General features: G+C 44.9%; 2 protein-coding genes and 2 long non-coding RNA genes across 6 annotated transcripts; 2 read left to right on the forward strand and 2 right to left on the reverse strand.

Moving 5' to 3' along the window:
* Nucleotides 1–5,286: 5,286 nt before the first annotated feature.
* Nucleotides 5,287–8,886, reverse strand: LOC308584200. The gene is made up of 4 exons (XR_014006626.1): nucleotides 8,533–8,886; nucleotides 7,801–7,891; nucleotides 7,169–7,240; nucleotides 5,287–5,531 (listed from the first exon to the last, which is right to left on the reverse strand). It is a non-coding gene; the product is annotated as an uncharacterized lncRNA (long non-coding RNA).
* A 2,409-nt stretch (nucleotides 8,887–11,295) lies between these two features.
* On the forward strand, nucleotides 11,296–36,954 carry LOC308583984 (stonin-1-like). Of its 3 annotated transcripts, XR_014006498.1 has the most exons (5): nucleotides 11,296–11,483; nucleotides 24,830–26,789; nucleotides 33,995–34,197; nucleotides 35,140–35,539; nucleotides 36,523–36,954. XR_014006498.1 is itself a non-coding variant. In XM_081188552.1 (4 exons), exons 2-4 carry the CDS (start codon nucleotides 24,881–24,883, stop codon nucleotides 35,212–35,214), a joined length of 2,187 nt encoding a protein of 728 aa, XP_081044678.1. In that variant the 5' UTR covers nucleotides 11,296–11,483; nucleotides 24,830–24,880; the 3' UTR covers nucleotides 35,215–36,954. The 3 variants fall into 3 exon arrangements, 2 of the variants coding, with proteins under 2 accessions (XP_081044678.1, XP_081044679.1); XM_081188552.1 differs by having other exon boundaries at nucleotides 35,140–36,954; XM_081188553.1 differs by lacking the exon at nucleotides 11,296–11,483 and adding an exon at nucleotides 13,153–13,319 and having other exon boundaries at nucleotides 35,140–36,954.
* Nucleotides 36,955–45,169: 8,215 nt separating this feature from the next.
* LOC308583560 lies at nucleotides 45,170–46,710 on the reverse strand. The gene is made up of 3 exons (XR_014006286.1): nucleotides 46,576–46,710; nucleotides 45,478–45,582; nucleotides 45,170–45,207 (listed from the first exon to the last, which is right to left on the reverse strand). It is a non-coding gene; the product is annotated as an uncharacterized lncRNA (long non-coding RNA).
* Nucleotides 46,711–56,334: 9,624 nt separating this feature from the next.
* On the forward strand, nucleotides 56,335–78,120 carry GTF2A1L (general transcription factor IIA subunit 1 like). The gene is made up of 9 exons (XM_081188680.1): nucleotides 56,335–56,464; nucleotides 67,374–67,475; nucleotides 68,724–68,847; nucleotides 70,162–70,223; nucleotides 72,566–72,662; nucleotides 74,738–75,297; nucleotides 76,163–76,450; nucleotides 77,124–77,213; nucleotides 77,857–78,120. Exons 1-9 carry the CDS (start codon nucleotides 56,444–56,446, stop codon nucleotides 77,962–77,964), a joined length of 1,452 nt encoding a protein of 483 aa, XP_081044806.1. The 5' UTR covers nucleotides 56,335–56,443; the 3' UTR covers nucleotides 77,965–78,120.
* The last annotated feature ends 65,696 nt before the right edge of the window (nucleotides 78,121–143,816 follow it).

Below are 143,816 nucleotides of genomic sequence, written 5' to 3' on the forward strand. Positions count from 1 at the left end.
TTAAAGGCAGAATCCAGTCTCAAACCACGCAAAAGCATAAAGGTGTTGCATGTAAGAAAATTAATTAGATTTATTTGATTTCAAAAGTGATTGAAAATACAAGCTACTGTAAGGTAATGATAGTTTTACAACTGACACTCCAATTTATGTAACTGGTCATATTACATTTCTAATTCTTCATCATCTCATCTCTGCTCAGAGATCAAGATCGGACAGAGCTAAAAGAAAACATTGATAGAGAATTCATGAAGTGTGCATTATGTATGGATTTATTTAGTTCTGGATATATGCTGATCTATGTTAGAAAAGGAAGTGGTAGGCTCTTTGTAGAATTGGAATATTTCCAGGGTCAGCTGGTGGTTTTTGAAGGGGGACAGACCAGATGTCGCCAGCAGCTTCATCTCTGGCAGGTCCTCCACCTCTCCTTGTCCATCACTCTCCAGGTGGCACTTGTAAAAAGTACGGACCATTTGGACAGCATGATGTTAATTTGTCATCAGAATCTGCAATGTTGGGACCTCTTTCATTTCCTGTCATGTTTTCCCCAATTTCCAGTTCAGCTTTTGTTCTGAGTTATGGTGTCCAAGGGACATGGGTGGTGCTGTGGGTTAAACCACTGAGCTTAGGACTTGCCAATCAGAAGGTCAGCGGTTCGAATCCCCGCGACGGGGTGAGCTCCCGTTGCTCGGTCCCTGCTCCTGCCAACCTAGCAGTTCGAAAGCACGTCAAAGTGCAAGTAGATAAATAGGTACCGCTCCGGTGGGAAGGTAAACGGCATTTCCGTGCACTGCTCTGGTTCGCCAGAAGCGGCTTAGTCATGCTGGCCACATGACTTGGAAGCTGTACGCCGGCTCCCTTGGCCAATAAAGCGAGATGAGTGCCGCAACCCCAGAGTCAATCCCGACTGGACCTAATGGTCAGGGGTCCCTTTACCTTTACCGTCCAAACTCTGAAACACAGCTCTTTATACAGCAAAGTGCTGCAGTTGGCTGCAAAAATGCAAAATTCCATGCAGGTATAGGTTTCTTTTTTTCCTTTTTTTAGGGGCACACACTTAGAGGGCACCGCCTCCTGTCCCTGCCTTGGCTGAAAAGTGATATACAAATGCAGTGGATAAGTAAGGAGTGCTAGGGGTTTTTTTGCTGGATTTCTTCTATGTCTAGCCAGAGCTATCAAGTTGATAAGGAATGAGTAAAGTCATGTAATCTTAACAAACAGCAGCAATGAAGCAACAGTTCTAATAAGAGCCCATCTCATGTTTGTAGCACACAAGCAAGCCGTTCTACATCTGCTGCTGCTGCATGCCCTTCTTCACACGCACACATTCTCTTACATGGGCACACCAAAAGCTCTTGCATATATTTGTGCTTATGCAAATAGATGCACAGTGGGCAGTAGTGTAAAGGAGACCTGCGTGAAATGAGGCTGAAGGTTTCAGGTCACTTGCCCCTGTTGGTGAAAAGACTACAGGCCTTTAAAGTGAAAGGAAGATTCAAGGAAAGGCCTATTCCCCCTTGTTGTGGTGGTCCTGCAGCCTCTGTCTTACAACTTCCTTATGCCAGGTTGTAGGGTTTTTTTTTCCAGCCTGAGAGTTGCATTCCTTTCAAGGGAAAATGTGCAGGGGCCACATGCCAGTAGTCAATGTGGCCAGAAGCAAAAGTAGCCACTAGGAAGTGCTAGGTGGAAGAAAATAGGGGTGGGTGGGTGGGTGTAAAAGAAGGTCTTGGTGCTCATTGGTCATTGCCTCAAGCTCCACCGTAGGGTTAGGAGAGACCTCTGACTGGAGAATGCTGCCAGTCAGTTCAGATAATACTGAGCAAGATGGACCAATTGCCTGACTTGAGATGTCCCTTGTTTAGGTTTCTAACTTTTTAAAGCTGCAACATACGTGGATACACTTTTCTTGCTTATTCATTATTGAAAGCGCTTTGTGATTCTTGAGATTAACTGATCAGAAACAGAGTAATTGTGCTTGAACTCTAGCTTGAGGTCATGATAAATACTGTGTGTGAAAGATGGAAATTAGGATGGAATTGTACAGAGGGCAATTGACTGGCCTTGAGCCTTGTCAGTGTCCAAATTTTCTACCATTCTCTGTCACACACATGTATTGATGTATACTGACCATTGTTGGTACAATCCAATATGTCTGATGTTGGTTAGCAATTCTGGAATTATTTAAGCCACCACACATGGATTTTAAACAACTTTAATGCTACTTAGATTAAAGACCTAGGCTTGCTGGAACGACCCCTTTTCCCCTTCATGTACTCCTCTTGTGTACTGTACTGGGAGAAAATCTGAGCCCTAAACTGTTTCCTAATCCATTTACTTTAGCATTAGTGTTTCTTCTTACTCTGTTGTGAAACTGCTGTTGTCAAATTGGCTGCCCTGCAACTGCTCAGAACTGTTTGTGCTCCTCTTATCTGGGCCAGTAGAGGCAAAGTGGCTGAGAATTCTTCAGCTGTGTGCTTGGAATGTTATTAGAAATCTGTTGTTTGTCTAGAAAATAGCTTGGAATTGGGAAGTAATAAATGGGTGCTTGCAGAATGGTTTGTGCTTGCTGATTTTATTGTGAAATGATTATGGCTAGGTGAGAGAAATTAGGTCTGCAAGTCTTAAGGGTAGATTAATCAACAAAACCATCAGTTGATGAATCATTAAGATGTATAGTAAATGATGAAAACCTAAAGACATATTTCAGGACTGGCCCCATTATAGGGCAGGCGGCCACCTCAGGTGACAAAGCTGAGGGTAGGGGGCAGGGCAGGCAGGGAGTAGCAGCTACACAGCCTACCCTGTGTCCCCTTACGTTAGCCAGCTGCCCTCCTGTACAATGGAGGAAGATGTCTCATTGCAACGAGCGGTGGACTCGTAATCTGGTGAACCGGGTTCGCGTCTCCGCTCTTCCACATGCAGCTGCTGGGTGACCTTGGGCTAGTCACACTTCTCTGAAGTCTCTCAGCCTCACTCACCTCACAGAGTGTTTGTTGTGGGGGAGGAAGGGAAAGGAGATTGTTAGCTGCTTTGAGACTTCTTAGGGTAGTGATAAAGCAGGATATCAAATCCAAACTCTTCTTCTTCAAACTATTTGCTATAAGATTCAACTGCCAGTCTCATCAGTTTCTGTATTTTGAACTGGGTGGGGTGTGGAGGCATCTTCTCTCTCACTTCAGATAGGAAAAAATCTTTGTCTACGCCCAGGTACATATGAACATTTCATCTTCTCAAAGGGGCAATAATATAGACCTCTCTTATGTATTCTTTATTTTAATAGGATTTATTAAGAATTTAAAGAATGTGTGTGTGTGTGTGTGTGTGAGAGAGAGAGAGAGAGAGAGAGAGAGAGAGAGAGAGAGAGAGAGAGAGAGAGAGAATATAAGAGTCCTACTGAATCAGTGGCCCATCATAGTTCAGGATCCTGTTTTCACAGTGACCAATCAGATTCCCATGAGAAGAAGCCTGCAAGCAGGTCCTGAGTACAACAGCCCTTGTGCTTACAATCAAGTTTCTGTTGTGCCCACTATGTCTCTGCAGTAAGGCCAAGCACTCCAGCTTCCCCAGCTTGGCTCAGATGCATCTAGCATTAGCAAATGAACATCTTTACGTGGAGTCTCTCTCCAAATGTGTCTGGCACATGCATTTTCCCTGCATTGTTGGCCTCTTGGAATTACTATGGCTGTGCCACTGCACTCTCAGTGCCTAGTTCTAGCTCTTCCACAACTGAATCATAGAATTGTAGAGTTGGAAGGGACCACAAGGGTCATCTAGTCCAACCTCCTGCGATGGCTAGAATGTTTTGTCCAACATGGGGCTTCAATCCATGACCCTGAGATTTAGAGTCTTGTGCTCTGCTGACTGAGCTGTCCCAGGTCATATTCTTAAACCTTTTCTGATTCCAAACTAGGAATCAGCTCCTGTCAACTTCACTTCTGCAAACGGTCTAAAAGATGCTCTACCACATTTTTTATTTTAAGCTCCAACTGTCTTGATTCCATCCACGTTCAAGTACGGCTCATCATTTTGTACAGGGCCAGCTTGTCCCCAGACATACCCACCTTGCCTAACAAATCCAAACCCCTCATCCCAACACCACTGTCTTATCCATGCATTGAGGCTCTGCAAGTACAATGGGTGGTGGCATTTCAGAAAAAAATGCACATTTGAAGGTCCTGGCTTCAGTACTAATTTTAGCAGCTAAAACTCCAGTATGCAGGAATTCCTTATCAGGCAAGTTGTTGTGGAAAAGGATTGCTATCGATAGAAAGTTTGAAAAAGCAACAACTCCATGGGGTTAGTGTGTATGGAATACCCCAAAGTGATTTAACAATAAAACCAGCAATAAATATATATAAAAAATAATTTCAAATCCAGTAAAAATACAGATTGGGATAAAATTCTCTGGGTAAAAGGCTTGTTGAAAAAGGAAGGTGCTGAAAAGACAATAGAGATGGCAGCTCTCTGAGATGTGGGGAGGGGGGTCATTCTAAAGGGCAGGTTTTGCAAGAAAAAGGGCCTGGTTCCTATATCTGACAGAAAAGAGCTCATGAAGAGGCACGTGCAGGAGCACTTCTGCAGCGTGCAGTGATTGGCCGGGTATAAAAGTGATGAAAAGGATCCTTTACATCAGTACATTAGTACCAATATCTTGAACATAGACCAAGGTCTAAGTAGTCAATCAGTTAGTGGTTTTAATGGATCTAATTGTTCAAATTATTGATCTTAGAGCCATTAACTGATTTATTATTTTCATAAATTGTTATAATTTACCTAATTGTTCATCTTATGGTGAACTTGTAGACTCCTGGGCTTTCACTTGTAGAGCCAGCATCCTTGGATTCAAACACCTACATTACATTGTGTGTGTGTGTGTGTGTGTGTGTGTGTGTGTGTGTCTCAGTGTCCTTGGGCTTTCTTCTGTCTTGCGTTGTCCACTCAATCTTTGTCTGTCTCTCAGGACTCAGAAATTATGGGATATCATGTGGCTTAACTTTTGTTCTCAAGATAATGCAGGCAGTTTTGCAGAGACCACAAAGGCATTTTCTGCATAGTGAAGCAGCATTCCATATCTGTGTGGGGGGGAAGCACACATTCTTGAATCTTGAAGCATTTTGTGCAGAGTTGAGGATTTGTGTCTAAATGTCATTGCAGTTCCTGCTCCTGTGGAAGCAGGGCCAGTTGAGTGTGTGTGTGTGTGTAGGGGGGTGATATATGTATACCGCACAATTCTCTGAGGCATAAGAAGCTTCATGTGAAAAGTCAAATTAGAAAAATGCAGCCTCGGTATTATCTTTTCCCAGCAGGGTTTATTGACCCTGTGTACAGTCCATTCACTTTGCTGGTTTATAAGAGAAGCTTGTTCAGCAGTCACTAGGTTCCCTAAGCCCACAAATACTTTGACTACCAGACATATTGACAGTACACTCAGCTCAGCTGGAACTCTGTATATGCCCTGGAAATCTGTGTTTGTTTTGCCTTGGCTCTGACCAAAAGAGCATGGTGTCATTGCAGTGGAATTAGAGGAAACAGCACTGTTTTAAATAGAATCTCCTGCAGCAGTTGCCCACAACGGAGGTGCAAGCCTCATTAGTCCCTGGAACCAGTACCATATTGAATGCATACATATACCTCCATTCAGCAATTAATTAACTCTGAGAAAGAAAAGTCTCCACCAATAACTGGATTTAGTCTAGATTTGCATTGCTTAAGCCAGGCATGGCCAAACTTGGCCCTCCAGCTGTTTTGGGACTACAGCTACCATCATCCCTAGCTAACAGGACCAGTGGTCAGGGATGATGGGAATTGTAGTCCCAAGACAGCTGGAGGGCCAAGTTTGGCCATGTCTGGCTTAAGTAATATCTTCACTTTTCCACACAAGGGTTACCTCAGTCACCTGGTTGTGAGTTTTTATTGATTAGAGATCCCTTGTAACCTCCCTGATACACCACAGCAAGAAAGTTGCACTGCAGTGCCTGGTGACAGCTCTCTACCTGTGTCTTTTGTATTATTATTAATAATTTGATGTATTACCCAGCTTTCAGCATAAGATCCCAGGGTGTGGGACATAGCAATTTAAAACACAATGTTAAAATCAGTGTAACACAAATTGTTGTCACTTCTGTCTACTTCTATCTTTAATGAGCTCACCCTTTTTGTTAGAGCTAACACTACTGCTCTGGCCTATCTAGATCTCTTAAGTTTGCCTCCTCTCCCTGTCTCTCAACCATATATGCTGTTTTCTTTGGATTACTCAGGATCCTGGTGGGAATAACAAGCCAGTGGTATCTCAGCATGAAAGCTTTTTCTGTTTTCTTAACTTTATTATGAGATTTGAAGTAGGCAAGTTGGACAGGCATGATGGCCGACTTACTGACCTCATCAGTGTCTATTGAGGGCATCCTTTCAGGAGTAGAGAAAATTTCATGCTTATTTTATCTAATTCAGAGTTTCCTTACAATTCCCATCATTGCTGACCATTGGTCCTGCTAGCTAGGGATGATGGAAATTGTAGCCCCAAAACAGCTGGAGACCCAAGTTTGGGAAACCCCGGTCTACTTGTTAAACTGCTGCAATTTGCAGTTTAAATTGCTGTCAGAAACTCTGAATTCAGTCACAACTGGGCACTCGCAAATCATGGTAAAACTCAGGAGACTACTACTCTTTATTATCTCTTTCAAGGAGGGTAATTATTTGCATATCATGTCTCCTTCATATTTCTATCTTTCCCATTTCTGTAGTATAAGGTAAAGGGACCCCTGACCATTAGGTCCAGTCGTGACCCACTCTGGGGTTGCGGTGCTCATCTCACTTTATTGGCCAAGGGAGCCGGCATACAGCTTCCGGGGCATGTGGCCAGCATGACTAAGCCACTTCTGGCAAACCAGAGCAGCACACGGAAACGCCGTTTACCTTCCCACCGGAGCAGTACCTATTTCTCTACTTGCACTTTGATGTGCTTTCGAACTGCTAGGTTGGCAGGAACAGGGACCGAGCAACGGGAGCTCACTCCGTCGTGGGGATTCAAACCGCTGACCTTCTGATCAGCAAGTCCTAGGCTCTGTGGTTTAACCCACAGAGGCCCCCCACGTCCCATAATTGTCCCTAAATTCTTGTGTATGTATAGACACGTTGGTAGATATGTTAGCATACACACATGAAGTTGTCTTACTTCTGAGATCACAGTAGTCAAGTTATTTATGCTGACATCAATGGCATGAGCATCAGTTTCTCTATTAGACCTCTGAAAGAATGTAATGTTGAACCAGATGCTGTATGTGTCTCACAGAAGCTTCAGGGTGAGTAAATTAAATAACCCCTCCCTCAGTGCTGCTTCTCATATAAAATGAACTGCCCAAATAGAACTTATTTGCAGGTGGTAAAGTTAGGAGTTGGTGGGATTCACCAACCATAGTCTTTGGAGAGGGCATTGGTGAGGGTGGAATTCTCCAACATTTTTGAGATAGCCAAAATAGAAAAGAAAATTTATATGAAACTTATTTTATGATAAATCTTGGTTCAGTTAATACTGAATGGAACTGTTAGATCATATTGGTGGAGGGAGGAAGCAGCAGGCGAAGAGGAGGGAGATTGGAAGGAGCAGAGTCAAGTCTATTGCTTTCTTCAGCAAGATTAAAGTAATATTAAACAATCTGCACCAATTTACTCAGTGGCAGATATAGACTTTTTTTTTTGGCCAAATATTCTCTGAGCCAGTGTGTAGGCAGTGAAAAGCTATGTGTGTGACCTCTGTTGCTGTTTACTCTGGGGAAATAAGTGGGGAAAAGAGACCTTTGTACATACTTTGACTCCTGCAGCAGTGAATCAGTGGCAGGATCTTCCAGTAGTTTTCCAGTTCAAAATATGTTGATTCAAAATGCTGATCAGTGTGTCCCTATCAAGAAAGGGTACAGCTTAGTTATCCCTTACGGTACAGCCACTGTCACATTTGCCCTCCTTAAGCACAGATAGCTTGAAAAACAGTGTGAGCATTTATATGTGGGAGGGTGGTAGTGGAACACTGGAGAGGGGAAAAAAAGTTGCATTCAGGGGCTTAATAAGAACAGAACTGCACTTTTGCCCCAAAGACATGCGTAAATCTGCAAAGCCGTAAGTGATTTGATGCTTCAGCACTTTAATGTAAACTGGAGAAAGGACAGGAAATGAAACAAGATTACGTTGTAATGGCAGATTAATGGCCCTGCAGGTTTTAAATTCAGCAGCTCCATTCTCTGCTTGTTTTAAGTTTCAGAACAAGGAGTAATTGTTTGAAAGAATCTCTGCAGTGGGTGAGGGTGGGAGGTGGCACATAAGAGAACTCCATTATTATCTTGTACCTATGAAAGACTTGACCTTTGAGGGCAATGCTAAACAGCAGTGGGAGGAAAAAAATAGATTTGTTGCACAAATCCTCACTGCTTTCTAAGTGCTATCAAACCTTGCTTGCTAGGCCAGCTGCAGGAATTTTGCTGCCGGAGGTGACGGACAAGAGGGAGTCCCCTCCCAGTTGCATGTACCAAAAGCAGCCAGACTGACCTTACTTCAACAATGGCAACAGGACTGTATCCTCCACATCTGAGGGCAGCAGGTTAGCTTAGCGGGTGCAGGGCAAGCTATGCATTGTACACACAGCCCTATCCTCCCAACAATGTGCTGTCACTCCCCTGCCTCCATTTCGATCTCTGTATGGGACAGCTGCATATTCTTGCACTGCAGGGGGTTGGACTAGATCATCCACAGGATCCCTTCCAACTCTAGAATTCTAAGATCTGCTGCCTGAAACAGCCAACTCACCCTACCTAACAGTAGGGCCAGTCCCGCAGCATCAATGGTCAAAGAGCTTTGCAAGCATGGAGCTGTTTCTTTATGGCTCCTTGTGGTAACGCTTGTTCATTTCTTGTGAAGCAACATAATTCAGCTGGTCAGATACGATTTAAAGTTGTTAATACAGCAGAATAAATTAGCTGTAAATCTGTTCAGCTTTAATAAATGAAAACCTGGGCTGCAATCCTGTGCCTACTTACAAGGGAATGTGGCCCACTGAACTAGATAGTTCTCATTTCTAACCAAACCTGTGCATGCCTGCAAAAGGATTTGAATCTTGAAGGGAATGGAAAGGGAGCCAGTATAAAGATGCATTTATTTATTTTTTGCTTAGGAAATAGTCCAGCTGATTGTGTGTGTGACGTGCCACATGAGGAAGACTAATCCACCTGAGGAAGTGGAACTGGGTCACTGAATTTTGCTCATAGGCTCCCTGGCCCTCTTGTGTAATTTGGGTTCCCTCTGACCCTGCTGTTTACAACCTGCCCCCAACAGATTGTAACCTATGCAGACTCATGCCATGATAGATTTGTTAAACCTTTGAGGCAGGAGTCAGCAACCTTTTTCAGCCATGGGCCGGTCCACTGTCCCTCAGACCATGTGGTGGGCCGGACTATATGTTGGGGGGGGGGAAATGAATGAATTCCTATGCCCCACAAATAACCCAGAGATGCATTTTAAATAAAAGCACACATTCTACTCATGTAAAAACACCAGGCAGGCCCCACAAATAACCCAGAGATGCATTTTAAATAAAAGGACACATTCTACTCATGTAAAAACATGCTGATTCCCAGACTGTCCGCGGGCCGGACTGAGAAGGCGATTGGGCCGCATCCGGCCCACGGGCCTTAGGTTGCCTACCCCTGATTTAAGGCACCACAGAAGTTTCCCTTCTTCAACATTTGAATCTCAGTGCCTGGGAATAACCCCATTGACCACTGTGTAATGACAGGCAGGAATTCAATTGATCAGGAACTTCACAAGGAGGGAGGAAAGCAGCAAGTCTTCACAGGAACACAGGAAGCTGCTTTGTACCAATCCAACCCACTGACCCATCTAGTCTGGTATGGTCTACACTGACTGGCAGCAGCTCTCCAGGGTTTCATACAGGGGCCTCTCCCAGCCCTACCTGAAGTTGCCAGGAGTTGAAACTGGGACCTTCTGCATGGATGGGTATACATGTGGGATGCCACATCTGAATTTTTCTCCCACATCAAATAACAAAGGAACAAGGTGCGGAATAAAGGTTGTTGCAGGAATTTATGTATAGGTTGGGGGGGGGGGTTGCCCCTCCAGCAGATATCATGCACATGCAGCCCACTACCAAAACCAGCACAATCACTTTTGTGACTTTTGTGATTTGTCCCCACAAAACACTTAATCACAGTTTCTTCCTGTCTATTCAAAGGGCCTTTGCTGCACGATACCAAATGTAACAATTCACTGATAAATGTATCTATGTACTGGCTCACTGGGAAAACTTTAGCTCACTGGGGAAACTTCAGAAATTCATATAGACATGTGAGCTCAGCTACTCAGCAGCCCCTCTGCCTGAATGGTAATTCCTGGCATCCTGATACCTGAGTGCCAGACAGATAGCCATTCCAGAAATAACAAACCCAGATTAACTTGGTGTGATTAACTTGCTGTTAAATAGGGAAATGTAAATATATTTTTATTATACTTGGTGGGTGTTTGGTAGAGGGCAAGGAGATCCATGGGGCAGGGTCCAGGATGCTCAGATTACTGCCACCAGACCTCCCCTTTCATGATGTATTAGTGATGGAGTTAGGGTGTGTGTGTGTAACATGGGGTTTAGCAGCTAATAAAAGTTTGGGGGCTCTTTTGTTCGGGGCTTCCATCTTGTTCCACCTTGTGGCAGGTGGGAGTCCTGTCACGACAGTCTTCAATAAAGACCAAGCCTACTAGCTGCTGTTTTGCTCTGGTATTCCTGGATGGTGCCCTTGTTTTTTGTCCAAGGGAGCCCTCAGATTTCTCCGTTAACAAGGTCCACATGGGGGTTCTGCTGTCCCTGTGTATCCTGCCCCCTGAGGCCCCCAACCTCACCTTGCCTCATGGTGGCCAGGCCCTGCTTGAGAAGTCCCAACTTCCTATCCGCCTCCCCCCCAGCATGGAGGTGCTTTTCGCCTCAGGCCCCCAAAAGGCGCCAAAATCCCTACCACTCCCATCAAACAAAAACAAATCCTGGGAAGTGACTGCGCCTGCGCACAGATGGCTCGAGCCGGCCAGACGAGCAGGCGGAGCTTCGTCCCTGCTTACCCATCCTTCCCCCCGCTCCCGCCTCACTCCGGTTCGGTAGATGCCCCTCGTCAGGGAGCTGAAAAGCTCTCGCGCTCTGGACGTTGGACGCGCATGCGCATTCCCCTTATCGTCGCGCGCTGGTGGCTTTTGACAGTTAAAAAAGGAGCGCGAGGGCCGGGCGGGAGGGGGAAGCGGAGGAGGAGGGGGCGGGGCCTCCCGTCCTGAAGTTTTGAGGAGAGAAGGAGGGAGCTGGCGGCGACTCTCCTCGGCTCCGCGCCAGGCGAGGCTGGGGTTTGGGTCCCGGCCAGCCTTCCTCCGGGCAGAGTCTGCCGTCTCCCTTCTCTCCCTGCTGCGTTCCCTCAGTGCGCTCGTCGGAGCTCTGAGAGGCGCCCGCGCCGGTAAGGATGGCGGGTGGGCGCTTCTCCCTTCGGAAAGAGGGGTGTCTGAGGGGACGGGTGTGAGGGAGGGGAGGGTGCAGCCCCTGTCTGCGGGGGGGGGGGGGTTATAATGGTGCGATTAGCTCTGGGCTTAACGGTCTCACAGGAACTCCCCCCCCCCAATTTATATGGCAAATGTGCATTGCTGCTCGGACTTCCAATGGGGTCGGGGGTGAGGGGCTCCTCCTGAAGTTTCTGCTGGTTGGGTGGGGGTGGGGGCTGTGGACCGTGTGGACATCTGCTTCAAATCCCTACCCCGAGAGTAACTATTGGGGGAAATTCGTGGAAGACCCCCCCCCCGCTTCTCTCTCCAGGGGGAGAAGGAGGTGGGGGGGGGGGGACACACGACTTCGTTTATTGCCATTGCCAGCAAGGCAGATGCCTCACACGCGTTTTACTCAAATTGCCGCAGGCGAACGTTTTGCATTTCACCTCAGTGTTTACATCCCCCCCCGGCAGAAAAGGATAACGGCGACAACACTTCGCGCATCTGATTCGGTCCGCGAAAATCTTTATGCCACGTTTAGTGCTTTGAAGGCCCCCCCCCCCGACGCTCTTTTTGATTCTGTTGTAATTCTCGGTTCGCTTATCTGGGAGAGCGAGCCCTTTTTTAAAAAAAATCTTTTTATTAGTTTCAATTCACTATAGAGCAAAAAAACAACAGAAAAAACAGAAAAAGAAAGGACATTACATAGCAAAAAAACCAACAAATCAAACATACAATAACTAAACAATACAACAGTAATTGACAATAAAGAGCGAGCCCTTTATGGGACATTGTGAAATTTACTTCCAAGTAAAAGTGCACAGGACTTCGGTTGTTTCCTTCCGATTTTAGGGAAGCAGCTCTGTTCCAGCAAGAGTAGTTCTATGCTGGTGGTTTTACAGCATCTCCTTCGTTTCAAAGTGTGCTTGTAAAATTTAAAGTTGCCCCTCGTTTCAGAGTTTGTGTTTGTGCAAGCACACACTTTGGTTGAGCTGGATATACCACATACAATACATACCTTTTCTTGGGGGGTGAAAAAAACTATTCTTCCCACTAATACTTAATCTCTGTCGCTTCAAAGGGCAAGACCAGAACCAAGGTGTGGAAAGTTAAAGAAAGCAGATTGTGGCTAAACATTAGAAGAAACATCCTAACAATAAGAGCTATTCAACACTGGAAAAGACTGCCTTCCTTCACTAGATGTATTTGAGCGCACCCATCTGTCAGGGAAGCTATTTCTGCATACTGCACTGCAGTTCCTATACTAAGCAACGGGTTGGATTAGATGACCTCCACAGTCCTTTCTAACTCTATTAATTCCATTTTCTCCATAGCTGTTGGATGCTGCTTTTATTTCAAGCCTTTCTTTGCTGTTTGACATTACAAGTCACCCCATCCTCTGCCCCCCTCACTAACTGGACTGGAAGAACTGCCATCGCTTTTTTCTTGTTCTTGCAGTGGCTAGAAGCTATTTATATCCTTATCATTACCCACCAAAGGTCTGTTCTTAACCTGAAACTGTTCTTAACCTGAAGCACCACTTTAGCTAATGGGGACTCCTGCTGCTGCCGCGCCACCAGAGCACGATTTCTGTTCTCATCCTGAAGCAAAGTTCTTAACCTGAAGCACTATTTCTGGGTTAGCAGAGTCTGTAACCTTAAGCGTATGTAACCCAAGGTACCACTGTATAGGTTATTTTACCTAGTGTTGTCCTGACAACTAAATGGTTTAAAGAATGTCAAAATGATGGCTCCCCACTCCAGTGCTTTGATCCAGAGGTGAATAGGAGGCTATAATCTGTGTTTGTGTTTGTGATTGTGAGTATTTATTTATCTGCTATAAGCATGCTTTGCAAGCAAGGAAAAAATTAGCCCTGCACTATTCCAGGTGCCTGTTTAGGGTGAATTGGCAGTGGCTAAAATGTGTTGGATGACCTTGAGATTGAAATTGTAGGGATGCACTTCATTTGGAGGGTTATGGTTATTTAAAAGAGTAATGATATAGAAAGTTTGTCCTTTTTCTACACAGTAGAAATACTTGCATTCCAAACACTGCGGCTCTGCAGTGAGTGCTTTTTACCTTTAATAACTTATTTGGGAAAGGTTTGTAAATAGCAATCTTCAAGTATTAAATCTGAGGGGTCACTTTCTTTCTCAAAATCCAAAGATTCAGCCTGTCTTCTCCTTCAGGGCCAAACACTGACTTTCTTTTAGGCTTCCTTTCTCTATTATAGGCAATTGTAGTTACCGTATTTTTCACTCTATAAGACGCTCCAGACCACAAAGCACACCTAGTGTTTGGAAGAGGAAAACAAGGAAAAAAATATTCTGAATCTCAGAAGCCAGAACAGCAAGAGGGATCGCTGTGCAGTGAAAGCAGCAATCCCTCTTGCTGTTCTGGCTTCTGGGATAGCTGCGCAGCCTGCATTCGCTCCATAAGATGCACACACATTTCCCCTTACTTTTTAGGAGGGAAAAAGTGAGTCTTATAGAGCAAAAAATACGGTACTTTGTGCGCTGAATCTGCTACTTTGAAAAGGGTAAAAATGTTTGCAGTTGCCATGTGAATACATTGATACAAAAGTACCAGAATTACTTGTCCCTAAAGATTTGTAGCCATGTTAGCTGGTTGCAGCACAGCTGAAAATTTTAAGGTGCCACAAGACTTTGTTTTCCTCCCTGATGGTTGGCTAATGATTTGAGAATGGTGCAAGTTCTTTATCTTGTATTTTCTCCTTTGTTTTCCTTTAACTAGGTGAAGCAAGTGAACAGATGTATTTTGTTTTGGTAGTGATGGATTATTATTTTTCTTGTGGGGAGTGGGAACAAACAGGGGTGGAAAGTGGGATGAAATATATTGGGAAATTAATATTGGAAACAAATAGTCTTTTGGGAGAATCAAAAGGTGAAATGTTTTGGGAGAAGGCTAATTGGCAAAGAAATTGTTTTGGGAACCTGGCTTGTGCTTCAGATTCCAACTTTGCTCTGCTCACAGTGTGTTGTCTTGGGCAAGCCACTTTATTTTATCTGGTTCTGTACTCCAGTTTCCAGTACTGGCTCATCAGATATCTCTGAGAAACTTACAAACATGACATGAGGGCAGCATCCACAACTGGTGTTCAGAGGTATATGATGTACATGGAAAATCGGGGTGGAGCAGAATTAAGGGAATGCATTGTGGGAGTGGCTTTCTATATGGGACATATAACAGTCCCAATTTTGGAGGTAATAGCTACCCCTGGTTGTGGGATAACACTGCATTCTTTGACTTTTTGCTAGGTGCTAGCTCAGGAAAGTGTGTTTTCTCTGTTTCAGTATTTTTGAAAGTTAAACAGTGCGCCTGAGTGTTTGTGTGTGTGCTGGCATGCTTCTGTTTGAGTTATTGTATATATTAAACTTTGTACAGTAATAACATCTAATTCGTATAGCAATCTATAAACACCTTTTATAGGATGGAAGACATGTTAAGAATATGTAGAGCAATTCTCCACCCAAGTTGGGATCAACCATATACAAACTTGTCTACATGTTAGCCAATATATTATAGGTTGTCCACAACTGGCACAAGAGTTAAGTGTCTTTAACTAGGGGCATGCCTGATGAAACAGAGGTTCAGGTAGGGCAGCTAGTTGCCATTAGCTAACCTGCTTTAAAATGATTAGCACAATCTTCCATCAAAAGAGGCAGAAGGGAGGATAGAGGTAATGTTCGAAAAGTGCAGGGATGTTTGATGCCACCATAGCTAGTAACAAATAAATAATTTTATCTTGTTTTACAGACAAGACTAAGGCCAAGAAACTTGCCTAATTGGAGTTTGGCAGGTGTTTGAACCCTGTGCTCCAAATCCAGATTTTTTTCACCACTAGTCTGTGCTGAGTTTATTACATCCTATGCTTACAGTCACCATTTAGGTTTGTTATATATTGTTGTACAGAAGCTTTAAAATGATGTTAGCTTCATGAAAACTTTGCAAAACAGTGCCAATATAGTCAACCTCAGAGCAAACAACTTTGTGATAACATTAGTTTCTGATTGCCAAGCTTGGGTCTAAATTTTCAGCTGGCACAGAGCCCCAGAGTTTGCTGTGGTCAACGGGAGTGGAAAATTATGTCTGAAAAGCCTCCACAGTGGCAGGAGGGAGCATTTGGCTGTACAAAATGCTAAGAAATGGAGATGTTTTGGAACATCAGCTTTCCACTAACACACTTGAGGGTAGTGGATCACGTGGCTAGGTTTTTTAAATACTTGTTCCTTAATTACAAAATTATTAATTTCTGTTCTGCTGCTTTAGAAAGGATAGGTTTTACGGGAGGCTTACTTGTGTTAGTGGCTGTGCTCGAAGTTGTCAGCTTTTTCTATTGCCAACCAGTATTCATGGTGGTTAAAATACAGTCAGAAGGGCTGGGAAGAATGACTGTACTAAATTGCTTGCTGACCAGCATTCCTACTTACCGTAGTTGCCAGTTAGCTGTTTTTCAAAGCTAGCTTTAGTACTGGGCTTATACAAACTACTAGTGATTATCCATATCCCCCCTGTTTTCATTGTTGGTAGGAGCCTTGCCTTCAGCCTATCTGTGGTGAATAAAAGGTCTTGCCAACCCACCATATCTTGGAAGTATACTTTACTAACCAATACTTTGTGTGCAAGGCTGTATGGAGGAGCCAAGAAGTGTTCAGAGATTAACTCTTCCAGTTTCTACCAATATGATTTGCACAAGGGTAGAATTACCTCATATCAATTTCCTCATATCATTGACCATACATTGCTATCAACTGATAGCCATCTCAGCTACTCTGATTTAAACTCACTTTAGATTTCAGACAAGCTGACAGCCAAGCTCCTTTATTGTGAAAGGCAGTTGCATTCCAATCATTCTTATTTTTTTGGTCCTATTAGCCAGGGTTGTCTGAACTTTGTACTAAATAAATCAATCAAAAGTCTATACAAAGGTAACCCGTGCACCAAGAAAAATGGAATTATGTTACACTGTTACACAAATCAAGCTGATGTGCCTATATATTTTAACTTTTTTGTATACTATGTTCTGCTTCTGAGAATCGTGGGAAGGGGTTGGAAAGCCTTTGGCAAAACTAGTTGTGAATTCCAGTTCCTATTCCAATAGGAAAAGCCTACTTTAAATTGTGCCCCACCTACAGTTGTTTGTTCTTTGTGGGAAAGCATAATTATTTTCAGTTTATTTTACAAATTCATAAACTGCTTCACAGCCTCAGGCCATCAAAGTCATGTACAACAGGCCATCAAAGTCATGTACAACAGGATATTCAATATTCTACCTACACAGCAAATAGTAGCTTCAAGGAGGATGCTTTCTGTATGTGTGAGAAATGATTACCGGTAATCTACCCACCCTGGACCCTTTCTGAATTTGTGGTTTCTATGGCTGCAACTTTTTAAAAAAGTGGGAGATCTAACTTGCCTGCATTGCATCTTGTTTGGTGTCTGTGATGCTGAATCCTGTGCCCATTTTTAATAATAATAATAATAATAATAATAATAATAATAATAATAATAATAATAATAATAATAATACACACCTGACTTATGCAGTATACACAAAGAGACATAAGTTTCCATTGATTCTGTATACTTGTGGATTTTCCCTTATACTCAGATGAAACACTCCTTTATCTGAAAAATCATGATGCTGTTAAACTTTTTTTTTAAAGCCACCTAAACTAGAAGGCATACAGTATTTGTGAATCTTATAAACATTGAGGGATACAAAGTGTGTGAGATGTTCGACCATGATTTTTATTTCACAAAACTTCTAGAAGTGTTTCTCTGCTTTATGTGTTTTGATGGAAAAGAGAGTATTACTCTTTGGTATAAATAGTTGTGGTTAGGGAAGAGGATAAAAATAGCTCATCAGCCATGGTGAGGCATAGCCAGAAGTTGAACTTAAGCAATATTTGGAATGTAAATCAAACTAGCAGGAAATTCCAAGTTAAGACTGGCATTTTGTCCTTACTTAACACACACATATGAACTTCCTGACTTTTCTCGGTTAATAACTCGAGACAGTTGCATTGCTTTGAGGTTTTTAAGCAGTTCAAACCTAGCAGATTGGTTTTAAAGGGATGATAGCACTTTTGCATGTAGAAGGAACAGGGTTCAGTCCTAAGGATCATCCAGTTTGGATCTTTGTCAGAAACCCTAAAGGAACAGTGTAGGGAGGAATATTAAAGTGTTGTACACCAGAAATTGTAGGATTGTTGTCTTGACACTCTGTCCTGCTTTAAAAGCAATAAAGTGATAAACTCTTCCCTCTAACTGTTCAGATTGGGAACATGATGCAAATTGCTGAGTGATCACACCATACAAACACCTGATAAATTTAGCTTTGTGTGTTTTTGGATTATAATCTGCATGCATATTAGTGCTTTACACATACATGGGAGGGTCAGTGATATCTTTCTGCTGCATTTATATAGGTCAGCACTTCCGAGAAACTTGGGATTTATGCATGCATCTTTTTGTTTCCTTGAAACATTTTAACTGTCATGTTCAGTGCTTACTATTCAAAGGGTAAAATCTTCAAATCTGCATAGGGAAGAGCTGCTTGAATTCAAACTTGATGTTCACTCAAGCTGCCTGTGTGCATGCAGATCTCTCTCCCCCCCCGCTGCATTTTACTCAGGTGTACCAGGTCTTGTTTCAGTGCTTTATGCTCTGAATCATAAAGGTAAAGGGACCCCTAACCATTAAGTCCAGTCGCGGATGACTCGGGTTGCGGCACTCATCTCGCTTTACTGGCCGAGGGAGCCAGCGTACAGCTTCTGGGTCATGTGGCCAGCATGACTAAGCTGCTTCTGGCGAACCAGAGCAGCGCACGGAAACGCCATTTACCTTCCCGCCAGAGTGGTACCTATTTATCTACTTGCACTTTGATGTGCTTTCGAACTGCTAGGTTGGCAGGAGCAGGGACCGAGCAACAGGAGCTCACCCCGTCGCGGGGATTCGAACTGCCAACCCTCTGATCGGCAAGCCCTAGGCTCTGTGGTTTAGACCACAGCGCCACCAGCATCCCTTGCTCTGAATCATATTGGTGATTAAAGATGAGCTTGAGCCCACATGCCTAGCAGCTAGCTCTGAGACCAGACCAGACCAGACCAGACCAGATTCGATTTGATTTATTATATTTCTATGCCACTTTTCATTCAAATGAATTGAAAAGTGGCTTAGTAACAATAACATAAGAGAACATCCCAAATAAATAATATAAAATAATGAAATCGTCTATAAAACACCATTAACAAAACAACTGAAAAAAAGATAAACAGCACAATTACAATAAAAGTCATAGAATTCATAAAGTACTACAGCATTCATAATTTATAAAACAATATTAACAACATTAACAAAATAGCAGCCAAAAAGTAAATTAAGCACAGTTGAATTCATATACACACACTCCCCATCCCCATGACTCATAATCTTCTATTTTATTCAGTTCATTAAAATACACATACACACAATGCCCATGGCAGCAGCTCCATTCTGAAGGTTCCTAGGGCTGGAGGGTGAGACAAGGCAGATGGGAAAAGCTATTGCCTGGTGGCCAGTAGGGCTGAACAATATACTGATAAATTGTTCAATACTGGTTTCTAGACCACATCATGATAACCATTTAAAAACAATTAACCTGGCAATACATCGTGAATCACACCATGTGTGTGTCTGTGCAACATGCCTTTGCCTGGAAGCAGCTGGCAGAAAGCACAGTTTCATGAAGCCACTGCTGATGCTGAATCGCTGACTTCCCTCCCAGATGTCACAAAGTAAAAATAAGACCCATCACATTGGCCTGTGTCATTCAGCCTCTTTCCTCCCTTGCTCTCTTCTGTGTGTGTGTGTGTGTGTGTGTGTGTGTGTGTGTGCGTGTGCCTGACTTACTGCATGTCCAATCTCCATGCTCCTTTGCCTAGCCACAAGCCCAATCTTCATGCTCCCCACCTGCCTGATCTCCATGTATCTTTGCCCACGGACACGCCTCATCTCCATGCTTCTTTGCTCACTGGCACAACTGATCTCCAGGCTCCTTTGTCCAGCCGCAGCTTTAATATTTAATATTTAATTATTCTGTGGCAGGCTTGTTAGTGATAAAGAGCTCAGGAATTGGAAGAATTAGAAGCTGTAGCTGTGCTTGTGTTTCTTTAAGACTGGCTCCATTTTTCTCCAGAGCTGTTAACTTCATGGTGAAGCAGAATGCCATTCTAATGCAGCAAGTGAAGAGAAAGGTGTTCATGACTCTTGTGGAACTTAACATTTATCATGAAATCAGAAGGAACAAAAACTGATACATTTAATTAATATGACAGAGCACGTGTGCAAAACCTTAACACCAGAAATTTAATGCAGGGTTCTGCTTTGATCTGTATTAGTACATCTGCTGTCCATAATACCTAAACTGCAAACATGTGCAAGATTCTTTTTCAGAAGGGCAACAGGAAATGGCTTTTGTAAAACAGGAAAAAAATCACACATATATTAACAGACAAATAATAGAGGTTTTTTGGGGGTTTTTTTGAGTGGGACGGGTTAGACTGTATGCCTGGCCCACTTCTATTCTTGGAATAGCCAAGCTAACTTCCAGATGAGGTGATGGGCTGTTAAGAGGAATAAAGAAAGTGCCTCAGATGATCCCCTTCATCTCTTCTTCTTGCTGTCCCTGGGCCAGTCCATTTCTTTTTTTTTTTATAAATTTTTTATTGATTTTACAAAAAAAAATTTTAAACAGTACAAACAAATAAAAAGACAAACAAACATGCATAGTTTCATAACCTTTTTTTCATATCCCTTGCTTCTCGGACTCCCCCATACCTCCCCTTCGTGCATCCCAATGTCCAAAATTATTTCAGCAACTTCTATCTAGATTTTATCAAACATACGTCTTACTAATTTTTCCTTCAACTTAGTCTTATGTCGCTGTAATCTCTTTTTTTCTTCTCGAAACCTCGACATTTTAACATTCATCCATTTTATAATAGTTCTTACGATAGATTTTAAATTTCTTCCAATCTTCTTCCACCGACTCTTTCCCCTGATCACGGATTCTGCCGGTCAACTCAGCTAGTGTCATATAGTCCATCACTTTCATCTGCCATTCTTCCAGAGTGGGTAGATCTTGTGTCTTCCAATACTTTGCAATGAGTATTCTTGCTGCTGTCGTAGCATACATAAAGAAAGTTCTGTCTTTCTTTAGCACCAATTGGCCGACAATGCCCAAGAGAAAGGCCTCTGGTTTCTTAGTAAAGGTACATTTAAGTACCTTTTTCATTTCATTATATATCATCTCCCAAAAGGCCTTAATCTTCGGGCATGTCCACCAAAGGTGGTAAAAAGTACCTTCAGTCTCTTTACATTTCCAACACTTATTATCAGGCAAATGATAGATTTTTGCTAGCTTGACTGGGGTTGTGTACCACCTATAAATCATTTTCATAATATTTTCTTTTAAGGCATTACATGCCGTGAATTTTATCCCGGTGTTCCACAACCATTCCCAGTCAGCAAACATAATGTTATGACCAATGTCCTGAGCCCACTTAATCATAGCTGATTTAACTGTTTCATCTTGTGTATTCCATTTCAGCAGCAAATTATACATTCTTGACAAATTCTTAGTATTGGGTTCTAACAGTTCAGTTTCTAATTTTGATTTCTCCACCTGGAAGCCAATTTTCCTGTCTTGTTTATACACCTCCATTATTTGATAATAATGGAGCCAGTCTCGTACTTTAGGTTTCAATTTCTCATGACTCTGTAACTTCAACTTATCTCCATCTTGTTCCAAAATTTCCCAATACTTCGGCCATTTGGCCTCCATATTGAGTTTTTTCAGCGATTTAGCCTCCAAAGGTGACAACCATCTAGGGGTTTTATTTTCCAACAGATCTTTATATCTTATCCAAACATTATATAAAGCTTTCCTGACAATGTGATTTTTAAAGGCCCTATGCACCTTAATTTTGTCATACCATAAATATGCATGCCAACCAAATGCGTTATTAAAACCTTCCAAATCCAAGATATCTGTATTCTCGAGGAGCATCCACTCTTTCAGCCAGCAGAACGCTGCTGCTTCGTAGTACAACTTTAAGTCCGGCAGGGCAAATCCCCCTCTTTCCTTTGCATCCGTTAAAATCTTAAATTTTATTCTGGGGTTTTTGCCCTGCCAGACGAATTTCGAAATATCCTTCTGCCACCTCTTGAAACATTCCATCTTGTCAAGGATTTGCAATGTTTGAAACAAAAATAACATTCTAGGCAATACATTCATCTTAATAACTGCAATTCGGCCTAACATTGACAGTTTCAAATTTGACCATATTTCTAGATCTTTTTTAATTTCCGATCAACACTTTTCATTTCCTCTGTAATTCCATCAAAGACAGAGCCGCATCATGTTCATACACTTTTTTGGAGATTGGTTCTAATTTTCCCTGTGTCTCTTCAGCAATGTTTCTGGCATCCTCTGCAATCTTGCGTGTTGCAGAATTTTCTTCAATCAGCTTATTTATGGATTGCGTATTAGATGTCACACTTTTCGTGTTCAAGTCCAACCTTGCTGTTAATTCTGTGAGTTTTTGTGAATTTTCTGTACTCTGCTTTGTTAAAGCTTCTAAAGATTGGTTTATCTTGAGCAATGCCTGTGTCATTGAATCCATGGAAGCGGCTGTCACTTTCTCTTGCCCAGCTGCTCCTGCCGGTGTTAAACTTGATATTGAGCCCCTTTTCTTTTGCTGTTGTTTTGCTTTAGCTCTGGTTGTTATCTCATCTGCTGGGCCACTCATGTCCCAAGGACGTTCTCACAGGAGCAATTTCCTACTGGAAAATTCCTCTGTCTTATTCTATTGCGTTGCAACTGTTACTGTTCAACCCTCTAGAGGGAGCAATCCAAAATGTCCAAGTAAAGGAAACAAGAACAAAGAACAAAGAAACCAAGCAGCTTCAATATAAATGCTGCAACACTTTTTCTGTATAGTTTCTCTGTCAACGCTGTCCAGTAAATTGTTGCAGCAAAGTCCCAAACTTTGTATCAGTTAAACTTTGTAACAAATAACAGGTAACAAGTAACCAGTTTCTAAAAGCAGTTTCTAAAAGCAATTCACTGTCTTGGTACCTTATTTTGGCAGCCCATCTCAGGGGGTTAAGGCAGCGGAACTTTTTTCTTTCAATAAATCATGCAGGTTGTTAAAGTCACTTTTTCTCCCCTCTGCCCCTGCTTGCTAGAAGGGAGACTCGTATCTAATGCCAGGGTTAAACAGTCATACAATTATTCTCATTGAGATGCAGCTTTATGTTTCGTTGCTTTGTCAGTCATGCAGTCGGGGGAAGGCAGACTTCCTTAATTTTAACCTTCCCCGTTTTCGGCCGAATTTTAAATTTAATTTTTAAAGTCCCAGGTAGTTGTCTTGTCCTACTGACGGGTTTTTCAATGCAGTTCAATTTACAGGAAGGAATCGGCGCTCTCCGTTCATGGCGATGCGGCTTCGCTCCGCAGGCTGGGTTGCAACTCTCAGCACCGCGCTCACTCCCGATGCCGTTCCAGAGCCTTTAAAAAGGCTCTTTCGCAGTAAAGGGGGGCGCTTCTGGTGCCCACCGAATCTCCTTGTTCACAGGCTTCCGCGCCTGTGATTTTAGGGGTCCCCCGCTTGCCGTAGCGGGTCAGACCCGAACTTGCGGAGCAGTCCTCCTCCGGAGCTCGGAGAGAGGACCGCCATTAAACGCTGGCGCCGACCGGAAGTCCGGGCCAGTCCATTTCACCCTCTATCCCAAACTGCAAATCAGAGTCCTGCCACAAGTTTTTATCTGGGGACACTTTCTTCAGGATCAGCTGGCCCAGTCTCCTTAAGTTGGTGGTCAAGAATTCTCCTCTCTGCTTACTTCCAACATCTCTCAAACGCTTCATGGACCCAAACAAAGGCAGTTAAGCCTCCCAGTGGCTCTTGCCCCCCCCCAATCCCACAGCACCCTGGGCGATGCTGGCAAAGTAATAAGTGATAACTGTAATTCTGTTGACAGGCATAGGAATAGACACCACAGAGAAGGATTTCATCTGGAAAAAGTCTATCTTATTGTGTTTATTGGCTGGAGCATTAAATACTTGGCAACTTGCAAAAACTAGAATTCCAAAAAGGAATTCAAACCATTTGTTCTTGAGCATTACACTAAAATAATTGGGACTACACTATATTGTATATAATCCTGAAGCCCTTTACTAAACAAACATTTTATATTATCTCCATGCTTCTTTAGTATATTGCATTTTGTAAAAAAAATGTTTTGGGAATAATTGCCTTTATAACCCTGATGAAGAGGGACCAAATTAAGTGTTGTCTCAAAACTGCATTAGCAGAGGAAACAGAATTGTAATTATGAACAAGCTCCTGATTGAAGCATATGATTAAGAAATTAAGGCTTCTTTTCATATAATATCAGTGTGGGTGTATGCGCGCACTTACCAGTAAATTCAGGTTGTACAATGAAAGTTGATTTGGCAGTCTTGCAAAACAAATCTATTCCCCTGCCATGGCCTTTTTGTGATAAGGAAAATGCACTGAAAAGTGTGTGATAAAGATTTCTTGACTCAGCATCGTCTAACCTCCCCACAAATAAATTGGAATGAATGCTCAGTTAATAGCTGTCATTGTCTAAGCTCTCTGCAAACTTTATGCAAACAATACAATAATGAATCCTCTACTGTATAAGCAAGCTGTTTGGAAGTGCCCACGGACACTAGGATACAAATATCGCCCACAAATATGTTTTCTTTGTATGCCTATCAAAATAAGCTCTTGCCTTGTATCCTTGGTTTTTGTAGCCACTGATAATACAAGCTTGTCAATATCAGCAATCCGGGGTAGAGAAAATGCCTTTCTTTTTTTTGTCCCTACCCTGCATTATCGTAAATTACTGCAAATAAAGTAGAAATATATTGCATATCCATATTTGTATAAGGTGAGTCCCCACAATTTTTTTGGCTATTCAGAATTGGTTGCTCCCTTTTGGATTTGTCATCTTTGCCATTCATTAAGAACCACTAGGCTCCAAGGTATAAGATGTCTAGGGCTGATGAAAATATCTATTATGCTCATTTAAAATCAGTTTCACTATTCTAGCCATAAAACCCTGGGAGTTGTAGTTCTGGGAGAGTGCTGTGGTTTGGAGGTTCTCCAGTTCATTCACAATCACAATTTCAAGGATTCCTCAAAGGCTTGAAACTGGTCTGTCATGGGGATGTGCTCTTAGAAAGATAGTACGCATTTTCTTACACATTCCATTTTCTCTTTTTAAACAGATGATTTGCAAGTGAGACTTCAGCTGTGTATCTCCAACTTGTTCCAACAAGATGTTTACAACGAATCCTGCAAATTGGGTTACATTTGAAGATGAACCCCTATTCCATTCTCCTCAGAAAGCAGGGGGAAGTCATAGTGCCTGCAAAGCAAACGGGCTTAAACTCCATCTACCTAAAATGCCTGATTCCTTGAGCCAATCTCCATCTTCCAGCAATACTCCTCTTTCCTCTCCTGTAGTTGACTATTACTTTAGCCCTGGACCTCCTAGCAATTCTCCACTATGTACACCCACTAAAGATTATTCGGTCAGCCCTTTATTTTCAAAATCTGGAATTCAGCACCTTTATCCTATTCCAGAGTTGTCATCCAACATTAATATTCTGTCAGTGGGTGGGCCATCTTCTCAAAAACTTACTGGTACCTCGCAGGCTCAGCATCACTCAGAATGTTCAGTCTCAGAGCCATTAAATGGTGCAAATGCCACTCATCAGGAAAGCGCAAAGAAATCAGAAGATTCCCTGGAATCAGAAACATTCTTCCAATACATTCAGAATGACTGTGCTTTTGCGAGTCCATTTTGGTCAGAAGATTCACCAGATACATCCATCAATGTGCACAAAAAGGATGCAAACCTTGAAAAGGATAGTGGCTCTTCCAGTGAAAAGGACAGGTTCCCTGATCAGAAAAGTCTCAATCAGGGATCATTCCACTATATTTGTGAGAGGCTTGAGCACTTGCAAACTGATACTTCAGATAATGAAAGGACTCTGACAGCCATGCCATACATGTATACAGGAGATGTTTTTTCTTCGTTTCTTCCACACAGCCTCTTCAGCAGCCAAAGAAAAGATGGCTGGCCTTTCATGTTGAGGATTCCCGAAAAGAAGAATATGATGTCATCAAGGCAGTGGGGGCCTATATACCTTAAGGTCTTACCCGGAGGAATCCTACAAATGTATTATGAAAAGGGCCTTGAGAAACCTTTCAAAGAATTTCAGCTGCAGCCATTTTGTAAACTTTCAGAACCCAAGCTAGAGAACTGCAGTATCTCTGGGAAAATCCATACTGTGAAAATTGAGCATGTGTCTTATGTGGAGAGAAAGAAGTATCATCCCAAAGCTGAAGTGGTTCATGAACCAGAGATAGAACAGATGCTAAAGCTGGGAACGACTGATTACAATGACTTCACTGACTTCCTGGTGATAGTGGAGGAAGAGTTAATGAAGCTTCCTGTTATTTCAAAACCAAAAAAACACTATGAAGAACAGGAAATGATCCTGGAGATAGTGGACAACTTTACAGGGAGGATCACTAAAGCAGAAGGGAAGCTAGTTGAAAGTTCTGTCATCACCCATATTTATTGCTTGAGTTTTGTGAATGGAAACTCTGAGTGTTTTTTGACACTGAATGATCTGGAGCTTCAGAGGAAAGATGAGCACTACTTTGAAAAGGATGCGAAAAAATGGATTGAAATCATTGACTATCACTTCCATCAATGTGTGAAAAAACAAGAATTTGAGCAGTCAAGGATAATTAAATTTACACCTACAGAAGGCTGTAGGTTAGAACTGATGCGTTTCAGGACATGGTATAATGGAGCTGATCTTCCATTTTCTGTCAAGGCCATGGTGGTAGTACAAGGAGCTTATGTTGAACTGCAAGCTTTCATAAACATGTCCTCTTCTGCTCTGACTTCAGTGCATTCAAATTCCATGAAACCCTGTGAAAGTATTATGGTACACTTTCCTATTCCCTCACAGTGGATTAAAACTCTTTGGACCATGAACCTCCAAAGACAGAAGTCTCTGAAAGCAAAAATGAACAGAAGAACATGTCTTGGCTCTTTAACTGAGATTGAATCTGATCCTGTAATACAGGTCTCAATTGGAACAGCCAAATATGAAAGTGCCTATAGAGCTATTGTGTGGAAGATTGACAGACTTCCAGATAAAAACTCAAGTAAATATTTGTTTTATATAAAGATTTTTTCTAAAAATGGTATAAAGCTGTGCTGAAAGGGAATTGCATTTTCTCAGAGTGGGTTACCAATATGACGACTCCAGAGATTTTACTGGCCAATTGATTAAAATGTATGGCATGAAGGCTGCAGATGGTGAATTGTGTGTGCTATTGAGCTGGGAAAAAGAAAGACACTCTTGATATAGCACACATTCCTGTGCTTTAGAAATCTGAATATTTTAACCACACCAACCTAACAAAGCAGCTCTGATAGATGCTTGATTCAAGCCAAGTGATAATTAGGCCTGCTTTTCACATTCCGTTTAAGAAGTCTCGGCACCTTCATATTTGAAAGTGTTTATTTTGTTTCATTCATATTCTGGGATTTTGCTTTATTAGATCCAGGAATCAAACTCCCTCTCCCTAGGTGGCTACAATTAACTTCTGTAAATTCACTGCATGTACTACAATGTATATTGATATTGGAAAAGGAAGTGTGTAGGGGTAAGAATTTATAAATTGTTCTGGAACTGGTGTCTTTCCATCTTGGACATCCATATAAATTTGATATCACCTTTCCAGGTATGAAGTGCATCTCTGCATCTTCAAAAGTATGCAAAAAGTAAAAAAAATAAAAATATTCATGTTAGATTGCAGGAAGAAATTCTGTTGTCCTTGGAAATGGCAATGCATAGAGGCCATTCTACAACTGATCTTTTGCATTACTTTGAAGGTGATATAAGAATATAATTTACTTATTGTCCACAGACAACAAATTTAAAAAGTTACAGAATGTAAAATATGTATGATCATTAAAAGCAAAAATAAGAAAGTAATAATAGCTTGTCTAATTGCTGTTTTTAGAAATATTGCAACTTACTGAGAAATTTAAAAATACAGTAGTGCCCCGCAAGACGAATGCCTCGCAAGACAAAAAACTCGCTAGACGAAAGGTTTTTCCGTTCGCGATTTGCCTCGCAAGACGAAATTTCCCTATGGGCTTGCTTCGCAAGACGAAAACGTCTCGCGGCTTTGTTTCCTTTGTCTAAAAACAAAGACATGTTTTGTTTATAAAGTTAATTTATTTTCCCTTCAATTTTTGAACTGCTCTTTACAGTATGTGTGACTTTAAAGAGCAGTTAATAAACTGTTGTTGTACCAAATTCGGCTTTGTTTGCACCTTTTTTGACCATAGGAACGCATTAATTGATTTTCAATGCATTCCTATGGGATTTCGTGCTTCGCAAGACGAAAAATTCGCTAGACGACAAAAATTGCGGAACGAATTAATTTCGTCTTGCGGGGCACCACTGTAGAGACCTACGTAAAATGATAAGAAGGAGGTACACATGGAAACATACAACAGACTTTTTTACTTTCATGTTGCATACTCATTTGTGTGTACCGCACACTAAAAATAGCATATGTTTAAAAAAATGTATTCTGTGAGCTGTGTTGCATTATGTTGCTAAGTAAAAGCATAATCATGCAGCATAGTTATCGGAAAGAGCCAAAGTTCAACACATGGCAGTGAAACCCCACACCTCATTTTGTAGTATGAATTCTTCCAGTACAGTGGTACCTTGGTTGTCAAACTTAATCTGTTGCAGGAGTCCATTCGACTCCCGGAACCGTTCAAAAACCAAGGCACGGCTTCTGATTGGCTGCAGGAGCTTCCTGCACTCAATCGGAAGCTGCGCAAGCCGCGTTGGACGTTCGGCTTCCGAAAAATGTTCGCAAACCGGAACACTCATTTCTGGGTTTGTGGCGTTCGGGAGCTGATTTGTTCAGAAGCCAAGCCGTTTGGCAACCAAGGTACCACTGTAAATGAATTGGAATAATTAGTTCTGTTGGCATCTCTTATTCTTCCATGTTGTTCCTTTAGAAAGCTCAGACCAGAGACAAACACTGCTTAAGTATGCCTAATCAGTGTTTGTCTCTGGTCTGAGCTTTCTAAAGGAACAACATGGTAGAATAAGCGATACAGTGGTGCCCCGCAAGACGAATGCCTCGCAAGACGGAAAACCCGCTAGACGAAAGGGTTTTCCGTTTTTGAGCTGCTTCGCAAGACGAATTTCCCTATGGGCTTGCTTCGCAAGACGAAAACGTCTTGCGAGTGTTCCAATTTTTTTTCGCTCCCCCCTTTTTCTAAGCCGCTAATAGCCTTTTAGCCGCTAAGCCTTTAATAGCCGCTAATCCGCTAAACCGCTAATAGCGCTAATCCGCTAATCCGCTAATAGGGTTGCTTCGCAAGACGAAAAAACCGCTAGACGAAGAGACTCGCGGAACGGATTATTTTCGTCTTGCGAGGCACCACTGTATATTTATGCAAAATAGAACTTTTTGTGGTATTTCTGGTTCTGAATTTTGGAAATATGTGGTCTGGAGTGCAGATTGTAAAGAATATTTTTCACTCTATCTACTGACATAGCCTCTGTCAACCAAAAGAGAGCAGTATTGTAACAGTTAGATGACTGTACTGCCAGCCTTTTCTTGAGATTCTTGAGTTCTGTTAAGTCCATTGCAGCTGACATACTAGATCTACTTTGGAAAGAAATATCCTCTAGTGCTATGCTGGTGGACTAGCTAATGCATTCAGTCCATGTTAGTGCTGGAATATCCACAGCGACAAGAGACGGCCTCCAGTTACACTTCTGTTCTACTAATATTTCATTATATAAATATCTAGTGTAGCACAAGCACTCAAGCTTTTTATCATGGCCAAGTATGCTATAACCTTTCCGCCAGTGATAGGGGAAGTGATCTAATATAATACAGGATATAATCCTGTATATGCCTGCTCAGCAGTAAGTTCTGTATTTCAGTCTTAGTTGAAATTGAAGGTGTGGAGCAGTTTGAGATTATATATGGTCCTGTTGGTTTGTGTTTTCAACATACAAAAATAACTTTTAAAATGATGTAGCTTTAGTAATAATTTAAAATACTCTTCTATAATTATGATTTAAAAAATACTGCTATGAAGGCCTGTTCATATGACAGGTCCTTGGCTATGGGAAAAGCCTGCATAGAATGGCTCCATTTGGTTGCCAGCCAGCCAGTCATTGAGAGTCATTAGGGAGTTGGCTGTCACATTCTTCAGTAACATAATAATAGAGTGCAGCCCTATATGTTGTATATTGCAGTAGGCAAGCCTTTCAGGGTATAAAGGTATAAATAATAGTAACTTGAGTTTGCATCAAAATAAAGGAAGTGAAACCGTCAGGTGAAAGGTACATTGGCTATTGTAACAATCTGATTTCAGGAGTACACCGGGGTATATGATTTAAACCCACTTTGTATGTGGTGGCACACACATACATACATACTTGCTAGCTCTCTGGAGGAAAGAAACATTATGCATGAAGTATCAGACACTTAGTGTCCTTTGGTGATTAGGATGATTCATCTCTTCCAGGAATGTATGTAGGTATATTTGTGCATTTTAAAAATGCTGGGGATGAGACAGATGAAAATATCATAACTTTAAAACAACTCTTTAACTAATACAAGGACTAAGTTTCCCTTTGTCAAAATAAAAAAAATTCCTTCCAGTAGCACCTTAAAGACCAACTAAGTTAGTTCTTGGTATGAGCTTTCATGTGCATGCACACTTCTTCAGATACACTGAAACAGAAGTTGCCAGATCCTTCTATATAGTGAGAAGGTGGGGAGGGGTATTACTCAGAAGGGTGGTGGGAATGGGAGATTGGCAGATAGCTGAGATGAGCCTGTTGACGACTCTTAACGACTGTAATAGGTCTTACAGGAAAAGGCAAGGGGTGAGAAGGTGAGAAATGGCTTAGTCATGTATAATGAGATAAGAATCCAATGTCTTTGTTCAGACCAGGTCTCTCCATGGTTTTAAGATTGGTAATGAGTTGCAATTCAGCAGCTTCTCTTTCCAGTCTATTTCTGAAATCCTTTGTAGTAAAACAGCTACTTTGAGATCTTGTATAGAATGTCCTGGGAGATTGAAGTGTTCTCCTACTGGTTTCTCTGTTTTGTGATTCTTGATGTCAGTTTCCCTTTGTCACTGTAGTGGGGTAGATTTAAAAATTGCATAAGAGCAAAGTTAAGTGAAAGTGTTACTTGGAAGAGTTGCTAGTGATAGATAAATAATGGATTTCCCCTGCACTGGAAAAGATTTTAAATTTGAAACAATTGTAATCAATTATGAAAGTGAAGTCTGCTTATTGTTTAATCTAAAGGTCAAACATAATGCCCAACGAGGGAAATAAGATAAGGCCTAGCTCATATGCATGTTTCCAGACTACAGTATAGCATAGATAGCAAGACATTTGCAATTTTTGAGAGGCCACAGCCAACATTGCTATGCTGTTGTCGTATCATAGCCCTCTTCAAATGTTTAGCTTACACAATTAATGTATGTGTTTATGGAGGCATGGAGTCTTTTAGCATCTTCCTATGTGACACATTTTCCCCAATTTGACAAAAGGAAAATTGAGTCTGCAAGCAAGGTCTTCAAGTCCCTGGGTTCAGTCTGGAATCTATAGTAATGAAAATGAGTGAGATCCAATGTTGTGTGAATGGGTGTTCATCCAGACTGCATAAAGTTTCCACTACCAAAACAAATACAGCTTTGCATGAGGAAAAGAATGGCAGCTTGCTAATAGCTTTCTAAAGCAAGGCCATTGTTGATAGGATGTAAATATGGCAGAAATGTGACTTTAACTCAAAACTATGGGAGAAATGTGACTTCAAATCCAAATTGAAACAATGATCCCTTAACCACAATCTTTCTTAATCATTTTTAAATGAAATCACATGGGGTCTAGTTCCTAGATTATTTTCACATTGGATTTTCCAATAACTGCTGGTAATATGTCTGCCTTGTTCCAGGAAATGCTTTCTTGGCAGCATGGCCTCACTGCTCTTCTTTTCAAGTTTATAGTAAATTGTTAAAGGATTTGATATAATAGAGAATATAAGCAAACAAAATTAAGAATAAAAATCCCACCCCTGGTCTAATACATGCTGTGAGCGGTCAATGTGGAATGCCAAATTGAGCTCTTGAGTGTTTATTTTATGGGATTTCTAGTTGGTTGGTTTCCATATCAGTTATGATTATTAGGTAACAATTCATGGAACTCCAACGGTTGCCTGAACAGTTGGACACTCTGCTTACATAACATTACCTGGCATTTATAGGGACAATTTCCTAAATGTTATTTCCCTATATTCCCCTCCTTTTTATTGTGCTGTTGCATTTCCCTCCTATTGCAAATGAAAAGATCTGAGGCTGGGAGAGTGTCTTTGAAGTGGGAACAGTGAACTACTGTATAAAGTAGTAATAAGATTGTGAAGTGAAAAATAGGGCTGTTGCCTCCTTAAAGTTTTAGTTGATTGACCCTATGCATTACAGTACTAGAATAATTAAGTATGCATACATTAGCATTTTGAGTAAGAAACATTTTTCTGCATACTTTTTGTTTTTTTAGATGGCATATGTATGAATTTCAACATTTTAAGTCAGTCCCTACTGTGTAAGAGAGGAGAGGGAATACTACTTCTAAGTTGGCGCCTGCCTCCTGCTGTTTTTGTATTAGAAATCTTTCCTTTTCTGCCTGATTAGAAAAGATGCCCTGATTACTTGGCTAAATGTACATTCCTAATCAAGTGCTGGATAAATATAAATAGTGTTTAAAAATTGGGTGAAACATTGTATGCAGATGCCTCCATTAAAACCTCCTTGGGTGATGTTTGTGGGAGAGGATGCAGAGACAGGAAGAGAGAGGCTAACTCCTCCCCACACTTGCCACAAGACTCTTATGCTAGATTGCTTCTACTTTGAAGCTGCTTTTTATTTCAAAAAGGATCAGTTTAGGTTGAAGTACACATGTTTGTGTGTACTATATCCTTCACTGAAGATAAAATTCCCAGTTTACTTTCTCTTTCTGATACCCAAGACATACTTCACTGCATATTTTAACATACCCATTATGGAATTTTAATGATTACCCATATACTTAAGATGCATTCTAAAGTAAATTCCATCAGATTCAGTTGAATCATAAGCATCTTCACTGAATCTCTGCTAGAGGCTTATTGTAGAAGCACCTGTTGTTTGATGATGTCAAATCCTGTATCATTAATTTTAAGCCTCAGATCCTCAGGCATCCTGGCCAACGTTTTCATACATTGGCAAAGCTTTGTGAAGACTAAAACCTCTTGGTGGTTTAAACAGCTCTCAGTGAAGTTTTTTGGGTTGCTCTTAGATGAACAAAGTTTGCACATTAATGGAGTACAATAAGCCCGCAGATTATGCACATTTAACTTACGCAAATTAAGATTTACGCACTTGGCAGAGAAAAAAAAGTGGAAAGAGGGCGGGTGTCCAGGGAAAAAAGATTTTGGCAATCCCACCCACCATTGAACCCAATATGTTTTGACGTGATTTTGGCTTTAGGCATGATTTCTGGAACATAACCCTTGCATAAGTTGCGGACTTAGTGTAATTGCCTTAATTCTTTTCTTGCTTGCTTCTGCAGGGAGCTTTTTGCTATAGAGGCATTCACAAAATAAATAGAATCTGTGTGATTTAATAACTGTAGTTTTCTAAATAGTTGCCACTGAGAAAGGTGATGCCTTAAGGTTGTAGCCAATGCTAGTCATACTCAGAGTAGACCCATTCAAATTAATGTCTTTGGCTAAATTAGCTCCCTTAATTTAAATGGGTCTATGCAACCTATAAAGTATAACTGTCTGTGCCTGAACTGGAGCTTCTGTTTCTTTATCAACCATACTGACAACCATATTGTCAAACCATATTGGTACATTGGTGTACAAGTGACTACGCTCTGACAGTAACTTGCAGATGGGGAAATTAAGGGGCAAAAGCCCATGTGGACTATGTGTTAGAATGAAGGTGTTTGGTGGGGATTACTGCTGATGGAGTATACTTGAAATGGTGAATAATTTCATGTAATATTGAGCTGTTTGTGATGGTGAATTATAAAAGTGTTTCTAGCCTTCCGAGATACAAAGAGCAGCTTTGAATGGGAGCAAATGCTCCTTTTTTTAAACCAGGCATTGATGGTGCTTGTGACCTGCTGAGCTACTTTCCTCTTTCATTGGGTTGCTCTACTTAAACACAGCTTAGCAAAAACCTCCAGTAACTTGATTGTTCTCTCAGCTACTTGTCTTGGCTAAAATTCCTGTGACATTCCCTCCATCCTTTTCTCAAGGTCCAGATCATCCGCACAGTTTGTCTTACAAGCTAGAACTTGGATCGGATCAGGAAATCCCCTCTGATTGGTATCCCTTTGCCACAGTGCAGTTTGTGGTGCCTGATGCATGTGCTTCCGGAACTGAAGTTAAATCATTGGGCATCGAGAGTGACATCCAACCCCAGAAACATGTGATACGTAAAGCATGTTACAACTGCCAGGTAATCTTCTTGTCCTCTTGTTTTGTTTTTTAGTCTGATGGAGCATCAAGGCAACAAAGCAAGTCAGGCAGCTATGCAAGGAAAAGCTTGGTATCACCCATTTATTTATTAAAGCATCAGCTAAAATGGTCACGAAGGCACAATAAAGGCATTCTGGGCCACGAGCTAACTGTCAGTAGGGTGTATCTTGTAAAAACCTATAGCTCAAGAACTGAATCTTAGAGACGTTAAGCCTGTAGGAACTTAAGTTTTCAGTTCTACTGTAGCATGGCAGCTTTGAGGGACTGCAGTAAAATGCAAAGATAAACCTATTTTGGGACCGGGGGGGGGGGGGGTAAGGAAACTGAAATATAGTTTCATACCGTACAGACTTAGCTAGTGAAAAAGCAGTTTAAAACTGAAACGTGTAGGGTTAGCTTTCAACTCAAACTCAGAGTAGGATTCTGTTTACTGAAGATTGATACTTGCACTGCAGAAAATTGATACATGTTTTACCTATTATGTTGTTAGTTTTTAAATTTCTGCTTCAGTATTGATTGTTTTATATTTATAGCATTGTAACCTAGGGTCCTAGGACAGAGGGTAGGATGTAAGTTTAATCAATATTTTTATAATAGTATTTACTTTTCCTCTTGTTCTTATATTTTGTTTTCTACTTGGGGTATGTATCTGATGAGGTAGATTTTGATAAACCTCATGCACTCTGCAGCTTTTAATTTGCAACAAAGTGCTGCAGGATTTCTTGTGTTCTTATGCTATAAACAAACATGGCTTCTACACTAGCAGGTGATTGCTGGTTACACAAGTCCCGGTTCATTATTGTCATCTAATTTTTAATAGGATTAGAATGCTAGCTATTGGTTCACTGGGTATAGTGTCAAGAGCTTCAGTAATGTTACTGCTTTGTAAAAAGAATACAACCTTTTTGCTTTCATATTACAGGTTGAAATTGAGAAGAAATGGATAAGGCTTGATGGCGAAGATTCCAATAAATGTGGCAGTTGTCAAATGCAGTAGTGAGGAATCGAACTGAAGAGTCTGATGTGCTGCTAGGACTGTGGGGGAAAGTGCTTTATATATTGCCTCCAAATGAGTTTGCAAGGCCATGGACTTCAGCATATTCTCTGCAGTTTGTTATGTTGAAAGACCAGATACCATTGGAAGTTTGTGCTCCTAACTTTTAGCTTACTGACCAATGTTATCCTTTAAAAAGCTAAAGCACACAAAGTCAATTCACAGTATCTTGAAAATTAGTGGCACTTGATATGAACTCTTGTAAGGCAGTTGCCTATGAAGCATTTAGACTTAACATCAAATATATATTTTGCCGTGGTCCAGAAAGGTAAATTATAAATTTCAAACTAAGTTATGTATTACAGTAAGCCTGCAACTTATGTGGGGGTTATATTCCGGGGATTGCACTTAAAGCCAAAATTGTGTACAGTCCAAACACATGGGGTTCAGTGTTGGGTGGGATTGCCAAAGTCATTTTTTATAGAATCATGTAGTTGGAAGGGACCCCAAGGATCATCTAGTCCAACCTCCTGCAGTGCAGGAATAAGCAGCTGTCCCATACAGGGATCAAACCTCCCTCATTGGCGTGATCAGCACCATGCTCTAACCAACTGAGCTGTCCAGGCTGATTCCTGGAACTCCACCTTTCCACTCCCATTTTATTTATTTTTTATTTTTTGCCATGAACACATAACTGAATGTAAACAAGTTAAACATGCATAAGTTGTGGATATACTGTATATATATTTGTAGGTACTTTGTGAATGTAATCATATGTCTTACTCTTCCCAGTATTGGTAAATAATGCAAGCCTAAAGTATATTGAAAAGGGGTGTCATTTGGCGGAGCAGATAAGAGTTTCAGTGGCTCATAAATGGGATCTTTTTGGATGATTCCACTATATTATTCCTGTGCAGAGGAATATATGTATGGAAAATGTTACTTTTGAATCCCAAATCTACACTGGCTTTTCAGAATAGTTCCTGTCAGGAATTTAATTCATTGCTTTCAGTATTTCTTTGAAATCTATTGCATACATTCTTCCACACAGGAAGGCATACCATGTTTCAAATAGCTAATAAGTGCTGCTCTTTTGGCCTCTCCTGTTTGAATCTGTAAATGGAAGTTTTTTCCTTTCATTCTTTGGACGGGGACTCTGCCTGGGCTCATGGGGGTGGGGGAGGCATTGTGGGTAATAAAAATTCTTGACCTGAAAGGATGAGGCAAAGTTTTCATTTCAGGATCTTGGACAGAACAGAGTTATTTTTAACACATTGCCAACTATTATGAATTATTTTGGATCTCCAACAGGAACAGATGTTAGATCTGGAACAAAAGCATGTCCTGAATTGCTAGTCAAAGAAGCTATAAGATCCAGGAGACTCCAGAAGAACGTGGAAAGCGAGATGTTCCTTTGCGTTGCCAGCTGAGCTAGAGTTTGCTTAAGGGGTGTGCCACAGAAGACTTCTAAGTCTGAAGGAAATATGAAACTGTAAATGCTTTGACAATCACCTTAACCTTTTAGATGCTGACTTTTAAGCTTGTAGGACAGTTCTAATTGTCCCCTTATGGGAGACATCATCTTTGTCCTTTGCTTTTTGAGGCCTTTCTTGTATACTCTAGAAGCCAGAGAAGTCTGTCTCTGTTTTAATCTGTATTGATGGATTTCTGCTTTATTGCGATTGCTCTAGATGATATCTTTGCTGTGTGTAAGTCTTTTTGAAATAAAGCTGTAATAGCATACTTCATCTCACTTTAATATTTTGTCCCTGCTGCAGATATTAAATATGGACCTTAACACTTCAGCTAATTCGCCCCAAAGGGAAAATGATTTAGAATAAATTGAGTTTTATTAATCTGGGAAAACATAGTTTATATTATAATTCCAGTTCAATGGAAGTGGATATTAAGTTACAGTCTCAATTCTCTATGTAGCTTTGTCCCAACAGTTAATTTTGAAGATACAACAGCTTCTCTAATCTCATTTTACTAGTAAATTGTCTTGAAATGTCAAAAGAGCCTTTAGGTGATAATAGCTCTGGTATATGCTGTTTGTTAGATGGATGGATGTGTATTTTTTGGTCTCAGAGGAGGAAAAATGTTGGTTCTTGCTTTAGGTCATATTGAGGCTCAAATACTAGCCAATATACCTTTCACATTTAGTCTGTCATTTTCAAGCTCATCTGATAGCTCAAACCCCATTTATTCCAACAGGATTCAGTTGTATTCTGGTATAGAAAAACATAACCCTTTCCAGATTTTTAAGGGTGACAAATGCATTTTGGAAAAGGGAAATGGATCTTGTCTCCAGCGCAGCATTCCAGAGGTCGAACTCTTCATTTTAAATCATTGGCTGAAGAGAACTGTGCACACCGTCACTTGTGAAGGGTGGTGCAACTGTGTTGCTTTGCATACTTGTTGGTTGGTGAGGCAGCGCGTACCTCCGCTTACTTAAGTGGATAGTTCAGTTTCTGTGTGGATCAGTGTGCTTTAAAGCAGGCTGTACTCATTTTTGCTATTTGTTTGCCCTTGAAAAGATGGTGTAAATCTATGTTTGATTATTGCCTATGTTTACAAGCCACAAAAGAATACACCTATTGTTGTTGTTTAGTTGTTTAGTTATGTCCGACTCTTCGTGACCCCATGGACCAGAGCACACCAGGCACTTCTGTCTTCCACAGCCTCCCGCAGTTTGGTCAAACTCATGCTGGTAGCTTCGAGAACACTATCCAACCATCTCGTCCTCTGTCGTCCCCTTCTCCTTGTGCCCTCCATCTTTCCCAACATCAGGGTCTTTTCCAGGGAGTCTTCTCTTCACATGAGGTGGCCAAAGTATTGGAGTCTCAGCTTCAGGATCTGTCCTTCCAGTGAGCACTCAGGACTAATTTCCTTAAGAATGGATAGGTTTGATCTTCTTAATACACCTATTAGTATCCTCCAAACTGAGAACTTTGGGTGGAATTCAACTCCATACTAAGGTGGTCATTCCATCAGCGCAAGCATTTCTACTTACCAGATAGAACGATCTCCCCTCTTTTCTCCCCACACACTGCTCTGGGGGTTCTCCTGACCCCCTGAGCAGATTTGAGGAAGGCATGAGGAGGGGAGGGGAGGGCAAAGTCCCATTGTGCTGGTCCAGGGCGGAGGTTACCGTGGGCCGAGGTCCAGGAGCTGAGTTGAGGGTCGGCAGACAGTCCTCCTCGGGCGAAGCGGGGTCCACAGCGAGAAGCCGGACAAGGACAGGAACTCTGGGGGAACAGGACTGGATGCTGGCCGAAACAGCTCTTCAACGACGTTGCTCCCGCAACCTGGGACCGGGCTGACTGGCCTTTATCTTCTCTGAGGCCAGGGGCGGTCCCGGCTCCCAGGAGACCCGCCTCTCCTGGCCTTAAGGTGAGCACTCCTCCTGGGAGAAACCAGTTTCCTTCGCCTCTCTGCCCTGAGCCTCTGCAGTTCAGGAGAGGCTGAAGGGTTACTGGAGCCAGGAGGAGACTCACCTGTAGGCACTGAGTCCTCAACCACCTCCGGAGCCGGAGTGGATTCACCTGGTGCCTGCTCCTGAGGATCCGGCACAGGTGCAGGCGCTTCATAATCAAGGCCCTGCCCCAGTTCAGCTGGCCCTGGAGGCGGGGACTCCTGTGCAGGCTGGGATTCCTCCGGTTCAGCCTCTGAATCGGATTCCCAGGCCATCACACCCATTGTGCTGATGGGACTCATTGCACTTGCTTCTGCTAATAGCAACTATCCTTCAGCTATCCTTAACCTAGTCACATCCAGGTGTACTTCAGAGCACAGTGTCCAGTTTTGAACACTAAAATATCAGAATTAGGTGGATGATAAGTTTATGGGTTATGTGGAAGTGTGAAAACACAAAACGCTACATTGATAAGAATTCAGCCATGACCATGCTGTTCCTAGAAACACTTCTCTTGAGAAAGTTGCACTGAGTCTTAACACTTTGATAGCCACAATAAAGCAAATTCATTTGATTGCAGGGTGAACTTAAATCCAAGCAAATGTGCATCTTTAAAATACTTTTGGCGAGTCAGACCAGACAGCAGCTGATGTCGGATTTTGGTTTAAATTTCTTCTTCAACCTAACTCTAAGGAACAAATGCTATTGAGAGAATTTTGCTTCTTAGTATCAAGAAACAACTAAACTAGAGTTCTGAATATCCTATGCCTTAAAAATATATGGAAGTCTCCTGTTGTGCTCAGAAGGTTTAGTTTCACATACTGCTGACTAAGCCCACCCCCAACATGCATAGTGGTCTCCCCCTTGTGTCTGCAACCCTGAGTCCTCCCATTAAGCCAGGAGTGGGAAACCTTGCTCAGGCCACATGTCAAAGGAGAGTAGGCTCAGAAGCCAAACTGGGTAGAGCAGTGAACTTAAATGTACTTTTATAGGGTAGGCCAGGGGTCCGCAACCCGCGGCTCTGGAGCCGCATGTGGCTCTTTTACACCTTTGCCACGGCTCCGGGCGCCTCTTCCCTCAAGGTGCAGGGAGCGAGGAAGAAGAGGAGGAGGGCGGCGGCAGGAAGGCGCGCCAGGGCGCAGCGGCGGTTCTCCCCTCAGGTGGACGCAGCTGCCACTGCCACCGCCGGCCACAAACAGGCGCGTCCACACGCAGGCGCACTCCCTTTCGCCGTCCACAGCCCGCCCGCCCTCAGGCCCCGTGTGCCGCGCGACATCGAGAGCCGCCCACCCAGGCCACGCTCTCCTCAGCCCCGCGCGCGAGGCACCTGAGGCGAGGGGGAGAGAGAGTGCGCGCGCTTGAGGGAAATGGAGGGGCGGGGTTTTTTTTTTGGTGTGTGTGTGTGGTGGCGGTGGTGCTTTGGGATCCTTTTCTGTGCCTTGCTTCTGAGTGGGCGCCAAGTTGAGGGAGAGCACCTGAGGTGAACCACAAAATGGGCCCGCCCTCCCTGTCAGTGACGAGGAGGGGGTCCAGAGGTAGCCAGCAGGTGCCGTGATGCAGCATCTCAGCCTCAGAGAGAGGCGGGGGAACACGAGAGCAATTGCAGAGGGAGGGGGGGCTGTTAGGCACCAAAATCCTGCATGCGGGATTTCCCCGTTCTCTCGTGCCTATGCAATTCCTGCCCTTCTCCCTTCCCCCTCGAGATTTGCTGCAGAGACAAGCAAATGAAGAAGAAAGGGAAGAGTATTAGCTGACATGTCCCCGGATCCCATGGAAAGTACCACAGATTCCTTTGCTTACCAGCTCTTTTTATTTTAAGTTGGCTTCAAACCTGTAATTGTGTAGGTGTATGTATGTATACATATACACACATAAATATTCATATCTCTTCCTTCTCACCTTCCTTTCACCCAGTTTTTCTGGCACTGGTTTATAAGTGCTGCTATGTAGAAATGATGAGAAAGTTGCACCAGCAGAAGGAATGGATATGTGCTGTTAGTAAAAAGAGAGGGAGTTGAACTGCAGGGAGGCACAGACACTTTTCTATGTATTAATTTGTATAATGCCCTCTATGCACATGGTGCTTTGCAAAAAATGGATTTGAGAGGTACTATACCCCTCTTTGCTATCTGAAATAGACTCAGGGAAAAGAGAGAGAATGGGGGAAGGGGAAGAATGTGTGGTTATTTACATTTGGCTTGTTTTGTGGCTCCCAGTTTTTTTTCCCTTCGGAAACGGGTCTAAGTGGCTCTTTTTGTCTTAAAGGTTGCAGGCCCCTGGGGTAGGCTAATATCTGCTCACCCTCTCTATGAAGCTGCTGGGAGAGATCATCAGGGGGTTTGGGCAGATGATATGCAGATGATACCCAGCTCTACCTCTCTTTTAAATCAGAACCAGTGAAGGCGGTGAAGGTCTTGTGTAAGTGCCTGGAGGCGGTTGGAGGATGGATGGCAGCTAACAGATTGAGGTTGAATCCTGACAAGACAGAAGTACTGTTTTGGGGGAACGGGGTGGGTGGGTGTGGGGGACTCCCTGGTCCTGAATGGGGCAACTATGCCCCTGAAGGACCAGGTGCGCAGCCTGGGAGTCATTTTGGACTCACAGCTGTCCATGGAGGTGCAGGTCAATTCTGTGTCCAGGGCAGCTGTCTACCAGCTCCATCTGGTACACAAGCTGAGACCCTACCTGCCTGCACACTGTCTTGCCAGAGTGGTGAATGCTCTGGTTATCTCCTGCTTGGACTACTGCAATGCGCTCTACGTTGGGATACCTTTAAAGGTGAACTGGAAACTGCAACTAATCCAGAATGTGGCAGCTAGACTGATGACTGGGAGTGGCCACCGAGACCATATAACACTGGTCTTGAAAGACCTACATTGGCTTCTAGTACTTTTCTGAGCACAATTTCAAGTGTTGGTGCTGACCTTTAAAGCCCTAAACGGCCTCGGCCCAGTATACCTGAAGGAGCGTCTCCACCCCCATCGTTCTGCCCAGACACTGAGGTCCAACTCTGAGGGCCTTCTGGCAGTTCCCTCCCTGCAAGAAGTCAGGTTACAGGGAAGCAGGCCCAGTATACCTGAAGGAGCGTCTCCACCCCCATCGTTCTGCCCAGACACTGAGGTCCAACTCTGAGGGCCTTCTGGCAGTTCCCTCCCTGCAAGATGTCAGGTTACGGGGAAGCAGGAAGAGGGCCTTCTTGGAAGTGGCGCCCGCCCTGTGGAACACCCTTCCACCAGATGTCAAGGAAATAAACAACTATCCGACTTTTAGAAGACATCTGAAGGTAGCCCTGTTTAGAGAAGTTTTTAATGTTTGAAGCTTTATTCTGTTTTTTAATGTTCTGTTGAAAGCTGCCCAGAAGAAGGGTGTTGAAGGCTGCAGAAGAAATAATTTATCATCATCATCATCATCTAGGCCCCATTCAGGCAAACAAAAGCCATTCATTGAATTCATGACACATTCTAGTCATGTCAAACACTTGAGGATGCAAAGCATTGGCAGTGAGGTGATGCCTGGGGAGAGTCCTGAGGGCCAGATGGAGAGGTCTGGAGGCCACATTTAGCCCCAGACCTGAAGTTCCCTACCTCTGCCCTAGAAATGTGAGAACTATTACTCTTTTAGATGAAAGTGGAGATTTCCTTTCCTTTCCATTTCATTTATTAAACTTGCCAGTCTCGTTGCCCAAAGGTCTCCAAGTGACTTACATTAAGTGTGTACACACACACACACACACACACACACACACACACACACACTACCATAAGGAGGAAATGCATTAACATATCATCTAACATAATGCATATGAAAAATCAAAAACAGCATACCTGCCATAAATAATAAGAAACAGCATTAGGATTCTTAGAATGAGAGTCTTACACCTCACATAAAACCATTTTTAGGAATTGTTCTGATAAATGTGTGTGCAAAGGCATTGTGCTGCAGTGGCACAAAGGGAAGAATGAGCAAGGCCTTTGGGTAGTGCAGCTCTGGTACTGAGACTGTTGCACAGCCTTGGATTCCAGCAGAAATTGGGCATGGCTCTCTCATCTGCCCCGCCTACAACCTGCTTCTAGCTTCTAGCTCACACATCTGGCCCTTGTCCTTCTCACCAACAGCCAGGTGAGGGAGGAGGAGCACCCATTTGTTCCCTGCCGCAGAGCCACTTCCTTCGTTACCTTAATGACCCATACTTGGGGGCCATTATGGCCCTTGCTGGATCCAGGAAGGGACTCAAACATACAGCCTGAGATAGGAGCTAACGGAAGCAACGCCCCTCCTGTATCTGTACTTCTGGAGCAAGAAGGAACGAGAAAGTATCTTCAGCCTCATCTGAAATTCAGACTCCACATTTGAGCTTCCAGAAGCAGGCTTTCCAGCAATCTGGGTTTATCAAAATCTAATTCACCGCTATTTGTTGATGCAATGATTGCTAAACACTTGCTGTCTGCTGATTGACAAAGCTGGCACAATGAACGCCTGCCATTGACATCTGCAATTCCATGATTGCATGTTTTCATTCAGCCCTAGATATATAAAGACTATAATCTTTCTGTTCCGGTTTATTGTTGCACTGCATACAGTATGACACTGACAAGCTTCAGTATGTAAACTCAGGACTGCAGAAAGGAAAAAAAAAGATATGCAGACTGAAATAAATAAGAAATTAACTAAAGCTATAGTTCATAGAATCATAGAATCATAGAGTTGGAATAGACCACAAGGGCCATCGAGTCCAACCCCCTGCCAAGCAGGAAACACCATCAGAGCACTCCTGACATATGGTTGTCAAGCCTCTGCTTAAAGACCTCCAAAGTAGGAGACTCCACCACACTCCTTGGCAGCAAATTCCACTGTCGAACAGCTCTTACTGTCAGGAAGTTCTTCCTAATGTTTAAGTGGAATCTTCTTTCTTGTAGTTTGGATCCATTGCTCCGTGTCCGCTTCTCTGGAGCAGCAGAAAACAACCTTTCTTCCTCCTCTATATGACATCCTTTTATATATTTGAACATGGCTATCATATCACCCCTTAACCTCCTCTTCTCCAGGCTAAACATGCCCAGCTCCCTTAGCCGTTCCTCATAAGGCATCGTTTCCAGGCCTTTGACCATTTTGGTTGCCCTCCTCTGGACACACTCCAGTTTGTCAGTGTCCTTCTTGAATTGTGGTGCCCAGAACTGGACACAGTACTCCAGGTGAGGTCTGACTAGAGCAGAATACAGTGGCACTATTACTTCCCTTGATCTAGATGCTATACTCCTATTGATGCAGCCCAGAATTGCATTGGCTTTTTTAGCTGCCGCGTCACACTGTTGGCTCATGTCAAGTTTGTGGTCAACCAAGACTCCTAGATCCTTTTCACATGTACTGCTCTCAAGCCAGGTGCCACCCATCTTGTAATTGTGCCTCTCATTTTTTTTTGCCCAAGTGCAATACTTTACATTTCTCCCTGTTAAAGTTCATCTTGTTTGTTTTGGCCCAGTTCTCTAATCTGTCAAGGTCATTTTGAAGTGTGATCCTGTCCTCTAGTTGTGTGGAAGCTGGCCGTGCTGGATGCGTGCAACTGATATTTGAACATCCTTATGGATATAATAGTATCTATCTGCTCCAAATGCTGAGCTGCAGTCAATGTGAGGGAGTTTAATGTGCCAATCATAGTTCTCTGCATTTTATCCTCACAACAACCCTGTGAGGTAGGTGAGACTGAGAGTGGGTGCTTGGCCCAAGGTCACCCAGCAAGGCTCAGTGGTTTGCACTCATTTAATCATTGACAGTGGGCACAAATGAAAGAGATTGGCAGACACATTTAAATGCCAAGGGGGGGGGGTCTTCTCTCTCCTCTGCTCCCACATCCTTAGCCCTGGCATTACTGTTGGCAAGGGTACATTGTGGGTGCTCACACAAGTGTCAGTAATCCCACATCACAGTCTTGTGACCATGCCACCCTGCTGTCTTGAGACTATTACACTCTATTCATTCCAACAGAAATGCTGCCAGAGGCAGTGGCTTCCGGGGAGGCATCGTAGCAGGTCAGCCGCATCTGTTGGGACGCTGTCAACAGATGTAATTAAGTGGTGATTATAGATAGACTAGCAAATTATCTCTGAAGAAGAGAGGTAACATTGGGATAAACTTCCAAATGCTCTGGAAGGGTTGCACTCTGCTGTGGGATCGAGAAATCCTCAAGGAGAGGTGAGTGACAGCGAGTGGGAGAAATTGCAATTTCGTCCAAGCACCACTTAAGAGCTCTGGAGATTCTTTCAGCATGAAAACATACATAATTGCAATGTAACAAAAGTCATAAAAAATACACAACCAAATTGAACAATTTCCACATACAAAAAAATCAATATCAGTAACAACAACAGCACCCCTGAGCAATATCCCAGCCCAAGAGTCTGCTGAGCAGCCTCATCTTCTGCAGTCAGGGTCCTGCCCTTCCAGGTCAGATGGAAAAGGCAAGGCAGTGAGCAGGTCATCCTAGCATACATTAAAACTTTGTTCCTTTATCATCTTCCTTGCCAGCTATTTGCTCTCCGAAACTATTTTTTTCTGCAGTCATCCCTGGTTTCACACCGTACTGCCTAAGAAAAACATTCAGAAAAATTAGTTGCTCTATAATAGAGCTGCAAGACTATTCAGTGGTCAAAACCTTTTGCTTTGATACTGTGCAACCTTCATTGGTTGCCAATTTGTGCCCAGGCTTAGCTGAAATGGCTGATTTTAACTGTTAAGGCCCTAAAAATTATGGGCCTGGGCTGAGATATCTTAAGGACCATCTCCACCCATGTATACTTTAATGAGTTTTACTATCGTATTTCTCCAGAAAGGATTATCACTCTGGTCTGTCTTACCTGGATAGAGTTTTGGACTTGAAGAAACGAGTGTTAATAGCATTGGGATGCTGCGATGATGTGTTTCCATGGGAACTAATGGTTGAACTATCTTCATTAAATCAGCTGAATAGGGCAAAAACAGACCTCTCAGCACACCTCGAGATTTGTTTTATTTATAATTGCAATTTATATCCTGTCCTTCTTCCCAGAGCCATCCACAACAGAGGAATAACCCATGAATAATGCTATGGGTTAGTGGGGGGAGAGGGATCCCACAGATTCCTGGGTGTCAGATTTCCCCCTCTAGATTCTTGGGTGCTGGGGGTTAATCACAGCTGACAGTTTGAGCTTGGATTTTTTTGCCAGACAAAAGGGCAGAGGGAGATGGTGGTCTTGCAAAAGCCATCTGCAAGACAAAAGCCCCTACTGGACATGGTGTTGCACAGGAAAAAAAACCCCTGTCCTTTTACACAGAGATTTTTTTTGGAAGGTGTTTTGAGAACAAAGAGGATGTGCAGCAGGACTCTATGCATACTGGCTGGGAGAGGCTATGCCAAGAGGCACAACTGGCTGCTGCTGCTGCTGGACCCAAGCTTGTTGAAGCTATGAGAGGAGTCCTGGTGAACTATGGCACCCCGTGCAAGGGATTTCTACAGGTGAGGTGCCACCACTGAGAAGACCCAAACATTAAAATGCAGTGGAAACTCAATCAAAAATTTTTTTTGGGGGGGGATAAAAACGTCAAGTCTTCACCAAGGCTAACTATCCAGACTGGTCCAACATGGGCCAGAAAAAAGCCAGGGAAGTCCCCAGATAGGAGTTCCAACACAGAAGGAGAAAGGAAAAAGGAAAAATCCCTCCTGTCTCCTTCCCAGAACAGGGCATGCGCTAACTAGGCTTTGGGAAGGAGGCAGGAAGATGCCCTCTCGGCTTGGCACCCTGAGCAGGGGAACTAGTCATGTTGCCTTAAATCTGCCTCTGACAGTGTTTTGGCTGCTGTATTCCAGAAACAGTAATAGCTGACGAATCAGCCATAACTGGTTTTAGAAACGCTTTATGTTTTTAAATTTTTTTTACTTAAAAATATATATATATTTATTTTATTACATTTCATACCTGCCCTTCCCCACAAGGTCTCAGGGTGGGCTACAATGATAAATAAGACCACTGAAACAGTTGCAACCATAAATGGAAAATGTTTAAATTGCATTGTTTTGCTGCTTAGCTTTTTGCTGCCCTGGGCTCCTTAGTGAGGCAGGCTGGGGTGGGAAACAAGCAGATGAATACTAGCTGAAAAGGGCACTCCTTGTCACAGACACCACCTAGGCATTGCTGTGTCACAAAGGTGTGTGTTTTTTTTCTGAGGCTCTCTTTGTTTGCTGTGCTGTTGGACAGAGCAATCCGTGGAGGTTGGGCCAGGAAGGGGATTGTCTATGGTGAAGGAGCCAACATTTCCCCAGCCCTGACAGGCCTAGTGTGGTGGCTCTCTGTTCCCCTTTTGATTCCCCATTTTTCTGTTTAGAATTCCCCTCCTTTTCTTTCCAATCAAGACTGGCCCTACTATTAGGCAAAGGGATCAGACGGCAGATTCTGAGAGGTGGGAGCGGACAGAGCTGTGTGCACCACTACCTCCTCTGCCCTGAGTTCCCTGAGCTAGTCTGTGGTCCCCAAGCACAGCGGAGGACACACTGTCCCATTGCCAAGCAAGATTCAACCACCATTCTGGTGGACTTTTGTACATGGATTCAGGGAGTGGTCATCGTGTCCTTTGCTTCGGGCAGGACAATGGCTTGGGCGAGTTCTGCTGCCAACCATAGGAGAAATACCACTGTGCCTGTCTGGGAAAGGAATAATAATAATAATAATAATAATAATAATAATAATAATAATTTATACCCCACCCATCTGGCTGGGCTTCTCCAGCCACTCTGGGTGGCTTCCAACAAAATACAATAATGCATCAAACATTAAAAGCTTCCCTAAACAGGGCTGCCTTCAGATGTCTTCAAAAAGTCTGGTAGTTGTTCTCTTTGACATCTGGTGGGAGGGAGTTCCACAGGGTGGGCACCACTGCTGAGAAGGCCCTCTGCCTGGTTCCCTGTAACTTGGCTTCTCGCAGTGAGGGAACCGCCAGAAGGCCCTCGGCGCTGGACCTCAGTGTCCGGGCAGAATGATGGGGGTGGAGACGCTCCTTCAGATATACTGGACCAAGGCCGTTCAGGGCTTTAAAGGTCAGCACCAACACTTTGAATTGTGCTCAGAAATGTACTGGGAGCTATGGATGCTATGGATTTGGAATCACCCCATATCCCCCCCCCTTTAGCTCTTGAGCTTCTGCTGGGGCATTTGTAGCTAGGGGCTGTCCTATCACCAACAAAGGGAGGACCTTCACAATGAAGGTCATAGAATCATAGAATTGGAAGGGACCACGTGGGTCATCTAGCTCCAGTTCCTGTAACGCAGGAATCTCCCCCCCCCCCATGTGGGACTTGAACTCTGAGACTCATGTCCTACCAACTGAACTATCTCAGAGAAAGGCCTGTAGTACCACACAGCCCTTGGGATGTCCTTCCCAGGGATCACTGGTCTGCACCCTTTCATGTGCTTAATCTGTTATAACCTGCCTGGGCTTTATTGTATTAGAAAAACAGCAAATTAGTGAATGTATGTGAATGAATGAATGAATGAATGAATGAATGAATGAATCAATTTATTTCGGTCACTGACCAGAGTGTGAATAAATCTGCCAGGAAATGGCAAGCAGCATTTTTGTTTAGACTTTGGGCACAGGGAAGCAATCTTTTGGCAGAAAACTGAATAAGGATGAGACTAGGGATGTTGGTTGCCATATCTCTTTTGCAAAGTGGCATAAAGTCGGGATTTGGCCGTCGGAAACAGTGTCCGGGTGGAAATCGCCAAAACGTCTGGGGAAATCCGAACGTATGGCAACCCTTGTTGGCAGTGCCGTTTTGGGCAATTTTCCTTAAAAATAGCTCAAAAACTTTTTTTTTTGAGATTTTGCTGAAAAACTCGACAGCTTTGGTCAAAAAACGCCCCCTTTGTGTCCGGGTTTTCACTTTTTGAAATATGGCCAACCCTACATTTGCAAAGAGATTGGGGTGGGATTATATGCCTTTGTGATTATTTACATCATGCAGTTTATGTGGGCCTGAGGATCCAGTCTTGAAGATTTGCTGGGGAAAACGTTGGGCAAGGAAGACCCATCCACCTTTCTCACTCTCCAAATCTTGTTCGCTTCCCAGCACAGAGCTGGTATCCAGGGCCCCCAGACTGGTGCGTGATTTGCCAAAATGTAGATCACCTCTTGGAATATATAGGCCAGGCTCCCTGTAAGGATTAAATGAAAAACGACACTAATAAAAAAAATTGTGCTTTTTGAGCAATACTCGCTTAAAACAGAAGAGGGCATTAGTTAGCTATCATGAATGGATCTTTTTTTAAAAACCAAGAAAAAACCCCAGATCACAGCTCTTAGAAGCAGTTAAATCTTTTTTAGAAAAATCTGGTGTTAAATATAAATCATCATTAGCTATCAAGCCGAGTGAAAAGTATAAATAATTAAAAGTGAGCAGTTCTTGTAGATCGTAAATGTCGAAAGCATGCCCCTTCCATTTTAAGTTCATCCTCATGGTTATGTAAAGGACAATTTAAAAATTGCTTATGATGAAATGAGTTGGCACAAACCGCTGCCTGATCTCTGGCTTTGCCATGCTCTTACTAGTCACCTTCACATCATAACAGTTGTTGGCGTCTGTCTGTCTCGGGAGACAATGGAGGACTGAGCCTTTGGGGGTGACGTCAAACTGTTGGAGACTTACAGCACCTGCTGTGGCTGTAGAGATCGATACAGGAGAGACATGTTTTGTTGCAGCCGGAGCAGATGAAGGCATCCATTTGGTTATGCTGCTGCAGATGCACCATGGCGTTTATTCTCTCTGTGCTCTTCCCAGCAGTTATTCCCTCTCTGGTCACTGCTATGGATGTACAACCTATCTATCTCCAGGCACCACGTTTGCAGACATATTTGCAATGCACATCCTTGGGATTCTTGCCATCTTCCATTCTGTGGACGCGGCAAAGCCAGTGTAGATGTCACTGAGAAAGCAGTGTGAAGATGGGTTTGGGAGAGCACATCTTTGAGACTGTCCTGATGCCCCAAATCTCCCTGATGTAGCACATGTAGAAGGCATTGAGGGGTTGCTCCTGGTGGTTTCAATAAAGCAGCAAGCGTGGTAGACCTTCATCTTGGGATTGGTCCTTAGCATCACATTCTCCCACACCTTTTTTTTTTTTGCAGAGGTGGGCCACTGCGGTAGCAGCCTTGCCAATATGCTTGTCCAGCTCACCATTGATGGGGAGATTGCTGGTTATGGTGGGACCCACTTCAGCCATGTGGTTAGCAATGCTGATGCATGGAGTGCTGGATACGTCCTGACCAAGGATGCTGGGTCTTCATCAGGCCGGTGGAAGGCAGAAATTGCTGCAGGATTGGGCAAAATGGTTGATGTGTTTATTGGCGGCTCTGTTGCAGACGGAAGGGAATTCCTCCCTGCGAATCTCATGCCACGAATACGTGGTTATCTGGGATGCCCTCCTTGCTGGAAAAAGGTGTAGTTCTTCTCTCTGAGGCAGTCATTTGAAGTGAGCCTGGTCCCTTGTAGAGTTAATGCTCCTGTACAGTTAGTGCGCAGTTAATACACATGCAAAGAACATCACTTCTCCCAAAGAACCCTGGGGACGATGGTTTGTTAAGCACACTGGGAGAGGAACGGGGGGTGGAGCGCAGTGCCCCCATCACCATTGGGGAGGGAGGTATCATTGTGACTGCCCCCTGGACATGTGCTGCGCACTCCCACTGCACCGGGCACACGCCCCCGTGGGCACTGCGCCACCCTCCTGGGGCGCACGCCAGCCACCCCCACCCCACCTGCTCTCTGCCCCTCAGTGCCGGAGCATGCAGCTTCGCCACTGGTTAAGCATGCTGGCAATTGCAGCTCTGTGGGGGTAAACTGCAGTTCTCAGAATTGTTTGGTAGATGCCCTGTGCTTTAAATATATGGTGTGGGTTGTTTGAAGGAAGATTAGGACCACATCAGGATCAGTGCTCAATAAACAGGTCATCCGGAAGCAGCCATGGTCTCATTCCAGCCCAGAAGGATACCAAGTCCAGTGGTACCTCTGGTTATGTACTGAATTCGTTCCGGAGGTCCGTTCTTAACCTGAAACTGTTCTTAACCTGAAGCACCACTTTAGCTAATGGGGCCTCCTGCTGCTGCCGCGCCGCCGGAGCACGATTTCCGTTCTCATCCTGAAGCAAAGTTCTTAACCCGAGGTACTATTTCTGGGTTAGCGGAGTCTGTAACCTGAAGCGTATGTAACCCGAGGTACCACTGTATTGAAAGCCACTGAGATCTGGAAGAATCCTCAGAGATCCACCCAGGGGTGCTGCTAGACTCCTAAAGGATGCAGCGACCAGGGCCCTGACCCTCGGACATTTTTAGAAGATTCTGACAGTTTTACAGAACACTTAATTGCATCTTCCCTAAGCAACGTACGTAACTGAATACAATAAAAATATCAGCATCACCCAGAAGCGCCTGAAGCTGCGCTGCTATTGCATATTTGACTCCCTAGCTCCCCAACGGTGCATTGGAGACTGTAGGCTTCTGTCAGCTTGTAAAAGCAAGCCGGTCGTTTCCTTGGCACGCTTTCTGCCAAAACACCGTTTGCTGCATTTGGGGGGCTTTGTCAGATCCCAGAGGCTGGGGTTCCTCGCAATTGCATTCCGTTTTCATAGGGCACGAGGCGCTCATTTGGAGGAGAAGCGCATCCTGGTGGCCGCGTGCGCCTTCCCCGATGGCTCCCGGAGAGAGCCTTCTAACGAACCCCCGAGCTCCTCAATTGGGTTTCAATAGCTCTGCATGCAAAACTGCCTGGCGCTGATGGGGGAAGGACGTGCACGGCTGAACGAGCCGGCGCCATCGAACCCGGAGTGTTGACAGTGCCATTAAGCATATTTGGTTGGGATGCAGAACTGCTTTAGGAGAAAATTGCCTTTGCTCTTTGTCTCATTTGTGAGGCTCCGGTTTACCATATTATTATGGAAGCTGCTGCCTTTCTGGTACGTGGAGGTGTTAGCCTGGCTCTGTAATTATGGGACTGTCAGAGTTTTCATTAAAATCCCTTCTTTTTAAAAGGATGCGTAACTCAGCTTAAATCAACAACTCAACACGGGCTTTGCGCAGAAGATGCGCGCTGCCCACTGTAGCAGGCAGATGGCGCCGTCGCACCTACGGTTGCAAGAAGGAGCTGGATCGATTCGCACTCGTGCTATTGGGATATGCCATGTGAAGAGCCAAACATCTTTCTATTATTATTTTTAACTTGATTGCTTCTCGGTAATGAGCCCTGAAAGCACGCGAGCTTTGCGCAAATATATTTCACTCCCTACTGCGAATGCACCAACAGCCCCACTGAATCAGACAAAAGGGCTATTTACTTCAGCATCCTGTTTTCTACAGTGACCTGTCCAGATAATAATGAGAATTCATTTTGTTTTGGTGACACCCTTCCTCTCGGTCAGGAGCCCAGAGCCGGCCCACCCATGAGGCAAGGTGAGGTGACCGGCTCAGGCGGCAAGATCCACACAGGCAGCAGAACCCAATGTCGATCTTTATTCCTCCCATCGTTCCTGATGTTCCTGAATTTCACCCACCCCTTCTTCCCTGGCAGGGAGGGGGGGGGTGCCATTTTGTGGTTCTCCTCAGGTGCCCAAATGTCTTAGGAAGGTCCTGGTGCTGCACAACACCATTACGATACAGTTAGACCCAAACATTAGGTTAAAATCTACCTACATGCAGCAGAGCCTAACTTCAAAACTGACATTACCCTCTTACAATGGCTGGGTGAAGAACTATGTATTTAGAGTGGATTATAATAATAATAATAATAATAATTTATTATTTATTCCCCGCCCATCTGGCTGGGTTTCCCCAGCCACTCTGGGCGGCTTCCAACTGAATATTAAAAACAGTACAGCTTCAAACATTAAAAACTTCCCTAAAGAGGGCTGTCTTCAGATGCCTTTTAAAAGTAAAATAGTTGTCTATTGCCTTGACATCTGCTGGGAGGGCGTTCCACAGGGCAGGCGCCACTACCGAGAAGGCCCTCTGCCTGGTTCCCTGTAACCTTACTTCTCGCAATGAGGGAACCGCCAGAAGGCCCTCGGTGCTGGATCTCAGTGTCCGGGCTGAACGATGGGGGTGGAGACGCTCCTTCAGGTTGTGATTGTGAAATGCTGCCAGCGAGGGGAACAATGTACTTCCTCAAGGAGGGAATTCCACAACTGAGGGGCCAGTGCCAAGAAGGCCCCGCCTCAGATGTCTCTGAGAAGCTCAGATTGTGTGTTTTATAGGGAAAGCCCATCAAAACATGACTTTCCAAACAATATTTGCCATAGAGGCAACCCGATTGCTGCTGGCATTATTTTCACAGGCATTGCGGATATTTGTTTCAAACATACACACAACCTCTCAGCCAACTTTACCTCTTCTAGGTGATCAGATGAATGAGAACTTGGAACTGGTGCCGAGGTAGTTGGAGAAGAACCAAACTGTCTGCTGGCTGACCTGTATGCCCTTCCTCATTTTTTTGTTCAGAATTCCATGTATGTTTCCCCCCTCAAATCTGCACACAACCCAGTTCTGACAGTGAGCTACTTGTCTACATGCAGGGCCCGAAAAATGAACACTATCACTGTCCTTAGGTGATTCAGCCCTCCCCACCCTGTTCATAATCCTCTTCAACAGCTTGGATTCAGAACTGGCTGAAACTGGCATCGCCAACTTTATGAAACAGCCCATGTAGCAACAGGCAGTCTGGCCTGCAGTAATTAACAGGCGATCTTTTCTTCGCAGCCTGGCAAGAACTTTAATTCTCCTGTGCCTTTAAGATATTTCAAGACTTCTGCAATTTCCTAGACCTTTTAAACTCACCGTGTGAGTTTTTAGCTATGTCTTATTTATTATTGAGTGACTTGGTTTTATCTGCCTGTTGTTGGCTGCTTTTTATTGACTAATTATATTGTTTTTATATGGCTTGCTAAGCCAGACCGAGAGCATTTTATGCGGAAGGTGCAGGAAACGCATTTGGGGAAGGGCTGTCACTCCGGGGGCAGAGTGCCTTGCATGCAGATGTTCTGGCCCTGGCATTTCCAGGAAGGAGAGACCCCTTTCTTAAATCCTGGAGAGCTGTTGCCAATTATTGTAGGCAGTTCTGAGCTATATTTCTCCCTCCCAATAAAGCTTTCCTGGAGCTTGACTCTAAGATTCGTCTGCATTAGTGCTGTGTGTTGCATCCCTGGGCAAGGGATGGCCAAGGAGGCATGTTCCATGCCTTCTCCAGGCCACGTGGCAGAGGGGTTGCCAAAGATACCAGCTCACAACTGATCTGTACATCAGGTGTTATTCCAGAACAGCTGCCTCACAATATCCACTTTTACCGCAGGCCCAGATTCCTCCCAATACCAGGTCCTTCAACAAACTTCTCCTTCCTGGGGGGTGCTTCAGCACAGCTCTTTCTTCCCAGTGCACAAGCATCCTATTTCTCAGTCTGGTCTCCTCAGGAGTAACTCCCAGGGATGGTCAGTTCCTCCCACAGTTGCCTCAGATTTCCTCTCCTGCCACGCCCTGTGTGTCCCTGTCTCAATGGGGCCTCATTCCTGCTCTCTTTGACTTTTTATTTCCTCCTCGTCTTCAAGGACCTCCTCTTTCCATATGAACCTACCCAGACCCTGAGATCATCTTCTGAGGCCCTTCTTTGTGCACCTCCTCCAAGAGAGGCCTGGAGGATAGCAAGAGGAGAGCAGGCCTTTTCTGCAATGGCTCCCCATTTGTGAAATGCTCTCCCTAGGGAGGCCCGCCTGGCGCCTTCCCTATACACCTTTAGGCACCAGACGAAAACATTCCTCTTTAACAAGGCCTTTGGTTGATCGACATCCAATGCCCTGTTAAAAAGTGTTGGGGGGAAGGATTGTTGGGTTGTTTTTGTTTTATTTTGATTGTATGTTTTGTGTTTGTATATTGTGATTTTATTCTGTAACCACCCTGAGACCCGCGGGGATAGGGAAGTATACAAATTTAATAAATAATAATAACAATTCTGCCTCGGCAGCTGGGCTCCTTCTTTGCCACCAGGCCACCAGGGGAGAGCCTCCTGGATTTTTTGCCCCCCAGTTGGAGTCCCCAGACAATGCCCAAATGTGGTCTCCTCAGGAGTCATTGCCTGGTTGGTGCCTGTTGGTATGGCTAGTGGATTACTAGGGAAGTTTTTAATGTTTGATCTTTTATCACATTATTATTATTATTATTATTATTATTATTATTATTCTGTTGGGAGCTGCCCAGAGAGGCTGGGGAAACCCAGCCAGATGGGTAGGGTATAAATAAATTAATAATAATAATAATAATAATAATAATAATAATAATAATAATTCTTCCATCAGGCTGCCTCAGTAGGAGAGATGGAAACAGGATTCATTCCATTAGCTTTGCTGGAAGACAAGCCCCATGGGGCTCCTTCTGCCCCGCCCCCCGGGCTCTTTTCTGTTCCAGTTGGCCATATTAAAAAACTACTACAATGGTACCTCGGGTTAAGAACTTAATTCGTTCTGGAGGTCTGTTCTTAACCTGAAACTGTTCTTAACCTGACGCACCACTTTAGCTAATGGGGCCTCCCACTGCTGCCACGCCGCCGGAGCATGATTTCTGTTCTTATTCTGAAGCAAAGGTCTTAACCCGAGATACTATTTCTGGGTTAGCAGAGTCTGTAACCTGAAGCATTTGTAACCCAAGGTAAAGGTAAAGGGACCCCTGACCATTAGGTCCAGTTGTGGCTGACTGTTATTATTATTAAAGGCTGTCACAGAATTATAGAATTATAGAGCTGGAAGTGGCCCCTGGGTCATCTAGTCCAACCCCCTGCAGGAATCTTTTGTTCAACATGGGACTCGAACCCACATCCCTGAGATGAAGAATCTCAGGCTTTACTGACCCAGCTAGGTCGGCGCCACCAAAGGAGGCTGGCGAGCCCTGGCAGCCCCATACATGCTCTCAAAGTCCCACAGCTGAGGATGGGACATTGAACAAGAAAGTTCTGCCATGGATGCTTTCGTTGAGATTCCACAATTGGGGTTCCCTTCCAACTCTATGCGGGACATGGGTGGCGCTGTGGGCTTGCCGATCAGAAGGTCGGTGGTTCAAATCCCCGCAACGGGGTGAGCCCCATTGCTCAGTTCCTGCTCCTGCCAACCTAGCAGTTCGAAAGCACGTCAAAGTGCAAGTAGATAAATAGGTACCGCTCCGGCGGGAAGGTAAACGGCGTTTCCGTGCGCTGCTCTGGTTCACCAGAAGCGGCTTAGTCATGCTGGCCACATGACCCAGAAGCTGTACGCCGGCTCCCTCGGCCAATAAAGCGAGATGAGCACCGCAACCCCAGAGTCGGCCATGACTGGACCTAATGGTCAGGGGTCCCTTTACCTTTACCTTTCCAACTCTATGCACAGAGGTATGAGGAGAATGCACTGGTGTTAAAGGTATTCAAGAGATGAATGCGAATTATAACCACACGCCTTTGGTTATTTTCCTTTAATTCCCCCTTTAAAAAACCCTGCCCCCCCAATTTTTTAAAAATACCACGAACACACGTTTTGTGGTCACGTGCATGCAAAACTCAATAAACATTTTATTTAAAAATAGAAAGCTTCAAGGTCCAGCCCTGTCCCACCCCACCGACCGTTCATCTCCACCGAAGCCTCCCCTCTGATTGACACCTCCCTCCCAGAGCGCCGGCAGCCGGCGGAGGGGCGAAAGGGGCCGGATGCTCGGCAGTTGGCTCGGGAACCGACAGGGGGCGCGCGCGATCGGGCGTTAGGCGGTGGCCGCCGAGCTGCGAGAGGGCGAGGAGAGATGGCTCATGGCAACCCCGTGGTGAGGGCGAAAAGCTGGGGTGGGGGGCGGGGAATAGGGGGGAGAAGCTCAGCTTGGCTCAGGGAAGCGCCCAGGCACGTTTAGACCCTGGGCTTAGCCGGCTTGCAAACATCCCCCCTTCCCTCTTAGGATTCTATTGCGCCTGGCTGTGTTTGGGGCTGTGTGTGTCCTTTTGCAGAGGGGGGTCCCCAAATTCCTTCCCTTGAGCAGACCCATTAAGAGGCTCTGGGTGGTACTTAAAAGAACCGCTCAATTGGGGGAGCAGAAAAAGTACATTTTTCTTTTAAAGACGCACCCCCAGTCCTCTTGGCATTTAACCGAACCGAACCCCAAGAGATTGGCATCAAAGCACCCCGTGTTGGAGAGCTGCTATATATCACCTTTCTGTTGTGTTATGTTAGTATAAAGGTAAAGGGACCCCTGACCATTGGGTCCAGTCGTGACCGACTCTGGGGTTGTGGCGCTCATCTCACTTTATTGTCCAAGGGAGCCGGCGTACAGCTTCCGGGTCATGTGGCCAGCATGACTAAGCCGCTTCTGGTGAACCAGAGCAGCGCACAGAAACGCTGTTTACCTTCCCGCCGGAGCGGTACCTATTTATCTACTTGCACTTTGACGTGCTTTCAAACTGCTAGGTTGGCAGGAGCAGGGACCGAGCAACGGGAGCTCACCCCATTGCGGGGATTCGAACCGCCAACCTTCTGATCAGCAAGCCCTAGGCTCTGTGGTTTAACCCACAGCGCCTCCCGCGTCCCATCATGTTAGTATAGGGCAAGGTTAGTTGTATGCGGTTGCAGGTGAAGACCACCACCGCCTTGATTTACATCGCTTTGAAAGGGATGGCTGGGAAGAACTAGTCAGGCTAATAATGGTCTCTTGGTGCACTTTAAAGCCAGGCTACTGTAGTGAAGCTTCCAAGTTTAGAGGCAGTCTACCTTTAAACCTCCATATGCACCGGTGGTGGGGAATGGGAAAGGCAGCCAGGGCAGGGCTGTTGTTTTCAGCTCCTGCTTCAGTGATTCCCAAAAGCATTTTGGGAAACAGGAATGCTGGATTGGTTGGAAGGTTCGGCCAACCCAGCAGGGTTACACTTTTGGTCTATATTTTACATCGTGGGGCTAATCCCTCGCCCTCCCCCAAATGTTGCTAATGGAGGTAGCCTGCAGCTACCTCTCCTTCCAAAGCCCTGGAACATTGCTGTTGTTGTTGTTTAATCGTTTAGTCGTGTCCGACTCTTTGTGACCCCATGGACCAGAGCACGCCAGGCACTCCTGTCTTCCACTGCCTCCTGCAGTTTGGTCAAACTCATGCTGGTAGCTTCGAGAACACTGTCCAACCATCTCGTCCTCTGTCGTCCCCTTCTCCTTGTGCCCTCCATCTTTCCCAACATCAGGGTCTTTTCCAGGGAGTCTTCTCTTCTCATGAGGTGGCCAAAGTATTGGAGTCTCAGCTTCAGGATCTGTCCTTCCAGTGAGCACTCAGGACTGATTTCCGTGATAGAAGTTAGTGAAATTATGCACGGCACAGAGAAAGTGGACAAGAGATAGATAAACTTTATTCACATTAGCCAATGGCCATAGCAACATAAAACAAGCAATATATACAATTAAAAAGACAACAGTGGGTAAAAATGAAAATCAGATGACCAAGATTATCGTTCAAATAGTGGCCCTTAATCCCATTGCACCCTTGATAAACCATTGCTGTTGTCTGATCATTTTTAAAAAAATGATATTTATTAGAAATTTAAAAATTACAAAAAATAGAAAAAAGAAAAACAACAAAAAATTTAACAGAATATACCTTGCAATACATAAAAAGAAAAACATAAAACAATTACCACAAAACAACAAAAAGAAACAAAAACACTAAAACACACATCCAATGTTCCATATCTTTACCTTCCATTTACTTGTTTCATCGGCCTCCTCACACCTCCCTTTTTTGTATTCTAGTTCAATTAACTATTTCAGCAAATTCTTTCCATCTTTCTCAATTTTTGTTCTATAGTTTATATTAACGGTCTAACCTTAAATTTTTTCATTTTGGCCCATTATCAATCAGTTTTTACTTAATTCTTTATTACAATTCCGCTAAAACCATATACCTTCATTCCAGCATCCTTCTAACATTCATTAATTTTGCAATATTTTTGTAAATATACTTTAAATTTTTTCCAATCTTCTTCCACCAACTCTTCTCCCTGGTCTCGGATTCTGCCAGTCATTTCCGCCAATTCCATATAGTCCATCAGCTTCATCTGCCATTCTTCCCTGGTGGGTAGATCTTGTGTCTTCCATGTCTGATCATTTTGATCTGATAAAAGTAAGAACAATGTGGCCGCAGATGGGCAGCCTGGGATGGTAAGTAAGAGCGGGGTGATGATCTCATCCCTCAGATCTTTATAAAGGGGACAGGACAGGAGAACATGAGCCACTGTTTCCAGATAAAGTGGACAAGAGAAAAGGTTGTCTCCCCCTCTCATAACACTAAAACTCACGGGCATCAAACGAAGCTGAGCGTTGGAAGATTCAGGACGGATAAAAGGAAAAGTTTTCCTCCCCGCACAGGACATAGTTAAACTTTGGAACTCACTTCCACAAGAGGAAGCGATGGCTGCCAGCTTGAAAGAGGATTGGGCAAATTCATGGAGGAGAGGCTGTGCTCTGCGGAGGCAGTAATGCATTTGTGCAATGGGTCAGTGGTTGGTGGTCCGAGCCCACTTAGGGTTGGCTGTGAGCAGAATCCCTGCATTGCAGGGGGCTGGACTAGATGACCCCTGGAGATCCCTCCCAACTCTACAATTTTTTATTCTACTAGTTGCTGGGAACTGCAGGGGAAAATGCTCTTGTGCTTAGCGGCTTCTGGCAGGTTTCCCAGAATCACCTGACTGGTCACTGTGAGGACAGGATGCTAGACTAGATGGGCCACTGGTCTAATCTAGCAGGCCATTCTAGGGACCTCAAGGGTCATCGAGTCCAACCCCCCACACTGCAGGATTCAGAATCGCCAAGAAGGGAGGTAGCACATTCCACTGTCTGTTGAACAGTTCAGCCTCCGTTCATGACTGCCATGATGTCCTGAGCTACTCCAGAGCACGGATATTTTAGAAGAGCAAACTTATAAACCTGCTGTTTGAACAAAACACACATGGAACATTTAATTCGAGGGGCTGTCACGCTTCAGACATTTATTTATTTTTGGTGTTAACTTTGTGCCGGGTTTTAAATTTGTCGATGATACCCAAATTGTGAATGTGCTTATCTTAAAACTCAAGATCGGGAGATTACTCGCAAAGCTTCTGTTATTAGAATAAATGTTTTGTGGGCGTGTGCCTAACAGCACTAAACTAAGCCTGTGCTGAAAATTAATGTCATGTATTTTCGGGGTAAATCTGACCTAGTTTGAAAGTCTTGAAATTTCAGAAATGAAGATAACACAAGTTTGCATGTATTCTGGGGAAGTTTCCGAAGCTTTACATTTAAAGCATTAAAAAAAAAAAAAGAAGTGAGGAAAACAAGCTTAATGTTGCAAAGACATTTATTTGCTGGGAAATGTGGCAAAATGTGAAATTAATAGCCTGCTTTGCACGTCACACCAAGCCACACCATGACTTATTGTGAATGCATGGGGGCCTGGAGAGAAACTTATGTCCCTTTCACTCCCCCCTGGGTTGTTTTGCTTCTGTGCTGAACAGGTGTGGGGTTATGGCATTTGTATGGCTTGAGAGACAATGGAGTGCGCCTCTGGGGGTGAAGTCAAACTGCTCCATTAGCAGCACCAAAGTGACCTCCCTGGGGTGCAAGCCTGGGCGGTGTGTATATAATAATAATAATAATAACAACAACATTTTATTTATATCCCGCCCTCCCCAGCTGAAGCTGGGCTCAGAGCGGCTAACAACAATAAAATAAGACAGCATTCTAAAATCAATCCATTCTAAAATCAATTCAAAATCAAATTAATAGCAACCATTGGGCTAGAGTTCTGTGAGGATTGCCAAAGGAGGGGGTCAGGCTGCGCCTTCGCCAAAGGCCTGGTGGAATAGCTCTGTCTTGCAGGCCCTGCAGAAAGATGTCAAGTCCCGCAGGGCCCTAGTCTCTTGTGACAAGAGCGTTCCACCAGATTGGGGCCACAGCCAAAAAAGCCCTGGCTCTGGTTGAGGCCAGCCTAACCGGTCTTGTTTTGTTTGAAGACCGTAAGGTGCTCCGTGGGACATACCAGGAGAAGTATGGAAGTCCTGGGCTTCCCAGACAACAAGACCCTCCTCTTGGCCTCGCTGATGTGGTCCAAAGGAAAGCAGAGGAAGACGTGTTGCACCAGCTTGGCTGCAGGAGTTGCCAGGAGGACAAGTACAAAGCACTATCCAGCCATCTTAGGGACTCTAGATTTGTGTAGGGTTCACTGCTTAGCCTCTTCTTCTCCCTCAAGATGTCATGCAGGGCAGAGGGTACAGCTTGTTCTTTGAGGTTTACTCCCGAAGCCTTTCTAATGAATGGGTATAGCCACAAGGCAGCGGAAGTTTAGGACCAGAGTTTTCCTTCTCCTGGACGGGCTACCTTGCCTGGCTGACTAGCCCCAACGGCCCCTCATTTCCTTCGACAGCACATGCAAAAACCACCTTCTTGACCATTGGATCCACTTCCCGTCTTGTTCACTCAATCCTCTGGAGCCTGTCTTCACATGTAGGGAAACTCCCTAACCTGCTGAGGGTTTGAGACCAATAATAATACAGTGGTACCTGGGATGCGGGTGGCGCTGTGGGTTAAACCACAGAGCCTAGGACTTGCTGATCAGAAGGTCAGTGGTTCGAATCCCCGCAATGGGGTGAGCTCCCGTTGCTCGGTCCCTGCTCCTGCCAACCTAGCAGTTCAAAAGCAGGAAGTGGAAGTAGATAAATAGGTACCGCTCCGGCAGGAAGGTAAACGGTGTTTCCGTATGCTGCTCTGGTTCGCCAGAAGAGGCTTAGTCATGCTGGCCACATGCCGGCTCCCTTGGCCAATAAAGCGAGATGAGCACCGCAACCCCAGAGTCAGCCACAACTGGACCTAATGGTCACGGGTCCCTTTACCTTTACCTTGGGTTACAAATGCTTCAGGTTACAGACTCTGCTAACCCAGAAATAGTACCTCGGGTTAAGACCTTTGCTTCAGAATGAGAACAGAAATCGCGTGACACTGGCACGACAGCAGTGGGAGGCCCCATTAGCTAAAGTGGTACCTCAGGTTATGTTCAGTTTCGGTTTCAGTTTCTGTTAATTGGTTAATTGGTTCTCGTGGGAAACTTGCAGATTCTAGCTTCACCAATTAACTCAAGCTGGAGTCAATTTACTCTTGGCAGAAAGCCCAGGTCTGCTTGACCTAGAAACTACTCACTCTGATTGGTTAACGAGCAGCACTCAACTCTGTTATCTAGGGATTGCTAGCACAGTTTGATGTGAGGTGTGTTAGGAGTTAGAAGTGCTGTGTATGGTTATGAGAGAGAGAAAGAAAGATAGGATTTATTTTGCTTTTATTTGTATGCAGAAACTCTGCTGGTTTTATTTTTCCTTTTTAATAAATCCTGTAAATAGTTATTCTGAGTCTAGCTGACTAGTCATTACTGCCGCAACTAGCTTCTTCGCTGTGCAGGAAAACTCTGCTACGTTTGGGCTAAAGCCAGTAGGGCTATGCCTGACACTCCAAAGTTCCATTAGGTTATGGGTATTGTGCTGCCAGCCTGAGTTGCGGTGGTGTCAGCATCAACGGCGTTGGTTCCAGTAGTTCCAGAAGTTGTTGTTCTCTGGCTGGTTCCTGACCGTGGTGAGCTGGTGACGCAGCGGACACAAGGACAACAGCTGCAGCGTGTGAGTGCTGGGTGCTGTGGTTCCTGTTTTCTCTCTCGGTGGTCGTGAGTAGCTGGTTCCGGGTTCCAGGGACATCGCTCTCAAGATGGCCTCACAACCAGGTCAGATGGCTTTTGAGCGTCTGAATGACTCCAATTACTTGCTGTGGTCGGAACGCATGCAGGCAGTGCTGCAGAGGGATCGTCTCTGGCAAGTGGTGAGTAAGTTTCCTACGAAGCCTGATGATGAAGACCTCGATAAAGACCAAAGAGCAAGGGCCACAATTGTCTTGGGGCTGGAAGATTCCCAGTTGCCGTATGTGAGGGGAATCAAGACAGCTAGAGGTGTGTGGCAAGCACTTAAAGAACTCCATGTGCGTGAGACAGCGGTTTCCAAGCTGTTCATTCGCAAGGCATTGTACAAGGCAATGTTACAGCCTGGGGTTACAATGCAGGAACACCTACACAGTTTACAGTTAAAGTTTGTTGCGCTACAGGAAAGAGACTGTGCACTAGACCAGCAGGAGAAGGTGGCTATTATTTTGAGTTCTCTCCCGGAAAGCTGGGATAATTTAGTTTTGTCTCTAGAAGGCATACAGGAGCGTGATTTATCAGTCAGTTACGTTACTGGGCGTTTGATTGAAGAATGGCAGAAGAGGCAAGAAAGGTCGGTGGCTGCAAAGGCTTCTACAGGTGGGCGGTTTGGAAGGAGTTCTCATGCCGTGCCAGAGGTGAAGCAAAAGCAGCGTACTGGTGAGGAGTCAGCGTTTTCTGTTAGGCGTTGTTTCCGATGTGGGTCTTCAGCGCATCTAAAACGACAATGTCCGGAGTTGGTCAATTCTCAGTGGCCGGTGCAGGAGCAGAGACGAGATCAGCAGCAGCAGCAGCAGCGTAAAAGGAAATTCTTCAAACGAAAACAGTCGGCTCAGCTGGTGACCGGCGAGGTCAAGATTGCTGATGAGAAACAAGCGGTCTGGGTGGTCGATTCGGGAGCGTCTCGCCACATCGTGAATTCAGATGAATTGTTTGTTTCCAAGAACTCAGCACAGCGCAGCCAGGTGGCTCTAGCAGACGGAAGTACTTCCGAAGTGATTTCGGGGGGTGCAGTTTTTGTTCCTTGTCTTCGTGAATGCCTGCAAAATGTACTTTGTGTGCCGTCATTAAGGAGCAATCTGATGTCTGTAGATTGTTTGCTAAAAGCTGGGTTTAAAGTGTATTTTGAAGGAGACAGTTGCATTATTAAGAAGGCTGGTGAGATTTTAGGCACTGCTAAGTCAGAGGGAGGCTTGTTTTGGCTTAAAGCAGGATCTCAAGTTGCAGCAGTAGTCAGTAAATCTCAGCCTGCAGTGAGTAACAAAGCTATACATGACAACTGTGTGCACTTATTGCATAGGAAAATGGGGCATGCTTGCTGGAAAAGTGTACTAAAAATGTCTGAATTGGCTGATGGGGGTAATTTAAAGAGTTGTAACAAGTACCTTGATTGTAATGTCTGTAAAAAGGTTAAAACCCACAGAGTCTCTTACCCCAGAAGTGACAGAGTTAGTGAGTCACCGCTACAGCTGGTTCACATGGACGTAATTGGTCCATTTGCTGTAAGCAGGGGTGGATCGCGCTTTTCACTAACAATTGTGGATGACGCCACACGTTATTCTTGGGTTTTTCCCATGAAAAATAAGGGTGACGTGTTCACTAAGTTTAAAGGCTGGGTGGCATCTGTGGAAAGATTTCTGTCCATTAAACTCAGAAGGATACAGACGGACAGAGGTGGCGAATTTATGTCAAATGCCTTTAAAGATTGGTTACAAAAGCGTGGCATTGGGCATAGAAAAACGAACGTTTTTTCCCCAGAGGAGAATGGCGTTGCAGAGCGAAAAAACAGATCTTTACAAGATATGATGTTTGCCATGCTTGCTGATGCTGATTTGCCCATGTCTTATTGGGGGGAGAGCATGCTCACCGCGTGTTATCTCCAAAATAGGCTCTTCCATCAAACAATAGGTACAACCCCGTACTTTAAATTGTTTCAGAAAAAACCCAAAATTGACCATTTGCATGTGTTTGGATCAAAAGCCTGGGTATTAATTCCGAAACAAATGAGGAAGAAGGGAGATCCTAAGACCAAACAGTTAGTGTTTGTGGGTTACCAGGAGCTGGGAAAAGGTTTCCGCTTTGCTGAAGGGACAAATGGCATTGTGATCTCCAGGAATGCCAGTTTTTGTGAACATAGTGGCTGGGAGAGACTACATGCCAATACTGAGGTTTGGTTTGAACCTTCCCAGGAGCTTCATGACTCTGAAGGTAGACACAGAGAGTCAGAGTCTGAGGGGGAGGAAAGTTCAGATAAGAGCTCTCAGGAAAGTGGAGTTAGCCAGAGACCAGTTGCTAAGCAACAAAAGAGAGGTCGTAGTTCTGAGGAGGAAAGTGGGTCAGAAGAAAAATTTTCTCCCAGAAGATCTAAAAGACAAAACAAAGGAGTGCCTCCAGTGCGTTTTTCCCCAGATACTGCAAATGTGTTTAGTGTAATTGCAGAGCCCAAGAGTTTTCAGGAGGTGTTAAAGTTACCAAAAGAGGAGGCAGAGCGCTGGAAACAGGCAATGGAGGAAGAAATATCCTCTCTGAATGAGCACAAGGTTTTTACACCAGTAGCAGCGCCTGAGGGGGCAAAGATTGTAGGCTGCAGGTGGGTGTACAAAAGACTTAGGCCCGGTTAGGACATATCTAGGGTTGGAAGTGTGCTGGGCCCAAGATGGCAGCTGCCTAATTAGTCAGCAGAACAAAGTTAAACAACTACTGACTACATACAGGATGCAGGATTGCAAAGGGGCAGCGGTGCCTATGGATCCAGGTTTCATAAAAACACTCCATATAGATGAGAGTCCTGAATTTGAACACCCTGATGTATATCACTCTGTAATTGGAAGTTTATTGTATATAGCACAGTGGTCCAGACCTGATATTAGCTATGCAGTAGGCATATTAAGTAGATTGGTCTCAAAACCCACACTAAATGCCTGGAAAGGGGTAAAACAAGTTCTGAGATATCTCAAACAGACAATTGGCTATATGTTACAATTAAATTCTTCAGAGGATGAAATGTTGAGTTGCTACTGTGATAGTGACTGGGGAAATTTGCCGGATAGAAAATCTGTCACAGGACTAGTCATAATGGTCGGTGGAGCTTTAATCAGCTGGCGGTCACGCAAGCAAGACGTTGTAAGTGTGTCATCAACGGAATCAGAGTATGCCGCATTGAGTGAATTGTGCAACGAGGTGATTTATTTCAAGCATTTGATGGCAGATTTAAATGTAAATTGTGGAGAACCAGTACAAGTTTACATTGATAATCAAGCTTGTATAACATTAAGTAAAACAGAGGGTTTCAAATCGCGTTCAAAACATATCTCTGTAAAATACCAAAATGTACGTTGCTGTGTACAAGACAATGTAATCACCTGTACTTATGTGTCAAGTGAAGAAAATGTAGCAGATGTGTTAACTAAACCATTGGCAAAGATAAAGAACAAGCGAATGTGCAAGGGTTTAGGTTTGCTGGAAAAATGATCTCCTACATAGGTGTATTTGGAGTTAATTGTTCAGCAGAATCTGTGAGGGGGTGTTCAGTTTCGGTTTCAGTTTCTGTTAATTGGTTAATTGGTTCTCGTGGGAAACTTGCAGATTCTAGCTTCACCAATTAACTCAAGCTGGAGTCAATTTACTCTTGGCAGAAAGCCCAGGTCTGCTTGACCTAGAAACTACTCACTCTGATTGGTTAACGAGCAGCACTCAACTCTGTTATCTAGGGATTGCTAGCACAGTTTGATGTGAGGTGTGTTAGGAGTTAGAAGTGCTGTGTATGGTTATGAGAGAGAGAAAGAAAGATAGGATTTATTTTGCTTTTATTTGTATGCAGAAACTCTGCTGGTTTTATTTTTCCTTTTTAATAAATCCTGTAAATAGTTATTCTGAGTCTAGCTGACTAGTCATTACTGCCGCAACTAGCTTCTTCGCTGTGCAGGAAAACTCTGCTACGTTTGGGCTAAAGCCAGTAGGGCTATGCCTGACACTCCAAAGTTCCATTAGGTTAAGAACAGTTTCAGGTTAAGAACAGACCTCCAGAATGAATTACCATAAGTTCTTACCCCGAGGTACCACAGTAGTTGTAGTAGTAGTAGTAACAACAACAACAACAACAACAACAACAACAACAACAACAACAACAATAATAATTAGGGACCAAAGGTGGACAAACTACCCCAGAAGGAGCATGATGCACCTTCCACCAGAGGTAGTCCCACTCCCCTCACACCCAGTACACCCCATACCCCAGGTGTGGGGTGACTTTAATGTAAGTGGGCATTTTGCACGGCCAAAGGAAAAGAACTGTGTTTACCTGCGCCAACTGCTTTGGAACGGACAGGGCAGAAATTGAATTGAGGCTGCAGTCCCGTGTACACTTATCTGGAAAGTGAAACACTATTGGGCACAGTGGGCCATGCATGCATAGAAGTGGAGAGGGCTCCTTTAAGAACACAGGAAGAGTTTGCTGGATCACAGTGTCCAGCCAGATTCCCCGGGGAGAAATTGGCAAGCAGGACCCGGGTGCAAGACCACTCCCCCCCTCCTTTAGCACCCTGCGTGCTGCTGATCTTATTGAGATATACCTAGGACTCCTGAGACTTCACCAGCCATTGCCCATCCATGTTTAAACCCTCCTTTGCAGCCACGGTGGCCAGACCTGTGAATGTTTTGAAAGGGAAAATGGGAGATTCCTCAGTTCTGGATCCAAGGCAACTTCTTTAGTATCACAGAAGGGGTGAAGCTCAGTGGCGGAACACCTGGTTCGTATGCAGTAGGGCTCAATTTCATTCTCCAGAATCTTCAGGCAGGTTTGGGAGCACCCCGTCTGAAATCCCTGAGAGCTGCTGCTGCCGGCCCTTGTAGACATCATTGGGTTAGATATATGTCAGTGGTCCGACGTGGTGCAAGGCAGCATCTTCCTAGGTTCTCTCATGGAACTGCAGCACACAGAGACAGGGAGCCTCCTTTTAACTCTCCCCCCCTCTGTGATTCATGTGCCTCACAGCCTAAATTCTACAAATCGGTTATCGACGATGTGATTGAAGTTGTCCAGGATGTCTTTGCGGAAGAAGGGGTCGATGAGCAGGTCCTGAAAGAGCTGAAGCGGGTTAGTTGAATGGCTCTGGTTTGCAGTTTCCCCTCTCTCTCCTTCTCCCATTCCTAGTCTGGTCTGAGTAGCTTGTATTCCTGTTTTCTGCAGAAATGCCCAAACACTTTCCTTTGACACCAGTGGTGCAGTGGAGGGTGGGGCAGGCACAAAGCCCCGCCACTTATTTCACAGAAGGGACTGTAGTAAGATCTCCTGGACCGCTATATGTCAATAGTGCCAAATAAATAAAAGAGAAATTCACTAGATAAGGCCAAATTAGTGAGCAAGCTGTTGAGATCCTCAAAACTCTTCAGCTCCTCATTACTATTCTACCACTGCTTGCCACTGCTTACCAGTTTAGTTCATATTTAGAGTTGACAGCATCTGTCTGTGTCACAGGGGTGAAAGGGAGCCATATCTATCTTCATTTTTTAGTTAATGATGGGATGTGGAACTACCCCTAAAAATCAAAATTCCGGTTATTGGGTTCTGAAGTACACTCTGAGCTGAGTTTATGCTCTTGTGCTCTGCCTTGCGATTTCCTCACAAAGATCATGCTTCTGGTTCTTGCATACTTCCAAACGGGGATGGTCAGGACTTTTTTTCCCAGCCGAAACTTGCCAGAACTCAGTTTCAGCACCTCTCAGGTGGGCACCAATTGCCTTTCTAAGAGAACAAGGGAGGTGTGTTCATGGTGAGTTCTGGCACATCTATTTCTAGAAAAATAGCACAGAGGATGGTTATTATAATCTTAGATGCTCCCCACTTTCTTGAATAGAGTCCAGGGATAGTGCAATGATGTTTAGTTTCCTACAGATTTGAGAGGGAGCATGCACACCGGAATCTCTCTGTATTTCTATAATATTGGTTTGTTCACAAATATACCAGCAGAGCATAGTAGAAGCAAAAACACCCCCCAAAGCACCGATCCTGCACCAGATCCCCTAAAAGCAGCTAATACAAATTCTTAAGGCCGTACCCCAGTTATTCAGATGACTTCCATGGAAAACTCAGCTCTTTGCTGTTCCTGGGTTTCACCCTGCAATTACTCATTAATGAACAATTATCACGCACCAGGTAATTATTTTAGCATAGCCATAGTGATAGGCCCACCCACAGTGACAGAGGAGGCCAAACTCAACAATATATAATGCCAATGAGTTATGTTAGATCCTGACGGGGAGTGGAAAAATCAGCTGGTTTAAATGAGATCTTTTCACCTTTATATGTGTCTGGTTTTATTATTCAAACCTCCTTTTCTTGCAGCGCTGGGAAACGAAAGTGATGCAGTCTAAAGCGACGGAAAGCTTCTTCCACCACAGCCACCTTCCTCCCCAGTTCACCTTGCACCTGCCTCCCAACTTCCACCAAGCCATGCAGACGACAACAGGTTGATGAACGGTCACTTTCTGCAGATACTGCACAGTGGTGGCCGTGGGTAGCTGATTGGGGAAGCGTACACCTGGCCTGCAGAAAACCCCTTGTTCAAGCCTTGTATGTGATGGTTGTATGTGATGGCAGTGAAGGGCTGCCCCTCAGTAGACAAGGCTGGGTTAGACCAGGCAGAGCCAACATGGTGCCCTCCATATTTGGCTTGAGTCCAACTCTCATTGGCCCCAGCGTGGCTGTTGGTCAGGTATGAAAGGAGCTGCAGTTTCCACTTTTAGTAATGGATACCTGCTCGGCAATAATACATTGCCAGGCACAGGCCACAGTCCTACACCACTGAGTCTGAACACTGAGCCTCTTGGGCTTGCGGATCAGAAAGTCGGTGGTTCGAATCCCCATGACAGGGTGAGCTCCCATTGCTTTGTCCCAGCTTCTGCCAACCTAGCAGTTTGAAAGCATCCCAGTGCAAGTAGATAAATAGATACTGCTGCGGTGGGAAGGTAAACAGTGTTTCCATGCGCCCTAGTTTCAGTCACAGTGTCCCGTTGCACCAGAAGTGGTTTAGTCCTGCTGGCCACATGACCCAGAAAGCTGTCTGTGAACAAACACCAACTCCCTTGGCCTGAACGCGAGATGAGCCCCGCACCCCATAGTCACCTTTGACTGGACTTAGCTGTCCGGGAGTCCTTTACCTTTTCCCCTGGGAGTAAGCCCCTTCGAAGAGAGTGGGATTTATGTACAAACTGAGAGGCGTAGGAGTGCTCTAAATGAATTGCAGTCACAAGTCAAAGTGTGGTGCTGGCTTGATGACAGATTAAACAAAGAGAAGACTTGCGGCCTTATTGTAACACCAAGGGTGCTTCATGACTGTTGCTATTTTCGGGTGGGATTCACTCACGTACAAGCCAGTTTTCCTGTTGGGCAAATGTCGTGGATTGGGAGGTCTTGCACAACAAGCTCACTTCTCTAAAAGGTTGGACTTTTTGCAAGAAGGAAAGTGAGGGGGGAATGTGCTGGAAAGTGCGAGGTGATAATCTGCTTTGGTGCAACATCATATCACCTCCCTGCAGACAAATCAGAAGGAATGCTCATTAAATAGCCAGCATTGCCTAATCTCCCTGCAAACAAATTGTGATGGATGCTTAAGAAAGCGGTTGTCTGGGAACGCCCCCTGACGCCAGCCTCTCGCCTCTGCTGATTTTTTGTCAGGCCTTAATGGTAATGCATATGCAGTGGGAGGAATCTCTGTGCAGGAGAATTCAAAACTTTACATGAAGCCCTTGTGACATTTGTTATTTAAACGATATTCCTTTAGGTGCTGCTGCCGGCAGAGGAATTCAACAGTTTGCTACATCAGCAGTGGCGGCGGCTGAACTTGTATGTAGACTTAGCATTGCCTTATGATTTTTCTTATCCCCTCAAAGGCAAAAACCTTAAATTCTGTATCAGTATCAACGTTTCCCAGTTCAACAATCTTTGGTGATGATAAATAGCCTTGCAAAATGCCAATTGTAATCAAGCAATCAGCATTCATATTGCAAACACCGGTAATTATAGAGATGCCCAGTCCGTTTTTAAAGAGTTTCGTATCGATTGGGGATGGGGACGACGACCATTACGCTACTTTTGTCTGACATCCTAAACCCAATTGTAGACGCGGCCTTCTCTTGGTACATTTGAGATTGGTTTCCCTTATTTCATTTATTGTATTAATTTAATAGCTTGTCTCCTAAAAGCATCTTAAAGCAACTTGCCATTTATGTATTGAATTGATGCTTTTGCTAGGCTTGTCTGTACAATGGATTGGGTCCAGCCTTGCACATCACAGACTCCCGCCAGTGCTAGAGGAAGACAGCAGGCAGTGATTTTCGTCAATTTTGTCTCCCCCTGCAGCCCCTTGGAAAAACTGTCCCATAGGGTTGTGGGGGACAGCCTGGGAGGTGGTGCTTGTTGCTGCAAAACAAAGAGGAGTTAGGAGAAAACCAGAGCACCCCTTCTAGATCCTGTCTCTCCATGTGAATGGATTGAGCCTTCCAGTCACAGATGTGCAAGTCTGGATACAATCGGCCCTCTAATAATGTACTCAGGAGGATAATTGGCAGTAGCAGAGTGGGCAACTTCTTACAGCCCAAGGGCTGCATTTTGGACAACTTTCCCAAAGCCAAACGCTAGCACCAGAGGCAAAAGTGGGAAGAGCAACAAATGTAAAACCCAACTTTCTACAGTGGGATCATTTCTACACTACCCTCCTGCAACATGCCCTGGGTGTGTGTCTGGAGGTGGATGGCAGCTAACGATTTAAGGTTGAATCCCAACAAGACAGAAGTACGGTGACGGACAGGTGTGGAGGACTCCCTGGTCCTGAACGGGGCAACTGTGCCCCTGAAGGATCAGGTGCGCAGCCTGGGAGTCATTTTGGATTCACAGCTGTCCATGGAGGTGCAGGTCCAGGGCAGCTGTCTACCAGCTCCATCTGGTACGCAGGCTGAGACCCTACCTACCCGCACACTGTCTTGCCAGAGTGGTGCATGCTCTGGTTATCTCCCACTTGGACTACTGCAATGCACTCTGTGTGGGGCTGCCTTTGAAGGTGACCCAGAAACTACAACTAATCCAGAATGCAGCAGCTAGACTGGTGACTGGGAGCGGCTACCAGGACCCTATAACATCGGTCTTGAAAGACCTACATTGTTTCCAGGTGCATTTTCAAGCACAATTCAAAGTGCTTTACACTTTGACCTTTACAGCCCTAAATGGCCTCGGCCCAGTATACCTGAAGGAGTGTCTCCACCCCCATTGCTCAGGCCGGACACTGAGGTCCTCCTCCAAGGGTCTTCTGGCAGTTCCCTCACTATGAGAAGTGAAGTTACAGGGAACCAGGCAGAGGGCCTTCTCAGCAGTGGTTCCCTCCCTTGTGGAATGTCCTCCCATTAGATGTCAAGGGGACATACTACTTTTAGAAGACATCTGAAGGCAGCCCTATATGGGGAGGTTTTTAATGTTTGATGTTTTATTATGCATTTATATGTGTTGGTTGCTGCCCAGGGTATCTGGGGCAACCCATCCAGATGGGCAGAATATAAATAATAAAATAATAAAATTTACTGCTACTGCTACTACTATTTAGCAAAGCACTTGGGAGGCACCCCAAGCTGCCAAGCCCTGTCTAGACTTGTTCTGCATCTGCTGTAGCTTCAAGGGGGAACTGGGGAAGTGTTTCAGGGCTACAGAAACACAACTGACTGTTGCCAGATGAAAACCAGGCAACATATGATGAGCTGGCAGATTGAACAAACTGAAAATCTTGGCTGCTGTGAACTTCAGGAGGAGAGTTGGCCAAGGCTGCAAGATCTGGAGGGCACTGGGACGGGAAAGGCTGATGCAAGGATATGTCCTTCAAAGGACCCTGGGATTCTTATACACTAATGCAGAGCTTTATTTTTCAAAGTGACCAAGATTAGAGTGCCCAGATAACAATGTGACATTCCACAAATTCTCCACTATGAAGCACTCAACAGCTAGTTGCTACAGTATTGCGGAGCACTTTGCAATTGCTACAGCAGGCAGGAAAATCCCTGAGTGGTCCATCAAGACCCTCAGCCATGTTCAAGTGATCCATTATGGGGAGGTGGGGATGTTTTAGAGATACTGGAACAGAACATGGGCTGTGATCTGCAAAATCTAACTGAATTTTCCTGATGGGCTTCCTTTCACTTCAGGGCAGCTCCAGGTCTGCCGGTACAATCTTCACCCTGCCTTCGGGCTTCGCCTATCCCATCCAAATACCCGCTGGCGTGACTCTGCAGACGGCTTCTGGTAAGCAGAGCAGGTGCAGGCTTGGAACATGGTTGATACAGTTGGCAGGGTTTGAATAAGTGTGCGAGGAAGACTGCAAGGATTTTGCAATGTGGAAGTTGGCTGTTGATAAGCTTTAAGGGTAAAGACTGCACCACAAAATAACAACAGGACTGTTGCACAGTGCTTCCAGGCTGCTGCTGTTTTTGGGTGGGATTCAGTTGCATCCCAAGAAATTCAGGTTTGCACAATGAAAGCTGATCCTGGACTCATGGAATCGTAGATCATAGAATTGTAGAGTTGGAAGGCAGGAATCTCAACTAAATCATCCATGACAGATGGCCATCCAACTTCTGTTTAAGAACTTCTAAGGAAGGAGAGTCCTCCACCTTCCAAGGGAGTGTTCCACTGTCAAACAGCTCTTATTGTCAGAAAGTTCTTCCTGAGGTTTAGTTGGAATCCCTTTTCTTATAACTTGAATCCATTGGTTCAGGTTCTTCCTTCTGGAGCAAGAGGAAACAAGCTTGCTCCACCCTCCTTTCTTCTTCTTCTTCTTCTTCTTCTTCTTCTTCTTCTTCTTCTTCTTCTTCTGTGATCACTCGTAGTCGAGTAAGATTGTCTTCCATATACATGGTCTTAACAGTGAGTCCATAAGTGACTGTGGAGGCCAATTCAGGATTCATACATCCTTCCATAGTGGGGGCATAGGTTTCCCGGCGGGAGTTGATCATGGTGAGGATTTGCCAAGCGTTCCTTCCTCTTAGCACGTTTCTCCCTTACATCCTGAGTTTGAGCATCTTCAAAGCCCATGACACCTTTGGTAAAGGCTGTTCTGCAATTGGAGCGCTCACAGGCCAGGGTTTCCCAGTTGTCAGTGTTTATACTACATTTTTAAAGATTTGCCTTGAGAGAGTCTTTAAACCTCATTTGTTGACCACCAGCATCACGCTTCCCATTTTTAAGTTCAAAATAGAGTAGTTGCTTTCGAAGATGATAATCAGGTATTTGCACAACATGACCAGTCCAACGAAGGTGATGTTGAAGAATCATTCCTTCGACACTGGTGATCTTTGCTTCTTCCAGTACACTGGCATTAGTTTGCCCTCCATCATCCATGTAACAGCTCTCATCTACCTGGCTCTTCTAGATCAACCCCAGATTATGGCTTGAAGGCACATGAAGCCACTATCTGGTTGAAGCTAAGCAGGTCTGGTTGGTTAGTGCCTGGATGAAGTACTATCTGGGAACTGCATGTGTGTTCCATGATGGAAGAAAGAGAGGATATAAACGTAAGGTTTTTGTTTGTTTGTTTTTAATTGAGGAAAAGAAAAAAGATCTGGAGGGCCCCAGGTGGACCATGTATGTGTTTACGTTTCCGAGCACGATTCAAAGTGTTGGTGCTGACATTTAAAGCCCTAAACGGCCTCGGTCCTGTATACCTGAAGGAGCGTCTCCACCCCCATCGTTCAGCCCGGACACTGAGATCCAACGCCGAGGGCCTTCTGGCGGTTCCCTCATTGCAAGAAGTGAGGTTACAGGGAACCAGACAGAGGGCCTTCTCGGTAGTGGCGCCCGCCCTGTGGAACGCCCTCCCATCAGATGTCAGAGAGAGAAACAATTACCTGACATTCAGAAGACATCTTAAGGCAGCCCTGCTCAGGGAAGTTTTTAATATGTAACGCTGTATTGTTTTTAACACTTGATTGGAAGCCACCCAGAGTGGCTGGGGAAACTCAGCCAGATGGGCGGGGTATAAATAATAATAAATTATTATTATTATTATTATTATTATTATTATTATTATTATTATTATTATTATTGTTATTATTGTTATTATTATTATTGTTATTATTGTTATTATTGTTATTATTATTATTATTGTTATTATTATTATTATTATTATTTACGTGTGTTTAACACTCTGTTAACTGCAATGTTGAACTGACTGTTGAAACTTTGTGGGAGGGAAAAAGCTGAATGGCAGTAGAACTGGCAAACCAAGGAATTTGGCCCACCTCTGGCTCTCTTCCCAAGCAGTTCTGATTGGCCATTGAGGGAGACAGGCCTACTCACAATGTTCAGTTTCTCTTTCTTAGGGCAGCTGTATAAAGTCAACATGCCGGTGGTGGTCACCCAGGCCCCGGGAGGTGCAACTGTCCTCCAGAATCCAGTCCAGCAAATATTCCAACAGCTAGGGCGGCAGCCCTCAGGAGCTCAGCCTGCCGCCGCTGGTGCCATGCCGCTGAACGCCTCTTCTCATCAGGCACCCAGTGAAAACCTGCAGGCCCTGAATCCTGCTGTATCTCAGCAAGTGGGAATGGAAGAGAAGACCTTGCCTGCTGCTGCTGCTGCCATGCAGGAGGCTATTGGGAGTCATGGGAAAGCTGCAGTGGGAGCTCTGGTAAGAGAGCAACCAACCAGCTCCCTGGAGACCCTTCCAAATGCAGTTGTTCTTGACTTGAAATTATCGGAAGCACGCTGCCCTACAGTGGCCACAGAAGCGACGGCGGGAAGCTCTCCCAATGGGTCAGAATTGCCAGTCAATCTTGAGCAGCCGCTGGATCCCAACGATATAATTGAGCTGATAATTATGGGCAACGAGTTGGACGACAGCACTCTCCTGTCTGATGAAGCCAACCTCTCCTTTTCTGAAGAGGTAATTCTTTCATTTTCAAGCAGGGACAGAGTCTAACAACATTTGGTGGGCCACAGGTTACCTACTTTCTTTTGAAGGATTTCTTTCCATCTTTCTTCAGTTCAAAACTGCTTGCAAATGTGATTTTTTAAATGTAGCAGAATGTAGGATGTGTGCAGAATTGTGAAATAAGCATGCTCTTGGGTATTTACCATATTCTTCCCATTTAAAATTGAGAATGAGGTACTTAAAGGAGCTGGTGTGCACCCCTAAGGGGGATTAAATTAGCTGTTCCTACCAGTGGAAGCTGAACAAAGACTAAACAAGTGCAGTGAGTATTTGCCACTCCTCCCATGCCCCCAAATTGTATATGTGGGGGTCAGGAGAATCTCTGGAACAGCAGAGGTGGGGCAGAGAAGGGAGATTGTTCCATCGCATAAGCAGAAATACTTGTGCTGATGGAGTGATCTGCTTAGCACTACCCTGAATTATTCCCATTGCTGGTTTATTATTATTATTATTATTATTATTATTATTATTATTATTATTATTATAAAGGACTACTTTCTGAAGGTGTTTTTTTTAATGAGTGTATGCTTGTGGAATAGTTTCATTTCATTTCGATTTATCTTCGTAAATTTTCAATGATTGAAAGCTGGGAGGAGGCTCTTAGATTCCTCCTAAGCCCCGCTCCTAGGTTTGACCTTGGGAAGTTGACACGAATAATAGTTGTCATGCATCTTTTCTGTGAGCACGCTTATGTCTGAATTGATCTTGTGAGCCTCTCCCATAGACAGAAGGGCAAGGCTTCAGAAGTAGTGTGGTGGGCATTTGTTTGTGAGGAAATGCTCCCATATCTTCAGTGTATTGCACATCTTCCTTCCAGCTAGAGACTAGCGTGCAGATGGAAGCTGATCTGCAGACCCAGAAGGATATTGCCAATAATATTGAAGAGATAATTCAGCTGGATGGAACAGGTGATGTTTCTCCCAAGGCAGAAATAGAAAGCCCAAGATATGGGGAAGATGAGGAACTTGTGGGAATCATTGATGCTGAAGATCTAAAGGTCCTGGATGAGGAAGAGGAAGAAGACGGTGAAAACAGTACCTCAGACAATCAATCTCTTAGCAGCAGTAGTGATGTGGATGAACCCTCGGTTGACATAATTGAGGAGGTAAAGCTTTCGATTCACTTGAAAATGACTTTCTTTTCACATCTGTGGGTGAGGCTGAAACTACACATGATGTAAACTGCTTTCAGTTTCCTTTTTCTTTTTACAGTCAAGCAGTGTATTAATTTTATGAAATAGATAAATGGCAGGAATCAGAGAGCAATTTCGAGGACCAAAATGGGGAAGATATTACATCTTTATTCTTGTTTTGTTACTTGTGGACTTTGATGCCAATCCAGATTTGGGCACTTTGAGTCTTTGATACTCACCTGCATGCCATCCAGTTACATGATCTGCACTGCAGACATGAGCAATTGTAATGCACCTGTTGGGGCGGTGGCACCGATGAAAAATGTCTCTCCCCCCTTTCATTCTTTTCCTGCATGAAAAGTCACGCTCTGCCCTGTAGATTGCCCCACCTGTTTTGCACATGCAGAAACTGAGATGGAGACATCCTCTGTGTTACAACAAACACGTCCTATGGCAGTATTTTGTGGTGGTTCCCCATAACACTTCCTCAAAATTCCAGATATACTTGCACATCCCAGAATGGCCACTATATCAGCCCTTTGTGTTCTTGGAAGGCTGTTACCATAACAGAGTTGACCAGTTCTTCTTGTTGTTTAAGAAACATAGTTCAATGCCAATCAGGAAAACAAAACTTTTCCCTTTTTAGGATCCTTTAAATTCTGGGGACGATGTCAGTGAGCAGGAGACACCAGATGTATTTGACACCGATAACATAATTGTATGCCAGTATGACAAGGTACAGTGAAGAATGCTTGCTAGCTAAATGGGCCTTTACAATTTAAGTCCTCTCAGCCCTGTTAAATGTTTGGGGGGAAAGTGTAGCTGCCTCCCTCTTTCACATCTAACACAGACCTGGGTTTGCCATGCAGTGAGTTTTTCTACAGGCAGCCGCACCAATCATGTTTCCCTGTTGAAAGTTCCTGTATGATGCATTTACACTTTGTGTCTTAAGTAAAACAACTTAGATATGTACTGAAACCAAAAAATGTGGGAAGTGGACCTAGGAATAAATTAAGACTTTTATTTGCTTTGGGGAGGGGTATGGACTGCAAATCCCACCAGTCTTTTCCATTAGCCATCTTGGCTGGAGCTGATGGGAGCTGCATATGGGAGCTGCCTAGTGGGTGGGAAGGAGTGGAGTTTCCCTGGGAAAAGGTGTGGCTGTCTGGAATCCTGAACACCTCCCTGCCTTGCAAGGTTGCTTGTTCCACATGTAAGCTACTTTTTAAGTGTGCAGTGTAGATATTTCTGAGTGCTTCTGCTTTTAGTACATGAATTGTTTTTGATTGTTCAATATTTCCCATTGCTTACCAAGGAAAGCAACTGTTATTTTAGTGGGATTTAAAGGCCCCAGCATACTGCTTTTTGTTTGTTACCAGGTTCAGCGGAGTAAGAACAGATGGAAGTTCTACTTGAAAGACGGTGTGATGTGCTTTGGGGGAAAGGACTACGTTTTTTCCAAAGCCATTGGAGATGCAGAATGGTGAAATGTACAAAAATATCCAGAGTGTTTTTGGTTTTTTGTGTGCAATGTTCAGTAAGAATATACTGAAATGCTTGCCTTCCGAAATGTGAAATACAGCAATGTGAAAAGAGACTTCACATGAAAAACACATGTAAAAAATGAATAAATCCTACGTAAAACAGTGATTGTTCATTGACCAGCTTTGCCTTTTGTGCACACACACAAATGTGGGTTATGCGGCTCGCTTAGCGCATCTGTTTGTGGCATCCCTGTTCTTTGATGCTAACCAAATTTCCAAGCTACCTTGAGTTATGGAAGGCACTGTAACTTGGGGGCCTTGAGTCTCCCAGCAGTCAAAGCTTGTTGTTGTTGTTTAGTCGTTTAGTCATGTCCGACTCTTCATGACCCCATGGACCAGAGCACGCCAGACACTCCTGTCTTCCACTGCCTCCCGCCGTTTGGTCAAACTCATGTTCGTAGCTTCGAGAACATTGTCCAACCATCTCGTCCTCTGTAGTCCACTTCTCCTTGTGCCCTCCATCTTTCCCAGCATCAGGGACTTTTCCAGGGAGTCTTCTCTTCTCATGAGGTGGTCAAAGTATTGGAGCCTCAGCTTCAGGATCTGTCCTTCCAGTGAGCACTCAGGGCTGATTTCCTTAAGAATGGAGAGGTTTGATCTTCTTGCTGTCCATGGGACTCTCATAATTCCAAAGCATCAATTCTTCGGCAATCAGCCTTCTTTATGGTCCAGCTCTCACTTCCATACATCACTACTGGGAAAATCATAGCTTTAACTATACAGACCTTTGTTGGCAAGGTGATGTCTCTGCAGTCAAAGCTACTAGAAGTCAATGAAGCAGTCTACAGTGATTCTGCAGGGGAACTTTGCACCCTTGGGGATTTCTGATTTGTTTGACTCTGTACACCACTTTCATTTGCACAGTGCTATGCTTACCTAGTATGCCCTTCCCCAAGCAGAAATGGGGAACCTGTGGCCCTCCCTATTGGGCCCCAGCTGCCGTCAGTCCCAGCCAGCCTAGCTAATGGTCCAGGATTATGGGTGTTGTAGTCCAGCAACATCTGAAATACCTCAGGTTCCTCATCCCTGATTCTGATGAAGATGGTGAAGAGTGCTCCAGCTCTGCTGCACTCATGGCCTGTTTGCCAGTTTATGGCATGCTTGGGTGCTGATGCTAGCAAGCAGCTGTGTGCAAAAGCCAAAGGCAAACCCTTCTAAGTGGAGGTTTCACATGAGGGAGCAAGACACAGTGATTTTTTGAAAACTAGCTGGCAAGCAACACTTCCAAAATAGCCAACCAAACATTGTTTACTAGGACATTGATAAACCAGACCAGGAGGCAGAGAAATTATGGGTGGTGTTCAGCTACGTTTTACTGAGAGCAGACCTGTTGAAATCAGTGTTCTGAACTTAGGTCATGTTCCTTAATTTCAGTAGGTATACTCTGAGTAAAATCTAGCTGCATGCCACATGGTGTCACCACATGGCTTAACTGCATTAGGTTCCAGCATGTATTTAATCACTTGATTAGTAGAGTCAAGTCTTAAGCTACACCTTCTTACTTGGAAGTACTGAACTCATTGGGTAGTATTCAGTTATGTTGTACTCAGAGTAGACCCACGGAAATGAATGAATCATAGAATTATAGAGTTGGAAGGGACCCCAAGGGCCAGCCTGCAAAGAAGGAATCCTGCCCACAGCTATCCCTGGTTAACAGCCAGACTCACTGACCAATTGTGCCATGGAAACATGGCTAACTTGGGTCCATTAATTTTAATGGATCTACTCTGAAGCTGAATGCTACTGTTATGTATTCAGTGGTCTGTGTTTGCCTGAGCTTGAGTCCGGACCAGGGGTCAGTAAACCTTTTCAGCAGGGGGCTGGTCCACTGTCCCTCAGACCTTATGGTGGGGCCGGACTATATTTTGGAGGAAAAAAATGAACGAATTCCTATGCCCCACAAATAACCCAGAGATGCATTTTAAATAAAAGGACACATTCTACTCATATAAAAACACGCTGATTCCTGGGACATCCGCAGGCTGGATTTAGAATGCGATTGGGCCGGATCCGGCCCCTGGGCCTTAGTTTGCCTACCCATGGTCTGGATTAAGGATTCTGAGCTCCTGTGTTCTGATTCAATACATGTTGTCCAATCACAAAACATTTCAAGATTTTGGCCTCTGCCATTGGCCATTGAACTCTGAGTCATGATTCGCAGTTTGGCAGTGTAGACAACCAATCACGTTGGGAGTGGGAGTGGCCCAGGCTTTCAGAAATGTATATATGTAGTTGCTTTGCCTCTGTTTCCCAGTTATGTAGTTCAGTAAAGGTTCTTGCTGTTATCACTGTGTCTTGCCTCGTGGGAACCCACCTACACTTCAGCTACCTAAATGAGGCTCACTTCTGAGTAGGATTGAATTGGATCGCACTGTTAAATATAAAAAATGCACTAGAGGAGTGAGACTGGTTGCATTTAAAATGCAGATGTGCATTTAGGAGAAATGCGCCGATCAAGCCACATCCACTTCACTTTAATTAATACCTTGTTGAAATGTATACTCACAAATTGAGCCAGTTCGGTCCCTCTGAGCGTATGACTGTGAATATCTTCCGATCTTTACACAGTTTACTAAGGAACATGATGGATGGGAAGGGAAATAACCCGTTTCATCTTATTACAATGCAGATCTCTTCTTTCCAAGGCCAGATTCACTACAACAATTAAGAACATGCTTGAGCATTAATGGATGTGTCTTTTGCATTTTTTGGTGTTTGGGGTATAATTGTTTTTGAAGTGCAGCACAATTTAAACCTGACCCGGTTTACTCTAATTATATTTATGTTTTGCTCCATTTAGAGTATAAATTAGAAGCGAATTATCTTCTTTCCTAGTTGACAATTAAATGCTTTGGGAAACTTGAATTCTTCTTTAAAATAAAAATCAGGATTGTTCTGTTGAGAGCTGAAATGCGAATAGTTTAATTAGCGTATTAGGACAGTCACAGCATCCAGTTTAATCAGTTTTGAGAACCGCCCTATTCTGGCTTCAAGGTTGCCATCCTGATGCCAGAATGGGAACAAGCTTGTTTTCTCCTGCTCTGGAGGGTAGGACTTGAACCAGTGGCTTCAAGTTACAAGCAAGGAGATTCTGACTAAACACCAGGAACATTTTTCTGATAGTAAGGGCAGTAGAATGGTCTCCCTTAGGAGGCTGTAGACTCTTCTTCCTTGGGGGGTTTTAAGCAGAGGCTGGATCCCGGGGGCAGGATGTGCTGCCCAAAGGGGTGTGGCACGCATTCTGGGGGCGTGATGCGCCGCCTGTGGGGGCGGGACACCCAGTGCGGGGAGGGGGGGGGAGCCCAGCTGCGATGGAACCCCACCAAGATCGCGCTGCCGGGGGCGGTGCGCTCCCTTCGCCGCCCTCTTCCTCCACCAGCGATTCTATATTTCTATGTTTCTGGGAAGCAGGGCATCAACACAGCAACGCTCTCTCACTTGTTATCCCCAGCAGCTAGCGTTCAGTAACAGTAATCCAAGTGACCTGATTACTGAGCATTTATCTGCATTTGCTTGTACAGTGGTACCTCGGGTTAAGAACTTAATTTGTTCTGGAGGTCCGTTCTTAACCTGAAACTGTTCTTAACCTGAAGTACCACTTTAGCTAATGGGGCCTCCCGCCGCCGCGCGATTTCTGTTCTCATCCTGAAGCAAAGTTCTTAACCCGAGGTACTATTTCTGGGTTAGCAGAGTCTGTAACCTGAAGCGTCTGTAACCCGAGGTACTACGGTATAAAGTTTAGACAGAAGGTTGGACCATGGGCCTGTTCGGTTTCATGTGGATTGTGAACACCTTGAGCCTCTTTTAATCAATGTTGCTCTTCTGCATTTAAAGGGGAGAAAGTTGTAGCTGGAGGCGGACGCCACATGGATGAGGGGAAATTAAAGGAGGCGTTAGGGGTTCACAAGATGCTAATTTGACCCAAGAAACCCTCCACCCCACCCCACACATACAAACAAGCCACACTGCATCCAACTAAATGCAACCAACCATCCTTGGATCCTCCGATCTCTCACAATGCCAATAAAAATAAGTAAATATATAACCAAAGGACCTACCCATGTGATGCTGAAACAAAAGCCCGGCACATTCCCTGTGCGATGGATTAATAGAATGAAAGATCATTATCCCCAAACTCCCTCCCTCCTTCCCTCTTTCCCCGCAACAGCACAATGTCTGTGACAAATAAGTCTCATACCGAATGTAAACGAACTGTGAAAGAGACTCGTACGTTTTGAAAGTGGGGATGCTATATGTACTTTCCCTTGTTTATGTGTTTGGTAACACAAGAAAATCTTTAATAAAAGCTAATTAAGAAAGCAAAGCAAAGCAAAACAAAACAAAACATGGCACATCAAACCAAGGTATGGATGGGCTGTAAGCCTAGCCTTTAGTGAGTATTTGTGTTGCTTCGTTTGGATCTGGGAGACCTGAGTTCTAGTCCTCCCACAGCCAGGAAGAGCATTGGGTGACCTTTGGCCAGTCACCTTCTCTCAACCTAACCTTCCCCATAGACTTGTAAAATATAAATGTAATGAATGAAATTAATATTCTGAGTGGGGAATTCCCACACCCCTCGCTCCAGAATTTTGCTAGACTGAATGCACAAGCAAGATGGAGTTCTGTATATTCCGCAGCTGCAAAACACTCAAAATGGATCATTCTTCTGCTGTTGCGGCAGGTTATCAGAAACAGGAGACAGATCTTATCGGCAGTTTCTTAACGGTGGCATTAAAACTTTTAAAGTTCCCGGTTGAGAAATCGATGGAGGCATAATTAACTCTGATTTACGTTCCGAAGGCATTTGTATTCCTGCATTAAGGACATGTTCCATTATGTTATCTACAGAAGTGTCGATTCATTCTCCGGCGAGCCCATGCAAAGTGTCTCGCTAATTTCCTCCTTTTCTATAGTCATAAACTGGGAGCGTTTCAGTGCTATGTATCATCTTGGATTGGAAAGAAATGGCTTGCTAATTTCTTCCGCGAGCGGGGCTGCAAGCTTCCAGGCTGATTTAACCAGAAAATAATAATCAAAACTGAAAGTGTAATAACATTGTAATGAGATTATAGGTGTGTTTTGCAAATAAAGGCTTGAGGCTTGGCAATGAGGAGGGGAGGAAATGTGTAAGAACCAAAGACCGCATTTGGTTTTTATGACAGAATGAAATCTATATTTTCATTAAGGCAGCTATGATAAGTGAAATTGATACCCCCTCTCACACACTCCCCTACCGGAGAAAAATCAGGGCAGCGTTACCATGTTTCATTTTCTTTGCATGGGAGAGTACTGGAGACTTATTTACATAGCATTTAGGATCCACTAGTAGTGTGTCCTGCAACAAAATGTTGCAGTGTGGCGTGCTCCTTGTTCACAATTTCATCCATTCCCCCTACAGTCTGAATTCCATGGTTACTGAGCATGTTCACTGAGCTGTTTTGAGGCTTCCCCCTCGCTTGAGCAGAGCGGGATGGGTTTGTACTTAAAAAAAAAGAAAGAAAATATCTTTTGTTGGAAGATTTTTGTTGACATTTGAGAATTCTCAGAAGCTTCTGGTGGAGAGAAATGCCACTTAGAGGAAATAAAGGAGATGGAGACAAAAATCGCTTGTTGTAATGAGCAGGGTGATTATCTGAGCCTTAAATTCCAAGGCAAGTTAAATTAAGGAAATACATTTCACTGTTGTTTAGCAAACTGATGGAAAAGTAAGAGATTTCGAGTCAAGGCAGACATCCTGGAGTTGCAGCCGTCTCTGTCTGTCTCCTGTGGATGAAGCACCTAAGAAGCTCAGAAGAGTCGGGCTGCGTCAGATCAAAGACCTGCCCAGTTCAGCATTCTGTTTCTACAGTGGCCAACCATATCCCCTGCACTTGATCCCTGGAATCTCCTGGGCATCCCATGAAGCTGAACGCGGGAAGATTCAGGACTTCGTCATGTTGCACATCATTAAACAACAGAACCACTAAACCACAGGAAGAAACAACGGTCACCAATTTGGATGGCTTTAAAAGATTGGACAAATTCATGGAGGAGAAGGCTGCCAATGGCACGGATAGCTATGTGTGGTGTAGTGGTTAAGAGCGGTAGTCTCGTAATCTGGGGAACCGGGTTCGCGTCTCCGCTCCTCCACATGCAGCTGCTGGGTGACCTTGAGCTAGTCACCCTTCTCTGAAGTCTCTCAGCCCCACTCACCTCACAGAGTGTTTGTTGTGGGCGAGGAAGGGAAAGGAGAATGTTAGCCGCTTTGAGACTCCTTCGGGTAGTGATAAAGCGGGACATCAAATCCAAACTCCTCCTCTTCTTCTTGCCTCCATGTTCAAAGGCAGCAATGCTTCTGAATACCACTGGCTGGGAATCGCAGGTGGGCAGAATGCCGACACGCTAATGGTCTCCTTGATGGCTTCCCAGGCACAACTGGTTGGCCACCGTGGGAACAGGATGCTGGACTAGTTGGGCTACTGGCCTGATCCTGCAGGTTCTTGTGTTCTTATGGTATTCACATGGCCTCTGAGATTGGAGGTAATGTAGTCCTCATGACTGGTGTGGCGTTCATACAGAGCCCCTGGTCGTCTCATGGACTATTGACCCGTACACCACTCATCCGCCGCCACCAACCAGGTCCTCCCCGGTAAATGACTTAGTCTCAGTCAGGTTCTGAAGTTAACAATGAAGAGAGTAGTTTGTTGCAATCACAAATAAACTTTAAATGCATTTGAAACACTGTTACCTTTTACCCTCTTAGTCTTATTTTATCCTGTCTCTAACTCTTCTACAGGGATGCAGGTGGCACTGTGGGTTAAACCACAGAGCCTAGGACTTGCCGATCAGAAGGTTGGCAGTTTGAATCCCCGCGACGGGGTGAGCTCCCGTTGCTCGGTCCCTGCTCCTGCCAACCTAGCAGTTCGAAAGCACGGCAAAGTGCAAGTAGAGAAATAGGTACCCTCCGTCAGGAAGGTAAACGGCGTTTCCGTGCGCTGCTCTGGTTTGCCAGAAGTGGCTTAGTCATGCTGGCCACATGACCTGGAAGCTGTACGCTGGCTCCCTCAGCCAATAAAGCAAGATGAGCGTTGCAACCCCAGAGTCGGTCACGACTGGACCTAGTGGTCAGGGGTCCCTTTACCTTTACCTAACTCTTCTACCTCCCCTCACACAAGAACCAACTGCACTAACTGTCTCTTTATTTCCATCTGTCTTCCAGCTGTTTCCCAACTGCTTCTTCCTAACTAACTAACTAACTAACTAACTAACTAACTAACTAACTCAGCACTAAACCTTGGGCTAAGCACTTTTTTATAAACAGGTAGGCTCCGCCTCTGGCTTTTCTATTGGTCTACCTATTAACTCTTTCTCTCCCCCTATACAGATATTTACAAAAGAACGGGCAAACGCCACAACTAGTAGCTATTGATAGACTTAACCTCCATGTGTTTGTCTCATCCTCCTTTAAGGCCATCACTACATATTGTGGCAAATCCCTTAGTTTAGGGATCCCGTGAGATGAAGTGCTTCTATTTATCTGTCTTGAATCCATCTTCAGATGTTGATGGACCATAAACCCCACAATTCCTGACCACAGGCTGGGACCACGCTGGCTGGGAACATAGGAACAGCACAGGAACCTGCCATATACTGGATCAGACCATTGGTCCATCCAGTTCCACACACCCTGGGGTGACTAGAAGCAACTCTCCTGCATTTCAGTCAGGGGACATTCCCAACCCTATTTGGAAAGGCCGGGGATTGAACCAAAGACCAGTCTGGCAGTTCCTTCTGCCATATAAAAGCGCAGGCTTACCTGGAACCCAAATACATAATCCAGACCAGCCTCCCCATAGTGCTATAACAGCAGCCTTTAAACCACTGTGGGGAAAAGAGGATGGGACGCGGGTGGTGCTGTGGGTTAAACCACAGAGCCTAGGGCTTGTCGATCAGAAGGTCGGCGGTTCGAATCCCCGCGATGGGGTGAGCTCCCATTGCTCGGTCCCTGCTCCTGCCAAGCTAGCAGTTCGAAAGCACGTCAAAGTACAAGTAGATAAATAGGTACCGCTCTGGTGGGATGGTAAACGGTGTTTCTGTGCGCTGCTCTGGTTCTCCAGAAGCAGCTTAGTCATGCTGGCCACATGACCCGGAAGCTGTACGCCGGCTCCCCTGGCCAGTACAGTGAGATGAGCGCCACAACCCCAGAGTCAGCTACGACTGGACCTAATGGTCAGGGGGAAAAGAGGTGGGTTGTCAGGCTTCGGGGAATCGGCTCTCCCGCCCCCCCCCCCCGCTTACAAATCGTTTAGCCTTTCCAAATGCTCCACTGTATATTTCCTTTTAGTCTGTGGGGAATGAAAATGATTACATGTTTAATCAGCGCATGGCACCCCACAACGTGATTAGATTTCCCTTTGCTAATTTTTCAGCGGAGGCTTAATAGCCGCTTGTGATAACGAGAGCTCCTATTAACAGCGTTTTCGTGGGTTCCTATATAATAAGCCACAGTACTGAAATTAAAACCCAGCTACACTTACAATTATTGTGGGAGATGCATTTTTTCTTCTTTTTAAAGACAAATCAATCAATCAATCAATCAATCAATCCAACGACATTTTCACAATGATGCTAAGAATATTTTTAAAAATCTGGAATGTGTCACTCATATATCCATATATAATGTATGAAAACTACGTTGGGGACAAAGTTGGGTTCCAGAAAGTGTGACATTCTTATAATCTGGCAGACCTGGTTTCAGGCAGTTGGATTTCAGCAATTCTAGTCCAGCCAAGGCAGAACTCAATGAGGTCATAAGAATATAAGAAGGGCTCTGTTGGATCAGACCAATGGCCCACTTAGCCCAACATCCTGTTTTCACAGTGGCCGACCAGTTGCCTGGTTCCTCGGGAAGAGGAATTGGCTGTTAAAGCCCTAAACGGCCTCGGCCCAGTATACCGGTACCTGAAGGAGCGTCTCCACCCCCATCGTTCAGCCCAGACACTGAGGTCCAGCTCTGAGGGGCTTCTGGCGGTTCTCTCGCTGTGAGAAGCCAAGTTACAGGGAACCAGCCTTCTCGGTAGTGGCACCCGCCCTGTAGAACACCCTCCCACCAGATGTCAAGGAAATAAACAACTATCTGTTTTATTATGTTTTTATATATGCTGGAATCTGCCCAGAGTGGCTGGGGCAACCCAGTCAGATGGGCAGGGTATAAATAAAATAAAATAAAAATAAATTAAAAAATAGGATGTCCCTATTTTCATTGGATAAATGTTGGAGGGTATGTGATTCGGACCTCAGATCACTAGAGTGGCACAATTTTGGCACGTGTGTGCATTTGATATGGTAATACACCCTCCACTCTCAACGCCTAAAAATCTGCTTTATTCACTGTTGCCAAACACAATCAAGAGCTCTGGCAAAAACAGAGTTTTCTAAATTGCTTGTGCAACACCTAAATTAAAAAACACACAAACCCAAACCTAAGAGTGGGATGTGGGTGGGGGTTGGGGGGCTTGATCAGTTCAGTCAGGTATAAAAATGCCTCGTTCTTCACGTGGCTGAAGTCTCATCATTATTAAAGCTCTCCCAGCAATAACAGAACATGATGAGAGCAACTCAGGTAAATAAAAATCGGGGGAATTTCCCCAGGGGAAATACTTCAGCTGCGACAAGCTCTCAAGAAGCTGCTTTTGTAATTCTTGCAGCATATTTTGAGTTTGCAAGGTGCCAGGCATTGTTTCCTTTTATTTGAAAAAATAAAATGCTGTCAGTACATAGGAAGTTGCCGCCGGGTTGCCATTGCCCAGGAAAAAAACAGCCTCTACTCCTTTTCCTCTAATGGAAGTTTGATATGCAGAAGTCAGCAAGAGATGCTGTTCATGGCATGGGTGGTTTCTTGTTGTATCTGTCGTTTTGTTTCCTCCTTTCTTGTTTTTCTTTTTCTTTTGTTTCAAGAAATCTGCCGGGCCAAATCAGACAAATGATTGATACAGCTCAGTACTATCTCCAGTCAGGGATGTAAGGAGGCAGCGGTTTCTTTTTCTGACCTGTATTCCTCACATTCTTTTTTTATTTTATTAAAAAAGATATTTATTAAGATTTTCAAAATATTACAAAATAAAAAAAGAAAAAAGAAAAATACAAAATAAAAATAGTTAAAAACAATTCAGTCTTTCAATCACTTATCTTTCATTTGCTTATTTCCCGGACCTCCTCACGCCTCCCTTTTCTGTATTCCAGTTCAGTTTGTTAGTTCAGCAAATCCCTTGTATTCCTCACATTCAGCTCACTATCCGCTAATGAATGTATGTTACGATGCAAATGAAACATCAGAACAATGTAAAAATGTTATTAAGTGCGTAGTCTTTGCAGACTTAAAAATGACAACAATGTAAAGAAATAACAATAACAATAACAATTTATTATTTGTACCCCGCCCATCTGGCTGGGTTTCCCCAGCCACTCTGGGCGGCTTCCAACAAAGATTAAAAATACATTAAAACGTCACACATTAAAAACTTCCCTGAACAGGGCTGCCTTCAGATAGTCAGGTAGTTGTTTATCTCTTTGACATCTGATGGGAGGGCCTTCCACAGGGCGGGCGCCACTACCGAGAAGGCCCTCTGCTTGGTTCCCTGTAGCTTTGCTTCTCACCATGAGGGAACCACCAGAAGGCCCTCGCCGCTGGACCTCAGCATCCGGGCAGAACAATGGGGGTGGAGACACTCCTTTAGGTATTCTGGGGAGGTAGCTGGCGTTTGTCCACAGACAGCTTTCCGGGTCAGTATGGCCAGCATGACTAAACTGCTTTTGGTGAAACGGAACACCGTGATGGAAACCAGAGCACACGGAAACGCCGTTTACTTTCCCGCCACAGCGGTACCTATTTATCTACTTGTACTGGTGTGCTTTTGAACTGCTAGGTTGGCAGGAGCTGGGACAAAGCAATGGGAGCTCACCCCGTCATGGGGATTCGAACATCTGACCTTCCAATTGGCAAGCCCAAGATGCTCAGTGGTTTAGACCCCAGCGCCACCCCATGGTCACCAGACCTGGCTTGGTATGCCTCCAACAAATGAGGGGGCTGAAGAAGCAGAGCACAGTAGTCTTCAATGGCAGACTCCTCCTGAGCACAAGAGAGGAAGCTGCACCGCACTGGGCTCCCTGCTCACCCTCCTCCTGATAATGCAACGTCATGCCCATGACGTCATGCGTGTGCCATATGCTCGCCTCTGGTCTACAATGACTGGCAGCAGCTCTCGGGGTTTCAAGCAGAAGTCCTCCCCAGTCCTATTCAGAGATGCTGAGGAATGAACCTAGGACTTTCTGCATTTGACCATCTTGAATTTTTCAACTTTCAGATTCCAAAAATGAGGGGTGCTAAAAAGTTGTAAAGTGATTTGGGAATTCAAAAGATATTTTGGTTCAATTAATATAATTTAGTTTTGCTTGGTAAGTGAAATGCTTGTAAAACTGCTTAGAAATTATTAACAACAATTGCCAAGTGCTTGCTGTTGAGTATTCTTCCTGTTCTTGTTGTTGTTGAGCATTGACTGGCCATTTTCAGAATGTAAAAAAAAAAAAATGATTTTCCAAAAGCAGTTTATGTGCTTCTTCATCAAACGTAGCCTTAACAAGCTAAATGTTGTCCAGTCACAAAAATAATAGCAGATTTGAAACATATTTTTAAGGCCCCTCACTGAAGAAATGTACAAAAAAGATATGTTTTACCCCCTAAAATGACACACCCTACTTCTGCATGCAAAGCGGATCCCCCACAGTCGAGCTACAGCTCTTCCGCTCTTCCCTCTCATTACAATTTCCTTTTCTGTATAAGTTGCTCAGGGCTGCCAAGGGCTAGACAAAATTGTTCTAGTGATTGTATATAGTCCTTGGTCGGCTGGTTGGTGTGCCCTGATTTAAATTATGCCTTGCAGTCTTAAGCAGAAGTTTTATAACCCACCCCCTGCCCAAATAAATCCTTTCGCCACTGCTTCACCCAAGCAGTTTTGAAAATGTCAGGAAAGTTGAGAAATAGCGATGCATTCTAGCTACTAGTTATGCCAAGCAGAATTAAGCGTTTCAGGGTTATCTGCCATGAAACACAACTGTATGCTGACCTAACCAAGATAAATGAGACCCCCAAACCTCATATCGAAACTCTTAATATTCTGCCCTGCAGTGTTTCAATAAGGTCTTTGCTGATGAGACATTTAAATAAACGCTGAACATGCATCTCAAGAAAAATAATAACAATGATAGCTTAAATGCTATTATGGGAGAAAGGAGATTAACCAGAATTTCTTGCCATCTTCACGTATTTGGGCTTGCAAGCTTAAAAGACCCAGGCAAGCAAGAGCACAGAGTCAGCCTCAGCGCTGAATGCATCCTGTCTACAACCTTGTGCAGTGGTACCTCTGGTTACATATTTAATTTGTTCCAAAGGTCCGTTCTTAACCAGAAACTGTTCTTAACCTGAAGCACCACTTTAGCTAATGGGGCCTCCTGCTGCCGCCCCGCCGCTGCGCGATTTCTGTTCTCACCCTGAAGCAAAGTTCTTAACCCAAGGTACTATTTCTGGGCTAGTGGAGTCTGTAACCTGAAGCGTATGTAACCCGAGGTACCACTGTACTCCCAAACTATGAACCTCCTTCCCTCAGCCACACACCTAATTCCCGAACGCAGAAAACACCCATCCATAGCATTGCCATCTTATCAGGATTCAGCCTCAGGTTCTAAGCCCTCATCCAGCCCTTCACTGACCACATAAATTACATGGAGTAAAAGAAGTTAACTCTTTATTGGAGGAAACCAGGTCTGCTCAAGGAGTGACAGGGCTCATGTGCGTAGCAACTCTTCTCCATAGGTCTGTCCCCTATGTGGCTGTTGTGGAGACTGAAGGTCCCAGCCTTCCCACAGCTGCCTAAGTCTCATCCTGGGTCCTTCCCAAGCAATCTGAGACTATGCCAGCACATCTACCTTTGCTCTTCCCACTTCATACCTCTCCTGGTTCTGGGAGACCAGCAGGGAGGGGAGCTTGTCGCAGCAGGAGTGGGAGACAACCCTGGCTTCTTCACCAGCCTGACTCATCTCTGCTTCTTGGGCTCCCTCCTTTCAGCTTCCAACACTGCCTTCCTGCAGGCTTCTCTCTCTTCTCCCTCTGACCGCTCATTGTTGCCCCACCACCATCCCACAGGCTCTGAACCTTCTTCCCTTGGGGGTGTTCCCCAGCTGGTGCCTCTGTGTCCAGCCAGCCCATGAGAACTGCCTCCAGACCCTGGTCCAACACCTTCACAGTGTCTCCTGATTCAGAAGGATTGGAGAATAGAACCATGTGTCATCAGCATACTGGTTGCACCATGCTCCAAACCCCTGAATGATGGCTCCTAGTGGTTTCATATATATGTTAAATAGCAAAGGAGACAAAATGGACCCTTGTGGAAACCCCCAGATCCCCAAAGCCATGCAGGTGAGCAACCAACTCCTTGAACTACTTTCTGGTAGCAACCCTGTGGACAGGAGAAGAACCACTGTCATACTTGTGGTGGCTACATGAGAACGGGCCTTTTCTGCAGTGACTCCCTGCTTGTGGAATGCTCTCCCTAGGGAAGTTCATCTGGTGCCTTCATTATATATCTTTAGCCACCAGGCAAAAATGTTCCTCTTCAACCAGGCCTTTGACTGATTTATGTCTTGTTAAATGTGTTTGTGTCTGTGCTTGTGTGTGATTATTGGTTGGTTTTGTTTTCCTTATGTACTTTGTGGTTTTGTTCTATATTTTTATGCTGTGGACTGCCCTGAGAACTTCAAATGAAATAATAATAATAATAATAATAATAATAATAATAATAATAATAATGCTTTAATTATTGTTTGTTACGGTGTTCGAAACTTACATTGTCCATTTTGCGACAGGGAATTTCATTCATTTCTGAGATTTGGGTGCAGTACTGTGCCTGAGATTTCAGATTAAAACTGCAGAGTGGAAGGAAAGGTGGACCTTTTTCTGTCTCCCCACTTCCAGCTACTCTCTGAAGACTGGAGAAGGGAACCTCTTAAGAATATTAGGGGGGTGAGCAGGGGCAGGACTAGACCATGTGAAAAATGAACGTGATATTTTAGCTGCAGTTCACTCATTTTCAGCTTTGTATTCTTGTTATAAAACAACCGTGCCAGACATTGCGCTCATAACCTAGGATGAAGGTGCCATTTAGTTCCTAGCTTTTATATCTCAGTTTCTAACATTTGTTTGTTATTATTGTATTGTATTTTGTTATGGGAGAAAGGGCAGAATAGAATAGAATAGAATAGAATAATATTTCCCCAGCACACACTGGATGGATGAAGACAAGGGTACCCCTGAACATGTTAAAAAGGCTTCCCCCCCTTCACCACGGATTCCCCCACAGCCAGCTACATTACATCTGGAGCCAATGGGCAGGCTCAGCATTTTCTCCTCATAAATCTGATCTGCACAACTTGCGGCCTGCCAAGCTGAACGCAGACCAAGCAGCAGCTCAGCAGGCAGTTCCATAAACCTCCTATGGGCGAGGTTTGGTCCAGTGGGTCACAGATTGTGTAGGGCAGTCGTAACCGAAGCAGCAGCTCAGAAAGACCACATTATAGCAAACCTTTACGCTATTCCCGAGTCCCCCCCCATCTCCCTCTCTCTTTTGAATCACCTATTCTGTTTTAATAAGTAGCGAAATTAATTTATATTCTGACCTTGCAATGGTTGTGATCTGCAATATTTTCACTTTGTTCTGTTCTGCTTGGCGTACTGCTACCCTCCGTCCCCCATTACTGCTGAGCTAATCTGATGGATGTGCTGCATAATTCCATTTAGCATGTCCTTTCGGTCTCGATTCTCTTTTCCCTTTGAAATCCTAGACATTTCAGTGAATATGAAAGCGTAGCTATATGTAGGGCAAACGGTGCCCTTTCAAGCCTTCCTTTGCTAGGAGCACAGTGCTTCCTCTCAAAAGCAGATGGCTTTGCAGGGAGACAGAGGCGTAGATCACCTGTTGTTGTTGGATTGGGGGCGGGGGGAGGGAGCTGCTACTCAGCAATTAACATTTGTTTAAATATTTTGAATTGAGCAAAAGCTGAAGGACCAGAAACATGAATTTCCCTTGCTACTTTGTCAGTCAAGACAAAGGGCTGTGTGCCATCTTCCACAGTAGAAGGCTGTGCACACGCTATCCCGGGAATTATAACTCTGGGAGGGGTTGTGACGTTAACATATGAGAGCGCTGGAGGTGAAATAGTTAAACAGGTTACCCAATCAGAACCCAGGGGGTGGAGTCAGAGGGAGTATAAAATCAGCTCTGGGAGGGATGAAGGGAGGAGGTTGTTGGGAGGTTGGTTGGAGTGGGAGTGAATGGGAATAGAGTCTGTGGGTAGGTTGAGTTAGTGTAGCAAAATAAGCTGAGTCAGGAACAGTTAGGGGCTAGGAAGACGAGTAAATATCTGAGAGGTGGTTTAGTGAGTGAGAGCAGGTAGCGGAAGTTATAGGTCTGGATAGGCACCTCATGATTGTAATTGACCGATACCCTTTATGAAACCACATGCTTGTTAAAGTACAATAAATAAACAGAAGTTTATGTTTCAGTTTAACTCTGACTGGACTCAGTATTGTACCAGCTAGGGCCTGGGTGGTGGCAGCGAGAAATAAAGTGGTGGCACAGGGATCAGTAGACGGTGAAATGTCCGGGGACCCTGTGTGATCGCCACAGGGGTAAACTGCAGTGCCCAGAAGTCTGTGAGGCAAAGAACATGCAAGTGTGCTAGTGTGGTGTACATGAACAACATCTTGAGCTTCTTGGAAAAAAAGCTGGGGTGGAAATGCAACAAATGAATAAATATGCCCCCCCCCCCACTCAACCAAGGCCTGGATCCACCCCTATGGGCCCGATGTGGCTCATGTCTCTGGCCTTTGCCCGATCCCGCACACAGCCCTAAATTCTGCTGCTCTCCTCCGTATACTAAATTCAGAAGCCAATTTGACTGAAGTCAGTGGGGTTTGCTTCCAAATGTTCCAAATGAATCCCATTGGTGGGGAAAGATGAATTATTCCAGCCACTCAAGAACTGGGACAAGCCCCATGAAACACGGCGTCTGGTGCCACTAGGAGATGTAAGCTTATTCCCCCGCCCTTCCTAAAATTCACTTCCCTAAGCACTCGCTATTCCTGCTTGTTGTGAGCATTCGTTTTATTCATAATTCAAGCAAAGTGTGTGTGTGTGTGGGGGGGCACTCTTCCAAGAGTCTTATCTGGATGCATTCCATTTATTATGCATTTGAGGAGTTTGCTTAAGATGCTGAACACACAAAAGACTGATAAATGAGAACATGTTGGGCTCGCTAAGAAATGTAGCTAATAGGGAGCAGATTAGATAATCCATTTCTCTCTGTGGCAGGGCAGCAACTCCTGCAACAGATCCGCCTCTTCCATCATTTACTTCCAAGTAAGTCCCACAAAAATCAGCGAGACTTACTTCTGAGTAAAGAAACTTAGTCCTTTGAATTTGTGTGTGTGTGTGTGTGCGTGCGTGCGTGCGCGTGCGCACGCACGCACACACACACACAAAATGCTTAGGAATGTTAGATAATTTTGATGGAAACTGGAGCAAAAATTGTCGACATTTGCTTATTTGCCCCAAGTCCAGCATGGAAATCCATCTTTCATTCACTGTTTTTTTTCTTTTCCAGTCTGCAGACAATATGTAATTTATGAGTCCCCCCCCCCCCAATTTGCACTCATTTCCTTTCCATTGAAAGGAATAGGGTGGAATAATGTGGTAATGTTACAGCAAATGATGTGAAATTCTGCCACAGGCAAGGCTAATAACATAGTTTTTTGCCGGAAACTGCAGCAGAATGGAAACAGGGAGGAAGAAAGTAGGAATGAAAATGGATGCCTATTTACATTTGTAATAATACTGATTATTTTAGCCGCTTTCAGTACCATCAGCCATTATATCCTTCTGGGTCACCTTGTCAGAATAAAGCTTGGAGGCTCCAGTCCTTTCATAGAATCACAGAACCGTAGAATTTGGAAGGGACACTGAGAGTCATTTCATCCAACCCCCTGCCATCCAGGAATTCTGCTCACAGCCATCCTTGGGTGGACTCAAACCACCAAACATCTGGTTAACAGCCAGACACATTGTTGCACTGGGCATTCCCAGAAGGCAGTGCTGGAGAGTCACTTGTTCAGTCACATACCGACCAATTTGGGTTGTTCAATTACAGTCGTTTGGGGACACTGCCATGAAATGAAACGTTTCCTGCTGTCTGTGCGGTTTGAGCATATTACATAGATCCTGCCTCAACTGCACTGACTGCCAGTTAGATTTGGGGTGTGCTGGTTTTTACCTATAAAGCCTTAACTTGTCCAGAACCGCAATAACTCAAGGACTGCCTCTCCCCATACGAACTGACCCAGACCCTGAGATCTGTGGGATGTGAAACACGAGAGCAGTCAAGTACAACATTCCTAGAGTGAACATGTTTACACATGGGGAGGAATGTTTGTCTAGCTAGCAGGTAAACTTCCTGTTTCCTTCAGGGCTGGGACAGACTTCCTCTGCATGTGACTAGAGGTGGGTGTGGCCTCACCTGTGCAGGTACGACAACAGCACAGGGCAGGGCAGCCATCTCTCTCTCTCTTTGACTACATGCATCAAAGAAGCGACATCTGCTTAGCCAAAGATGCTCTCTTGTCTTCCAGCCAAGAGTGGACAAAGGAACTGTCTCCTTATGAGATAGTTTCCAGGTGTATGTTCACTTTTTTAAGCTAAGTCTGCCTTCTGGGATCCGATTGTGAACAGAATGTGAGTAAACTCTTTTAATACTTTTATAGAAGACTGTGTCGTGTCTTATCTTTTATGAGGGAATAAGGGGAAAATGCCAGAACAGTTATTATAGAGGCTTTAGCGAGCCTGAGCAAACGTATCTGCTGTGAGTTTAAAAAGGGGAATGTTACTCTGCTAAATTGTGAGCTTGTTAACACAAGTTGGAAAGGCTATAATCAAACAATATATCCTCTCCTGCCTCCCTGAACATTCCCACAAGATCATCTTCTGAGGCCCTTTTTGTGTGCCTCCTCCACGAGAGGTATTGAGTGTGGCAACACAAGTGTGAGCCTTCTCTGTAGTGGCGCCTTCATTATATACTTTTAGGTGCCAGGTGAAAATATTCCAAATGCCTTTGGCTGATTAATATTCTACAGCCTTTTAAATGTGCCTGTGGGAAGGGAGTTATCGTTTTGCTGTTTCGTTCTGCTTATTTACCTGTTTTTATCCTGCATTTTATTCTGTGAACTGACCTGAGATCTTCTGATGAGGGGCGGTACAGAAATCTAATAAATAAATCAATAATAATAATAATAATAATAATAATAATAATAATAATAATAATAATAATTTATTTATACCCCGCCCATCTGGCTGAGTTTCCCCAGCCACTCTGGGTGGCTCCCAATCAAGTGTTAAAAACAGTACAGCGTTAAATATTAAAAACTTCCCTGAACAGGGCTGCCTTCAGATGTCTTTTAAAGATAGGATAGCTGCTTATTTCCATCACATCTGAAAGGAGGGTGTTCCACAGGGCAGGTGCCACTACCAAGAAGGCCCTCTGTCTGGTTCCCTGTAACCTCACTTCTCGCAATGAGGGAACCACCAGAAGGCCCTCAGCGCTGGATCTCATAATAAATAATTAATAAATCAAACCATAAGGGTAGGCCACAGAGCTCTGCAAGTGCCACTGATAAGCAGATCTGTGATATCTGCGAGCCTGGTTTGGGCATCATGAGGCGTTTTTACCTGATGCACATGTGATGCCAGGTGTAGGGTGAGTGGGTGTGGCTTGGGAAAAGTGGCTTCTTGGGCCAAATCATGAACCCTGCCAAGCCAAAGAGGCCACAGGCAGAGGTTCTGCACCAATGCCTTAAATCAAGGATGGGGAATCTGTGGGCCTCCAGGTATTGCTGGACTCCAATTCCCATCAGCCCCAGCCAGCATGCCCACTGATGAGCAATGATGGGGGTTGTAGTCCAACGATAACTGGAGAACTAGAGGTTCCTCATCGTTGCCTTAGCTGGATACTGCCCTGTCCCTTTTAAAATATGTTTCCCCTCTCTCTAACTTTACAACAACTGCTTTAACACACAGTAAATTCTTGATCCTTCTCTCCTCCTCCCTTGCTCCCGTCCTTCTATACATTTTTTGGTTGGCTCGGATCACACTGACCTAATTCTATCCATCAACTCCTTGCCTCCTCCCGAGTTTTGCAAACTCTGTACCTTGCGATCCTATCTTTTCGGCGTGACTGGCAAGATCCACTGACAGCCACCAAGTTGGAGGGGGCCACAAGCGCTCGCGCTAAATTTAATTCCGCTTCCTCGCTGTGATGCACTGCCAGTCACTGGAATATCTTGGAGCTGGGACCCCTTCCAGGCTTAGGATAACATCGCCGTTTACCCACAATTCTGCTCATTTCCATACAGACTGTAAGCCAGGCCGCATAACCAATTGCTTGTCTGGATATGACAGTAATTGTATGCAATTCAGCCTTCAAAGTTTCTTCTAACAATCTCACAGATCCCTTTCCTATCACTTTGACATGTCTCCACTTGGTGCATTATTCTCTAGCGATGACAATGTTATCTCTCTAGCAGATGTTAATACCCACATGGAAAGCTCCTGGAATGTCCTATTATTTGCTGTAATTTTCTCCCTCTATTTCCTGTGTGTGAGCGAGAGGGGGGGAAGAGAGAGAGAGAATGGTTTAGAAGTAAATTAGGAAAAGAAGAAATCCTTTTCAGTACACAAGGAAACAAACAGGGTGAAAGGAGAACGAGTTGGGTACAGTGGTTTGAATTTGGATCAAGGGCAGCTGAACTCAAATCACTGGGGACTGGACCAATGGGTTGTCAGTTGGCAGCCTTTACAAGGCCACAGAAGCCTTACCTACAACATTCAGTTGTTGAGAGATGCAAAAGTTATTTTGTTTAGCCATTAGTTCCCATCCTACTTTCCAAACATCCCATGGCTAGTGGAATCTTTTAGGAATTGCATGTTGGCATGGCAGCGCCATCGCTGACCCCACTCCTGCCCTGCGTCTCTGAGAAGAGGGAGAAATAATGGAGCAGAGGTGATGGCAGAGGTGATGGGGAGCGGCCCTGCTGATCTTCACCTCCACAGCAGCCAGATGGAATACAGTCATACCTCGGGATGAATACACTTCAGGTTAGGCAAATTCGGGTTGCGTGTTACTTCCGGGTTTTGTCGCGTGTGCATGTGCAGACCATCAAAATGACATCATGTGCATGCGCAGAAGCGTCAAAACGTGACCCGCGCACGCGCAGATGGACACAGGTTACGTTTGCTTCAGGATGCAAACGGGGCTCTGGAACGGATCCCGTTCACATCCTGAGGTACCACTGTAGCTGCTGCTAGATGTCAGGCGAAGGAGGGAGGAGTGCAGTGGAACTCCCATCTTCCTTCCAGCATAGGTTGAGGGTGTTCTGCTGAGGAGCAGAGCTTGTGCATCAGTTGTCTCAGTGTTGTGAAATGAACTTTCTCCAGGAACTGCAATTTACTGCTCTTCCAGAGGGAGGCAACAACATTTTTATTTATTTATTGTAACATTTATTTATTGTTACATCCCATCTTTCCTCCAAGGAGCTAAAGGGAGTGTACATTTATCTTCACAACAACCCTGTGAGGTCGGTTAGGCTGAGAGACAGTGACGGTCCAACGGCACCCAAGGAGCTTTATGACTAAGAAGGGATTCGAACCCTGGTCTCCTAGGTTCTAGGCCAACACTCTAGCAACATGGGCAGCAGAATGACGTATGGCAAGGGGGGTGTTACACACACACACACACACACACACACACACACACACACACACAATTTAAAAAAGCTCAACAACTTTGTCTAGATTTTCAATATGGCAACCCTATATTTGGCCTTTGGTTCAGCTGGATTCCCTTGTTTGTTCACATTGGTGTTGCGTTCTGTTTTTGTTGACCATTGAGTTTATATTTACACTGTAAACTGTACTGTTCAAAACCTTGAATGCTGGAAGCCTACCTGTGATAGTGAGTTTCTCCGAATTGGTGAGCTCCCCCAGGATTTTGGTTGAGGAATACTCTCGATCAATGAAAACTGTGGACAGGAATAGCAAAAGCTGATTGAATTGGATCTTCTGCAGCGTCAGATTTAGGGCAATGTGGGCTATTCCCCTGCACAGGGAGCTGAGGTGAGGGGACGCAAAACTGAGAAGGTCCAGAACTTTTTTTCCAGACAGAACTTGCTGGAACTGAGTTCTGGCACCTCTCAGGTGGGCGCCATTGCAATTATAAGAGAACAAGTTCATGGTGAGTTCTAGCAAAATAGCACTGAGAAGATCCATAATTGAGAAGATCCATTTGGTGGTGCCAAATGTTGGCCTAACTCAGGGTGCCATATTACCAAAGTCCACCCTTGATCTTCTGAGACTTCCATCATGTTATATAGACAGTCAAAAGTGAGGAAAATGGGTTATCTTCCGCTGGTGCTCCCTGCTTCCCCCTTATGTTCACACTTGCTTCCACATAAGAACATAAGAAAAGCCCTGGTGGATCAGGCCCTATCTGTGTGGGGCAGAGGTGCTACTCTGGCTTCCCAGCAGGTAGGTCGCTGCTGCTTACTAGGACGAGTTAACAGGGAGCCAGGAGCAGTGCAAATGTACTGTCAGAGCCAATCTGGGAAGCAAAAATGACCTCCTCTAACTGGGAAGTTTTGTCGCTGTTCTGCCCCACCCCAACAGGGAAGTATTAGGAATTTGTATGCTGTGCCCCAGGGACACGGGTGGCGCTGTTGGTTAAACCACAGAGCCTAGGACTTGCCAATCAGAAGGTTGGTGGTTCGAATCCCTGCGATGGGGTGAGCTCCCGTTGCTCGGTCCCAGCTCCTGCCCACCTAATAATAATAATAATAATAATAATAATAATAATAATAATAATAATAATTTATTATTTGTACCCCGCCCATCTGGCTGGATTTCCCCAGCCACTCTGGGCGGCTTCCACAGAAACCAAAAATACACTAAAATCACACATTAAAAACTTCCCTGAACAGGGCTGCCTTAAGATGTCTTCTGAATGTCAGGTAATTGTTGATCGCTTTGACATTTGATGGGAGGGCGTTCCACAGGGTGGGCGCCACTACCGAGAAGGCCCTCTGCCTGGTTCCCTGTAGCTTTGCTTCTCACAAGGAGGGAACCACCAGAAGGCCCTCGGTGCTGGACCTCAGTGTACGGGCAGAACGATGGGGGTGGAGACGCTCCTTCAGGTATACTGGGCCGAGGCCGTTTAGGGCTTTAAAGGTCAGCAACAATACTTTGAATTGTGCTCGGAAACGTACTGGGAGCCAATGTAGGTCTTTTAAGACCAGTGTTATGTGGTCTCAGCGGCCGCTCCCAGTCACCAGTCTAGCTGCCGCGTTCTGGATTAGTTGTAGTTTCCGGGTCACCTTCAAAGGTAGCCCCACGTAGAGCGCATTGCAGTAGTCCAAGCGGGAGATAACCAGAGCATGCACCACTCTGGTGAGGCAGTCCGCAGGCAGATAGGGCCTCAGCCTGCGTACCAGATGGAGCTGGTAAACAGCTGCCCTGGACACAGATTTGACCTGTGCCTCCATGGACAGCTGCGAGTCCAAAATGACTCCCAGGCTGCGCACCTGGTCCTTCAGGGGCACAGTTGCCCCATTCAGGACCAGGGAATCCTCCACACCTGCCCGCCTCCTGTCCCCCAAGAACATTACTTCTGTCTTGTCAGGATTCAACCTCAATCTGTTAGCCGCCATCCAACCTCCAACCGCCTCCAGGCACCTAGCAGTTCGAAAGCACATCAAAGTGCAAGTAGATTAATAGGTACCACTCCGGTGGGAAGGTAAATGGCGTTTCCGTGTGCTGCTTTGGTTCGCCAGAAGCAGCTTTGTCATGCTGGCCACATGACCCGGAAGCTGTCTGCAGACAAACGCCGGCTCCCTTGGCCTATAGAGTGAGATGAGCGCACAACCCCAGAGTCAGTCACGACTGGACCTAATGGTCAGGGGTACCTTTAACTTTAAATGCTCTGCCCCACCTGCTGCTTATGCCTTCAAGGGGAGTGTAACCCCACCCAGAAGAAGGAAGCCTTCTAGATTGAGTTTCGTCTTGTTGGCTGTCATCCGGCCCTGGGATGAGGCCATAAAGCATGACTTCCAGGGAGGCGCTGAGTCCTGCCAAACTTCTTCTCAGACATTAACTGCTGTTGGCCACGGCTGCTTGTTACAGAACAAAAGCGGAGGAGAGAGACTGGCATGACTGTTGCCGTCCTTGTAATTCAGTTTATGGGATCAATGGAGCTGTCTGGAGCCACCTTGGATGGAGGGTCACAATTGAAATCAATGAGTTTACGCCGAGTGAAAAATCACCTCGCGAACAAAACTGGGCTCACAATCGCACTCAGTCCGAGAAAGAGCAGCCTCTTTATTAGATCTTTATGAAACAAAAGCCCGCCTTCGTATGGCATTCCCACACTCTATAATAACATAAAAGGGCCGATAAATACCCAAAGTGTACCTTTCAGGTTTTCTGCAATTTAGCAGAATTTTCATGCCCGTAATCTACTTTCCTTGCTCAGCATCTACTTGGAACTTTTTGGATTTTTTTTTTATTTTTACAGCCCCAGATCTCCTGTTCATAACAGACAATTTATGATCCCGCAGCCTGAATCGTAAGTGCTGGTAAACAGGTTCTTGGGGAAGATTTAAGTTAGGAGGACAGCGCCTATAAAGAGGAACAAGAATTCATTACATTTCGCAGATGGAGCCGATAAAAGGAAGGGAAAAAAATCCATATCTTTGGGCAGCTGTGAAAGGGGAAAAAAAGAAAAGAAACCTTCACAATGCACTGTGGTTCTGTTGCAAAGCTTTATTCAAATGGTCTGTGAAAGTTTTAAATCAATGGTTTATTGGAGCAGAGGGGAAAGGAGAACTAAGCAGTGCTTTTAATGGCACAGCCCTTGCCCACCATGATTTGAACGATGCTGAAATTGTATATATGGCATCACTGGAATTAAAAAGATGAGGCTTTCAAAGCACTGTGTTCAGACAGCTAACAGTTGCTTGCAGCTCACATTGGTGGCTCCTCCCTGCTGATGCTCATGGGCATCATGTATAGGCAAAAGAGCACCCATGTATACAATCTATTATAATTATTTTAATTTATTACCCACTGTTCCCCTCAAGGTCCCATGTCTGGTAGGAGCAAATTATAACATAACATCTGGCGACAAAAGCAGGAAAGATTGCTGGGCAGGCTGCAATTTAATGACCCCTGGGAGCGGGGTCCAAGTGTCCCCATTGGCTGGGAATGCCTGTCCAAGGGCTGCCGTCATTGGCCAGTATCTGACAGCTGGGCCCGCCATTAGTCGGATTACTTGTAGGTCCAGGGCCTGTCTGCAACACTGTCCACCAATGAGGGTGAGCGGACTTATAACACAACATCTGGATGAGATCACTGGATGAGGTTACTGTTAGGTGGCTTTGTAACTAGTTCCTTGTCATCCTGGAAAAAAGGGACAATCAGATTGCCACCTCTCATGGATGCGTCTTCTTTTTTTTAGTTTTAATTTTTTATTTATACTTTTCAAATTTATACATTCCATTAGTTTTACAATCAATTTTACATTTCAAAAATTGACTTCGCTTTCTGCGGTTCCTTAAATTTATTTTTAAATACTTCTGCATATCCAAATTCATTTAACTTGCTCCTTTAATTATCTAATGTAAATATACACTCTTATAAAACTGCAGGTTATTACACTAATCCTGCTAGTGTTTTTATCTGTTTACAATTTATCTGTAAATATTCAACAAACCATTTCCATTCTTTTGCAAAAAGTTTGTTATCTTGATTTTTTACTCTTCCGGTAAGTTTTGCCATTTCTGCATATTCTATAAGTTTTTGTATACATTCTTCCTTTGCTTGGACTTCTGCTTCTTTCCACTTTTGGGCAAGGAGCTTTCTTGTAGCATACATAAATACATTTCCATACAATTTAGGTAGTTCTGTCCCTATAATTCTCCAAATAAAATCTTCTGGTTTGTTTGTTTTTTAAATAAAAGTTATTTTGAACATCCTTTTCAATTCATTGTATATCATTTCCCAGTCATGGATGCTTTAGCTGAGATGCCTGCATTTCAGGGAGTTGGAATAGATGACCCGTGGGGTCCCTTCCAACTCTACGGTTCCATGGTTCTGTGATTCTCCTCCAACCCTTTTCAGGGGTTGCTGTAGGGGCCAGATCACAAATGGAAAGAAGCTGAAAAAGCCACCTCTAATTAGCCACCGGCTAGCTGTTGTTAGGATATAGTTCCATTCCACCTTAAAAGGAACAGGCATGACTGTTGTGTGTCACATGCCTGTTTCCTTCCAGCACAGGCTTGCTGGGAACTTCCGTTTGTATATTGCTTTTGCTATACTGCTGTTTGCTTGCACACGAAGGGAAGCAGACATGTTTTTCCCTTTGTTCCTGATGCTGAATAAGTGCCTGTAAATAATGCTTACACATGTCTCTGTCTGCCACTTACATTGTGAGAAGTTATTCACTCTGCTGATTAGAGCGTCTCTAAAGGTCTCTGAGGCTTGTGTTGCTGATTGATGCTGTTCTGAGAACCGGAGTTCGCCCAGCTGCTGGCTGGTGGCTGGAGCCAGCTGGGGGCCTGCCAAATGCCCCCGTCTCCCTGGACACATCCCAACAGTTGTGCCTCTCCTGTCAAATGTGCCTCTGCTGCAGCGATGAGGAACCTCAGGCATGGAGACCAAATGTGTCCCTCAGGGCTTCTCTATCTGGTCCTCAGGTCTTTCAGCAGGCCACACCCTCTAGCCACACCTCTCACCAGCCCAACCAGAGGGTGCTTTTTCGGCAAAATAAAACCATCCAGGTCAGGAATTCCAACTTGGCTCTGCGACCATAGGTTCCTGGGGACCATGGGTGCGATGCAGCGTGCATGGCCCTAGCACTCAAATTTATGTGGAATTTTATGGGTGCTCAGGCACCCAGGGCCCCAGGGAGTTGGCAACTATGATCCGGGTTAAGTACACTTATTTAAAGGTGTGGTTTATGGCCCCGAAACCCCAGATAGCTGCTATTCTGAGCTAAAGGGACCAATGGCCTCACTAGGTCTAAGGCAGATTTACATGAAGCAATCTCCAGAACTAGGCAAGTACCTTTGACAGATCATAGGACTATTGTGATTGTATTATTATTTCTTCTTCTTCTTCTTCTTCTTCCAAAAGCCGAAGGAAAAAGAATCTATTACAATAAAGCTCATGGTGCTTCTTTAAAATAAATAAAGAAAAGAGTTGCTAATCTTCTGAAAGTAATGCTTAATCAACAATGTAAAGAAAGAAAGTAACTAAAGAGCTCTGTCTAGTTAATTAAATAAAATCAGGTATTCTGCTGGAAGCACTTAATGAACCATGAGTAATATAATTATTTTCAGAAAATTGAAGCAGGAAAAAGTAATTACTTATTTAAGACTAAATAATTACAGCTCGCTCTTCAGTATAAGGCGAGACATCCCAAATACTAAATCAAAGTTGCACTTTTGAGTCTCCCTCCTCCCCCAGTTGGATTGTAACACATGTACACCCATGGACGTCTTGATCCGTTCAATGTGGTGGCTTGGGCTGTAGAGTCTAAAGCTGGCTTGTGTAACCAAAGTGGTTCACTGGTTACCTGTTTTCACCATCTCCATCACCTCCCGTTTTTTTAGTCCCACTTGGAGAGGAAGAACACAAGAAGGTTTATTGGCTGGTCATTTTTATTTATTGACTTACTTACAGCATCTATGAGCCTCCCATTACCCTCCTGAGGATCTCAGAATGGCTTACAAAAGCCAGTTTCAAGATGGTCCCTGCCCTCAGGCTCACAATCTAAAAAGGCATGATAAGCGAGGGGAGAGGAATGGGGAGGGAAGAGGAAAAAGAAAGCTCAAATTCTTAAAGTTACACTTCAAGTTACAGTTGTTAAAACCGCAGCTGATACAAGTGGTGACTCTGGAAGTACTGCATATGAGATAAATGGCCTCATACAACCAGCATGCTTAAGTCTAATTAAGTCTTGAAGGAATTAATGTTATAGAGTAAGCTCTCCTGCCAGACTTAGCTAGGTCACTTCCCTTTATCTTGGGAGGAAAATAATCAAGCTTATTGTTCCCTTTGTCTTCTGAGAAGCTCAGACCGCATGGCTCTTACAAGCTTTTCTCTTGTTCCTATACCAATCATTTAGGGCCTTTCACCACTGTAACTAAGCCAAGTTTTATTCCATGTGTTTTCTGAATGCTGTATGGAAAAACACATGAACCTGACCTTTCAAGAGTTTGTAAGTAAACCACTTTTAACTTATCAAATGTGAGGGAAGAGGGAAACTTTGGAAGGAAGCCACAAGGGCATATTTAAAGATATAACAGATTATATTTCCATGCTTTGCTTTGCTGCATGTTTTGTGATTTTAAATCTCTGCTAAATCTCTGTTCTCTCACCAAATAGTACTTGCCCCAAACCTGGATCTTGACATCCAAGAATTTGCCTTATAAATAATTCTCCTATTTTTCCTTATCACCAACACTACATTTGTGTTTCATTTGGTGGGTCACATGGTTGTTGTGAGGATAAAATGGGGAGGAAGAGAACCATGGATGCCACTTTGAGTTCAATGTAATAATTAGACAGATGGATAGAATTATGGGAACCAAATACTGAACTAGTTAGGGCTTTGTTCTGTCCAAGTAAGGCTCTTCTGACATCTTAATAGACCATCTATATATATATATATATATATATATATATATATATATATATATATATATATATATATATATTTGCTTTCGTAGATTTTCACGGGTACAGGAATGCAGGTTTTGGTGTCTTCGGGTATCTTCCCGTGTAAGAGTTGGGGTGTCTAGGCGACGTTTCGACGAGGTCTCACTCGTCATCTTCAGGCTGGTGCTTTCGGCTTCTTGTTACTAGAACAGAGCAGGATCTCAGTGTTTGAGTTCCTATAAATACTGTTGAGGGGGTGTGGTGTATAGCCTCCAACGTTCTGGGCAGAGAGGAAGTTCCCAGGTTATTGTGCCTTTTCTTCTTTTGTTCATTAATTACTTGAGGGATATCTTGAGTGATTTCTTGAGTGATATTCTGAGTACCACTTAGGAGGGTCATTAGGTGTGGATTAGTTGCTAAAGCTTTCGTGTCTTGACCTCTTGAGCTAGTGAAGAGTTTTTCTGAGAAGATGGCTGTACTGCACTTAGTTGTGCTCTGGCTTGGCTTCGTGTATAGGGGCGAGCTGTGGTTTTGTGCCCTGTGCCAGCCAGATCTGTGTAGGGATTGCAGGGGGGTGCAGCATCCGGAGGTGCCACTATGGTTTGGCTACTGGATGGTGTCTGTAATTTATCTGTGGAGAGGGTCTGGGTTTGGGTCTGGTGTGGTTGATTGGAGATGGCGTTCTGTGTGCCTCTGGTTCTGGTGTCGGTTTTTGTGGGGAGGGCTAATTTCCAGATGTCTGGCAGGCGGGACGTGTCGTCACGCTTGTTCATGTTGTGAGGGTGTTTCTCTATCTCGATGGCTTCCATGATTATTCTCTTGTGGTGATGTTCCATGTTAAAGAGCAATTTGGAATCTGCAAAATTAATTTCGTGTCCTGTTTCTTTCATGTGTTGGTAAAGAGAGGAAGTTTTTTCTTCTTTTTTGATGGCATTCTTGTGTTCTGCGATACGTGCATTTATTCGTCTGTTTGTTTGTCCAATGTACGTGGCTGGGCAGACTTTGCAGGGTATTTCATAGACCCCTTGGTTTTCTAACTGGATTTTATCTTTTGGGTTTCTGAGGATATTGGCTATTTTTTGGTTGGTGCAAAAGGCTGTTTTGATATTGTGTTTATGGAGGATTTTGCTAATTTTATCTGTAGTGCCCTTGATATAAGGAAGGAGGGCCATGCCATTGTTTTCTTCTGTGTCTTGGTTTTTGGGGGGTGTTTCTTTTTGGATTAGCTTCGTAACCCTGTTTTGCTGGTATCCGTTGGCGATTAACACATTTGAGAGATTCTGTAACTCAGTTGTCAAGTGGTCTTTGTCAGCCAGGCGTTTGGTTCTGGAGATGAGAGTCTTGGCTACGGAGTTTATTTGTGCAGGGTGGTGGTGTGATTGTGCATGTAAGTAGCGGTTGGTGTGTGTTTTTTTCCGGTAGATAGTGTGTCCTAGGGAGCCATCAGGTTTTTTGTAGATTAGGACGTCAAGGAAGGGAAGTTGGTTGTTGGCTTCTATTTCCATAGTGAATTGTATTTTGGGGTGTAGGCTGTTGAGATGTGTGAGGAAGCTATCTAGTTTTTCCTTCCCGTGTGGCCAAATTACAAAGGTGTCGTCAACATATCTGAGCCAAAGTTTGGGTTTGTGTTCTGACTTGTCTAAAGCATTGGTTTCAAAGTGTTCCATGTACAGATTTGCGATGACCGGTGAGAGGGGTGATCCCATAGGTGCTCCTTCTATCTGTTTATATCTTTGTCCATTGTGGATGAAGTACGTGTTGGTTAGGCAGTGGTTGGTCAGGTCCAGGATGTATTCGGGGGGATTGTATTTGTTTTGAATGGCTGTCAAGGCTTCATTAATGGGCACTTGTGTGAAGAGAGATACAACATCGAAGCTCACAAGTAGGTCCTCGGGATGTAGGTTTTGCTTCTTTATTGTTTCTATGAACTGGAAGGAGTTTGTAACGTGTGAAGCGATAGATTCTGCATAGGGCTGAAGTTGCTTAGCGAGAAATTTAGCGAGATTTTGTAGAGGTGAGCCTATGGAGCTGACTATTGGTCTGAGTGGTGTTCCTTCTTTGTGTATCTTGGGGAGACCGTAGAGTTTGGGGCATCTGGATGATTTTTCTCTGGGGATGATTCTTAGCTGGATTTCTTCACTGATAGGAGAGGCTTTTATTTTGGATTTGGTGGTTTTTTCCAGATAGGTGGTGGGATCTGTTTTTATAGGTTGGTAGGTAGGGTCTTGGAGTAGATTTGATAGTTTTGCTTGGTAGTCCGATGTGTTCATCACAACAGTGGCATTACCTTTGTCTGCTGGGAGAATGATTATGTTGTTGTCTTTCCTCAGGTTGGTGAGTGCTTTCTGTTCTTCTTTGTGTAAATTGCTTCTGGGTGGTTTGCTGGAGCAGAGGATGTTGGTGACTTCAAGTCTGATTTTATTGGCTTCATCTGGGTTGATTTTGGTTAGGCTAGCTTCGACTCCGCATATGATGTTTTCCGTGGGGATGCGTCTCGGGGCGACTGCAAAGTTGAAACCTTTGGAGAGTACTTTGGTTTCAGTTGAGGTGAGGATCCTGTCTGATATGTTATGTACTGTTTGTTTCATGGGTTGTTGTGGAGGGTGGCTGGGCTTCTGGCGTTTCTCTAGTTTGTGGAGTTTGTTGGTGTGTGTGTCTGTCTTATGTGAGGACTCTGTTTCAGCTCTCCAAACGGCTAGTTGTTTGCATTTGTCCCAGAGTGCAGGGTGGATTTTGTTACAGAGTTTGAGGTGAAGAGTGAGCAGATCTTTGTTGGTTTGGTTTAGTAGGTATCTTTTCTTATGAAGTTCGTTTCTGATTAGGGATAGTTCAGTTCGTTTCAGGATCCTTTCGGTAGCTGGGGTTTTAGAGTGGAATTTAAGTTGGAAGCATGTGGGAATTAAGTTGTTGTCTCGGCAGTTGCGTAGGAACAAGAGATCACATAAGATGGTGGCTCTTCGGATTTCTAGTTTCTCGTAGGTTCTTGTCAGCTGGAAGGTTTCCTCCCCGTAGAGGTGAGATATTTGCTTTCGTAGATTTTCACGGGTACAGGAATGCAGGTTTTGGTGTCTTCGGGTGTCTTCCCGTGTAAGAGTTGGGGTGTCTAGGCGACGTTTCGACGAGGTCACACTCGTCATCTTCAGGCTGGTGCTTTCGGCTTCTTGTTACTAGAACAGAGCAGGATCTCAGTGGTTGAGTTCCTATAAATACTGTTGAGGGGGTGTGGTGTATAGCCTCCAACGTTCTGGGCAGAGAGGGAGTTCCCAGGTTAGTGTGCCTTTTCTTCTTTTGTTCCTTAATTACTTGAGGGATATCTTGAGTGATTTCTTGAGTGATATTCTGAGTACCACTTAGGAGGGTCATTAGGTGTGGATTAGTTGCTAAAGCTTTCGTGTCTTGACCTCTTGAGCTAGTGAAGAGTTTTTCTGAGAAGATGGCTGTACTGCACTTAGTTGTGCTCTGGCTTGGCTTCGTGTATAGGGGCGAGCTGTGGTTGAGTTATAGGAACTCAACCACTGAGATCCTGCTCTGTTCTAGTAACAAGAAGCCGAAAGCACCAGCCTGAAGATGACGAGTGTGACCTCGTCGAAACGTCGCCTAGACACCCCAACTCTTACACGGGAAGACACCCGAAGACACCAAAACCTGCATTCCTGTACCCGTGAAAATCTACGAAAGCAAATATATATATATATATATATATATATATATATATATATATATATATATATAAAACCTGTTGCCCTAGGTTTGATTTATTTGCTGGTGTTCTGACAAAATGTTTCCCCCCAGAAACTTACTTGCAGAACATTCTAGTTCCTACTATCATTTAAGTGCGGTTCCATTGAAATTCAATGCCACTTACTGTAAACTGGTTACAGAAATAAAGTAATCACAGATTAGTATTGTCTGTGCAACATGTATGAGTGTGTTCAAGTGATTCGTTTATAGCTGTTTTTGAACGGTGAATCCCCATGTCTAAATCTCACCTCACCCATGAACTCATACAGAAAAGCTACAATTATATGCCTCAGCCCACCCCCCCCCTGCCCTGCCAGCTATCTATAATATGAGGATAATACTGGACTATAAGATTATCCCAATAAAATTGCCTCACACCTCTTAATTCAGCCTTATCCTTTCCTGAACAGCTTTGCAAATGGTGTGAGGAAAAGTGGAGGAATTGGGAGAACAAAAGGATTTCTGCTTCCAGTCGTCTAATAAATAGAGATAATAACTCAATTTTATTTTTAATATCTCAGACTGAAAGGTCAAGCAAAGCGAATATTGGAAGTCCAAGGTAACATTATCCCCTAGTAAAAGCCATTTCCCAGTGGCAGAAATGTAGCATTTGAAAACCAGCACAAAATCAAATTAGTCTGCTTTTAGACAGCGTTAAGGGCCATGGGGTGGTAATGGGGGGGAAAGCAATATTAATATCTAAATTTCTTCTGGCTCCTCGGGCTGTGAATTGAAAACTGGCTTAAAGTAAACCCAGGTAGGGGGAAAAACACAATACAATTCATAAATCTGTTACTGCTCAAAAGGCTCTTGCCTTAAATACCTAGGACAGCAATCTTCCTTAGCAAATAGTCTATTATAACAAAAGTTTCCTGGACTCCTCTGATTAAGGCCGTATCTCTGCAAATCACTCGAGAGCATGTTTAACCGTCATGCTGACTCTCTGCTTAAGTGGATATCTAGTTCAGGGCTGAGTCTTTTGTTCACCTGGCATATGTCTAGTGGGCTGCCTGATGAACAAAAGAACATTAAGTGGAGCCCTGCTCAGGCCAGGCACTGGAACTCGCCGCAGCTGGGCAAATGCCAAGGCCCCCGAGGTCCTAGATGCCAAGGACTGGCTGGATGAAGAGGAGCGGCTGGAGACACCAGCCAGGGAACTCCCAAGGGAAACCCCAGAGGAGGAAAGCTCAGAGCCAGGGGTTTGGTGGTGGGACACCAAAGAGAGGTCAGAGGGAGAAGATTGGGAAGAGGGGCTGGATGCTGAAGGGACAACAGGGCTTAGTGAGCAGGAAGAGCGGGTGACAGGGGGCAGTTCAGACTCTGAGGTGGAAGCAGAGGAGGGAGGTCAAGAGGCTGCTGAAGAATTCAGGGAGTCCCCCTGTCCTGCTGCGACAAACTCCCCTCCCCCTGGTCACCAAGAACACACAGACCCTGTGTGAGTGTCTGGAGGTGCTTGGAGGATGGATGGCGGCTAACAGATTGAGATTGAATCCTGACAAGACAGAAGTACTGTTTTGGGGGGACAGGGGGCAGGCAGGTGTGGAGGACTCCCTGGTCCTGAATGGGGTAACTGTGCCCCTGTATGACTAGGTGCGCAGCCTGGGAGTCATTTTGGACTCACAGCTGTCCATGGAGGCGCAGGTAAATTGTGTGTCCAGGGTGGCTGTCTACCAGCTCCACCTGGTACGCAAGCTGAGACCCTACCTGCCCGCAGATTGTCTCGCCAGAGTGGTGCATGCTCTAATTATCTCCTGCTTGGACTACTGCAATGTGATCTACATGGAGCTACCTTTGAAGGTGACCCAGAAACTCCCATTAATTCAGAATGCGGCAGCTAGACTGGTGACTGGGAGTGGCCACCAAAACCACATACCACCGGTCCTAAAAGACCTACATTGGCTCCTGGTACGTTTCTGAGCACAATTCAAAGTGTTGGTGCTGACCTTTAAAGCCCTAAACGGCCTCGGCCTAGTATACCTGAAGGAGTGTCCCCACCCCCATTGTTCAGGCTGGACACTGAGGTCCAGCACCGAGGGCCTTCTGGTGGTTCCCTCCCTGCGAGAACTGAGGTTACAGGGAATATCCAAAAGAGGGGGAGCCTTAGAGAGGGTGGAAGGCAGGGACCTTCAAATCCTTACAACTTGTCTATAGGGACAAGACCTGATGGAAAGTTTTGCTGAGTTGTATGCTGTTGCCTATGGTTTCCCCAGTGGTGCCCAGCAAGACGAACGCCTCGCAAGACGGAAAACCCGCTAGACGAAAGGGTTTTCCGTTTTGGAGGCGCTTCGCAAAACGAATTTCCCTATGGGCTTCCTTCGCAAGACGAAAGCCCATAGGGAAATCTCCGGGACAGCGGGGAAGTGCAGCGCGTCTTCCTCACTGTCCTCGGACCTCCTCCGAAGGCTGGCGGTGGGGTGGAAAGCCCTTCTCCCCGCGCCAGCCTTCGGAAGGCTCCTCCGAAGGCTGGCGGTGGGGTGGAAAGCCCTTCTCCCCGCGCCAGCCTTTGGAAGGCTCCTCCGAAGGCTGGCGGTGGGGCGGAAAGCCCTTCTCCCCGCGCCGTCCTTCGGAAGGCTCCTCCGAAGGCTGGCGGTGGGGAGAAAAGCCCTTCTCCCCGCGCCAGCCTTTGGAAGGCTCCTCCGAAGGCTGGCGGTGGGGCGGAAAGCCCTTCTCCCCGCGCCAGCCTTCGGATGGCTGTCCTGAAGACTTGCGGTGGGAGGAGGGTTTTCCTTCCCACCGCCAACATTCAGAATGCTGTTCTGAATGTTGGTGGTGGGGAGGAAAAACCCTCCTCCCACCGCAAGCCCCGGGAACAGAGGAGAAGCGCTGCACCCCTTCCCCTCTGTTCCCGTACCTGTCCTGAAGGCTTGCGGTGGGGAGAAAAGCTCTTCTCCGCACCGCCAGCCTGGCAAGCGGTTTCCATAGGAACGCATTAATTGATTTTCAATGCATTCCTATGGGAAACCGTGCTTCGCAAGACGAAAAACTCGCAAGAAGAAAAAACTTGCGGAACGAATTAATTTCGTCTTGCGAGGCACCACTGTAGTGATGTATGGAAGTGAGAGCTGCACCATAAAGAAGGCTGATCACCAAAGAATTGATGCTTTTGAATTATGGTGCTGGAAGAGACTCTTGAGAGTCCCATGGACTGCAAGAAGATCAAACCTATCCATTCTTAATCAGCCCTGAGTGCTCACTGGAAGGACAGATCGTGAAGCTGAGGCTCCAATACTTTGACCACCTCATGAGAAGAGAAGACTCCTTGGAAAAGACCCTGATGTTGGGAAAGGCTGAGGGCACAAGGAGAAGGGGATGACAGAAGACGAGATTGTTGTACAGTGTTCTCGAAGCTACCAGCATGAGTTTGACCAAACTGTGGGAGGCAGTGGAAGACAGGAGTGCCTGGTGTGCTCTGGTCCATGGGGTCACGAAGAGTCGGACACGACTAAACGACTAAACAACTAAACAACAACAACATGCTATTTCCTTGAATAAAGAGTTAACTTCACTGACAATGAAGGCCTGACATCTTTCGTGCTGACTCCAGCCCTGACAGTGGGCAGGAATGGGAAATCTCAGGCCTGGGGGGTTGAATGCAGCCTTCCAGACTTTCTTGGCTCTCTCCCCAAACCATACCCCTTTCTCCCCAGGCTACACACACTTGCCAGTTGTGCTTCGCACCCACCATGAATATGTTTGCCAGGATTGAGTGTGTCCCTGAACTTGCACCATGTCTCTTGCTTGCCTGTTTGGAGAAAAGAGAAGGATGTGTGATCATATATACAAACCAGCCTACTGTATCAAGATAAAATTTACAGCTGCTGCTCTGCCTACTTGTGCCACCACTGTGACCACCTGACCAGATAAATTGCCTGGTGGGGAACATGGTGAGGCAAGAGCAATTGTACACTTCAGAAACATGGGACAGAGACCAGGATTGGAGAGGAAGGATTGTATGGTCTGATGGCTTCAGTTGCGCTCGTCTGTGTTCCCGGTCCATGACGCAGCATATAATTAATGGGCTCATTTGGGGAAATTGATTTTTAGAGCTGATTAGCTCCGAATCAACAGTAAATGGCAGAGCGATGAAAGTATTTCAGAGAAATGGAGGGTTTGGGGTGGGAAATCCAGGCTGCCTAGCTGTTTGTTTTCACTTCGCATGAAGGGAAGATCAGTCGATTTAGATCTAATGAAATGGGCCTGTGAAACGGCTGAAGGTCAGCGATTAGCAAGTGTGATTATTTGGAACCGAAGACGTGGCTGTTATTACCAAGTGTGATTTTCTTAGCGTTCAAGATGAAAGAGGAGCATACCTGTAATTATTGCAGTCTAACCGGAGGGAATGAGCAGAACAGCGCCAGGTCGATTTGACCTACAAGAGAAAAGTTGTTTAACACTTTCCAAAGTGACTCAGCAAGAGACTTCCCTCCTTATTCCCCCCACCATTTTAATTTTTCTTCCCCCTTGTGAGGATATGAACACTTAACCAGTCCTTGGACAATTGGGGGTCACGACTTCTCTCCCTCTGTTGCCATGAGAAAGATTTATTGCATTCTCTGCTACAGATGATGTAATCCGTTACCATGCTAATCATCCTCTGCTGGAAGCATTTTTAACTACCCAAAATAGGAGACCTCTGAAATTCTATTCATAAAGCAAAAAGGACTAAAGGTAAAGGGTGGGGTTTCGTTTGTTTTTTGGTGGGGAGAAGGAATACTGATTTCTTTTCGATTTTCATCCCTTGAGGGCGGAATAGTACCACTCTATTCTGCCGTGGTCAGACCACACTTGGAATACTGTGTCCAATTCTGGGCACCACAGTTTAAGAAGGATGTGTTCTTATATTGTTTTGCAAATTGTAAATTAGGTAGTTTTGATTAACGGACTTTCTCCCCCTATCCACAGCTAAGGTGATAATGATAAGATGTACTGAATGATAAAATGTCCGTTTTCCGTAAATCAGCCTTGTGGTTTACTGGGAACTGTTATGGTTGGTAGGTACAATCATTCATCTCAATGGTCTCTCTGTGGGAGGTTAGACCAACCGTATTGGAATGGTTGGGTCAAAGGAAACAATAACTGAGTTGCTACTTGACTCAAATACTAATACAAAGATGAGAGTCTACCAGGCTTGTGTGTTGAGCACGCTGCTTTATGGAAGTGAGTTAAGGGCAACTTACACCCACCAGGAGTGAAGCTTCAATACCTTCCTTATGTGCTGTGTCAGGAGGATTTTAGGCATAACATGGCAAGACAGTCTCAAAGAAAGATGTGCTCTTCCAAGCTCATATTCCCAGCATAGGCCTGTGGGTGGCGCTGTGGTCTAAACCACTGGGCCTCTTGGGCTTGCCGATCAGAAAGTTGGCGGTTCGAATCCCTGCGATCGGAGTGAGCTCCCGCTTCCCTGTCTCAGCTCCTGCGAAGCTAGCAGTTCAAGAGCACACCAGTGCAAGTAGATAAATAGGTACCACTGCAGTAGGAAGGTAAACAGCATTTCCGTGCGCTCTTCCTTCCGTCACGGTGTCCCGTTGTGCCAGAAGTGGTTTAGTCATGCTGGCCACATATCTGTGGACAAATGCCGGCTCCCTTGGCTTGAAAGCGAGATGAGCGCCGCAACACCATAGTCTCCTTTGACTGGACTTAACCGTCCAGGGGTCCTTTACCTTTTTACCTATTCTTAACCTATTCTCAGCAGTATCTATTCTGAGTAAGTATAGTTGAGCATCACTCTGAGATTCCCTTCTCTTCTTCTCACCTCCCCTCTTGTTGAAACTGAGGGGATGACACAGTCCTTCTCGCAGTGTGTCCATATAGCTCAATGCACGCTGGAGGTCCCACTTCAGAACCATGAAATTACACCAGTGGTCCCCCTTCCAAGTGGATAGTTCCGGCAAGCCACTTGGATCATGTCCACACAACAAATTTAAAACACATTTAACATGCAGGGCTTCCTGTAAAGTATCCTGGGAACTGCAGTTCATTCCCTCCAAAAGCTGCAGTTCCCAGCACCTGTAACACGCCTCCTTCTTTGGTGGTGAGGACCTTGTGCTTTTAACGTGAATTGAAATGTGCCCCTGAAGGACCAGGTGCGCAGCCTGGGAGTCATTTTGGACTCACAGCTGTCCATGGAGGCACAGGTCAAATCTGTGTCCAGGGCAGCTGTTTACCAGCTCCATCTGGTACGTAGGCTGAGACCCTATCTGCCCATGGACTGTCTCACCAGAGCGGTGCATGCTCTAGTTATCTCCCGCTTGGACTACTGCAATGCGCTCTACGTGGGGCTACCTTTGAAGGTGACCCGGAAACTACAACTAATCCAGAACGCGGCAGCTAGACTGGTGACTGGGAGCGGCCGCCGAGACCATATAACACCGGTCTTGAAAGACCTGCATTGGCTCCCAGTACGTTTCCGAGCACAATTCAAAGTGTTGGTGCTGACCTTTAAAGCCCTAAACGGCCTCGGTCCAGTATACCTGAAGGAGCGTCTCCACCCCCATCATTCTGCCCGGACGCTGAGGTCCAGCGCCGAGGGCCTTCTGGCGGTTCCCTCATTGCGAGAAGCAAAGCTACAGGGAACCAGGCAGAGAGTCTTCTCGGTATAATAATAATAATAATAATAATAATAATTTATTATTTGTACCCCGCCCATCTGGCTGGGTTTCCCCAGCCACTCTGGGCGGCTTCCACAGAAACCAAAAAACACTAAAATATCATACATTAAAAGCTTCCCTGAATAGGGCCGCCTTAAGATGTTTTCTGAATGTCAGGTAGTTGTCCATCACCTTGACATCCGATGGGAGGGCATTCCACAGGGCGGGCGCCACCACCGAAAAGGCCCTCTGCCTGGTTCCCTGTAGCTTCGCTTCTCGCAATGAGGGAACCGCCAGAAGGCCCTCGGCGCTGGACCTCAGTGTCCGGGCAGAACGATGGGGGTGGAGACGCTCCTTCAGGTATACTGGGCCGAAGCCGTTTAGGGCTTTAAAGGTCAACACCAACACTTTGAATTGTGCTCGGAAACGTACTGGGAGCCAATGTAGGTCTTTCAAGACCGGTGTTATGTGGTCTCGGCGGCCGCCCCCAGTCACCAGTCTAGCTGCCGCATTCTGGATTAGTTGTAGTTTCCGAGTCACCTTCAAAGGTAGCCCCACGTAGAGCGCATTGCAGTAGTCCAAGCGGGAGATAACTAGAGCATGCACCACTCTGGCCAGACAGTCAGCGGGCAGGTAGGGTCTCAGCCTGCGTACCAGGTGGAGTTGGTAGACAGCTGCCCTGGATACAGAATTGACCTGCGCCTCCATGGACAGCTGTGAGTCCAAAATGACTCCCAGGCTACGCACCTGGTCCTTCAGGGGCACAGTTACCCCATTCAGGACCAGGGAGTTCTCCACACCAGCCCGCCCCCTGTCCCCCAAAAACAGTACTTCTGTCTTGTCAGGATTCAACTTCAATCCATTAGCCGCCATCCATCCTCCAACCGCCTCCAGGCACTCACACAGGACCTTCACCGCCTTCACTGGTTCTGATTTGAAAGAAAGGTAGAGCTGGGTATCATCTGCATATTGATGGACACCCAGTCCAAACCCCCTGATGATCTCTCCCAGCGGCTTCATATAGATGTTAAAAAGCATGGGGGAGAGGACGGAACCCTGAGGCACCCCACAAGTGAGGGCCCAAGAGTCTGAACACTCATCCCCCACCACCACTTTCTGAACACGGCCCAGGAGAAAGGAGCGAAACCACTGTATAACAGTGCCCCCAGCTCCCAACCCCTCTAGACGGTCCAGAAGGATGTTATGGTCGATTGTATCAAAGGCCGCTGAGAGATCCAGCAGAACTAGGAAACAACTCTCACCTTTGTCCCTAGCTCGCCGGAGATCATCAACCAGTGCGACCAAGGCAGTTTCAGTCCCATGATGAGGCCTGAACCCTGATTGGAAGGGATCCAAATGGTCCGCATCCTCCAGGCGTGCCTGGAGTTGTTCAGCAACCACACGCTCAATCACCTTGCCCAAGAATGGAAGATTTGAAACTGGGCGATAGTTGGCCATACTGGCCGGGTCTAAAGATGGTTTTTTAAGAAGCGGTTTAATGACCGCCTCTTTCAGCGGATCTGGGAATGTTCCCTCACAGAGGGAAGCATTCACCACCCCGCAGAGCCCATCGCCCAGCCCTTCCCGGCTAGCTTTTATAAGCCAGGATGGGCAAGGATCAAGGAGACAGGTGGTTGGTTTCACTCGTCCAAGCAGCCTGTCCACATCCTCGGGGGTAACGGATTGAAATTGATTCCATGCAACTTGACCAGACAGGGCTCTAGCACTCTCCCGCCCCAGCCCTGCTCCCACGGTGGTGTCTAGCTCCTTCCGAATATGAGTGATTTTATCTGCAAAAAACTTTGCAAAATCGTTGCAGGAGATCTTGGGGTCTTTACAAGGCCCCGATGGTAAAGGTGGTTCCGTTAAATTGCGGACCACCTGAAAGAGTCTCCTGCTACTATTTTCTGCAGATGCAATAGAGGCGGCGAAGAAAGTCTTCTTTGCCATCGCTATCGCCACTTGGTAGGCTCGACGTTGAGCTCTAACCTGTGTCCGGTCAGATTCGGAGTGAGTTTTCTGCCACCGACGCTCTAGCCGTCTCAGCGATTGTTTCATCGCCCTCAGCTCCGAAGAAAACCACGGGGCTGTCCGGGCTCCATGCAATCGGAGAGGGCGCTTCGGAGCCAGACAGTCGATAGCCCTGGTTAACTCCGCATTCCAGCGGGCCACCAGGGAATCAGCTGAAAGGCCATCAACACGGGATAAAGCATCCCCTACCACTCTCTGGAAACCATTTGGATCCATTAAGTGGCGGGGGCGGACCATCCGAATTGGTCCCACCAATTATTGGTAGTGGCGCCCGCCCTGTGGAACGCCCTTCCAGCAGATGTCAAAGCGATAAACAACTACCTGACATTCAGGAGACATCTTAAGGCAGCCCTGTTCAGGGAAGTTTTTAACGTGTGATATTTTATTGTATTTTTGGTTTTTATGGAAGCCGCCCAGAGTGGCTGGGGAGGCCCAGCCAGATGGGCGGGGTACAAATAATAAATTATTATTATTATTATTATTTTAAAGCTATGGTGCAGGTGTGACCTCGCTCGCCCCTTTGGGAAGTAAAATGGACTGTAACTTCCTTGGGGCAGGGCCCCGTATCTCTCTTCCAAAACCCACAACGATGCTGATTACAATAACGGTGATAATGGATAAGTTTTGCTTGCGCAGAGAAGTCGCTGGAAGCTGCAGCAGCCTCTACGCGGAGAGGGATATATATATAGCACCGATAAATGCCGAGGAGAGAGGATATACAAATGAAATAGGAGCCTGAGTGCAATGTGCGCTCCATATGGGATCTATGTGCTGGAATACTTTTCTGGCCTCACCAGGTGCTGAGCACATGATGCTTAGCACCTGAGATGCCCAGGGTTATACTACACCTGGCGTATTAGAGCAGAAGGGAAATGGGTAACCATAGCAACCTGCTGTGGAAGGGGCCGAGGCAGGGAGATAAAACGATGAGTAGTCTTCAAAAATAAAAGTTTGGGATATATATATATATATATATATATATATATATATATATATATATATGAATGACTACTTCATCCATGAAACCCAAATGGTGAAGAATTACTGCAGCGGGGGCGTAGATCGACATTTGTATCAGTAGCAGCAAATATGTATCTCACGCTAGTATTTTAATACTCTAAACACCCATTTCATAATCTCCCTAGGCTGCATGATACCCTGCTTTGATTGCTGCTCCCTTCAAGCGTGCTGGTGGCGGGAGGATGCGAGGCAGATCTGGCACCTGTTAATCAACTGCTCTGTTTGGTCCAGTGCACCTCTCTGCTTAATTATTACCGGGCCCACCTGGGATTTATGCATTTTGTGCAGCCCTAAAGATGTCTGCAGCTGGATCAGCTCCCAATACACAGCAGTTTCAGATGCAATGATAAGCAGGGGCAGAAGACACCATTTAATTTGCATTTCCCTTCATAGAAAAGGGAAATCTTCATAACTCCCCCTTCCTAACTGCAGGTATCAATGCTTCCTTTCTACTGGGGAAGTTGTATTGTTATAGGATTGGGTGGGGTTAGGATGGATGTCATCTTGGGGGTCCACCCCCCTCAAGCTCGTAGTTTTATATTTGTAAGTTAGGATTCTGTAGAAAAAGACCGCTAAAGCAATCAAGCTAATAGTCTCCTAGGCTGAATCTACACTTATATTAAAAAACATGCTGTAAAATGCTTTTTTTTATTTAAAAAAAAACGTTTTATAATGCACTTAAAGGTAAAGGGACCCCTGACCATTAGGTCCAGTCGCAGACGACTCTGGGGTTGTGGCGCTCATCTCGCTTTACTGGTCAAGGGAGCCTGTGTGCAGTTTCTGGGTCATGTGGCCAGCATGACTAAGCCGCTTCTGGCGAACCAGATCTGTGCACGGAAACGCCGTTTACTTTCCCGCCGGAGCGGTACCTATTTATCTACTTGCACTTTTGTGTGCTTTCGAACTGCTAGGTTGGCAGGAGCAGGGACCGAGCAATGGGAGCTCACCCCGTTATGGGGATTTGAACCGCCGACCTTCTGATCGGCAAGTCCTAGGCTCTGTGGTTTAACCCACAGCGCCACCCGCGCCCCTATAATATAATGCACTTAGAACAAACTTAAAACATTATACAGTGGAACTTTGGTTTTTGAGCGTCTCGGAAGTCGAACATTTCAGAACCCGAATGCTGAAAACCTGGAAGCAATTGTTTCCATTTTTGAATGTGTGTTGGAAGTTGAACAGAAGTTTTCGAACGCACCTCTGAATCGAACGGCTTCCGAGCCACGTTTCTCAATTTTCACCATTGAAATTGCCAACAGCCACTTGCACCTCGGTTGTCAAATGTTTTGGAAGTTGAACGGTCTTCTGGAACGGATTATGTTTGACAACTGAGGTTGTATTTCTATGGCCGAGTCCCTAGTTGTTAACGGCTTTAGCAAAATTTGTTGAGTACCTCTTTGCATGTCTTCTTACAAGGACCACAGGAAGTTGCCATATATACGTACTACTAGCTGGAGATGTAGGGTGGCGCTGTGGGTTAAACCACAGAGCCTAGGACTTGCTGATCAGAAGTTTGGTGGTTCGAAGCCCCGCGACAGGGTGAGCTCCCATTGCTCGATCCCAGCTACTGCCAACCTAGCAGTTCGAAAGCACGTCAAAGTGCAAGTAGATAGATAGGTACCGCTCCGGTGGGAAGGTAAACGGCATTTCCGTGCACTGCTCTGGTTCGCCAGAAGCTGCTTAGTCATGCTGGCCACATGACCCGGAAGCTGTACACCGGCTCCCTCAGCCAGTAAAGCGAGATGAGCGCCACAACCCCAGAGTCGGTCACGACTGGACCTAATGGTCAGGGGCCCCTTTACCTTTACCTAGCTGGAGATGCATAGAGAAGGTGGACTAAAAGCAGCAGGCAGGCCTTTCCCCTACCCAGGTTGGAGGTATTGTCATCAGTAAAAGAACAATATACTTGGGGCCTGCCTTGTCTTGAGCTGAGGTGAGAAGAGACACAGAGGCTCAAACTCACTTTCTGTGCTGCATCGTCAAAACTTTGAGGGTCCCATAGTAAAGCTCAATGGGGCAGCACAATCTGCCTGCGTATTCATGTTGTGTGAGCCCTCCTGTCTTTTGCTCAGGTTGTGTATATGTGTAAATAAAACCAAACATCACAAGGACTCCACAGTCTCCAGTGACCTTCATACAAGGAGCACGGGAAGCTGCCCTAACAGAAACAAGTCCCTTCCAGCTCTACCTGCAGACGCCAGGGATTGAACCAGGGACTTTTGCATGCAAAGAATGTGCCATTTTCTTGAGCTGTGGCCTTCCATTGAGTTTCCAAGGAAACAGCAACATGAAGTAGGTGCAAACACTTGCAGTGTTGCCGTACTGCTCAGAGACTAAGGCTGGATGCAACCCGCAGTTTGCATCACAACGGGAAGGCAGCAAAACAACTAGGTAACTCAAGAAAAGACACACAAAGTGTGCATCACATTGTCAAGAAATTAATCCTGTAGAGGACTTTCCAGAAAACATGTCTCCCATTTTAGCAATGGGCATAAAGTGTAGAGATGTTAAAAAGTTGACCTTCAGGCATTGATGGGGAACCTGTGGCCCTCCAGAGGTTGCTGGACTGCAACTCCCATCAACCCCCAACAGCACTGCCTGTGGCCAGGGATGATGGGACTTGTAGTCCAATTGCATCATAGAACCATGGAGTCATAGAAATGCATCCCAAGCGTCATCTAGTAACATAGAAACCTGCAACATAGAAACCACAGCTAAAGACCTCCCATGCCATCTTCTGAGATAGCCTATTCCACTTTTGAACTGCAATTACCACCAGGAATTCCTTCCTAACATTTAGATGGAATTTCCTTGTTTGTCATTTGAATCCATTGGTTTGGGCCCTGCCCTGTGGAGCAGCAGGAGACAACCTTGCTTAATGTGACATCTCTTCAGCTATTTGAAGATGGCTATCATATCACCATCTTCTCTTCTCTAGGCTAAACATACCCTGGTCCCTCATCCGTTCTTCATAAGGCTTAGTTTCCAGACCCTTGATCATCTTGTTGGCTATTTGCAGTATAGTAACGCTGCAGAGAGCTTGCTGGGGAGACCATGCATTAAAAAGGGACTCAAAAAGTACAGTGGTGCCCCGCAAGACGAATGCCTCGCAAGACGGAAAACTCGCTAGACGAAAGAGTTTTCCGTTTTGGAGGTGCTTCGCAAAACAAATCTCCTATGGGCTTGCTTCGCAAGACGAAAATGTCTTGCAAGTTCCTGCGGGTTCCCCCCTTTTTCTAAGCCACTAAGCCGCTTATCAGCTGATCCGATCAGCCGATAAGCCGCTAAAAGCCGCTAATAGCGCTAATAGCGCTAATCCGCTAATCCGTCAATGGGCTTGCTTCGCAAGACGAAAAAACCGCTAGACGAAGAGAATCACAGAACAGATTCTTTTCGTCTTGCGAGGCACCACTGTACTTAAAGGTTTTAATAAGAAAAACAAAAACTCCATTTACACTAAATACATCAACAAACCAGACCCAACCACCAGCCCATCCCCCAGGGTAATGGGAGAGCTAGGTGCTGCTCCTTATATACTACACCCAATTGCTGACACAGCTTAATCAATGCAACTCAGCAGCACCTGCTATGTTTCACAGCTGTAAAGCTGGGTCTCGTTAGTTTGCTCTGGCCCTTGCTCTGGCCCCTTAAAGACATACACATCGGGTGGAACAATGATGAACCTTTACATGTAAAGAAACCATTCAACACATCTAACTGCAGATACCGCACTAGCTTTAACACAGGCATCCCCAACCTTTGACCCTCCAAATGTTTTGGACTACAATTCCCATCATCCCTGACCACTGGTCCTGTTAGCTAGGGATCATGGGACTTGTAGGCCAAAACATCTGGAGGGCCGCAGGTTGGGGATGCCTGCTTTAAGGTAAAGACCAGTGGAGGGATTTGAAGAGGGGAATATATATGATGAGAAGCAGCCATTTATATTCCCCCCCTTTAATCATGGTAATTATTCTAGCCACTACCTGCTTAGGACTCCAATAGAGTTTTGTTTTTCAATAACAAATCTTGCCTAAATGACGGCATTGACATTATGTCTCTGCAAGGGCAATTTACTCCCCACAGTAATTTTGACTTCATTTGTTTTACATGGAGTGATATTTTAATCATCCCTTTGGTGCTTATTGATGAGGGCTTCTCTGCAATATGATGAGCAGATTAGTTTAAAGCGATCCCCAGTGAATTTAAAACAATAACAGGGGAAATGAGAAGACACTAAAACAAATCAAGAAATGTATTAGATTTAATAAAAGGCCATCTAATAATTTTCTTGCATTTACAAAACAAAGTAAAAAGTAAAAAAAAAAAAAAAGGATTGTGTTCTCCACAATGGAAGGGCAGGGTGCACAATAGACAGCCAAAACTTTATGGTGTCCATCTTTCTCAAGAGACAATGGAGTGTGCCTTTGCGGGTGGAGCCAAATTGCTGTGTTAGCAGCACTGAAGTGACCTCCCTGGGCACATGCCTGGGCAGTGTTTATGGAAGTCCTGGGCTGCCCAGACAATAAGACCCCCTTGATGTGGTCCAAAGGAAAGCAGAACAATATGTTTGGCACCAGCTTGGCTGCAGGAGTTGCAGGAAGGAGGAGTACAAGGCAGCATCCCACTATCTTAGTGACTCCACTCCAGATGTGTGTAGGGTTTACTCCTCAACCTTTTCTTCTCCTGAATATATCCCACAAAGCAGTGCAGGCAATGGAGGTTTAGGATCAGAGTTTTCTTTCTCCTGGATGTTGTTGGACTCCAACTCCCATCATCCCCAGCCAGCATGGCCAATGGCCAAGGGTGGTGGGATTTGTAGTCCAGTAACATCTGGTGAACATCAGGTTCCTCAACCCTGGACCAGTGATTGCAGGTGGCAGAGGAGAACAGAGACCCTTTCTTAGTGAGGACAGGACAGGATGGGGTTGTGCAGGGTTGTTAAGGCAGCAGAGAGCATTGTTGGCTGCCCACTCTCCACCTTACAGCAGATTTATGCCACACGGTGCCATACGAAGGCACTGGACATAGTAAAAGATCCATCGCATCCTGGTCACTATCTTTTCGAGCTCTTGCTGTCGGGACGGAGATACAGGACGATGAAGACAAGAACGAGTCGTCTTAAGAACAGCTTCTTCTCCAGAGCGATCTCGGCCCTGAATGGGAAGTCATCCCATTTGAAAGTCATCTAATCTCCCTTGCTGTATTATACTGTATTGTTTAATTAGTGTTTTTATGGAGCAGTCAAGTAATTTCGTTGTCCCCGAAGGGGGCAATGACAATAAAGATATTATTATTATTATTATTATTATTATTATTATTATTATTATTATTATTACTATTATTATTATTGAGTGAGAGTGAAAGAACTAATTGAGGTGGGAGGTATTGATTTAGTTCAAGCATTTATACGCTGCTTTTCATCAGAAAACACACACAAAGCAGTTTAGTGACAGAAAGCAAAAAGGAATATGGAAGACAAGAAAAATTAAGTACAGTATGGAAAACATCAACATCCATATAAAAGACCAAACCCCATAAAGGTAAAAAAATAAAGGTAAAGGACCCCTGGACAGTTAAGTCCAGTCAAAGGTGACCATGGGGTTGCGGCGCTCATCCACAGACAGCTTTCCGGGTCATGTGGCCAACATGACTAAACCGCTTCTGGCACAATGGGACACTGTGATTGGCAAACCCAAGAGGCTCTGTGAGTTAGACCACAGCACCACCCGCATCCTTCAAATCCCATAATAGGTATGCTTTCTCAGTATCCACATTTGCTAACACATCGGTACCAACCCCTTAACACCTTCATTTTGCTCAACTGTCCTGCTTGAAGTGGGACACACCGGAATTAGAGAAGTTATCCCAGCTTATGTTTGGATCCCAGGATCTCTTTTTTAAAAAAAATAAAATTAAGTTTTCTTGGTTTACAAAGGTATGTGCAATGTCTCTTTTTTCAAGTTACATTTTCCATAGGTCAGTTTCATTTGTTGAGATGTTAGGGTTACATTAGGAAGAAAAAAGGAGAGAAGAGGTGGAGGGGGCCATGGTGGGTGGGGGTGGGGTCGGGAGGCGATATTTCTATTTTGCTTAATGTATGTGTGGGTCTTTGTGTCAGCGTTATTTGTGCAGGTTCTCTTTGCTATTAGCTTGTGTTCCTTTGGTGGTGAGAGAAATTGTGGTTGGCCTAGAGCAGGGGTATGCAACCCGCGGCTCCGGAGCCGCATGTGGCTCTTTTACACCTTTGCCGCAGCTCCGGGACGGATACTAGCAAGGGGAGGAGGCGCATTGTGCGCCCCAACACTCCCCACTGTGGCGGGCGCTGTACTGGCTGTGACGTCGCATGGGGGCAGTGCGTGCGTTAGTCACGCACCGTCCCGACGTCACCTTCCCGCCCGCTGTCAGATTGGAGGTCAGCGGCGTGCATGCTTTAAATGTTGCAATGGTTTTGCGGCTCCCAGGTGTTTTTTTCTTTGGAAACGGGTCCAAGTGGCTCTTTTTGACTTAAAGGTTGCAGACCCCTGGCCTAGAGTGTGGTTGCTTGTTTGTGATTGGCTGTGGTGAACTTTTTTTCCGTGTGTGAGTGGGGTGTGTGTGTGTTTTTGAATCAGGTTAGCCATATTGATTCATATGCTGTTGGTGGATTCTTGTTGTCATTTTGTTGGGCTGTGAATGTGATAAAGGGGAGCCATACCGGGGTGAAAGTATCATCTTCTCTTTGAGAAGGGCACCCATTTGAGGGGCCATGCTCTGGTGCGAGTCACCTGGCTCCTGTGAGAGTGTGCCCCCCCAAAGATGCAAATCCCAATTTTCCTCTGCAGTATGTTGGCGGGTATGTTTCACCCACCATCACATATTCTCAAGAATGACAAATCTCAGAAATCCCCCTGGGACAGAGGCCTGACTGGCAGTCCAACACCGAGACTGAAATCAAATCCACTCTAGACCCATGCAACATTCATGCTGCTGTTGTATTCCTCAGTCTACTTTCGTGAGATCATTCATCTGAAGATTGCAAGGATTGAACCCAGAACCTCTGTTGTAAACAAAATCTGCCCTTTTCCCCTTATGGGGTATCCAAGAGCCCATATAGAGTCTTACGTGGGTTCCCTATTGGTAGGAGAAAATAACAGAGGCCAACCAGAGAATATTGAGAAGCAAAGCAGCTAGTAAGCCTGATCTTTATTAAAGCTGTCGCAACAGAGTGCTCCCCTCACACGCAGGAAAGGAGAAGGACGCAGAACGAAGGTGTGCCTGCCCTTATATAGACATTTTTAATTGCCTTCCCTGGAGCTCAAGACCACCCCTCCATACATCATAACTACATCACAGAAGGGGTGTAACCTAAGACTACCCCCACAAACATCATACCTACATCACAGAAAAGGTGGTCTACAACAGAAATTTGAATGTTGTTGTTTTTACTGTCTGCCAGGTTATCTGATAATGCCTTATCTGATTGCATTTCCTGGTAGTCTGCCCATTCCTTTGAGATGGTGATTACTCAATTCCTGCCCTCCCTCCTTGCAGAGAAAATATTTGGTCAGTTTGGGAGTCAAAATGGTTTCAGGGTGGTCTTCCTGTGCTGCTCCAAACATGTGGTCCACATATCTATGTTTGTGTTTGGTTGCTACATTTATGAACATTTATTATATATATAAGACCTTAATTTGTTTTATTACACCTTTCCCCTGCTAAATACCAGCTTTTATCCTGAACTGTGGCATCTCCTCTTTGGAGGAGCTTATGAAGGAGTCTTCTGTTGTGGACGGCAGTCAGAATGCTTTTGTTTCCAGCGGCTCAGTTATGAATTTTCTGCTGATTTGAGAACAGGAATTGCAAATTTAAATTATTTGGAAATCCTTGGTAGAAGTTACGATGCTTCCCTACTTCCATAGTTTTCTGGGGAGAAAAGGGTGTCCGAGGGTGTGCGGGTGCAATAAGATTATGCATTTGTTGGATAAATGATAATGAACAGGTAGAAAAAGCACATCTGTATCTGCTGTAGTTAATGTCGGAAAAGCCGCAGGGTTTAATTTTGCTGCTTTCATTTCCCCTTCTCTACATTTAGCCCCTATTCACATTAAAACTGGGCCGGGCCCCTCCTCTGCCTCCCTCCCTCTCCCTCATTTGGTACAAGAAAGATTATGCACAGCACTGATACCTTATTACTTCATTCGGTTCACTGGTTGGATAAAGCTCACAATCTTTACCAGTTGGGTTAGAGCATTAAAAAATGTCTTACGATAAGTGAGCTGAAAGGGGGAATCAAGCAGATGGGATTCTTAGGCCAAGCTGACTCCAAGGCTTGGAGGGGGGGGGGGAGGAAAAAAGGATAAGAAATTCAGGAACGGATTAGATCATTTTATTTATTCTGCTGTGCGGTTCCTTTGCACAAATTTACACACTCTGGTTAAAAGAAGGAGCTCACCTGATTCTTCATATCACCAATGGCTACTGGACTCAGTAGCTTGCTCCATCTCCACTGTCAGGGGTCCTACCTAAAGTTATCAGAATGATCAGAACTGCAGCAGGGAGGTGGGCGGGAAAGAAGTTAACTCTTTCTTCCCCGGCTCCAGTCCCGATTTTTTTTTTTTTAATTGCTTCTCTGAAACTCCTTCCCTGGAGAAGCTAGACTGGCTCCCTCCATGATGTCCTTCTGCTAGCAGGTGAATACTTTCTCGTCCCAACAGGCTTTTTAGGAACTGCTTTTAATGAAAGGGCTGGCGCCGTGCTGCTTTTATCGTATATTTTGGTATGGTTTACAAAAAAAGGTTTTACACTTTATATAGTTTTAAATCTATTGCAGTTTAGTTGTTTTTTTAATGATTGTTTCCCATACCCCCAATGTTTTTAGCGATTCCTGTTTTTCTCTGTAAGCTGCCTCGAGTCCCGTCAGGGAAAATGGCATGGATAGCTCAGTTGGTTAGAGCATGGTGCTGATAATGCAAAGGTTGCAGGTTCGATTCCTATATAGGACAGCAGGGTCCCTTGCAACTCTACAGTTCTATGATCCTATGATTCTGTAAAGTGAGGTGGCTGCCTCAGGTGGCAGATCCTGGGGTACGTGGTACAGGTTCCCCTTGGCTCCTCTGGCTGTTCCTGACCTCCAGAGCCAGCCCCCTAGCAGTGGAAAACCTTACTTGTTCCTGGCTGTAATGTCTGCCCTGAGCTGCCCAAGAACCTTTCATCCTCAAGCACGACAAAAGTCACTATCCCATTGCCGGTGCTGAAGTGAGATTCAGCTGCCAATATGGCCAGCTTCTGTTTGTCAAATCTGAGGGCAGCCAAATGTTTTGAGTTGACTCCAAGACTGTGATATTGAGGGACCACTCCTGGACCACTCAGCCTTCCTGCCTGAATGGGGGCCAGCCGAGGCTTAAATGAAGCCCATCTGGTGCTGTCGTTGTCCAGCACCGGTCAGTAGAAAGCAGATATCCAATTCCAGATATTATGGAGAGGTTCAGCTCTTTAGGATCTGGGAGAGCTGTAAGCATGAGCTCCCCAGCTAGAAGGATGTTGTCCCCACAGACGCCTGACCTCAGCTGAATGATACCATACATCTTTATTGTCATTGTCCCATACAGAACAACGAAACTGAAAAAATCTACACCAGACATTCAAAAACCAACAAGCCTGCTATCCCAGCTATCCCAGCCTGGTTAACCCCCTAAAAACTCTGATATCCCATAAAATACAATATACTCCCACAGAGACTACCTTATACAGTGGTACCTAGGGTTACATAAGCTTCAGGTTACATATGCTTCAGGTTACAGACTACGCTAACCCAGAAATAGTACCGTGGGTTAAGAACTTTGCTTCAGGATGAGAACAGAAATTGTGCGGTGGCAGCACAGCAGCAGCAGGAGGCCCCATTAGCTAAAGTGGTGCTTCAGGTTAAGAACAGTTTCAGGTTAAGAACAGACCTCCAGAACGAATTAAGTACTTAACCTGAGGTACACCTGTACTGCGTTTAAAACCAAAATCACATTTGGATAGAAACTGTTTCTCAGGTGGCTAGTCCTAGTCTTTATAACCCTGTACCTTCTTCCAGAAGGCAGAAGCTGAAAGAGATCATTTCCGGGGTGCGCACTATCCTGCGCTATCTCTGCAGCTTTCTTATGGCACCTGGAAGCATAGATTTGATGCAAGGTGGGAAGAGTGCACCCAATTATTCTCTCTGCAGTCTTTACAACCCTGGACAGCATTGTTTCCCCCCTGACCGTGCAGCTCCCAAACCACACACACAGACCACAAGTTAATACACTCTCAACAGTACAATGGTAGAATGCCATCAACAGGTCCTTTGAGAGATTATTTTTCCAGAGGATTCTCAGAAAATAGAACCTCTGCTGTGCTGTCTTCATCAGGTCTTTACTGTTTTCTCCTCAGGTTAGGTCATCTCTCAACTCCATTCCCAGAAATCGAAACACTGACACCTGCTCCACACACTTCCCCTCAATGATGATCAACTTGAACAACTTCAATCCCAACTTCAATCCCTTGAACAACTTCGATCCCAGAAGGTGCTGATGAATTAATGGAGGACGTACCATCAATGGCTACCAGCCACAATGGCTATGTTTTACCTCCATTTTTGGAGGCGGTATGGTTGGCCGCTGTGAGAAAAGAATGCTGGACTAGATGGGCCACTGGCCTGATCTACAAGGCTGTTGTTGTTGTTGTTAAAAATTGCATACCACCCTATACCCACAGATCGGTTGTCAATCGGCCAAAGGCCTGGCTAAAGGGGAACATTTGTTCCTAGCACCCAAAGGTGTGGTGTAGTGGTTAAGAGCGGTGGACTCGTAATCTGGTGAACCGGGTTCGCTTCCCCGCTCCTCCACATGCAGCTGCTGGGTGACCTTGGGCCAGTCACACTTCTCTGAAGTCTCTCAGCCCCACCCACATCACAGAGTGTTTATTGTGGGGGAGGAAGGGAAAGGAGAATGTTAGCCGCTTTGATTTTTTTTATATGATATTTTATTAGGTTTTATCAATAGAAACGTTTAGAAAAACAAACAACAAATGCAAAACAGATACAAAATACAAAAGCACAAAACTACAAAATACAAAAATACAAACATTAAACACAAAAACCAAAAAAAAGAAAAAACACATATAAAAGAAAAACAAAATTTCTCTCTTTCTTAATCTCTCCACTTTAGTTAACTTATTTTCCTGACTTCCTCGCGTCTCCCATTTTTGTATCCCTTTTAAATTTGGTTCAGCAAATTCATAATCTATTAGTTTATCTATTATTAATCCCCTCGTACTTTTTACCTTGTTGCTAGAGCCCCTTCAATTCATTTCAATGTCATCAGCATTCAAAAATTTTACAATGTTTCTGCAAATAAATTTTAAATTTCCTCCAATCTTCTTCCACCGACTCTTCTCCCTGGTCTCGGATTCTGCCAGTCATTTCCGCCATCTCCATATAGTCTATAATGTTAGCCGCTTTGAGACTCCTTCAGGTAGTGATAAAGTGGGATAACAAATCCAAACTCTTCTCTTCTTATAATGAAGGTGCCAGGTGAATCTCCCTGGGGAGAACATTCCACAAACGAGGAGCCACTGCAGAGAAGGCCCTGTTCTTGTGTTGCTACCCTCTGGACCTCTTGTGGGGGAAGCACATGAAGAAGGGCCTCATATGATGAATGCAAAGTCCAGGACGGTTTATATGGGGGAAAGGCAGTCCTTGAGGTATTGCGGTCCTGAGCCGTTTAAGGCAGCTTCCTGTGTCCTTATCAACCCCAGCTAGTGCAGCATTTGAAGTGGGCACCAGGTTGGAGAAGGCCTGTTCCAGCTCTGAAGGATTTGACTGCAATCTGGTTTTTATACTAAATATGCCTTTATTATATTTTTCTCCCTGAAGCAATTCTCAGGCTTATTTGTGTGTGTGTATATAAAAATTCAAATTGGTGTATAATACTGGTATCTCTTGTGTTATAAGCCTCCGTGCCTTCTGCTTCTTGCCCTGTCGTTATCTCTCCCTCCGCTTGCCATTCCTTTTCTAAAAGACAAACAAAACCCCCAAAACATTTTTGTCCTTGAGGAACGAGGAACATGATGATACACAATATTTCAGCTAAAGGGTGGATTTTTTAATTAACGACCTGCGAAAGCTGTCCCTTTCCTAAGAAACCACAGGCACAGAAAGTCTGTTTTTAAAAATAATCATAATAATAGTGGACAGTTAGAGGAGAGAAAGTGAGGTTTCAGATACAACAGAAGAATAAAAATGGGATGTTAATAACAGGTCTTTCCTAAGGGAAAGGTTAGTTTATTTGTTAGCATTCTCTCTCTCTCTCTCTCTCTCTCTCTCTCTCTCTCTCTCTCTCTCTCTCTCTCTCTCATCCTCCTAAGACCAGTCTCTGGCAAAGAAATCTCACATCCTTCTAAAAAGTAATGACAGCAGCGGCTGTAAGGTCAGTAACCTGATTAGCTGCTTGTTCTCTCAAGAGCTCTTCTTTACATTGTGCCTGGGCTGGGAATCTGTAAAACATGGAGATCAGGATCCAGACACCCAGAGCTTTCGGGGTTTTGCTCTAGAGAGGACAAGCAGCTGGATCTGACCCGATCCAGGCTGAAGCTGTCACGATCGGAGAGGGGGGGGGGGAATGCATTCCGCATATTCCAGAACTTCAATGGTGGTTTGGGAAAGGAGATGGACTTTGCATGCAGAAGGTTCATTGTTCAATCCCTGGCATCTACAGGTAGGGCTGCGATTCGAGAGCTGCTGCCCACCAATGTGGACAATACTGAGCAACACAGAGCACTATAAGGCAGTTTCCCCTACATGCATTGTAATAGGGGCAAATGGGCAGAGAAAAGTCCCCCCTTGTGGACATCCAAGGAATGTTGGAAGATTCGGGACAGATAAAAGAAAGTAGTTATTTGCTGCGTTGTTAAACTGCGGAACTCACTGCTGCAGGAGGCAGTTGATGGCCACCAATTTGGATGGCTTTAAAAGAGGATTCTGGGACGCGGGTGGCACTGTGGTCTAAACCACAGAGCCTAGGGCTTGCCGATCAGAAGGTTGGCGGTTCGAATCCCCGCAACAGGGTGAGCTCCCATTGCTCAGTCTCAGCTCCTGCCAACCTAGCAGTTCGAAAGCACATCAAAAGTGCAAGTAGATAAATAGGTACCGCTCCAGCGGGGAGGTAAACAGCATTTGGTTCGCCAGAAGTGGCTTAGTCCTGCTGGCCACATGACGCGGAAGCTCCCTCGGCCAATAAAGCGAGATGAGCGCCGCAACCCCAGAATCGCCTGCGACTGGACCTAATGGTCAGGGGGTCCCTTTACCTTTACCTTAAAAGAGGATTAGACAAATTCCGGGAGGGTAAGACTATCGGTGGCTACTGGTCATGATAGCTCTGCTCCACCTCCATGGCTGGAGGCTGAAATGCTCTTGAATTCCAGCTGTTGGAAACTGCAGGAGCAGAGAGGGCTCCTGAGCTTGGGTCCTGCTGGAGGCATCTGGTTGGCCATTGTGAGAAGAGGTATGTTGGACTAGATGGGCCATTGGCCTGATCCAGCAGGCCCTTCTTGTGGTCTTATCCTGGTTTCTTTCCTCCTTGTTGAGACCTATCCAGGATGTTCTCAGAGACCAACCTTTTATCTCTAGGAGGACACTCTCAGCGTCCTTATCTACCAACACTTCTGGATCCAACTCCTCAGCTGTGTGTCATCTCAGCTAGCTGCAGAGTCAAGTGGGCAGTGCCAGCATATGTCAGAATCCATTCACATACTATTTATTTATTCTTGGAATTTGCATTTTATTTATTTGTTAACGTGCTTATATTACACCAGTAAACTTTGTCATATTACATTACAGTACTTACTATAATATAATCTCCAACATGTATTCAAAAATTATATACCTAGAAAGAAAATGAAACAAAAAAAAGAACAAAGAGAAAAAACAAAAACAACCCCCCCCTGCAAATCATATACATACCAACACACTAGACTTCCTGTCTTTCCGGTAGTATATTTCTTTTTTACAAATGAATATACTCTTATTATTGTACAGTGGTACCTCAGGTTACATACGCTTCAGGTTACAGACTCCGCTAACCCAGAAATAGTGCTTCAGGTTAAGAACTTTGCTTCAGGATGAGAACAGAAATTGTGCTCCGGCGGCGCGGCAGCAGCAGGAGGCCCCATTAACTAAAGTGGTGCTTCAGGTTAAGAACAGTTTCAGGTTAAGAACGGACCTCCGGAACGAATTAAGTATTTAACCCGAGGTACCACTGTATATTTCTTTACATATTATCTAATACATTCCTGTATCAATATGTGCTCTTAGTCTTATTTCTCAACCCAGTCTCACTCCAACTTCAATCAAATGCTAGCATAGATAGCGAACCTTTACTATATTTTTGAACATGTTTTATATCTATCCCACTTTTCCATAAATTTTCCATAATTCCATAGAATCCATTCACATACTCATTCGGACACAAGACTCCCTGGATCACCTTGGAACAGCCATTTTCTTTCTCACCCGGTCTACACACCCACCCAAAGCAATTTGGTTGGCAGGAATGCAATCCAGGGCCTTTTTGGTGGCAGCACCTGGTGACGAAATCCCCTCCCTAGTGGGGCTGGCATCAAAACTGTTATTAATCTCCTTATCTTATAATCATTTCTTAACCTGACATTGATTTTAAGGCTACTCTTTTGGGGTTTAAATGTCTGCTGCAGTTAAAACTGATGCTTATTTTCTAAAAACTCTTTTGGTAAATGCCTTTGAGGACTTTTCTGCACAGTAAGCCTGCAACTTACATAGGGGTTACATTCCGTGAGTCCATCTAAAGCCAAAACAATGTATAGTCAAAACACATTCGGTGCTATGGTGGGTGGGATTGCCAAAACCTTTTTTTCTGGATGCCCACCCCCTTTCTGCTCCTTTTTATTGTGAAGTGCTTCTAGTCAGGGTGCCAGCAAGCAAGCAACGCCTTCTGCCAAAATACTGCACTGCCATATTTTCCCCCAGGCTTATTGTTCTCCCCCTGCAAAAAAAGTAAAAGAAAAAAAGTAAAGAAATGCAAAAACATAGCTGTCATTTTAGGTGGCAATTTGCATCCCACTCACGGTTGTCTTGTTTGCTATTCATTAGTCACCAATTACGTCTTGAGTCTACACGCTGGACTTAATGGAGGTTAAGGCACAGCTTTCTTTCCCTGTGCAAAGTTCTTTGGATGCAATTTCTGATAGTTCTGTCCACAAAACCTCTGGGAGGCTGCTCCCTAAGATGCTGAATTAAGGAGAGAGAAAGCGCTCAAAGCACGAGAAAGCCATTTGGTGGTGCTGATGTTTCAAAATAGGAAAAGATCTTGCTGCTGCCTTCGCTTCTAGGCTGCGGCCGGACGAGAAACGACAACAAGAGGGATAAATTATAGCAGTGGCCAACTGGTAAACAAGAAAATCAGAGTAAATCAGTCCTTTCAAATCTTCCTGCTAAACTCCACACAACCCTCTGCAAAACCTCCGCCTCTCAGTAGGTAGCGATTCACATAAATCTCAAAGGAAGTTCTTGCTGATTGGAGTTAAGATTCAGAAGAGCTGACAGGCAGCTTCCTGGTAGCTATTAGGGTGACCTGCTAGCCTTGGCAAAATGAAGACGTCTGGTGTCTGCCATGGCATGTGCAGGTGTGTATTATTATTATTTGAATTTATATACCACCCTATACCCAGAGTGCTGGAGGAGACTCTTGAGAGTCCCATGGACTGCAAGAAGATCAAACCTATCCATTCTTAAGGAAATCAGCCCTGAGTGCTCACTGGAAGGACAGATCCTGAAGCTGAGGCTCCAATACTCTGGCCACCTCATGAGAAGAGAAGACTCCCTGGAAAAGACCCTGATGTTGGGAACGATGGAGGGCACAAGGAGAAGGGGATGACAGAGGATGAGATGGTTGGACAGTGTTCTCAAAGCTACCAGCATGAGTTTGACCAAACTGCGGGAGGCAGTGGAAGACAGGAGTGCCTGGCGTGCTCTGGTCCATGGGGTCACGAAGAGTCAGACACGACTAAACAACAACAAGGGTGGGCAGGGGTGCTCACATTTAAAGGGGAACCTGACTAACTCGCAGCTTTGAAAATAATTTGAGAACCGAAACACAGCAGAACCTCGAGATTTGCATTTCTCAAAGCTTTGCAATGCAGTTGCACGCCACCACACATGCTGCTATTGCCAAGGGGCCACACCAGAAGCCCTCCAGATGATGCTGAACTTGAATGCAGGACCCGAGCCCAAGAGCACTCTCCCCACTTGTGATCTAGTTATCTCCCGCTTGGACTACTGCAATGCGCTCTACGTGGGGCTACCTATGAAGGTGACCCAGAAACTTCAATTAATCCAGAATGCAGCAGCTAGACTGGTGACTGGGCCACCGGGACCACATAACACCAGTCCTGAGAGGTCTGCATTAGCTCCCAGTACGTTTCCAAGCACAATTCAAAGTGTTGGTGCTGAACTTTAAAGCCCCAAACAGCCTCGGTCCTGTATACCTGAAGGAGCGTCTCCACCCCCATCGTTCAGCCCGGACACTGAGATCCAGTGCCAAGGGCCTTCTGGCGGTTCCCTCATTGCGAGAAGTAAGGTTAAAGGGAACCAGACAGAGGGCCTTCTCGGTAGTGGCGCCCACCCTGTGGAACATCCTCCCTTCAGATGTGAAGGAAATAAGCAGCTATCTTCTCTTTAAACATCTTTAGACATCTGAAGGCAGCCCTGTTTAGGGAAGTTTTTAATATTTGATGCTGTATTGTTTTTAACACTTGATTGGAAGCTGCCCAGAGTGGCTGGGGAGACTCAGCCAGATGGGTGGGGTATAAATAATAAATTAGTAGTAGTAGTAGTAGTAGTAGTAGTAGTAGTAGTAGTAGTATTATCCCCACCAACAGGCGTTCAGATCTGCTGGTTTTTTAGGGTGAGCTGGTTTGGGATCCAGTCACCATTTAAGCAGCTGCCTGCTGGTTTTCATCCCAATACTCAAAGCTAAGCAGAATCCTTGTTTCGTGCTCCTTCAAACAAAACACCCACTAAACGACTAAACAACAACAACAACAATCCCCAGAGGTCTCAGGGTGGTTCATAGAATAAAATCAAAATGTAAAACCACAAAATACATAATCAAAATGAAAACAACAGCCCAATAACTGACTCCGCGATTTTTTTTTTTAAAGGGCGTAGGATGTCAATCAAATCAATCAAAGGCCTGGTTAAAAAGGGTGTATAATGAAGGCTCCAGGTGAACTTCCTTAGGGGAGAGCATTGTACATGTTTGTGTAGCTACTCTCTATTGTGTCAAAGTGCCAGGCCCATGGGATGGGGTCTAAGGTAGGGGAAGAAGACCATCTCTTTCCTATAAAGAAAGGCTGTGATCCTTGGGGACTTTTTAATTTAGAGGAAAGGTGAGTAAGAGGGAACAGGATGGAGGTGTATCGTATTGTGCATCTTTTGGAGAAGGTGGTTATAATTTCAGGGGCATTTGAACGAAGCTGACGGCTGGAAGACTCAAGACAGACCAAAGAAAGCTCTTCTTCGCTCAGTGCGTTGCTAAATTCCTTGCCTTAAGATGGAGTGAATGGCCACCAAACTGGGCAGCTTTAAAAGAGGGTTAGACAAATTCATGGAGGATAAGGCTACAGTGGTTCTCTCCCCACAGTTGGTGGCAGTAACAACAATAACAACAACTTATTATTTATACCCCACCCATCTGGCTGAGCTTCCCCAGCCACTCTGGGCGGTCCCCAATCAAGTGTTAAAAACAATACAGCATTCATGTCTGGAGACTGTGCTGTTGCACTTGGGTTCTGCTCCAGGGCTCCCAATGCGCATCTGGTTGGCTAGGGTGAGAACAGATTGCCGGGGTGGACGGACCTTTGTGATCTTGACGGTCTTCTAGCCCAACCCCCTGCAATGCAGGAATCTCAACTCAAGCATAAATGACCAATGGCCATCCAACCTCTGCTTAAAGGCCTCCAGGAGAACCTCCTGAGGGAGTCCGAGGAAGTGGGGGACCAACTCAAATGATCCACATAGAAGTGATGGGGACATCCTGTTGTGTTTTCCCACAAGGAAGATGAACTGGGGAAGGATGGTATAGACACTGGCCATCTTTAAAGTAGGCTGCAGTAATGAGGATGAGGAGTGCGATGGCAAGAGCATATTCTTGCAAGGCTTTTATTCATTTTGTTCCCAGGGAGGTGCTAATGTTTGTTCAAACTAGGTGAAGAAAACTCTACAGAGGAGTAATAGAGAGCTTGGGTGTCAGTGCGTAGGTGGTTAATAATGAAACCTGCTTCAATTATTCAGCAAGATTTAATTTCATTATAGTGGTACCTCAGGTTACATACGCTTCAGGTTACATACGCTTCAGGTTACAGACTCCACTAATCCAGAAATAGTGCTTCAGGTTAAGAACTTTGCTTCAGGTTGAAAACAGAAATTGTGCTCTGGCGGCGCGGCAGCAGCAGCAGGCCCCATTAGCTAAAGTGGTGCTTCAGGTTAAGAACAGTTTCAGGTTAAGTACGGACCTCCGGAACGAGTTAAGTACTTAACCTGAGGTACCACTGTATATCCCAATTTGGAGATGGATGGATCTGTCAGTTTTGGGTCTCCCAGTTTCTTAATTTTCCAATCTTGAATTCAGTTACCCACATTCCATGAAAATTCACCTGCATTTTAGTTCAAATCTCTCCTAAGAAACACATTTCTGAATGCAAGTGTTTTACATTTCCCCCTTTTGTAATGCAAATTTTCATGAAGATGCAAATTTTAATGCACACTTCACCCTAATATATGCATATTTGTACACATTGCTTGGCTGGAGAACTACATTGCAAAATTAAGAAAGATGTGGATTTTGAAGAATGACTGTGTTTCAGTTTGCATTTTTTTGGGGGGGGGACTGCAAATCTGGCAAGTTTGGCTTCAGATGTGAACTGGAGCTCATATCTCCCCCATCCCTATCCAGGACGAAGCTTTCTGACCAGTTCTAAACAGATGCCTTTGCCATCCCTTCTGCTTTTGTAATTAATCTGTCCTCCTTTCTTTCTCTTTTCTGTCTCCTTCTCTCATTCAAAGAGAGAAATCCGAGGCAGTGAAGTCTGATTTGCAGTTACCCCTCACCAGCATTTACAGACAAGCTTTTAAAGAATTGCACCACCACTTTCGACAATCACCCGCTGGGGAATGAAACATTATTTAAGATCAGAAGATGCAGAAAGGCTCCCTTTCTCTCTGGGGTGAGCCAAGAGGGCGACCCTGCATATCCAAACGACAGATGTTGAAGAAATGGTTAGAAAGGCAGCTTAATGAAGGCAGGAAAACGAAACAAAATACAAAGTGTCTCTCTGTCTCTCTCACAAACAGAAAACAGAATGCACGACCTAGCTGAAGTATCAAACCATAGGAATTCCTACATCTGCTGATGAAGAGCCTTTTCATTCACAAGTTACTACATTTATAGCACACACCTTTTCTCACAACAACTCTATGAGGAAGGTTAGGCTGAGAGACAGTGGCTGGCCCAAGGATACCCAGTGAGCTTCATGGCTGCTGTCTTCCAGAGCTGCTTGCTCCTAGGCAGAATTCCTGCCGGCCAGAGCCTGGACTTTTCTGGGCTCATTCCGGTCCTTTCCCGGTGCTTCCCTCCCCCCCTTCCTTGGGTGAGGTGTGGGCTCTGCAGTGGGAGCACAGAGAGGAGAGCCGCCTGTTAGAATTCTTGCTCCATGATTGCAGTCATAGGATTGTTGTCTTTCACATGACAGTATGTTTTTGACTCCGCAGAGTGGGAAGTGACGGAGGCAGGATGCCTGTATTACTGTGTTCCGTGAAGTGGGACTATTGTCCTTTGTTCTTTTTCTCTTTGCTGTCTGATGCTACAGAGAGGGAGCCATGTTGCAGTGCTCTCTGTGTGTTTATATGTAAATAAAGTAGATTAGCCAAAATGCTGAGTTCTGTAACTCGCATGATGCACAAACTCTGTGCATCCCTAAATGTGCCAGTGTCGGTCGGCATTGGTCGCTGTGATATTCGGGCTCTTGTTGTTTAGCCGTTCAGTCGTGTCCGACTCTTCGTGACCCCATGGACTAGAGCACGCCAGGCACTCCTGTCTTCCACAGGCACTCCTGTCTTCCACGTTCGGGCTGAATAAAGCTTTTGCTTAACGGTTGCCATTAATTTGATTTTAATTAATTTTTATAATGAAATGATTTTAGAATGTTGGATTATTTGATTGTTTGATTATTTGATTGTTGTTAGCCACCCTGAGCCCGGCTTCGGCTGGAGAGGGCGGGATATAAATAAAATTTATGATGATGATGATGATGATGATGATGATGATGATGATGATGATGTTCCCGAATGGTCAACCAGGAGGGAGAGAACATGCCAGTTGGGCATGTGTCTCTGCCAGGGTCCTACTCGAGTGTAGGCTGAACTCCTGACACCGCCCACCCACCTGGGACCCGCTGGTGCCCGCCTTTGTGCTGTGCAGCCAAGGAGAAGCACCTGGGGAAGGGCTGTGCTTGGTGCCTCAGCCTGCTCTCTGCCACCCTCCTCCTAGGCCCACTACAGCTGTGGCTCAGGCACTGCTGAGATGCCACCAAGCCCACCAAGGCACACTAACTGCCATCCCCACTGGGAGCTCACAGAGATGAGAGGGTGAACACGATGACTGGTAGGCGACTTCAGTGAGGAGCGGCCGCTGTAAGGGTGCAGCAAAGTTGGCTTGTTGTCTCCCGCACAAGGCCCACAAGGAGATTAGGTGGTACAATCCTTGCCTTGCCCCGGGCACTGCCAATGCATGCTACACCACTGCATCAGTGTGGATATAATCTGCTCTTCATCCATAAGATACAATTCCTAAAATAAACCAGCTTCACAATCTGCAACTTAAAATTTCAAAACACATCCTCTTGATGAACAAGACGTCTAAGAAAACAATGGCAACAGCAGAAGAGTTTTTTAAAACTTGAAAGGAAATAGGTGAAAACTCTTCAAACGCCTGGGCAAACAGGTGTCATAACCTGGCAACCGTGTGATAACAAAGATCATGCAAAACGGCGTCCTGTGTTGTCTTCCGTTGTAGTGATGCATCTCTTCTTTTCAGGAGGTGTTGGGGGAGATGTGTTAAGTGGCCTCCCTAGCTGTGCGTGGAGGTGGAGAGAGAACAGGGCAACCATCTATGGTGGCAGCAACTTGTTCTTTCAAACACTTAATTACACCCTGAAAGAACACCCTAAAAGCAAGATCATACAATCCGTTCAGAAGCTATTCAGTATTCAGGCTATGGTGATTTAGCCTGTTGTAAATTAAATCAGAATTTGAGCCTTTCATATTCCCTTCTGTTGACCTCATTTCTTTGGGTTCCCTTTGATTAAAAAATGCTTTAAACTCATGCTTAATTAGAGCATGCCTGCTAGAAAATAAATTTTGCTATGCTCCTCCCACTCTATTAATTCTATTGGAGATTTAATTAGGGCTGCTGAAATTTCTTCATTAGGAAAGAGAAGCATTTCTAAAGTTTTTTTTAATAAAAATAACTACCACCAGCACCCAGGTCATGGGAGAAAACCAGTAATTTCACCGCCCCTTTTTAGAAACTTCTTTGCTCATCTCAAGGGTAAGTGTTCCATTTTTCTCTAAAAAAACCAAATGGATGATAGTAGACCTCCACAGTTAAGAACATAAGAAACGAAGTTTTACTCAGAGTAAACCCACCAAAATTGCTAAACACAAGTATGTTAGGTCCATTAATTTCATTAGGTCTACTTCGTTGAATGCCACCCACTGTTCTCACTATGGGAAGGCCACAAGTAGGACCTGGGAAGAATTCAATGTTGCACTAAGCATTCTGACTTGCAGGGTGGAATGACACCTCCCCCGTTTGGGGTTCTCCCAACACCCCAACCCCAGTTTGTGTGTGTGTGCATCCAGGGGGAAACCCCATTGCACAAGCATAAGTCATTAGCTGAATGACTTTGCTGAATCCGGGCCCCTGAGCACAACAGCATTCTCCCCACTTGTGATTCCCAAAAACTGGTATTCTGAGTCATACCATCTCCAATGGTAGAGGCAGAACATGTGGCCATAGATAGCTTTATCCTCCATGAATTCATCTAACCCTCCTTTAAAGCCATCCAAAGTTGGTGGCCATCATGGATCCTTCATAGTTAGTGAAGCGTAGGTGGGTTCCCACGAGGCAAGACACAGTGATAACAGCAAGATCCTTTATTGAACTAACAGAACTGGACAACAGGGGCAAAACAACTGCTTATATACATTTCTGAAGGCCTGGGCCACTCCCACGTCCAACGTGATTGGCTGTCTAGACTTCCAAACTGTGAATCACGACTCAGAGTTCAAGGGCCAATGGCAGAGGCCAAAATCCTGAAATGTTCTGTGATTGGCTATCATGTATCGAATCAGAACACAGGGGCTCAGAATCCTTATTCCAGACTCAACCTCAGGCAAACACAGACCACTGGATACATAACAGTTAACCCACCATCCATCAAAACACCAAAGACTTCCATTCTGACCAACAGCTCCACCTGTGCTAGAGTGCACAGATATCATGGACTGGCTGGATGTTGAGGAGTGGTGGGAGGCACCAGCTGGGGAACCCCATAGGGAAGACGGCTTGGAGCCAGGAGATTGGTGGTGGGACAAAGATGCGTAGTCAGCAAGAGAAGAGGGAACAGACTGGGAGAAGAAGGTTCAGAAACTGAGGAGGTAACAGGCTTTAGTGAGCAGGAAGAATCTGTGGCAGAGAGCAGTCCAGAATCAGAAGTTGAAGCAGGAGATGAGGGAGGCCAAGAGGCAGAGATGAGTCAGGCTGGTGAAGAAGCTCTGGAGCCTCCCCCTCCTGCTGGGACCACCACCTCTACTCCCTGATTTCCCAGAACCAGAAGACGTATGAAGAGGAAGCAGGAAAGCACAGTGATGGAGTCTCAGATTGCTCAGGAAGGATCCAGGAGAGGAGGAGGCTTAGACAGCTGTGGGAAGGCAGGGACCTTCAGTCCCCACAACTGCTTCATAGGGGCAAAATTTACCATGACGAATTGTGGTGCTCGCTAGCCTGGCCTCCTGAGTCAACCTTGTTTTCTTGAATAAAGAGTTAACTCACTGATGCTGTGTGATTTATTGCTGACCTGCTCTTGGCACCCGCTCCTGACAATATATGGCACTCAGAAAAATCAGCCAAGGAGGCAGCATCCTCCATTCCTTTCCTGCGTGCAGATGTGCCCTTCGGCTGAAACGAATGGGGGAAATTCTAGGCAGTGCTCTGTCCCTGATGTGGGGAGCTCTCCGTGGCACCGATAGACCATTTTATAAGAGTACCCATGTGCGTTCTTGAGAAGAGAATGCACCGTCTTTTTTCAAACCAGCTAGCTGCCGAGTCTGCTGCTAAAATTGTTGCTAAAAGAAACCGTAAGATGTAAGAGAGTGTGAGGCAGGCTGTTGGGGAACAGAGAAATATTCCCACCGAACGTCATAAGAAACACTTTGTCTTTGGCTGACCTGGAAATAATCTGCGTCAGCAGCATCTCAGAAAGGCTTGTTCTGGAGAGTATTATTTAGATCCTTTCCTCTTTCCTCTCCAGCAGAGAATCGGCTTCTACTCAGGCTCAGTTGTTTCATATTAAGGCAGAAGTGCACATCATAGCAAATGGAGGTCCAGTAGCCAGAAATGGTTAAGGAAGGAAGAAGAGAGGTGAATCTGATAAGGTGCCAAAGGGGAGTGTATATTCATGGTTAAATTGCCCAGGAGGTCCTGCAAAGTTAGGGTTGCCATATTTCTAAAAGATTCAGGACACAAAGGTTGTTGAGCTTTTGGGAATCAAAATCTCATTGTAATAGCTGACTGCAAGTGCCAATATACCATATTTGCTCGAATTTAATGTGCAGCTTTTTTGGCCAAATGACATCACAAAAATTTGGGTGTGCATTAGATTTGATGGTGCATTTACATTCGCCAGCAAATGCTTTCATGGTTTCAAGATTTTGAAATTTGAGGTGTGCTTTTGATTCGATGGCACATTAGATTCATGTAAATATGGTATCAAATGGACCCAGAATCTATCCAGATACAGATATAAAAGTAGGTTGCATTAAGAAAACCACCACCATTCCATAAGATACATTGGGTTATTTGTTGTTATTTACCTGCACTTGTACACTGGGTCCCTCGGCCAGAAAAGTGAGATGAGCACCGCAACCCCAGAATAGTCCGCGACTGGACCTAATGGTCAGGGGTCCCTTTACCTTTTTACCTGCACTTGCTCCCAAGGTCCCAGGTCTCTCTCTCTCTCTCTCTCTCTCTCTCTCTCTCTCTCTCTCTCTCTCTCTCTGTGTGTGTGTGTGTGTTTACAACAATTTCAACAAAATGTTCAATGCAGTTTAAAGCAACTAACAATCACAGAAGTGAAGCGGTTCCTCAAAAATACAGATCTAAAGGAAACCCCAGCCAGGAATGTGGCAACTGCATTTGGGTCCAACTGAAGTTTCTGAGTCGTTTTCAAGGGTGACCAGTGACTATGTCACTTCTGT

This window comes from Podarcis bocagei (assembly GCF_964188305.1).
Source record: "Podarcis bocagei genome assembly, chromosome: 3".
NCBI lineage: Eukaryota > Metazoa > Chordata > Lepidosauria > Squamata > Lacertidae > Podarcis > Podarcis bocagei.

What these genes read in the sequence shown, in the direction of transcription:
- LOC308583984 (XM_081188552.1), top strand. Translation starts at nt 24,881, where the DNA reads ATGTTTACAACGAATCCTGCAAATTGGGTTACATTTGAAGATGAACCC. An exon ending in ACTTCCAGATAAAAACTCAA is followed by an intron (nt 26,790 to 33,994) that starts GTAAATATTTGT and finishes CCTTTTCTCAAG; the next exon opens with GTCCAGATCATCCGCACAGT. An exon ending in AAGCATGTTACAACTGCCAG is followed by an intron (nt 34,198 to 35,139) that starts GTAATCTTCTTG and finishes TTCATATTACAG; the next exon opens with GTTGAAATTGAGAAGAAATG.
- GTF2A1L (XM_081188680.1), top strand. Translation starts at nt 56,444, where the DNA reads ATGGCTCATGGCAACCCCGTG. An exon ending in GACTCTGCAGACGGCTTCTG is followed by an intron (nt 72,663 to 74,737) that starts GTAAGCAGAGCA and finishes TCTCTTTCTTAG; the next exon opens with GGCAGCTGTATAAAGTCAAC. An exon ending in ACCTCTCCTTTTCTGAAGAG is followed by an intron (nt 75,298 to 76,162) that starts GTAATTCTTTCA and finishes TCTTCCTTCCAG; the next exon opens with CTAGAGACTAGCGTGCAGAT.